Below are 144,179 nucleotides of genomic sequence, written 5' to 3'. Positions count from 1 at the left end.
TGTGTAATTCAAGTGAGCAGTCAACTGAAAACCTTACATAAAATAATATTATTTATATAAAATAATATTATTTATATAATATGTTGTAGGAAGGATGTAGGTATTTTAAACAGGAAGGGTATATAATTTTAACAGGAGGGGTAGATCTCTCAGGCAGGAAATATATCTATATGTATTTTAAAGAGGATGTGTACATCTATCAAACAGGAAGAATAATGCGTGTATGTGTGAGTAATGTGTTCCCCGTATGGCTGGTCAATGCTAATAGGATATTGATAACAATTACTTCCACTTCCTGTTACAGTGAAGACAGGAAGTGATCGTCCCGCCTCCCAGGCAAACCCTCCATGTCATCAAGGAGAGCCAGCGGTGAGACACCAGACTGCACTAAAAGGTCTGTCTGCTGCCTGTCTGTCTCCCTATCTGTCTCTCACATAATGCAGTATTCTTACTGAGTTGTCAACCATTTTGTAAAAGTGTGTAATTCAAGTGAGCAGTCAACTGAAAACCTTACATAAAATAATATTATTTATATAAAATAATATAATATGTTGTAGGAAGGATGTAGGTAATTTAAACAGGAAGGGTATATCATTTCAACAGGAGGGGTAGATCTCTTGCAGGAAATATATCTATATGTATTTTAAAGAGGATGTGTACATCTTTCAAACAGGAAGAATAATGCGTGTATGTGTGAGTAATGTGTTCCCCGTATGGCTGGTCAATGCTAATAGGATATTGATAACAATTACTTCCACTTCCTGTTACAGTGAAGACAGGAAGTGATCGTCCCGCCTCCCAGGCAAACCCTCCATGTCATCAAGGAGAGCCAGCGGTGAGACACCAGACTGCACTGCATGTATGTCTGCTGCCTGTCTTTCTCCCTATCTGTCTCTCACATAATGCAGTATTCTTACTGAGTTGTCAACCATTTTGTAAAAGTGTGTAATTAAAGTGAGCAGTCAACTGAAAACCTTGCATAAAATTATATTATTTATATAATGTTATAAATAATTGTCATCACAGAAACTGGTAAACCATTTCTTCTTGTCATTCCGTGGCAATGGTTGAACTCAAAATGAAAACTAAATATGTTGGCCAGTTTGTGTGATTTATTTTCTACTTTGCATATTTTCCAGGAAAAGATTCTGGCAAAGAACATGGGTCCTGGAGAGCGGCAAAGAAGGTGTGGTCGAAGGTGGAGGTCGCAATTCAAATTCATGGCACTTAATTTTTGACGGGCTGTTGGCTGGTGTCATATTTTCACTGTTGAAATGTTTTTACTGTAGTATTTAAAGTACTTTATATTGTAATAAATTGACTGTTCCAGTAATGATGTGTGCTGTCATGTATGTGTGTTTATGTTGATGAGTCGTGACATCATTAGCCCTTTAAAGACCCAATAGAGTTTTCTTGTACCCTTTAAACCATGTCAGTCCGCTTAAACCACAATAGATCATGTATGTGTGTTTATGTTAATGAGTCGTGACATCATTAGCCCTTTAAAGACCCAATAGTGTTTTCTTGTACCCTTTTAAAGCACTTATATGACCGCTCAAACCACAATAGGGTCAGGGTTGTGTGTAAGCAGTTTGTGTAGGGTGTGTATGAGATATTAAGTGACCTAGATTTTTTGCAATGTTTCAATCCAACCCCCATAACTCTAGGACCTCAGGAAAGGGTAGTCCATCAAAACCACCACCGGGCTGGTTTGGGGAAAAGGTCTGGCTATACCACATAAACCTGTATGTGTGTGTGTGTGTGTGTGTGTGTGTGTGTGTGTGTGTGTGTGTGTGTGTGTGTGTGTGTGTGTGTGTGCGTGTGGTTTGCCTTTATCTTTTGAGCTTTAAACGTCAGCGTAATCACAAAACATTGACTGACGGACTCTCAGATTAACAGTCACTAAAATAGAACCGATAGCAGCAACAAACACACAACAGCCACTATGGTCATCACTAAATACAGTTTTGTCGTTCATTTCTGACAGGACCCCAACACCAGGGAGAAGACTCGGGCCCTTTCGTGGCATTGCTGCATCCGACAGCAGACCGGCCCCCCAGGAAGGATCTGACCAACGTCATGGGGAATGTGAGGGTCCAGGTGAGGGACTCAGAAAGCAGAGGGTTGAAACAGCAACCATGGACCCAGGCCAGACCGCCCAGGACGTCCCAAACCAGCTCCCCAATGTACCTGGTGATCTGGCTGCATTTTTGTGTTTACCTGCTTGTGTGTGTGTTTACCTGCTTGTGTGTGTGTTTATCAGACATGCCCCCCAGAAAAGCCCTGGCCCAGGTCATGGGAACCTGAGGTTCCAGGTGAAGGGACTCAGAAAGCAGAGGGTTGAACCAGCAACCACCTCCCGGCTTGAAGAGAAGCCTTTGTGTGCGTGTGCGTCGTTTGCATTTATCTTTTGAGTTTTATACGTCAGCATAATCACAAAACATTGACTGAGCGACTCTCTCACCGTCTCTGACAGCAGACAGGCCCCCAAGAAAGGACCTATCCCAGGTCATGGGGAACGTGAGGATCCGGGTGAAGGGACTCAGAAAGCAGAGGGTTGAAACACTTACCACCGCCCTGCCGGATCTGGAGGAGGTGAAGCCTTTGGACCGCCTTTCACGCCGGAACCCCTTCAGACGCATTAAGATGGCCTGGGCCGAAACCAAGGCCGTCATCGCCACCAACGCCCCCCCGAACAGCCCTGAACAGCAAGATCTTGTCATTGAGGCTGGGGAGGATGGGGAAGCCACACAGCAGGCTGAGGGGAAGGGCCTCAGGCCTCGGATCAACAAGTGGCTGAACCTCAGGATGAAGGACCTGTCAACATTTGCTGCCCGGTTCCATTGTGGGTCGTATGTGCGCTAAAAAAAAGAAAAAAATAGCATACAAAAAAAACAAATGCATAATAAAATGTTTAACGGCACCATTGTACAGACAAAGTATTCACGTCAAACATCTGATGGCACCCGACCAAGTCCACATCGATGTGACATCACACAAGAGGGTAACCCCAGCTTTGTCTTAGCCCAGGTTAATTTAAACAAAGTAGGGATGGGCGTGAGGAATCGATTACTCGAGTACTCCTCGTTACAAATGAACTCGTTGGTGAACAGGCAAACTCGAGTTTGCATATACACACACAAACAAAGTTTTCTGAAGCAAATGTATACATTTTCTGTCGGCGCCACCAACGCATGCCGTGGGCACAAAGCAAATGAAATGTATCCATTTCTGTGTGGCGCGTTCCGTGCCGTGTGCAGGCACACCAGAATTCAAAAAGTTAAGAGATGGCGGTTAAAGCAAAGTGCAGCGAAGAATTGAAATACTTTAAAGAAATAGGAGATCACAAGGTGAAATGTGAAATATGCCAAGCGAAATCGAGCTACCAGAAAGTACTGTGCGGCAACATATGCTCCTGAAACACAACGGTGAGTTCGGGAAAGCAGACCCGCAGCAACCAAGTGTGTCGGCTATTTTCACCGCCGGAAGACGCAGCTTTAATCCCGGCCGTGTAGAGAAGATCACAACGCTGAGTATTTCCATAGTCCATTTGCTTCCGTTTTATTTGCAGCTTTAAATTATATGCAATGGTTAGGCTACTTGTTTTGTTTTTGTTTTTTTTAAACTGTTACAGGCCTTGGTTCGACGTGATTTAAATTGTGAGACGCATATTTATTTTTGTAAGGAAAATGTGTTTTGAACGTTTGCAAAAATAAATAATAAATACTCTGATAACTCTGACTGTTTTGATGGAGAATAAGCATTACATGTTTGGTTGGTAATATTGCCGTTTATCATCAGGCCTATTCCTGCTGCAGATGCGTTGCATTATAAAAATAGATTTGATTAAACGAGTACTCGATTGATCCTCGAGGAATTCCTTCGATCACTCGAGTTTGGAATTTACTACTCGTGCCCATCCCTAAAACAAAGTATTGAACATCTGATGGGACTCAACCAAGTCCTCATCGATGTTGCATCACACTAAGGTGTGTCATACTTTGTTTAAATTCACCTACGCTAGGACAATGCTGGGGTTTCACTCCAGTGGGATGTCACATTGATGTGGACCTGGGCTGGACTTATCCGATGTTCGACATGCATACTTTGTCTGGGCCCAGGTGAATTTAAACTAAGTATGTACGTCAAACATCTGAAGTGACCCGACCTTGTCCACATCGATGTGACATCACACAGGAGTGAAACCCCAGCTTTGTCTGAGCCCGGTTGAATTTAAACAAAGTAGTCAAACATCTGATGGGACTCAACCAAGTCATCATCGGTGTTACATCACACTGAGGTGTGTAATGCTTTGTTTGAATTCACCTGCGCTGGGACCAAGCTGCGGTTTCTCTCCAGTGGGATGTCACATCGATGTGTTCTTGGTCGGGTCCCATCCGACGTTGGACGTACACACTTTGTTTCAATTCACCTAGGCCCAACTGCCAATTCATGTATATAAAATCAAATAAAAATATGTTTGCCGAAATCTTCATCCTCTTGTGTCTGTTTATAGATGTATAGGTATATCTTATACTGGTTGGCAGACACACACGTGTGTGAGCGTGCGCACTAGTGTTGGCTCGTTCGTTCGCGAACCGGTTCGAATTACCGAGTCTTTAGGACGAACGAACTGTACCGGTTCGTCTCTCTCGTTCGTTCGGTCGTCTAGTTCACCATTCGATTCACCGGAAACTCGACTGAGCGAACGAACAAGTTTCCGGTAGCACTAACTCCACTGAGTCTGAATGACTCAACTGAGAACCGTGCAATGGCGTGCATTCCATGATGCGATTCACCGTTACCGGAAACTAGGCTGAATCGCGAACGACTCCTCCACGTTCAGTCGAGTTTCCGGTGTATCGATTCACCGGAAACTCGACTGAACTGGGAGGAGTCGTTCACGAATCGTATGTTCGTTCAGCCTGGTTTCCGGTAGCGGTAAATCGCATCATGGAATGGACCCCATTGCACGGTTCTCAGCTGAGTCAGTCAGACTCAGTGGAGTTAGTGCTACCGGAAACTCGACTGAACGAACGAACGATTCGCGAACGACTCCTCGTGGCGAACTGAATCACGCGAACTGGGTCACGGAAACGAATCATTGAATCCACCATTAGTGCGCACACACAAACAACAGCAGGTGGTGGAAGAATAACCTGAAAGCCATACTTGAGTAAAAGTAGATATCTTCCCAGAAAATGACCCCGGTAAAAGTAAAAGTCATCCAATAGAATACGACTTCAATAAAAGTCTTCCAATATCTGAAATTAATTATACTTAAGTATCAAAGGTAATTTTCTGATATTATATGTACTTAAGTATTGAAAGTAAAAGTAGAAGTAAATACTGTTAATAAAAAAAAGAAAATGAAACATTTCTTTGTATGGATTATGCATAGATACGGGATATGGAATGATATATCTTCAGAGTTAACCAGTTTTTGGGAGATAGGTTATAGACCTCTACACTGGGCCTACCTTGTGGAAGTTTTGGTGGGTATGTTCGACTGGGAGAATTTTTTGCAGACATCTGAGAAAAAATAAAGTGCTATATTGATCGATTTTATTCAAATACTACGTAGTTTGTACCAATTTTTGGATTTGGTGGATGCAATTTCCTGCACTGTCATTGTGAGAGACATCGGCCGACGCTATTCATCTGGGAAAAAAACCTACTTTTTCTGTGAGCCAAATATCAGAAAGCAATTCATCATGAAAATCTCCAGCAAGAGCAATCATAGATGTACAGATAATTTCATTGTTGTGTTATTGTCTGGAATATGTCAACATATAGGCTATATTTTGTGGTTATAACATAGGTTTTCATGGCCTTTCCATGGATTTAAACTCAATTAGACTGCCAGCCCAAAGTGGAAATTTGCGATTAGTGGGGCAGATAACCGGAAGCATTATGCATTTTATGATAAAAGCGTGTTGGCCATTTTTCAAAATGGCCACCAGTGACAACTGTTTTTAGATTAAATTCCACATTAACAATAGATAATATGTGATAGGAGCATCAAATTTGGTACAGTTATAGCCAAAGACATTGGGAATGATTCGGCGAATTAAGACTTTTCAATATGACAAAAATTAGATAAGACAAATTTTCAATATGCCAGCCATTTTTGAAGATGTCCACCAGTGATAACGGTTTATAGATAGATTATATAAATTTAGCACAGAAAGTAAGGAAATTTGTGTTTGGTAGATTATTTCTCTGTGGTAACAATGCTTTTTGGCAATACATCTTATACCGGTGGAAAGCCTGTTTAGTTTCCTTTCAAATGGTTCCCCATTTTTAAGAAACATGTATTTGTGGGATGAGCAGCAGCACTGAGTATGTGGGTTGCGCCCATGAAAAATTTGCCAAATCTTTTCTGCCATTGCCAAACAGGTTATTTTGCTGTTGCTATTGACACTTGTTTTGAGCTCCTGGTACACCCAGGTGCTGCCAATCAGGTGCCTGATTGGCAGCTTCTGTGAGCATGGGCCCTACTACTGTAAGTACAGCTACAGTCAGTAAGTGTCTGCTCCGAGAATCGGCATGCCGCGCTTGACTAATCCGGATAGAGCCCTTGGGATAGGGCAACTTCAAGCTGGTGTTCCGCACAACCAAGTTGCGGCATTATTTGGAGTGAGCCCTAGTACCCTCTCCAAACTGAAGGCCAAGTTCCATATAACTGGATGTCAAAGACAGGCTGTGAAGTGTGCGTCCCAACAAGACAACACCCCAAGAAGACCATTTCATCACCCTGTCAGCACTGAGGTGCCGTAGGCTGTCTTCTACAGATTTGCAGTCAAGGTTTGCAGGACGTTATGGCCGACGGCTCTCTGCCCAGACAATCCGGAACAGACTACAGGCAGCCAATCTCCGGTCTCATAGGGCTGCCAGGAGTCCTGTATGACTGCCCTTCACCGTCAGGCCCGTTTGCGCTGGTGTCGGCAACACGTGCACTGGAACCTGAACATGTGGAGGAACGGTATGTTCAGTGATGAGTCTAGATTCTGCCTATGGTAGTTGGATCGTAGGGTCAAAGTGTGGAGAAGACGCGGAGAACGCTATGCTGAGTGCTGCACCGATAGAATAACATATTTTGGTGGAGGCAGTGTGATGGTGTGAGGCGGCATCTCCCTCGCTGGAAAAACGAGGCTTGTCATCATTGGAGGCAATCTCAATGCAGAGAGATATATGAAACGTAAAATATGAACATTTCTCACTAAAAATGTTTACAGAAACGCTTTTAATGGCGTAACTATGTTACTATTTCCACCCAGAATAAAGAAAGATGTCCGCCATATGCTTCTGTGCAAGCGTCACTTGTTACTCTCTGCCAGTAACGTCGGGTCAAGCTCCACGCTGGTTGGCTATCGCGGCTAAGCGTCACGCGTAGGCACGTCAAAAGTACATTTTTTTTAACTTTGCGTGGGCACGTCAAAAGTAAATCTTTTTGAACTTTTTGAACGGTGCGTTTTTCCCGCGTTGGTGCGTTTACGTGCGTCATTACGTGCGTATGCCGCGTCTAACGCCACTAACGTGCCGCTTTAACGCGTGTAACGCGTCTACACCAATGGTTCCCTATGTAAAAATGGCGATTTTCAACGCCAACGCGCGTGCAGTGTGGCCGTACCTTAACAATAACAAATGTTTACATCAAAAAACGAATTAAATGTGTGCAAACGAACATTCACAGGCAACAGAAGTTGCCTAAACTTCAATAGGCTACATATTAAACGAATAGGCAATTAATACAATCAGAAATACAGGCCTATCAAATTCCTTACTTATTAAAACTCAAAACTCAGCAAACTCAAAACTCAACAAGTCCAATTGGGCCACATTATCCTTAAGTAGGATGGAAATGTTTCCCCTAAAACTTTGAGAATGTATTTCTCCTCTGGTCACACGCATCAATGAACTCATTGTAACTTTTTTTTAAATCAATCAGATCTGTGCGTCGCTTATGTGTGTGAAGTAGGGCCAAGTGGTTCAGCCTACAAGCTGTCATGGTGTTCCGCAGCGGTGGTCTTCAGTCTGCGTAATCCACTGAATGACCTCTCCGCTGTGCACGTTGTGACTGGAAGGGTGTAAAAAAGCTTGACGTCTTCACAAGCTCGCTGAACAGTTCCATCAACCCAACTTCACCTTTGAAAAATGCCCTGATGTCGTGCATTGAGCGTATATTGACACTAGGGTTGGGCAATTGTCTACAAGCTTCCATCGTCCGATAGTGCACCCTAGCGATCGCCGATAGTCGATACTATTGGGGGGGGGCAACTTTATAATAATTTTATAATAATAATTAAGGACCGGCGTGAGCCTCCGCTGACTTAAGTTTCAAGACGTCGGTGCCGGCGGCGCTGTCATGATGACACACGCTGATGACACACAGCACGTAGCTGTGTTCGAAATCGTTCCCTATCACGGATATAGTGCACTATATAGGGTGCTCGCCATTTTGTAGTGTTGTTCGAATTCTCACTGGTTAATTTCATGCACTATATAGTGCACTTAAAATACCCAAAATTTGAGTGTACATATGATTTTCCAGCAGTGAGTGAATACGGCAGGTCAGCGCTACGTATGTTTTCCACCTGTGCCAGTTAATTTCAATTACAATTTGAGGGGCTTTTTAAGTTGTAAAAATAGCTACCACAGCTCTGTTTTTCAAAAAAATTAAAAATGTAAAATTAATTATTAAAAAAAAATTAGCGCCTTTTTATTGGCAACTTTAGACGATCGACAATGGAATCCATATCCAAGTCTTTGCTGTCCCACACAGGAGCGCCGGTCTCGCAGTTGATTTTCCCCACCACTGCACGCTCGAAGAGTTCGATTCGGTTGAAAGCCTCAGATGAGAACCGGTAGTTCAAACAGGCAATGCAGCTGTCGAGAACCTCTAAATGCAGTCTACAATAGTACTCCTTGGCACCACCAGAGAATAGATGCGTTGGCGGCAGTGTCTACGTCGTGGAGTCTGTGTGGAGCGGGCCGCAGACTTTGGAGCCTTAGGATCACCTACAGTGGGACTCTCCTGTGCGCCCTGAACCACATTTTGGTAGACCGCGCTGAAGGAGGCAGCACTTCGCTTTGACTGCAAAGCAGGACGTCGATTTTCTTTTTAACGTCAGAGAGCGACAGCTCTGGTGACTGGATAGCTGCGTTCACCTCTTCCATGGGGTACATGACATCCACCAACAGCCGCAGTGTAGAGTAGAAGGAGAATTTCCGTAGTTGTTTCAAGAAACCACTGCACTTGCTACACGCATCACCATTAGACATTTCTGAGAAATCATGGAAGTAACTCGCCAGGCTCTCATAGTTCGCAAGAACTGACTTGACACTGCAGTGCTCACTCGCATCGTCCAGCAGGTTGGGCAAAGCGGGCGCCCAATTGTGCAACACACTTGCTCCTGCACACTACACATTATTTTATACATAAGACACTAAATTCAAAAATGCCCAATGTACCATTGGGAAAACACATCTATTCAAAATCCTAAACACATTGGTTCATTGAAAATACTAACATACACACCTGAAAACACTTTATTCCAAAACTGAACACCAATCAGCCAGCTACAAAAAGGCCTCAGTTACAGTAAGCCATTTTAAGAACTTTGCAAGCATGGATGCAGGTAGAGCAAGAGGCAGAGGTAGAGGAGGAAGAGGAGGACAGAGACAGAGGAGGACGTGGTGGAAGAGGCCGTGCACGGAAAATTATTTCCGATGACATAAGAGCCACTTTGGTGGACCATGTCATAAACCATGGTCTGACTATGAGGGAAGCTGGGCAGAGTCCACCCTAATCTCAGCCGTTTCACAGTTTCATCCATAATAAGGACATTCCGACTGGAAAACAGGTATGTCTTCAACTCTCTACTTTACTCAGACTGTATCTAGAGTATTTGCAGTACTTGTAACATAATTCACACATTCATACCAAGGCCACATATGTCCTTGCCAATTAAAAGAGGCTTCTTTCCCATGCTGAGGGATCCGGAGCCTAGGGAGGCGTCCAGCTCTTAAAGGAGGCCATTCATCATGTGTCAATTGTAGAGATACGAGCAGTCAAGATATTTGAGAGACCCAGACGCTCAAGGCCACAAGAACAAGTGTAATTCCCGCACATAGCCACAAAAAAAGTTACAATGCCAACACATAGCCGCAAGGGACAGCATAAAGACACATACGGGTATCCAGGGGGGCGGGAGTTCAGCACCATGCTTAGCCAATCAGAGCACATAACTGAGTCCACGCCTGCCCAGCAGATAAGTCACAACACATAGCCCAGGGGGCTAGAACGCTCCAGGTAACGCAGGTTCTGATGCCCTACTAAGTGTATCTCCACGCGTGTCCATACAATTCCCATCCTTTTGCTTCATAGAGACTAGTCAAAAACATTACCAAATAAAGTGAGTTAAAGCGATCCTGACTCGGCAGACTTTTTTCCAAAAGAACAGGGCATACTCTACCATATCACATGTACTGTATTGCAGGGTGGCTAATGCTCCTTTTTGAACGAAAGTGGTAGTTTTGTGACATACTGTGATTACCTACATTGAGATGTTTCAGTACTTTCTATTGTATATACCAGGGGTCTTCAATTAAAATTGAACAAGGTCCAGTTACCAAGAATTCCTTCCAAGAAAGGTCCGAACCTACCACGTCCTAATAGCCTTCTTTTGTCAAATACAATCAACACAGCATATTACCTTATAATTTCAGATGTATTTATTTTCAATTTCCAAGTAGCTTACTTTTAACCATGAAAAACTAGTAAGACAAAGTAACGCATATTAACATTTCAAGTAAACAAAACAGGTACATTAGGCCTGCAATTCAAGTAAATATAAAAAGTGCATAAGGCCTACATGTGAAGTAAGCAGAAAAGGAACACTAGGCCTACACTTCAAATAAAACACAAAGTGCCTTAGGCCTACATTTCAAGTAAGCAAAACAGGTACACCAGACCTACATTTCAAATAAACACAAAAAGAGCATTAGGCCTTCATTTCAAGTAAGCAAAACAGTGTCTCAAGTGGCGTTAGACCCAACAGAGGGGTGTTCCACGAACGGAGGTTTAACAAACAGAGTTAACGCTGAACTCTAGGTTGATTGACCCTCTGCCGAGCAACCCAGAGTTTTCGGTCCCACAGCAGCGGTTATGCATTAGTTCAATCAACTCGGGGTTGGTTAACACAGGGTTGAACGCGTCCACGCCAAACCTAAAAAGACGTTTTGTATGGATCATGGAAACCCTGATCGATATGGCGAAACGGGCCGCTTATTTCAATGAAATGGAACTCCAGGTTCTCCTGGAGAGCTATGACGAGGAGATGGGACATTATCACAAGAAAAGGGAACGCTAAAGCCTCTGCAACCCGGAGAACCAAAGCCTGGTAGCGGATCGCTGACCGCGTAAATGCGTTAGTTACACGTCAAAAGCATGATCCTTAATATTTGAGCCATGAATATATAAATATCCCAGTTAAGCATTCTTAAAGATCCTACCACCCCTTTCTTCTAAAAAAAAATGTACTCCGATTGCTTCCAAGCGGCCAGCGGATCAGGTATAAAAATGAAGTATAAAAAACATACAAACTGGTAAGCTTTTCCCACCATCGTAGTGGTATACATTTAAATAAGCCATTTTTTTAAGCCAATCGTGAAAAGGCAGACAGTCGGCAGACTGGATCTGGCGACTGTCTTAAAAGATTTGCGCGAGAATCTATATCTCTCCACACCAGCAAAAAGTCATCCGATATGCCAAGATGTCGAGCCGTGGTCTTATCAATCGCTCCCGGTGGATTGTACGTATAAATTTGCGCTCCGATATCAGCAGTTCTCTCATCAAAAGGGCATGCCATTGTGAACACATGAAATCTGCGGTGAACGCCGGTTTAAATACCCAAAAACGGGTTATGTTTCAAACTTAACCTGCGCAAAACCTGCTCCGACGAGGTTTGATTCAGAGCATATGTTTCTATAGCAACTAACATACCGTGATCCTTTTGGAACGGAAAAATTAGGGTTACCGCAAACCCTGGGTTAACTTACCCGGTTATGTGATAAAACCGGCTTTGTGGAATACCCCTCAGGTCCTCACAGATCTCATTCTTGTCTTGATGAAACAATCACACATGAACCAAAAGCTGGGCATTATCCGTTACATCTGAAGACTCATCAATGGCTAGGGATGGGGCACTCTGAACAGCCGCATGAAGCTGTGACAGTGCGTCATCTGATAACATTTCGGATTTTCTGGTTGTCGTTGCAGCTCACATTGGGATTTGCTTTATTTTTTCACACAATTCATTCCTTTGTTTACCTTCAAGTAACTTCTCGGCAAGCACTCATTCACAACAGTCGTGTCACTGAATTGTTTTATGTTGCCCCAAAATCCATGCAATCTTAAGTGAGCATTCATTTGCACATTGCTGGCCTGTAAATGAGTGTGTGAAGACACGCGTAGACCTCTCATACTGAGCTTTCAGCTCGGATATTTTCCACGCTCTTACTTCTGACTTCTGGGGATACTTATCCTCGAAGGATCTGTGTTTGGATTCGTAATGCCGCTTAATATTCCCCCTTTTTAACAGCGCCACGGTTTCAACACATAAAAGACACAACAAAGGTTTTGTACTGCCTTGCGGGCGAATGAACTAGTATTGTTCAGTCCATTCATCTTTAAAATGTCTTTTTTCGGGGTCAACTTTCCTTATTTTCGAGCAAGCCATTTTCTCATTCCAATTCGCTGTTCCGGTAAACAAAAAAATGTATTGGCTATTTTCTGAGTGACGCTATGACGCACATGCCGTGACAGACGGAGGGCGGGGGGAGGTTCGGTGAGTGCATGATCTTCGCTCTGTGAAGATCATTGCTTTTTGCTGTTTTTATGCTGCACTACAGACTATTCTGCCTTTCAATTTGTATTTCAGTGAGAAATGATTTAAAAAAAAAAAAAAAAAAAGTACTTGTACTTCACTGGTATATCCTCTTAAGACCCATTCGCCCACCGGTGGGCGATTTGTGTTTGTTGACGACATGTTTCCACTACGCAGCGACATAACCCGCTTCAACTTTCATCATTACAGACATTCTATACATCGTTAGAAAGGGTAGAATCTCCACAATTTATTCATCCGGTTGTTTTTTTTTATAAATCATGAGCACAAAACCATAAATATTGATATTAACCAGCATGGTAAACCGGAAATGCCAGAAAACAGAGTGACTCCCTACCTTTAAAGCAATCTGAGAACCGTAATATGTGTCCATTCCTCAATTATTTATATTCCAATTGTCCGTGAGAATCCACTGATCAAAAGCATCCAAATGGTTTTTCATAAAATTATTCCAGCTTGTGAATATCGTCGTGTAAAGTCCATTTGTTTACCATCTCCAAACTTTGTTCGTCAACTAACATACAGACGTTCGCAGCCGTATCGATATTTTCTCTAGCTCCAGCATGCAGTTGTTGGATATGCTTGTTTTCATCACTTTGCTGGCTACAAAATAAAAGTGTCCCCGTCTTTTTCTGTTCAGTTTTCACTCCGGTACAGCCCGTGAAGTAGATGGAGCGCTCCCAGTTCGAAGGGCCAATGGGCTTTGTTTACTTTGTTACGCGGCTTTAGTATAGGGACAGCGTATTGGCTATTGATATGTCAATCACTTGGGCTTCTAGCCAATGAGTTTACCTTTCCAACGCTGCTAGGCGTGTCCAGCTGTGATACGTATGAGCCGAGATATAAAGCTGCTTCAACACGGCAGACAACTCACTTTGCGCATATTTTGCGCATATATTGTTCATATTTAGTTCTTGTCATATTTTCATGATATGGCCAATATCTCAATATGAATGTGTGAAAAAATTATGTTTTGAATCACGGAGAAAGGTTTTATAGTCACCAAAATGCTTCAGTAATGTTTCCAGTGTCACAGAAGTAGAGTAAATGCATTTGGCACAATTTGGCCATTTGGAGACATTTTGGAGAGGTTTGTGCCGCCAGTGACAACACACCATAAAAACTCCATTAACTCCCCAAGGTTTAGGCCTAGAACTCCAAAATTTCTTCCAGGTGTAGTTGGCATGATGTAGAAGGTATTTGGCATATTGCCATATGCCTTACATATAAAGCACATCCTAGTTATTGTAGTTCAATTATGACCTATTATTTTCGAAGACAAAAAAAATTGCTTTAGAGCCATGTCTGAACTGATGTCATTTAGGTTGTGTGTATGATACATGCCAAATACATATCTACATAAACTAGAGCTTGTCAGCTTTCAAATGAAGTATCATACATCCATCTAGGACTTAGGGTTACTGTGTTATAAGCTTTTCCATTTGGGTATGTGTATAGGCGAAAAAAACCAAAATACTGCCGGGGCTTAACAGGATACAGTAAAGTACAGTATATACAGTACTGTTGTCGCGTTCTTGAAGAAAGTAGTCCAATCCGGGTCGCTTTTAATTCACTTTATTTGTTGAAGTTATTACGTATTTCTTCAAGGAAAGGTTCAAAATCCGGGATTGCTTTTAACTCAGTTTATTGTTAAAGTCTGCATGTTTCGGCATGGTAACTGGCTATGGAACGAAAGTCTAGGAATCGTGTAGAACACGTGTGAGAGATAATAACTCTGGCTACTATGGGCCATGGGCAGAGGCCCGTGACCCTTCGCGGGTGTCGCTGAAAATCTCTGGCCCCTTCACCTAGTGTGCACAGGTAAGGGGCCGTCAAGTGGGCGTGGCCTAGTGGGCGTGGTGGCTTCGGCTTCTTCAGGTGCTGCCTTCTGTGGTGGAGCCGCCTTCAATAAGGTCTTGCTCCCCTCGTGGCTATGTATAGTATTTACGGCTTATATGTTTGGTCCTGCTTCATTGGGTCTATGTGTGGGTAGCTTAGATTCTTAAAATACGTAACAAAGTATTTCGGTATGGTGACTATGAAGCGACAGGGGGGGAAGTACTTGTACTTTACTGGTATATACAGTTAAGTACAGTATATACAGTACTGTTGTCGCGTTCTTGAAGAAAGTAGTCCAATCCGGGTCGCTTTTAACTGACTTTATTTGTTGAAGTATTTCGGTATGGTGACTATGAAGCGACAGGGGGGGAATTGTATCCAACACGCGTGGAGAGAAAATACCGTAGAGCAACTTCAAGCCCCGGGGCTTAGGCCCGAGGCTCTCTGCGGGCCTGCCTAAGATTCTCTCCCTTCCAATCTCATTCCCGCGCTGGTTAGTATCAAGTGGGAGTGGCCTATGTGAAGTAGGCGTGGCTTGTGTGACGTAATGGCTCTGCCCTCCTCACCTGTCCAAAGGTGCTGCCCTCTGTGGCTGGAGTAGTTATTGCAGCTTATGGCTGTGTCCCAATTCCTAGGACGCATCCTTCGAAGGCTGCATTCAAAGGATGCGTCGACGCCGATTGCGTCACAGCGTCGCGCCAAGTGCTGTCCCAATTCCAAGGGTCCTTCAAATGCGGCCTACGAATGCAGCCTTCTTTTCCCGGATTTGAAGGATGCATCGGCTGTATCCTTCACGGCCCAACGTATCCCAAGATCCTTCACGGCCCAACGTATCCCTCCCAAGATTGCGCACTCAATCAATGGAGATGGCGGAGAATGGCGATTTAAGTTCTGCATTTAAATGTAAGTATTTGGTTTCTAGTCACTCGAGTATTTATCGATACAAATGTTAAAAAACAAGGGCCCTTAAAACTTTTTTCATTAAAGTAATAGCCAATATCAGTAAGGTAACGTTACGGTTAGTGACGCTATAACGTTAACTGAGAACACCCGTTAAGCCCTATAGTTTCAAATTTAAGAGGTCATAATGGTTATATTTACCGAAATTGTGGCGATTATATCGATAATTTGCTATTCTGTAACGTTAGATAAATGGACCAACGCGAACACAGGTGGGGACCCTGGTTTTCAGACCGTAACGTTACAGACGTTGGGATTGATTACACAGTTAACTTGGTTATTTTGCTATTTAAGCTGCTTTTGTTTGGTAGTGTAAAGCAAAACTAATTCTAACATTTGGTTTTGGTTTAGGGAGCAAGCAGCATACTGCTCGATTTATTCTATTGAGGGGGGAGAACGATGAGCTGTTCACCGGGGTGAAATACTCAGCAAGTGTGGCTTGGGGGTAAAGAAACAATCGTTTATTTATATTGTAAGTTAGTTTATAAAAATTATTATAGGCCATTTATATATCTATATTTGACCAGCTTGTAAAGGTTAGATAAATTAGCCCTCATTAAACAGCAGGACAGATACAACATCCCCAGAAATCGTTTACTACGATGTCCTATTTTGGGTTATTAAAGAAAAGAAAGACAAAAAAAGTCACAGCTCGCATCAGTACTAGACAGCACTAGAAAAACACACAAAGAAAAAGGGTGTTTTGACTTCTACTGTCCTAATTGCCTCCATCCCTGAGAACACACCAGGGCCAAGTACAGCAAGTACAGCAGTGGTGGATCAGGAAGTGGAGGACAAGGATCAGGAGGAGGAAAGACGGCGAGGGCCAAGGTCCAGAAAGAGGGACGGAGAGGAAGACATGTTCCAGAGTTGCTCACTATCTTCCGAAAAGGACCTCAAGACTCACCTGTTCAGAGTCCACCTCGACTCTGCATAGCCACCCTCCCCCTTCTGGCCACCATTGTACACTGTGTTGTATTGTATTGTATTATAGTGCTTAACTGTGTAACAACTGCAGTAGCTGCTATCATGGCTGTAACACAGGGAATTGATTAGCCTAGCGATTGTGGTACTTGCACTTGGTTCTATGAACATCCTTTCTGTACCGACAGCGATATATTGATGCACTTCTTATGACAAATGTACTTATATATGTAAGTCGCTTTGGATAAAAGCGTCTGCTAAATGCCCTAAATTTAAATGTAAAATGTAAATGTTCCAGTTAATAAAAGAGGACATGAGGCTACAAAGGGAGGCAGAGGAGAGAAGAGCCCAGGAGAGAAGGGAAAGAATGGATAGGTTTTTTCTCAATTTTGGAGCGTTTGGTGGACAAATAACTTATGTTCTGTTATATTTAACACATCGTTTATTATTTATATATTTATTGAAACTAAATTATTTAACTAACTATTTAACTAACTTTTTTGATTGATTAACTATTTATTAAAAACCCTAACTAACTTTTTTGTATTGACTAACGTATTCGTATATAACTTATAAAACATATACAACAATAAAACTATTTACAACAAAAACAGGTCAGGTCAGCTGTCAGAGTTGCTAGGTGACAGGAGCAGCGCGGGGTCACGCAAGATAAAGGGCGGTAACGGTTTGTTACGTAAACCGGAAATGCTCCGTAGGCTAGACCGTCCCATTTCTTCGGCCTTCGGAGTGTCCTTCGCGGTCTATGAACGATGCGTCCTATGAATTGGGACCCAGCCTATATGTTAGATCCTGCTTCCTAGTGGCTATGTGGGGCTAGTCTCGCAAAGCCAGACCAAACTACAGCAAGTAGAATGTGGGGCTAATGCAGCTTGTGTGTTCGATCCTGCTTCCAAGTGGCTATGTGAGGGTAATGCAACTTGTGTGTTCGATCCTGCTTCCTAGTGGCTATGTGAGGGTAATGCAGCTGTTGTGTTTGTCCTGCTTCCTAGTGGCTATGTGAGGGTAATGCAGCTGGTGTGTTCGTCCTGCTTCCTAGTGGCTATGTGGGGGCAGCTTGTGTCAGCAGGCTGGATTCTGGATTCTGGTTGGGCAGAGCAACGTCACACATCTTGGTGTTCACGGATGCTTCTCTGTCGGGCTGGGGAGGAACATGCGAGTTTCACGTGGTGGGCGGCGTTTGCCCCCCCCCCCCCGTGACTATGCATGTAAACGCATTGGAGCTCCTCACTGTGTTGAAAGTGGTCCAACACAATGCCCCATTGTTGACGAATCAACACGTAATGATTCGCACGGACAACAAGGCGACAGCAGCATACATAAATTGCCATAAATTGCAAAGATAAATTGCTCGGCACAGCTGCTGAGCATAGCGAGACAGCTGTTGTGCTGGGCGCACACGCACTTGCTTTCCATCAGAGCGGCGTACATCCCCGGTGTCCTGAACAGAGGGGCCGACATAATGTCGAGGGGGGGTCCCCAACCAGGAGACAGGACTCTGCACCACGATCTGATCAATCAGATATGGAGCTAGTTTGGGAAGGCGGAGGTCGACCTATTCGCCACGCGGGAGTATTGTGTGATTGTTTGACTATTCCCCTCGCATATTCAACAATGTGAGGAGTCAAATATTCATGCTGAGAGCTCTTGTGTCTTATCAGACACATTGGAGCTGCTCGTTGATGACGTGCCGTTGGACGCATGACGTATGTTATGCTACGTCTGACGCATGATACTAGCGCGTATGTAGCCGTGTTTCTATTACTGACGTGGACCAATTAGGCATAGACTATATCGTGCTTCGCCCTTTAAGCCAATAGCGATAGCCTTAAAAGGTGAAGCCTATACGACATAGAACGATAGTTACGTATTGTAACTCTAGATTTTATGAGTATAGGCGCAGCCTTTTAAGTGTCGGCCTCATTGTCCTTAAAAAGCTGAAGAAAAGCTGTTTATTGGGAGCAGAACGTCCGCCGGCGCCCGCTTATATCTGCGGACTGCGGACGTCGTTGGGGCCCACGCTGTTGGTGGGCGGGGATTACAAATTTTTCAGTGCTACGGCTCACGCCTAGGGATAACCCAATAGCGATAACCTTAAGAAGGCTAAAGCTTGCTCCAAGTGAGGCTTGAATTCACAACCTCGGCATGTCTTTGTGCAGGTTACTGATAAGTACCGCGCGCTGACCGATTGCGCCACTGGAGCACTTTTAACAAAATGACGATGATTTGATCTTAATCTAAACATTATATCAAAACTTACTAGGTCAACAGCTTTGGCTTTACACAAAGACAAAAGAGAAAATGTTAAATGTGTAACATGATCTTTTATTATTGGTTCAAGGGCTATGACTAGATTTATTTGACATAATTTGCTTGTGTGAACAGATTGTTAGTTTACAGAAGAAGTCCAAATGTCCTAAACTATCTTCAATAAAGCTAATGCTTGCTCCAGGTGAGGCTCGAACTCACAACCTCGGCATGACTTGGTGTCTTATAAGTACCGCGCGCTGACCGATTGCTCCACTGGTGCACTACTTATGATAAAGATTTGATGATGATTCGATCAAGATTTGATGTTAATCTAAACCAAAAAAAATCAACAGTTGTGTAATATGTCCATACATATAAGGTAATGTACATTGAATGCGTGTGTGTTCATGTGATCATATTTCATTCTGAAAGAGCTGAGCTCTAATGGGTTTGCTGCTCTCTGGTGGTTCGTGGTCATCCCTTCATCTGCTCTCAAGACATGAATGCAATGCAAAGTTCTTCGAACTGAGATTCAGAATCTCAATTTTGTTCAAATCTAATGCTTATGTCAGTTATCTGACATAATATGATCCATCTATACAAATCCATCTATTGCTGACTATATTGCACATGAGTTATATACCATAAGTGCTTCTATCAGGTTTATCCAATCTCTTCCAACTGTTCCTCCCTGCATTCGTGCACTTGAACGAAGACAGGTTGGAAGAAGGGAGGATATTGGAGGAAAAAATTGTTGGACCAACATAAAAACTCACTATGGGTCCTCCATTATATTCATCCCTGATTGATAGGGATCAGTCAAACGTTTATGGACAGGGGTAGGGTGACCAGATGTCCCGCTTTGTGCTGGAGGGGACAGTCACGCATTTTCATTACTTTTTACACGTCCCGCAAATTGAGACGTTGTCCCGCATTGTTATTGACAGTCAGACTCAATTTTTTATTTTTTTGAAAGGCGTGTTTTATAATCTGGTATTTATCAAATAGCTGTGTGCGGAGGGCTTTCATCAGGGGGCGGGGCGGGCTGTTTGATCATGTCAATCAAACTGGGACGCGGACGCAGGTTAAGGGCACGCCCACCAACAAGAAAAAATGCAACTCAGGTCAAACTGCATTCAGCACAAGACGGAGGAAAGCACGACTCGTACGGCTAAGAACAGGAATGCAGCTACAAAAAAGACTGGGAAACTATCTTTCCCTGGGTGAAACGAGTGCAAAGCGAGTCTGGTAAAGTTTTTTGTTAAGTTTGCTTGAGTCGTTTTTCCATTTCACACAGTGGTGAATACGACGTGAAACGACACAGACAATGCGGTGACAATCGCTGTGCCTACTCTTTGTCTCTGTCCCTGTCTCTGTCTCTGTTGCTTTCTCTCTCTCTCTCTCTCTGTGTGTGTGTGTGTGTGTGTGTTATTGTCAAAGTTCCAATAAATCTCAAATCGGCAAACATTTATTGGTTTGCTTTTTTTATTTACAATACTTGTACTTTTAATTTCCATGCTCAAGTACATATAATATCAGAAAATTACCGTTGATACTTAAGTGCAATTAATATCAGATAGTGGAAGACTTTTACTCAAGTCGTATTCTATTGGGGGCCTTTTACTTTTACCAGGGCCCTTTTCTGGGAAGACTCATGGCTTTCAGGTTCTTCTTCCACCACCTGCTATTGTTGTGTGTGTGCACGCTCACACACGTGTGTGTCATAGAGTGTGTGTCTGCCACCAAGTATAAGATATACGTATACATCTAAAAGAAGACACGAGGATGAAGATTTTGGCAAACATATTTTTATTCGATTTTATTTACATGAATTGGCATTTGGGCCCAGGCGAATTGAAACAAAGTGTGTACGTCCAACATCGGATGGGACCCGACCAAGTCCACATCGATGTGACATCACAATGGAGAGAAACCGCAGCTTGGTCCAAGCGCAGGTGAATTTAAACAAAGCATTACACACCTCAGTGTGATGTAACACCGATGAGGACTTGGTTGAGTCCCATCAGATGTTTGACTACTTTGTTTAAATTCACCCGGACTCAGACAAAGCTGGGGTTTCACTCCTGTGTGATGTCACATCGATGTCGACCTGGTTGGGTGCCATCAGATGTTGACGTACATACTTTTTTTTAATTCACCTGGGCCCAGACAAAGTATGGACTTCAAACATCGGATTGGTCCTGCCCAAGTCCACATTGATGATCGGTTGGGCGCCATCAGATGTTTGACGTACATACTTTGTCTGTACAATGGTGCAGTAATACATTTTATGGGGCTTTTATTTTTTTTAGTTTTTTGTATGCTATTATTATTATTATTATTATATACATATATATATATTTTTACAGGGCATGCATCCAAGGCCTGAGGCCCTTCCCCTCAGCCTGCTGTGTGGCCGTCTTAATGTGTCCCAAGGGGTTCAGGCCTGAAGAGCGGCCCAAAGGCTTCTTCTCTTTCTGATCCGGCAGGGCGATGGTACGGGTTTCAGCCCAGAGCTTCCTGAGTCCCCTCAACCGGATCCTCGTGTTCCCCGTGACCTGGGACAGGTCCTTTCTGAGGGCCCTGTCTGCTGTCGGAGACAGTGAGTCGCTCAGTCAATGTTTCGTGATTATGCTGACACATAAAACTCAAAAGATAAACGCATACAATACAGCACGCACGTACGCGAGCGCACGCACAAACGCACACTAGAGCCCGACCGATAAAGGATTTTTAAGGCCGATACCGATACAAATATTTGGTGATTTAAAAATCCGATATTCCGATATATCGGCCGATATATATTAAAAAAAGGAATTCCAGAAACGCGTAACGAAACATAAACAGATTTACCAAACATTGGTTATTTGTAGTTATTTATGAGTCCTCACTAAAATAATAAGGTAATGCAGTTTAAGAATAAACTTTATTTTATTATTTTATTGTCACAACAGAAAAGTCAAAATCAAAATTCATTAAATTTCTCATAAATAAAATGTATAAAAATACAAACTTAAGATCTGAAAATCAATGTCCTTTGAATAAACCACAATAATTAAAAACAATATATATATATATTAACGAATATAGTAACGAAACATAAACAGATTTACCAAACATTGGTTATTTGTAGTTATTTATGAGTCCTCACTAAAATAATAAGGTAATGCAGTTTAAGAATAAACTTTATTTTATTATTTTATTGTCACAACAGAAAAGTCAAAATCAAAATTCATTAAATTTCTCATAAATAAAATGTATAAAAATACAAACTTAAGATCTGAAAATCAATGTCCTTTGAATAAACCACAATAATTAAAAACAATATATATATATATTTTTTAATATTTATTAATCGGCCGATACCGATAGTTTGGAAAATGCCTAATATCGACCGAAAATATCGGACCGCCGATATATATGTCGGGCTCTAACACACACACACACACACACAGGTACACACACACACACACAGGTACACACACACACACAGGTACACACAAACACACACAAACAGGTACACACACACACACAAACAGGTAAAAACAACAATACAGGGAACTCACCAGGTTCATCGGGGGTCTGGCCGTGGTCCGGGGCGGTCTGGCCTCGGTCCGGGGCGGTCTGGCCGTGGTCCGGGGCGGTCTGGCCAGGGAAGGGGTTCAGGCCTGAAGGGCGGCCCAAAGGCTTCTTCTCCTCCTGATCCAGCTGGGCGATGGTAAGGGTCTCAGCCCAGAGCTTCCTGAGTCCCCTCAACCAGGTCCTCGTGTTCCCCGTGACCTGGGACAGGTCCTTTCTGAGGGCCCTGTCTGCTGTCGGAGACAGTGAGTCGCTCAGTCAATGTTTCGTGATTACGCTGACACATAAAACTCAAAAGATAAATGCAAATAATACTGTACACACACACGCGTGCGCGCACACACACACAGACACACACTAGAGCCCGACCGATAAAGGATTTTTAAGGCCGATACCGATACAAATATTTGGTGATTTAAAAATCTGATATTCCGATATATCGGCCGATATATATTAAAAAAAGAAATTCCATAAACGCGTAACAAAACATAAACAGATTTACCTAATATTGGTTATTTGTAGTTATTTATGAGTCCTCAATAAAATAATAAGTTAATACAGTTTTAAAATAAACTTTATTTTATTGTTTTATTGTTACAACAGAAAGTCAAAATCAAAATTCAACAAAATTTGAACAAAACCACAATAACTAAAAACAATATTTATATATATATTTTTTTTAATTATTAATCAGCCGATACCGATAGTTTGGAAAATGCGTAATATCGACCGATAATATCTGACCGCCGATATATTTGTCGGGCTCTAACACACACACACACACACACACACACACACACACACACACACACACACACAAACAGGTAAAAACAACAATGCAGCGAACTCACCAGGTTCATCGGGGGTCTGGCCTTGGTCCGGGGTGGTCTGGCCTCGGTCCGGGGCGGTCTGGTCTCGGTCCGGGGCGGTCTGGTCTCGGTCCGGGGCGGTCTGGCCTCGGTCCGGGGCGGTCTGGCCTCGGTCCGGGGCGGTCTGGTCTCGGTCCGGGGCGGTCTGGCCTTGGTCCGGGGCGGTCTGGCCCGCTTTCAGCACTGAAAGCTCGCACTCTGCGACCAAATCCGGGTCTTTCGCCTCCTCATACGTCTCCAGCCATCTGATCACCACCTAGGACACAAACAGAGGTAACGCTCATCGCTCCGCTCTGTGGACACCACTGAGCACGGCACTGAGGAGCGGTAACTATATTTTACTCACTATTCCTGAGTCCCGGCTCGCTGCTAAAGGGGATGGGTCTTTTTCTGTGTTAGCCCCAAAGCTTTGGAATGCATTGCCTGAGAAAATAAGGTTAACTGATTCTGTGACATCTTTTAAGTCCCTCCTTTCTCACCTGTACCGCAAAGCTTTTAAAGAGTTTATTTAAGTTTAAATTTTATTTTTTATGTTTTTTGCCTGGTACACTTTTCATTGATGGTTTTTTTTGGTTTTATAATTGTAAAAAAAAAAAGACCTGTGATACAGTTATTCTTAGACATTAATTTTTGTTTGGTTGTTTTGCTGTCTTTCTTTTTATTTGTAAAGCACTTTGTTGCTCTGTTTAGAAAAGCAATGCATAAATAAAGGTTATTAGGTGAGTGCTGCATGCAGCGCTCAACTATTGTTCTTCATAAGTTTTATTCTTTCTTTCTTTCTTTCTTTATTATTCTCTACAAACTTTGGGACCTATCTCCTTCCTCAATTTTTCACCTAGAGACTCCATTCAAATTTTTAAATATTCAGAATAGCTTGGAATCGCGCGTTTCTTTTCAGATTTTGAAAATATTTTATACTTTTTGAGATATTCTACTTTTAAAATATTATCTTTTTTATAACATGGGAGTCAATGGGAGGACGGCAGAGCCGTCCTCTGGTACTTCAACTGTAGAAGTAACGTAACTAAATCAATCTTCAACCGGTTATCTTCGTTCAAACCATTTAACAAATCTACACACTTGTATCTTCCATAATATCTAAACGGAATTTCGATATCATTTAAACTTTGTTCAGAATCACACTTTTAGTTTCAATAGTTGTTATTATTATCTTATATCGAGGAGCGTGGCCCCGTGATGTCAGAGGGCCGCCGCGGTGACGTCGTCAAGGGGACGTCGTCACGGGGACGGAATGTTTGGGTATACATTCTTTTGAAAATGGCAAAAATATGCTGAAGCATAAATCAATAATTTTGATGTTTTTTCGAATAGAAAAGTTCAAGAAAAACACAGAGCTGCAAACTTGTCGCTTTTCGGCGACAATCGCCGTTTTCTTGGTCAATTTGGTCATTCACGTGAATCGTGTAGAACCGGAGAGTTTTGTTTTGGGGGGGGGGGGGGGGGGGGGGTTTAACAAAAACTGAGTCAACGCTGAACTCTAGGTTAATTTACCCAGTGCCGACTAACCCAGAGTTTTAGGTTCCACAGCAGTGGTTATGCATTAGTTCAACCAACTCGGGGTTGGTTAACACAGGGTTGTGCGCGTCACCGCCAAACCTAAAAAGACGTGATGTATGGATCATGGAAACCCTGATCGAAATGGCGAAACGGGCCGCTTATTTCAATGAAATGGAACTTCAGGTTCTCCTGGGGAGCTATGACGAGGAGAAGGACATTATCACAAGAAAAGGGAACGCTAAAGCCTCTGCAACCCGGAGAACCAAAGCCTGGCAGCGGATCGCTGACCGCGTAAATGCGTTAGTTACACGTCAAAAGCATGATCGTTAATATTTGAGCCATGAATATATAAATATCCCAGTTAAGCATTCTTAAAGATCCTACCACATAACCCCTTTCTTCTAAAAAAATATGTACTCCGATGGCTTCCAAGCGGTCAGCGGATCAAGTATAAAAATGAAGTATAAAAAACATACAAACTGGTAAGCTTTTCCCACCATCGTATTGGTATAAATTGAAATAAGCAATTTTTTTAAGCCAATCGTGAAAAGGCCGACAGTCAGCAGACAAATTGTCTCAAATTGTCTTGACCCCGGTGGAGGAGCTGTTAATAAACGTAAATTCAGGGCGCCCTGGCATGGAGGGGGTACCTGGAGGTAGCTACCCCCTCCCTCATAGATTTTTTTTGCCCTCGAAGTAACACACATGCAAACCATGTGCTTGCCACAGCGCATACTATTCCAAGTGTTTCTTTTTTTGGTAACTGGGTAGAAAACCTAAGTGACAATTCATCAACTTCACAGAATAATTGTTTTTTGTCTCTCCAATAATAAGTAAAAATAATAATAAAAAAAAAATTGTGACAGTTGTAAATATAATATTTTTTATAAGCCTCAAGGATGTTTTGACATTGATTTTTGATAAAGTATGCTGAGTTTTGTTAAGTCACGCTCAGACTAGTGTCATTTGTATATTACAATAAAAAAAATCACCCCGTGACACTGTCACCTTTTTTCCTCTGAGGAGTTTGCAGGTCTGAAAACATGCATAAACATATTTATAGATCATATATATATAGAGATGTCCGATATTATCGGCCCACCGATATTATCTGCCCGATATTAGCATAAAAATGTAATATCTGTCAATATCGGTATCGGATTTTTTTTGCCTTAAAACCGATTTTTTTTTTTTTTTTTTTTTTATTGCTCAAATAAATGTTTTCAAAATTGTGCAGCACAGTGCACATTGTAATTGACTCATATTTGTGCATTTATTTAATTAAGGTTATTGAGTTTTAGTTAAAGAAACATACTGCTATGTTGCACATAGTTGTTCAGGTACAATGTTTTATCATTTGTGAAGTCAAGTTTGCCCTATTTGTTGTGGGCATTGTCAAGATTATCTCAGGGAGAGTGTAATCCAAACTGTTGTCTGAGACCATTAAAAAAATAAACATGGCACTTTTCCCTTAAATTAAGTTGAAGTATTTTTCTTATTTTGCACAGACAATGTTAACATTTGGAAAGCCTTGTTGCATTCAATAATGCATCCATTGGGGCATCACAATAACATTAAGCATGTTGTGTTAATTCCACAACAGGAGATATGTAATGTTACCTAAATTAGGTTTGAGGAAAAATAAACCAAATATTGACATCGGTATCGGCTGATATCGGAATCGAAAATTTAGAGTGGGACAATATCGCATATCGGATATCGGCAAAAAAGCCAATATCGGACATCCCTATATATATATATATATCTTATATATTTTTTATAAAGCACTGATATTAAATGTGTACAATCGTGTGTGTGTGTGTGTATTTGAGTGTGTGTGTGTGGGGGTGGGGGTGTGTGTGAGTATGTGTGTGGGTGTGTGTTGCCTGCACTTCTTTAAAGAAAGTCAGTTGGACCCTAACTTAATATAATCATGTACAACCACAAGTTTTTACAGAATACAAATGTGCGTCGGCAGACTCAAAGTGTGCGTGTGCGGTCGGCGTGCGTGTCCTCTCCTTCCTCACCTGTGCCGGACGCTGTTCTCCGGGGGGCGACGAGGAGTCCCCACACAGGGTCTCCTGTTCTCCCTCCTGTCTCTTGATTCGTCTCTTCCTCACCATAGTGAATCTTGCAGTTTGTTCAATCGCTGGTTATTGATATAGCAGCTCTGTCGTTGCTCTCTGATCACCACTGAGGAGCGGGGACTTATATAGAGGCGGTGATGTCACGAAGGCCGGTCGGGTTCCGACCGGCCAGAGGTGGTACCTGATGTTGATTCGTCGTCGCAGGCAACTGGATTTGTTTTTATTGCAATCTACCGAATAGGCCTTTTAATAACTCAAATGGAAACCACTGAAATAAGAATATTAATTTAATACAAAAAGTTGACAATAACACAGTCGTGTTTACAAAGTCAACATTTGAAATTTGTTCTCCCAAGTCCATCAGCTGTTTCCAAATCTGTTCATGTTTTATACCCAAACATTTGCATTAACACTCACAGTGGGGCCAAGAAAGGTCATTAGTTTGTCTCTGATCAATTCTATTGATACTCAAACACAAGTTTGATGGTGTCATTCTTGTACATCGTCCGAGGCCTGAGGCCCTTCCCCTCGGCCTGCTGTGTGGCTTCCCCCTCCTCCTCAGCCTCAACGACCAGATCCTGATGTTCAGGGTTGTTCGGGGGGGAGTCGGTGGTGAAGACGGCTTTGGTTTCGGCCCAGGCCATCTTAATGCGTCTGAAGGGGTTCCGTCCTGAAGGGCCGGAAAGGCTTCACCTCCTCCTGATCCGTCAGGGCGATGGTAGCTGTTTCAACCCTCTGCTTTCTTGATCTCTTCACCCGGACCCTCAAGTTCCCCAAGACCTGGGACAGGTCCTTTCTCGGGGCCCTGTCTGCTGTCAGAGACGGTGAGAGAGTCGCTCAGTTAATGTTTCGTGATTATGGTGACGTATAAAACTCAAAAGATAAATGCAAACCAGGCATGCACACACACACACACACACACACACAGTTTGAGATGGTCCTTCTATCTAGATCAACTGGGGACAGGTCCCTCCTGAAAACAACACCCAAGTTACCCCCTATGTTTTATTCAATACATTTCGACAGTGTTACCCCTTATGGGTTTTTCATGACGACAGATAAGAAACAACAGTGTTACCCTTTACGTTTCATTTGATAAAAGCGACAGTGTCACCCCTTATGTTTTTTTCCCATGATGACTGATGAAAAACAAAACAGGGCCGCGTTCACATCTAGCGTTTTTTGTAATAGGGATAAGTTGAGCCGACCGTTTTTTCGAAAAAATAAAAATCTGGCAGCGTTTTTGTCATTTTTTCTATAGCCTAGCAACAAACCCAGGCTACCCACATAGTTGTTACAAAATGGCAAGAAACAGGCGATTGGCACTTGCATTGGCCCTAGCTGACGACGAGGAGAAGCATGTGCCTGTCAGGGGGTGTGTGTTTCCCTGTGTTTCCCTCCTGTGTTGATTACTGTTCCCTCCCCTAATTTGTCTCATCTGTTCCTCGTTGTGTTTGTTATTTAAGCCCTCGTCTTTCCTTTGTTCCTGGTGCTGTCATTGTGGTTGTTAGTCCTGCGTGTTCCGTGTTCCCTGTTGTCTCCCGAGTTCCCTGTTGTCTCCCGAGTTCCGAGTTGTCTCCCGAGTTCCCCGATTCCTGTGCCTTAGCCTTTAGGTCTGAATAAAGTGCCGTTTTCCCTGAAACCGTCTGCGTCTGGGTCCTACCTGCCTGCCCGCACCCGCAGCTCCTTAACAGAATGACAGCACCAACATTGGACCCAGCGGACGATCAAGCGAGCCGTGAGTGGGAGGATTTATTTGAATTCTTAGGGAAGGCAATAGATCGCTGGGAGAGTTTGGGGTACCACCCGGTTCCTCCTGGCACTCCAGCTCCCGCACTGACTCCAGTCCCCGAGCCCTGTCCGGTTCCTGAGCCCACTCCTCGCCTTCCAGAGTGGTACCGGCCTCTTCGCCTGCTTGAGGTGGTCCGCCCTCCGCTCCTGCCTGAGGGGGCCCGCCCCCTGCTCCTTCCAGGGGGGGACCGGCCTCCGCTCCTGCCTGAGGGGGCCCGCCCCCTGCTCCTTCCAGAGGGGGACCGGCCTCTGCTCCTGCCGGAGGGGGTCCGCCCTCCAGACCGTCCAGGGGAGGCACGCCCTCCGTTCCTACCTGGCCTTCCTCCTGAGGGGACCCGCCCTCTACCTGGCCTGCCTCCTGAGGGGACCCGCCCTCTACCTTGCCTTCCAGTGGGGACCCGCCCTCTACCTGGCCTGCCTCCTGAGGGGACCCGCCCTCTACCTGGCCTTCCTCTTGAGGGGACCCGCCCTCTACCTCGCCTTCCTCTTGAGGGGACCCGCCCTCTACCTGGCCTTCCTCCAGAGGGGACCCGCCCTCTACCTCGCCTTCCTCTTGAGGGGACCCGCCCTCTACCTCGCCTTCGCCGGCCTCCTGAAGGGTTCCGCCTTCACCGCTGCCGGCCTTCTGAGGGGGTTCTTTGCCACTGCAGGTCTCATGAGGGACTGAGCCCTCATCGTCCTTGCCGCCGGCCTCCTGAAGGGTTCCGCCTTCACTCTGCCTCTGCTTGCCCCCCAGGCCGTCCGCCTGAGGCTCCCTGCCATGCCCTGGGGCAGTTTTCTGGCCGCCCGCCTGACGTCCCTCGGCTCTGCCCCAGTCCATTTTTTTTTTTTTGGTTCCCCCCTCCTGGCGCCCCTCCACCCACCCGTTTGGGGTTTGACTTTCTTTGTTGTTTTGCTTGTCGTGGGTCGCCTGGGAGTCGACCCTTAAGGGGGGGGGTACTGTCAGGGGGTGTGTGTTTCCCTGTGTTTCCCTCCTGTGTTGATTACTGTTCCCTCCCCTAATTTGTCTCAGCTGTTCCTCGTTGTGTTTGTTATTTAAGCCCTCGTCTTTCCTTTGTTCCTTGTGCTGTCATTGTGGTTGTTAGTCCTGCGTGTTCCGTGTTCCCTGTTGTCTCCCGAGTTCCCTGTTGTCTCCCGAGTTCCGAGTTGTCTCCCGAGTTCCCCGATTCCTGTGCCTTAGCCTTTAGGTCTGAATAAAGTGCCGTTTTCCCTGAAACCGTCTGCGTCTGGGTCCTACCTGCCTGCCCGCACCCGCAGTTCCCTAACAGTACCTAGACGTTTGTGGTTGCACGATATCACTCAGGGAAGGCAGCAGCAAGGTGCCTACCACAATTTAGTCCAGGAGCTTCGTTTCGATGATGCGTGATTTGCGGCGCCATCCATCGCGAAGCTGGACACCAAGTTCAGACAGGCCATTAGCCCAGAAGAACGGCTCTGCATTTGTCTACGGTGAGTTGTACTTGCTAACTTCCCTCTTTGATCTAGCCTACCATGTCATGATTATAGTGAAGTCAGTATCATTTAACAAGCTGCCCAAAACTGTACAGTAACCTATAGGCCTAAAGTCGAATCTGAAATGCACAGCCTAGATTTGCAAGGGCATTTAACATGTAAGCTAACTTAATGTTTGAATACATTGTCATGCATTTAGTCTTTAAAATGTAAGAGAAATCATTACATGAATACATGATCAAGTACATATATAACAGAATTGCTTTTACTTTACAGGTACTTGGCAACAGGAGATTCCTTCAGGTCTGTTGCGTTTTGCTTCAGGGTGGGTGCCAGCACTGCGGCTGGAATAGTGAACGAGGTGTGTCAGGTGATTTGGAACTCTCTTCTGGCTGATTACATGCCCAGGCCAGATGCAGCAGAGTGGAGGAAGATAGCTGCCGAGTTCAGCCACCTTGCTTTTCCCAACCGCCTTGGTGCAATGGATGGGAAACACGTCGTCATCGAAGCTCCTCCATCCAGTGGTTCATTGTATTACAATTACAAAGGAACATTTTCCATAGTGCTACTTGCAGTAGTAGATGTGAAGTACCGATTCAGGGTGGTGGATATCGGTGCCTATGGGAGGAACAGCGATGGGGGCACACTGTCGGCCTCAGCCTTTGGTACTGCCCTGCGTCAGAACACCCTGGGGATTCCTGCGGACTCCCCTCTCCCAGGCGCAGAACATCTTGGGCCAATGCCTCATGTGTTCCTGGCAGATGAGGCATTTCCATTGCGCCAAAACATCATGCGCCCTTACCCAGGCCGCAACACTGGGAAGAAGAACGTTTTTAATTTACGTCTTTCCCATGTGTGGAGGATGGTGGAGTGTGCCTTTGGTATACTTGCATCACAGTGGAGGGTGTATCGGAGGGTGCTGGGCGTGTCTCCTGAGGTAGCGGAGAACATCGTGAAGGCCACCTGCATGCTACACAATTTCTTGCGGTGGGATGGCAACCCAGGCCTACCTGGTGGAGCATCCACCGAACCATCTTTCGGCCTTCAGAGTGCACCCCGGTTTGGTACCAACAATGCCACCAGAGATGCAGTGGCTGTGAGAGAGAAATTTGCTGCATATTTCATGTCTCCAGCTGGGCGGGTACACTGGCAGGATCGCTGAGGCACACCAACAGCTTCTGCAAACCAACAGCTCTTTTAAGAGCTACCCAAAACCAATAAAAGCTATTCCTTTCTATCACCATCCAACACTTTATTGTATTATTTTCTTTAATGCAGCTTGACAATTTATCCAATCTGAATATACCTCATGTTTCCGCTTGTTGTTTGTCTCTGCAGGTTACAGAGGTTCTGACTGCACTGGAAGATAACCTGAAGACTACAAGCCCACCCTCTGATTCCTTGCCATAGCCCCTACAGCCCATCATGCTTACAATTGAGTTATTGACATAATAAAATAGTGTTGGCAATCTCAAAATGTTTGAAATAGTGTGATTCATATGGATACCATAATAGGTAGTTACAAATCTATAAAATATCTTTGGCACAAAAGGAAGCAAATACATATGTTAGTGTTTTGATTTATTGCGATCACATGAATTAAACAATGTACAAATATTAACTTCATTGGAAAAAATTGGACGTTATTAATTTAATTCATTTATTTACAGCTATTTCATTGCAACTAACTATTAACTATTACTACTAATAACTATTATCTAATTAACTATTAACTTAATTCATTTATTTACAGCTATTTCATTACAACTAACCTTAACTAACTTACTACTAATAACTATTATCTAATTAACTACTAACTATTAACTTAATTCATTTATTTACAGCTATTTCATTAAAACTAACTTAACTATTACTACTAATAACTATTATCTAATTAACTACTAACTATTAACTTAATTCATTTATTTACAGCTATTTCATTAACTACTACCAACTAACTAAAAAAAAATATTATCCTATTATATTATATTATTCTATTGTTCGCCAAATTCAATTTCCAAAAATAGGGCTTGCATCCTCAGCCTTGCCATTGCCTGTCTGCGAAGATCAAGCCTTCGCCGTGCAGGGGCAAAACTTAATAAAAATAGCACTTGCTCGTCCTGCTCCTTGTTCATAGCCTCCAGCACCCGTTGCTGGTATGGCGTCACAGTGCTCTCCTGCGACCTCCTCCTCCCTGGGACTCGTGTAGCTCCTCTTGGTGGTGGTGGTGGTGGTGGTGGTTGGAGCCTAGGACTTGCACTGCTGTGCACAGAGTCATCCATTGCAGCCTATCAGGGACCAGAAAACACAATTAAATAAACAACAGTGTTACCCCCTATGTTTTATCTGATAAATATCGACAGTGTTACCCCTTATGTTTATTTCATGACGGCCGATAAAAAACGACAGTTACCCCTCATGTTTTTTCCATGTTGACCAATAAATAACCCCAGTGGTACCTCTGTCAACGTTTTTGCGGGGATCCAAACCTGAGCTGTTTAGAGCGTTAACCTCCGAACTTATTAATGCACCATCAAGACACCGTATAAAATCAGCACAAAGGTTATACTTGACTTTATAATTCGCATGAAATAGAGATAAGAGTCTTCAAACAGAAGATCTGCTTCCATATAGACTTCTTGTGGTGGGTGTTGTGGTAGAGCCCATTAGACATGTCGTATATCTCGATATGTTCCGTTATTAAAACTATTAACCGCTCCAACGGCACTTTCCTGACTGATATTTTCGCCATTGTTTCTTGTTTTGACAGTTTGACAGTTGACAGTTTGACAGTTGACAGCTGAGAGTTTCGTTCGTGACAAAGTGTCAATGTTCCGCTTGTGATTGGTCAGTTGCCCAAAAGACGCCTGACGTCGGCCGCTTTCTTCCTGAAAGTTGAACTTTTTTCAACGCTCCGTATGGCAGAAAAAAACGCTGGGAGAGGCGTTTAAAAGAGCGGCCGTGACTTTTTCCAGAAACGCTCTGCTCCATAGGGATATAATGTAAAACAAGCGCTGGCAGATTTAAAAAACCGCTAGATGTGAACGTGGCCTTACCCCCTATATTTCATTTGACAAGGACAATTTATTTTTATTTTTTTCAAATATGTTTTTTTTCAAGACAGTGTACCCCCTGTGTGTTACACCTTTTACTTGACAAAGACAACAGTGTTACCCCTTATGTTTTTATTCATGACGACCAATAAAAAACAACAGTGATACCCCTTATGGTTTTTTTCATGATGACCAAAGACAAACAACAGTGTTACCACTCATGTTTCATTTGATAAAAACAACAGTGTTACCCCTCATGTTTCATTTGATAAAAACGACAGTGTTACCCCTTGTGTTTCTTTTCAAGACAACCAAAGAAAAACAACAGTGTTACCCCCTATGTTTTATTTGATAAATATCGACAGTGTTACCCCTTATGTTTATTTCATGACGGCCGATAAAAAACGACAGTTACCCCTCATGTTTTTTCCATGTTGACCAATAAATAACCACAGTGGTACCTCTGTCGACGTTTTTGCGGGGATCCAAACCTGAGCTGTTTAGAGCGTTAACCTCCGAACTTATTAATGCACCATCAAGACACCGTATAAAATCAGCACAAAGGTTATACTTGACTCTATAATTTGCATGAAATAGAGATAAGAGTCTTCAAACAGAAGTCATCAACCGGACTTGAAACCCGGTCTTCAGGGGGTTAGCTCACAGCTCTCTCCACTTCCCACTGAGATTTGCAATTTAATTATCTCTGAGGTGAGGTTATATATGACAGTGCAATACACATGATAGAATTACGTTTAAATTTAAAGATTTTGTGTTTTCCACAGAAATTGAGCCACGGTCTCCAGTGGGTTAGGCGGAGTGCACTCCACTGCACCACTGAGGCGATGACGATACACAATAATCAATCATCAATAAAGAGGATATACATGACATTAAAATGGATGTGTGTATTTCTATTATTTCCCTTATGTTTTTTTTCATGACGACCAATAAAAAACGACAGTGTTACCCCTTATACTTTATTTGACAAAGACAACAGTGTTACCCATTATGTTTTTTTTCGTGACGACCAATAAAAAACAACAGTGTTACCCCTTATGTTTTTTTTCATGACGACCAATAAAAAACAACAGCGTTACCCCTTATAAAACAAACAACAGTGTTACCACTCATGTTTCATTTGATAAAAACAACAGTGTTACCCCTCATGTTTCATTTGATAAAAACGACAGTGTTACCCCTTGTGTTTCTTTTCAAGACAACCAAAGAAAAACAACAGTGTTACCCCCTATGTTTTATTTGATAAATATCGACAGTGTTACCCCTTATGTTTATTTCATGACGGCCGATAAAAAACGACAGTTACCCCTCATGTTTTTTCCATGTTGACCAATAAATAACCACAGTGGTACCTCTGTCGACGTTTTTGCGGGGATCCAAACCTGAGCTGTTTAGAGCGTTAACCTCCGAACTTATTAATGCACCATCAAGACACCGTATAAAATCAGCACAAAGGTTATACTTGACTCTATAATTCGCATGAAATAGAGATAAGAGTCTTCAAACAGAAGTCATCAACCGGACTTGAAACCCGGTCTTCAGGGGGTTAGCTCACAGCTCTCTCCACTTCCCACTGAGATTTGCAATTTAATTATCTCTGAGGTGAGGTTATATATGACAGTGCAATACACATGATAGAATTACGTTTAAATTTAAAGATTTTGTGTTTTCCACAGAAATTGAGCCACGGTCTCCAGTGGGTTAGGCGGAGTGCACTCCACTGCACCACTGAGGCGATGACGATACACAATAATCAATCATCAATAAAGAGGATATACATGACATTAAAATGGATGTGTGTATTTCTATTATTTCCCTTATGTTTTTTTTCATGACGACCAATAAAAAACGACAGTGTTACCCCTTATACTTTATTTGACAAAGACAACAGTGTTACCCATTATGGTTTTTTTCGTGACGACCAATAAAAAACAACAGTGTTACCCCTTATGTTTTTTTTCATGACGACCAATAAAAAACAACAGCGTTACCCCTTATACTTTATTTGACAAAAACAACAGTGGTACCCCTTATGTTTTTTATTCATGACGACCAATAAAAAACAACAGTGTTACCCCTTATGGTTTTTTTCATGACGACCAAAGAAAAACGACAGTGTCCCCCCTCATGTTTCATTTGATAAAAAAGACAGGGTTACCCCCTATGTTTTAATGAATAAATATCGACAGTGTTACTCCTTATGTGTTTTTCATGACGACCGATAAAAAACCTTTTGCCTTTTGGAATGCTAACCCTGCGTTCACACCAAAAGTTGCAAAAAGTTGACGCGCGTCGTGATCCCATTCAAAGTGAATGTAGAGACGCGTTGCTGCTTTGCTGCCGCAGCATTTGCTGCCGAGAAAACGGGCAGCAAAACTTGATTTGCGGCGCGTCAAAATCTGATTTGCGGCGCGGCATGCCCGCTGCCGGGCACGGGCGAAGGGCGCGTTCACGTATTTTGCGGCGCGTCAAATGCTGCTCGAGTTGAAATATTTCAAATTTTGACGCGCCGCAAAACCTTTGCCGCGCTGCAAACGTGATGACAGCCAATCAGCGTTCAACAGCGTTGCCACTGAGGCGTTGCCACTGAGTGACATGCCGTAACAGCCAATCAGTGTTACTCCCTTGGAGTGACCTTGAGTTCACTACCTGATCCTGATCAAACCGCTAAAATGGAGGAGAAGATTATTATTGCAGTCTCATCATACCCGGTGATCTTCAACACCACCTTGGCAAGTTATAAGGACCGGACGGTCAAGACCAAGGCTTGGCTGAAGGTGAGCGAGGAGGTCGGGCTAACTGGTAAGTCTTTTTGAATTTACTTTAAAATAGTATAAAATAAAATACTATACTAAAAATACTATACTTTTATTTTTTATAAATACTATACTTTTTGAATTTACTTTAAAAGTTACTTTATTCCAGCTATCAATTGAACCAAGCTAGTTAGTGAGCAGTTAGCATTCAACTATGTGTCCCCACATCACGACTCACTACAATGGGTGCCCGGTCATTCAGCTATTCGGCACCCAGGCTCTGGAACTCCCTCCCCCCACACATAAAACAGTCAGACACCATTACAACCTTCAAGTCAACCTTCAAGTCACAACTCAAAACTCACCTGATCTAACTGATCACTGTTTTGATTGTTTGTTTGTTTTGTTTTGTCTTGTTTTTGTTTGATTTATTTCTTATTTATTATGTTTATTTATTTATTTTTTCCAGAATGTCTTTTTTTATTTTTTAAATGATTTATGATGACTATATGCTCTGTAAGGTGACCCTGGGTGTCTTGAAAGGCGCCTCTAAATTAAATGTATTATTATTATTATTATTATTATTATTAACAGTTCAGTTCGAATTACACAGCGCAGGCTTTTTTCTTGTCAGAGGAGGAATGCCGACGACGGTGGAAGGTCCTGGGGGACACGTACCTCAGGGGGAGACGCAGGGAGGAGGCAGGAAAGAGGAGTGGGTCAGCAGCAGGCCCGTTGAAGACTTGGAAGTACTCTGCAATCCTGTCTTTCCTCGGCCCATTTGTTACTCCGAGGGGGACCAGTAGCAATATGGTGCTGGGGGTCGAGGTAGACGGGATTGCAGAGTACCCAGTCGAGGACCAGGGTTCAGAGGCAGCAGCAGGGAAAGAGAGTGACCTAGGAGGTTGGTCGATAAGCGAAGACACACATGCACGCCCATACACAGCATGATTTGTTCTATAGATTGATAACTACCTCGTCACCTCAAGATCTAAGCTGTGAGGAGCCGGAGGCTGCTGCTGCCTCTGAACCCATTCCACCACCACCACCACCAACTGCTGCTGTCACCACTCCTCCTATTGCCCCAGGTATGTCATTTAACATGAGAGAAATTACATTTATTTTATGCTACACTTCGTTTTATGTGGTCATAAGGGTCCCTATGGTATGTTATGAGTATGACTAGTTATGTACTCATAGCCTTTCATGTTGAATGTATTTTTGTCTGTTACCTGACCCAAAAATGTTGTTTCCATTTGAAACAGTGAGGTCACAATTCAGAAAAAGGGAGACGGAGATCGAGGCCTTACTCCTTGAGGTGCTGAGGAAGCAGGCCGCACCTGTGCCTCCACCTGAGCCTCTCATCCTCTCAGAGGATGAGCACTTTTTAAAAACAAAACTTCCTTCCCTGCAGCGATTGCCACCCAATGCAAAGGAACAAATTAAATTCCAAATTTATAAATTATTGCACGATGCAAACTGCGTTCATAATCCAGTAGAGTTTAATTTGGACCAGTCGATGACTAGGTTCTGGGGTGACAATCGTTGCAGGGAATGATCCATGCCCATTTTGTTTGTTTTTTTTGTTTACGCACACACACACACACGCACACACACCAATAAATTATTTTTTATACCAAAAATGTGTCTTCATAATCTTTATTGATTGGCCATTTATGTTGCTTGAGGGAAATGTTGCAAATTATTTTGTGCCACAGATTTTGGGGTCCAAGCAACTTTGTTTAAGGTATTTTTGTCAGTTATGTTGTGCCCTGCTCGTTGAAGAGCACAATCAAGAACGGGAGGTCCACGCAGCAACAGTTAAATGAACGTCACATTTATTTAGTAACTCGAAAAAACCCACAAATCAGCATTCTGTAGTGTAGAGTTGTGTTTACAGTTAAACTAAACTATGAGTATGCTAAAGGGCTAGAATAACAGCCCCAAACAAAACCCAGTTGGGTGCCAGGCAGCACCAGCCTTCCAGGTGGGAGAGCGAGAGCGCCATGTTGGATTCCCCCCCATCTTCTGCTTCTTCGGCCTCCTGCAGGTGAGTTCAATTCCTCAATGAGGTGGCCAGCCAATCAGCTTCCCTGGAAGAAGAACAGAGGCCAGCAGAAGGGAAGCAAGACGGCTCAGGACTGTCACAGTTACCTGATTACAAAATATAAACTCACTTTAACATTAACAAACTTAGTTAATAATGGCATATTACTGTTGTATGTTAAGGAGACATTCTTCATCAAGTCAGAAGATCACTGTCAATATAGTAATTTCAGGAAGTTTGCTCAATAGTATTGTGTGGGTGGCTCTTAAAAGAGCCGTTTTGGGTGTGCTGGTGCGCTACAAGTTGTCTTGCCATGGGACGGTTCCCTCAGCAGAGAAGTAGGACTTGAAGGCCTCCCGAATCCTGATGGCTTCCCTCGCTGAGTTGTTGGCAGCAACTCTTCGTAGACCTGGCAGTGGGTCCACCTCACCAACTGGGATGTTCCCCCTCAATGCACTTGGGGGGGTGGTCCTCCGCATGAAGTTGTGGAGAACACAGGTAGCCTTCACACACTTCTCCGCAACTTCAATGTCGACCTTGAAGGCACGCCTGTAGACCCTCCACTGGGAAGAAAGGATCCCAAAGGCATTCTCCACAACCATCCGAGCTCGGCACAGACGGTAATTGAAAACCCGGCGCTCTCTTGCCAGGTTGCGACCAGGGAATGGCCTCATGAGGTTTTTCCGAAGTGGAAAGGCCTCATCAGCCACAAAGACATGCGGCTGTGGTCCTCGGTGGTCAGCTCCTGGTAGTGGCAGGTCGGCAGGCAGTTGGAGGTTGCCAGACTGAAGAGCTGCACCAAAAGCAGAGTTGGCCAGAATCCCACCATCGCTGGTTCTTCCGTACCCCCCGACATCAATCACCCGGAAACAATATTCCGCGTCTACAACCGCCAAGAGAACAAGAGAGAAAGTTCCCTTGTAGTTGTAGAACTGGGATCCTGAGTGAACAGGGGCTTTAATGACCACATGCTTCCCATCCAATGCTCCAAAGCAAAGAGGAAAATTCCACCGCTCCTCAAACCTCTCTGCAATGGACCTCCACTCATCTGTGCTGGGCACAGCCATGAACTCCTCCACCAGAGAGTCCCAGAGTGCAGTGGCAACATCAGGGACAATGCTGGAGACAGTGGAGATCCCAACACAGAAACTATTTGCGATGGTCCTGTAGGAGTCCCCAGTGGCTAGGTATCTGCAGAATAAAAAAAAAGTAGTATCTGCAGAATAAAAAAAAAGATAGTATAGGTATCATACATTTACAATATTTTTTCCCCATTTATTTGTAATATATTATATATATATATTTGATCAACATAATGGATCTATTTATTGTATTTGACTACATACTATACTATTGTCGGCAGAGGATAATAATAATGGTGGTGTCTACCATAGAAACGCCTGCTTGGTGAACCTGAAGTAAAATGTTTATGTTTCGATTTTTGACACACAAATTATGAAACCACTCACCGGAGACAGGTGGACAGGCGCTCCGAAGCTGAGATGGAGCGCCTGTAGTTGGTGTCCAACCGAGAGATCCTAGCACCGATCCTAGCTAGCAGGTCATCAAACTGGGCCGGAGTCAGCCTCAAATAGCGCTGGAAGCGTTCGCCATCCAGACGGAGCTCCTGCAGAAGACGGTGAAATTCACCGAGTTCTGTACGGCTCCGAATGGTCTCATGAACCCATAAACGACGGGAATTCCGACGTCTCTCCCTCTCCCACAACAGGTAAAGAAATGCAACGCTCGTAATGTCGGCCATGGTTGTGAATGAATTCAGAAGCACCGCGGGCAAAACTTGCCGTGCCGCGAAACTTGATTTGCCGCGCCGCAAAACTTCGGCGTCAACGCGTTCAGGCAGCAAATGCATCTTTTGGTGTGAACGCAGGATGGCCATCCGCATGATGAATGACCAGTCAGCTGAGCGGACTATCAGAGCGTCCCTACCCAACGTGAAGGACATCTACCACAAGAGGGTGGAGTCGAGGGCAAAAAACATCAGGAGGGATGACACACACCCCAATGCCAGCCTCTTCACCCTGCTGCCGTCGGGTAGACGCCTACGAAGCCTTAACTCAAGGAATTTTTAATTCAACACCTTATTTTTAAATTTGATTTTATTTACTTTTTTTATAACCCTAACCCTAACTAATTTATTTTATTTTATATTTTTATTTATTTTTGCACAGTGTGGAGCATTGACCCTTTAACATTTCACTTCAATTTATTGTATGTGACAAATAAAAACACTTGAACTTGAACTTGGAGTAGCTATTGCAGCCTTCAGTAAGGTCCTTTTCCCCTTGTGGCTATGTTCGGTCCTGCTTCCTAATGGCTATGTGGGGGCAGCTTATGTGCTTAAAATACGTAACACTCACTTTATTTGTTAAAGTAGGCATGTTTCGGTATGGTAACTGCTGAGTTCTTCCAAGAAAGTGTTCCAATCCAGGATAGCTTTTAAGACACTTTATTTGTTAAAGTATTTTGGTATGTTAACTACGGAGCAAGAGGAGGTGGAAGCGTGTTGAGCACGTGCTGAGCGTCTCCCAGCTGATCAAAAACATTAAAGTGGAAATGAAGCACTGAGAACTGTGTCAATTTTTTGTTTGTTTTTTCATTTTTGGAAACACATGGATTTTCATCAATACTGAAATTCAAGTAGTTTCACCGTAAAATGACATGTTTATAACGACTTTCGCCTCTAGGGCGCAGCCATGTTTTAAAAACGCAGGCGCTACGTCATCAGAATGGTTGGCTCTTTAAAATAAACATGTCGGATATTGGAAGAAGAACAGGGGGGTCCTTTTGTATTGCCCCTGGCTGTTCAAACGAATTTTATCGGTTAAAGGAGAGCGGTAGAATAGTTCATTTCCATGTAATTCCCGTCAAGAAGCCTGAAGTGCTCCGAAGATGGTTAGCTGCATTGAAACGCCTCAGCCCCCCAATGGGACCAGGGCAGAGAGTATGTAGCGACCACTTTATAGAGGCTGATTACATCGAAGAGGGAGCTTTTTCTGAAGATGGGAGATTTGTTCGCCGTCCCACCAATCGCCTGAAGCCAGATGCTGTGCCAACTATTTTTAATTGTAGTGGATATAGTGCTGGAGACACGGACATACCCGTCAGATCGGACCCGGGCGCTGCTCTTATGCGCAGCGAAAGAGCGCAGAAACGTGCTTGCCAGGCAGAGGAACGAGAGGTACACTTAGCTTCTACTACTAGAGAAACAGATAAATTAGTACAAGTACACTCACTGTTTGAAGATTGTCTTGTTTGCAGACTAGCTCGCTCCATGCTCTTGATAATTTCTAATCCATCGCCAAAATAATCCATTGTTATCGGAAATAATCCATTTGCAAACACCGTCGGTTGCACTATTTTCGCATATTCACGTGCACACCCAAATGGCACGACAATTACTTGTATCATGAAATTAACGAACTGTAAGGCAGCGTGGAGCCCAGCTGCTGCACCCGTGTACTTTACTTTTCTTATCTTATTATATTATAATAATTATTATATATATATATATATATATAAAAATATAATAATGTAATAATATATAATGTGCAATATATATACATATCTTACACTGCATTACTACAGGTTCATTTCATGGCAGCAGACACTCTCCATGTCAGTGGACATAGGGACACAAACCCCACACAAGCACCACCGATTGTTTCCTGTGCGCTCAGATACATCTCTCTCTCCTTCATCTATTTCTCCTCCATAGTCAGGCTCTGTTGGGGGCACTAAAACTCCGACTTCTCTTACTGGCTCAAAAGCATAGGCAATTGGATGCCTGCCCTCATTGGTGGGTCTATCCAATTCGTCCATATCCATTTTGTTGAGGCAGTAAGCTACCTGTGAGGCTATGAGCCGCTATGTAAACAACATAGAATGTTAATACCAACCATTCTCGTGACGTCATCGTATTTTGAAAACAGAGATGGCGGCGCACAGGCTGAAAACATTGTAATTAATGCAACGTGTTTGTGCTTCATTCTGAATAACGGGACATATTTCCGACTTTATTTGTATTTATGGTATATTTAAATATTTAACTAGTGCTATAGACATGTTTTATTTGATTGCTTCCTTTCCACTTTAACCCTGGCTGTTTCCCGATGTCAAGGAAGCATGCTCAACGGCCGCCCTTTTAAGGACGCTACGTCATAGAACGCCGACAAGCACTGTTCCAATGTTGAGGACACTCAAAAGCCGCGCCATTTTTGCGTCCTTTGTTTTTGAGGGTTCCGAGATTTTTCAAGGATGCATCGCTGCATCCTAGACGAGCCAAAACTACCCACAATCCTCTTCGTTCACTGGGCAGGTTCTTGAAAATGGCATAGCAGTACACGTTCAAACGAAGTGAAGTTATATTAGTTTTCAGAAATACTTTGTGCCGTATTGCTTTTTATAGATTCATCATGTTAATGCAAAAAAAACGTTTTTGCAACTTAATGATACGTTGCTATATTTTGCATGGACGTAGCTGGTGTTAAACACCACTGTCACCAATGTCAATTTACTCGCTCACAAGATTACATCATTTATGTATACCTATTTATGTTTGTGTTGAATCGTTTTTTTAGGGTCAGCCCAGCAAACGGAGGCTTTGGTGCGCCTTAGGGTGGCGCACAAACATTTGTTTACCGGTGGAAGGGATAGTGCCACTATCCAATGTTGTAAAATTAATGCACAACCGATCATTTGCAATGTTTGTAATTTTTAATGAACGTATATAATTGTATTTTATATGATATACTTATGTGTTCAAAGCACTGGTAGATTGTAGGCATATATGAATGAATGAATCAGATCAGTTAAATAATATATCCAAATAAATACACGTTTATCATCTCTTTTGTCTTTTTCCCCCTGCATAATAGTAATCAACCGTACTGTAAATGTGATGCACGAATTAAGTTCTCAGACAATTTCACTTAGTTTTATAAAAATTGAATGGATTTTCCTTTTAATAAAGACAATTCGATCAACCACAACAAAGTTTTTGTGACTTCCCCAAAGAGGCTCCATGCGAAGGAGACATGACCGCATTCATAACAGACAAAAGTCAAATAAATATCGATCAGCTTGATTGCTGCCATGTTTTATTCATAAGCGCACATGTGTTTACAAGCGGACACGCAGTATTAAAAAGCGGAAGCGCTTCCACACTACCAAGTCGTTCCCAAAGTCCGACGTTACAAACGCTAGGAAGCACTCGAGCTAGCACTCTAGTGAAGGCTGCAGCCTTCACTTTGGGAAACAGCCCCTATGTCTACTAGCAGCTCGAAGATTCTACCTGTTTACTGGTGGCGTTGTCTGTTTTGTTTCAAATCCACGCGGCCCACAGCAGTGGGCGGAGCCGGCGTGACGTATTAGCCTCGGCTTCCTCCCTTGTCTGAGGTGCTGCCTTCTGTGGATGGAGCAGCTATTGCAGCCTTCAGTAAGATCTTGCTCCCCTTGTGGCTATGTATAGTATTCACGGCTTATATGTTTGGTCCTGCTTCCTAGTGGTTCTGTGAGGGTAATACAGCTTGTGTGTTTGAATCTGCTTCCTAGAGGCTATGTGGAGGCAGCTTATGTTCTTAAAATACGTAACATAACTATGAAGCTTGAGGGAGGGAATTGTATCTAACGCGTGTGAGGGACAATATCGTGAGCTTCAAGCCCCGGGCTAAAGCCCGGTTCTCTCCGCGGTTCCCTATGGTCTCTGTCCTCTCCACTTGAATCACTCGCTATTGCCCGTCAAATGGGCGTGGCCAATGTGACGTATTAGCCTCGGCTTCCTCACGTGTCTGAGGTGCTGCCTGCTGTGGATGGAGTAGCTATTGCAGCCTTCAGTAAGGTCCTGCTCCCCTTGTGGCTATGTACAGTATTTACGGCATATATGTTCGGTCCTGCTTCCTAATGGCTATGTGGGGGCAGCTTATGTGCTTAAAATACGTAACATTCACTTTATTTGTTAAAGTAGGCATGTTTCGGTATGGTAACTATGAAGCTTAAAGGGACACTGTGTAAAAATTACCCCCAACTACTGGTACAATTGTATATTGCATTCAAACTAATAGTGCTCGCTTGTTCAAAAACTACGGTGGGCAGTATGTGCCAAGAAGCTGTGTCATGACATCCAATACTACCTCATCGAGTCATTCGAGTGATGATGAGGTTCGTTATTTCAAACAAATTTCAAACTGCAGTGAATCATGGTGTAAGCTAATGATGCATGAGTAATTACTCCTCGAGCAAGATAGTGAATTATTTCAGTCATCATTCAAGCTGGCTCAAAGTGAAAACGCGTTTGCATTTCCTGTACCACGTAGTGCTCTTTGTCCCTCTTGGCAGTTCATAGACCGGAAGAACATGGAGCTTACCCGTCCTATGTAACTACATATTAATTATTCTTCGCTCAGGAGGATAAGTGCGATTTTTGGCAGAGATAATTTTACACCAATGAGGACTTATTTATGAATGAATACGTTGATTTGAGGTAATAAATGACTTAAAATGTTACACTTAAGGGAGGGAATTGTATCTAACGCGTGTGAGGGACAATATCGTGAGCTTCGAGCCCCGGGCTTCAGCCCGGTTCTCTCCGCAGTTACCTATTGATCTCTGCCCTCTCCACTTGAATCACGCGCTATTGCCCGTGAAGTGGGCGTGGCCTATGTGACGTATTAGCCTCGGCTTCCTCACCTGTCTGTCTGTGGATGGAGTAGTTATTGCAGCTTAAGTGTTCGATCCTGCTTCCTAGTGGCTATGTGAGGGTAATGCAGCTTGTGTGTTAGATCCTGCTTCCTAATGGCTATGTGGGGGCAGTTTATGTGCTTAAAATACGTAACATCCCTCCTTGGCCATCTCAGATGGCCATAATAGATTTTTAAGTCATAAGCACCATTTACCACACTGAGGACATTGTCAAAGTAAGAAAATCATCAACACCACCGACCGAAGTGGAAAAACTCCATAGTGGACACCACAATGCGTCCCCCTAATACTGAGACGGCATTCACCTTGGTGGGTCTCATAGGAAATACAGGTCATTGTCAACAATACAACAATAAGCATATGGATAAAAGCATTCATAAAAATCCAAACTAATACTTCTGGTTATATGTGACAAAGTTATAACATTTCCGGCATGCATAAAAGTGAAAGGTACAAAAATTAGGCGACATATATTTGCAGCATGCATTGAAAGTAAAAAATTAAAAATTAAAAAATTTGAGATTATCTGTGGGTCGCATGGATTTGGATGTCTCAGGGGATCTTCATGTATTGGTGCGCTGTTGCATGTGGGTGGTTTTGGACATTGTTGTAATCGCAGCCATTGTTTCTTCTGTCGCCATCGGGACCTGTAATTCATGAACCCAAGGCTCGTCCCTCCTTGTCAAGGGCTCGGCTCACATAGAGAGGTTACTTTAACATCATGTGAGCCTCCTTCAGGCGTTTAATCGTCGTCGTGTCAGCAACAGGAAACCTGTAAACAACTGTCTCAAAGAAAATCAACAGTCCCATTATCAATGCAGTGATACAGAAATAACGGGTTGCATTCGCAACCAAGCAACACTACACAATAACAAACATAACCTGGTATGGTTGTTTAAAAATGTGTTATTCAAGTAAATCCGGGATATTGATTATCTTAGATACAGGCGCTACTACTAGAATAGTATAGGTGTTGACTATTCTACATATTACAGCTGGATAGGGTCGGGCCCCTCAGGTGATGTCTCGTCCACTTTCACCGGATCATATCTGATCCCCATGTAAGCCTGAATGGCACCTGGCGCTTCTGTAGCGCCCACTGCTGTGGTGAACAGCCGATGCAGTAGCCATCGAGCCATACAACGGCAGCCGGCTACAATTAACACGGTTACTGCCATTATTCCCGCGACGGGCACTGACTGGATCATGCCTTTCCACCTCCCAAACATATTCTCCATCCATCCTGTGAAAGGGTCATTAATGCCGGAGTTCTCTGCCAATTCGAACCTGAGGGATTGTAATCATGCCAGCGCCCTGGCCACCAACCCATCCAGAGCCGTGTTATTTGGGATAAAAGTACAACATGTTGTGTGCCTATCATCGCATACACCCCTCCTTGCTCTGCCAATAACATATCCATATCTATATATTCCTTTAACCTTATTCGTGGAAAACTGTACAAACTGTTGCTGATTATGATATATGTAATTTATCCAAACAATATTTTTTCTAATGGTTGACCACCAAAACAGAACCGATTCAAATCCTGCAGTTATTTGATTTCCTCATGTGACTGTTACTCCTTGCTCGGCAGACGTAGTTTGTAGGCTCCAGGTTTGTCTGCATCTGGTTCTGGAACTTTGTGTTTCTATTGTAGAAATACAAACTCATGTACAGCAGTTAATTGTTCACAAACATATTTTCTTTAATTCTATTTTTAATTGTTCGAATGGAAGTTCCTCATGGGACCCTTGAAATGTAAGTGAAAGCATGAATTTAACCATAAGCATTACGTGCAAAGTTAGCTGTGTCATTCTATTAGCTTGCATGTGATAACTCAGTATTGCTATAGATATTGATATCTAATTGATATCTCTCAGAGAGATATAAGGTATGTTGCGTTTTCTTGAAGAAAGTTGTCCAATCCCGGGTTGCTTTACTGACTTTATTCGTTATAAAGTCGTCGGCATGTTTCGGCATGGTAAGTGAAGCTATACGGAGGAAATTGTATCTAACACGAGTGAGAGGAAAATACCGTGATCTACTTCAAGCCCCCGGGCTTAGGCCCGGGGGCTCTCTGCGCCATCTACCTATTGAACTCTGGCCTGTTCACTCGACGTCCTCCGTACAGGACGTCAAGTGGGTGTGGCCTATGCGGTGGGCGTGGCCTAGTGGGCGTGGCCGGGGTGACGTTATGGCTTCGGCTTCTTCACTTAAAGGTTGGGTAGGTGATTCGCTTTTTTGACCATTTTTGCAAAATTACTTGAAATCCTTATCATAACCCGCTTACAGCCACTGAGTTAGAAGTACTGACATGAAAATTAAACAAGTCAATCATCTGTGGAACGGGCAGGGCTCGAAAAACTCCAGCCAATCATTTCCATTGCCACCGAGTTGCATTGGACAGTAAGTACGTCAATCAAACGGTCGTACTGCACTCCCCCTCCCCCGCGCCTCGCGCGCGACCCCTTCGTGCAGTACTCGTGACCCAGAGCTCGTGACCCAGAGCAAGCTCCTGTTTGTTGTTATCCTGCGGTAGCTACTGGAACTAGTTAATCCACATTTGGACCTAGCAGTAGAAGACAATTTCCATGGCAGACAAGACGCCACCATCCCCACCACCACCACCACCACCAGCAAAGAGAAGGAAAACTCTTTTTCAGAGAGTAATTGATAATAAAAACGCTGAAAGAGAAAAACTGAAATCAAGAATAATCCTAGGCGCTGCTTTCGAACGTTGGCGGCAACTGAAGGACGAGAAGGGTCTAAAAACCGATGCTTGTGTGGCGGTTGACCTAGTTTCAAAGTTCATACCGTTTATACTCGGTAATACCGGTGTCGAGACGAGTGTATTACTCGGTGTGAAAATGTCCACACCGCGGCAACCCTAGTGAAAACCAGGACTTCCAATACAATTATATGAAACAAACATACATTTTCTAAAAATAGTAATGATTTATGTGACCGTTTAATGTTTATAACATCTGGTGCAACCATAGCAGCGAGAACGTATTCTCAGCAGGGGGTGCTGGGAAAAAAAAAACTCAGCCTGCACTAGACTCGCAACTCGTTACATTGATAAAAAAGATGTATAGCAGCGCAGCTCAATTACACCAGTGCATGCGCGCACAGTTGAAAATCGATCGTTCACATCCAGCTGCTCACAGAACAAGTTTAGCGCACCACCGCTACCCTCACACTTTTTCATATAACCTTTTTTCAGCACTAGGTCATATGAGCATTAAATAAATGCTGCGTCTCAAAATGCCTTGGACAGCAGCGAGGATGACTCGCTTTGCCACGGGGCGACCACAGCCAGAGCGAACACAGCGGGGCAGAGGAGTGTCAGGAATAGTCTTTGGTGTACACATCAGTACGGCCTATTTGCACTACTGTTTAGTGGCAATGCAGTGTTTTATTCGATGCCTTTTTATTTTCGTACTGTTACGTATTTTAGGAACACAAGCTGTATTTCCCTCACTTAACCAATAGGGGGTAGGACCAAATATATAAGCCGTAAATACTACACATAGCCACAAGGGAAAGCAGGACATTACTGAAGGCTGCAATAGATACTTTAGCCACAGAGGGCAGCATCACAGACCAGGCGAGGAAAACCGAGGATTACGTCACACCGGTTCCTCTCCAAGTCTTCCGGTCCTCGCTGAGTCCATAAAGAAGACCACCTGGCCACAAACTTTAGAACTCTCCCGGCAGCGATTACCATACGTGGGTTTGTGGTTAGGATCAGCTAGGAGAACACTCTCGCACGTGCTAAGGCACATCTCCAATCTCTCTTTACTTCAGAGCATCAGTTTACCATACCGAAAATACTTTATACAAATAAAGTCTCTTTAAAGCTATTCCTTTGGATTCGACCCCTCTTTCCAAGAAGTACATTGCAATTTGGTGACCCTGACGTGATTGGAAAGTTCCGGACCGAGACTTGCGACCGCGGGGCCGTCGGGAGCAGTACAAGCTACTTACAGGCGCCACAAGAAAGGTAAACAGAACCTGTTGTCAATGACTAAACTCTGTATAGTTAGATTAGTAACATTAGGTGAATAGCTTGTACTGCCTTCGACTGGTTGCGGGGACGTGTAATCTCGGACTGGTTTAAATTCATACAGCCGGTTAGACGAACGGCCTAGGATACGCTAACAGATTGAAATTGAATAACGAGCTCACGAAGTAAAGGGCTGGGAGTGTGTTTTATATGGGTTTGTAGATAGACTGTATCCAATCCTGATTAGATCTAAATGTTTGTACCAACGTGGGAGACGTATTACCTGTGGTTAAGTGTTATTTATTTGGTGATAAGCTTCGAGTTCAGCCGGGCCACCATAAGGTATATTTATTACCGACCATAAACTTCCGAACTCTTACGGCGGGGCGAGGAAAGGTCAGGTTTTTAACGTTAATCTAGCTTAGTTGCATATTGAACCGGACGGAGGCTTGGCCGGCGTTAGCCAAGGAGTTCAAATCTAATTGATTCCTCACAGCCCGGTTCATGTAACATCTAATGTGCAATTTTGGTTAGCATAAAACGCAGCCGTAGAGGTAGCACTTACGCAGTACAACCCATCTGCTATCAAGTCCCTCGCTAACCCGCCGTGGGGACAAACTTGCTGGAATCTCATACTTCTTATAGAGATCCAAAACTAGTTTGTTTCTGCAGCATTTTGGATGTACCACGTGGTGTACGATTTAAAGGGACAACGCGTCTTGGAAACGTGCGTTTCCTTTGTTCGTACCTCCACAGTCTTTGTAGTCGGAGCCCTTTTTGAAACAAACGCCATTGCTCAAGAGCAACAGGGGGCCTCGACTTAAGTGTTACTCTCTCTCTCTCTCTCTCTCTCTCTCTCTCTCTCTCTCTCTCTCTCTCTCTCTCTCTCTCTCTCTCTCTCTCTCTCTCTCTCTCTCTCTCTCTCTCTCTCTCTCTCTCTCTCTCTCTCTCTCTCTCTCTCTCTCTCTCTCTCCAAGCACACACTTATTGAAGACAACAAGTGTCATTTTTGACCTGGGTGTTTTGATAAGGCAATGGTAGCCTGCACAAAGGGACCCCCGGTGTGCTCTGTCTGTCTGTCTCTAGAAATATGTTCTCTCTCCATAAAAATATTCCCTTAAAAATCCATCTGTTTCAAATGATAACAATGTTTTGGCAGTTACTTATTCAGCCAATTGTATATAATTGTCACATTTCACTAGTCAATAGCGTGAAGTATTATATTGTATATTTCATTCCAATATTTGAGGTATTCCGCACGCTCATTAAGTGCCCTCATCCTCTACGAATCAATAAATCCATAGCATTAAGTTGAAAACCATCGGTAAAGCAATAGTTTCTGACGCATAATATTTTGGCTATAGTTTTGTAACTAATAGAATTCAACATCTATGGGAGAACAATATTTATGTATACATGTGATAAATCTGTAAATCCACTTTGTTTGTACAGACATATTGCTTTTGGGCAACCAGGAAGGTTGTTCCACAGTTTCAATATGGAATATTGAAAAGTAATTAACGTTGTACAATCTTGTAACTCCCAATTCCTCGCTCTTTCTCTCTGTCTGCCTGCCTGTCTAAAGATAGGCCCTCCCTCACCCCTTAAATTCCTTCCCCATCCTTTAGTCCCAATCTCCCACCCCCCCCCCTCATAAAGACCCCCCCTCATAAAGACCCCCCCCCCCCCCTTCCCCAGAGAATAGAACGAACCCCCACCCTTCCCACATCACCTCTCTCTATCTCTCTCTCTATGTCGCTATTTTTAACAACAATGACTTCTATTTGTAGTTCCCCTTATCATCCAAGGATCTCATAGGGCTATCTGTGTACATATAAATTTACACAAAGCGCAGAAACAGTGTATTAAGAACACAAATTGCGGTTAAGTGGTAGCCTTATGCCATAAGGTAGCACCGTTTTCAGCCGGACAGATAGAACTCTGAGAAGTTTCTGTAGTCAGCTGATACGCATGTAGTTTGCACCGCAGCCATATTTGTAGTTCTTAGTAGTGAATCCAACCCCCCCAAATCCCCCCCCTTCGTAGATCTCCTCGTCTCTTCCTCCCGCCTAAACCCCCTCTCGTGAATTCCCTCCCCACCCTTTTTTCCCTGTCTCCCACCCCCCCCCTTCCCCACAGAATAGCTTTGTCTTAAATGCCCCACTGGCGTCGTTTTGAGTACTTGTCGTTAACGATTGTTCATGGTTATGGGTGCGAGGTAAGGTCCTCCACTGTCGGTCTCTGTGAAGATCGAGCCACAAAAGAACATTAACGAGAGTTCCAATCATTATTATCTTTAACTTCTCCCATTCTTCTGAACTTTCCTGAGGCCGGCACGGTCTGTGTTCCTAAGCAATAGCTCCATTGCGGACGGTCAGAGTAAATACCACCTATCTGATGATCCGCTAATAACATCCAAGACTGCATGATTACTTTTATATTCAAGTCTGTTGATATTTTGTTATTAAAAACGATGAATTATTAATCTACGAGTCCCTCCTAACCCTTTACACTCGTAAAAGTCCCCACCACCCCCCCTCCAGGCCCAGTCTAACACCCTGTCCCCTCACTGGCCTTCCATCTCTCTCTCACTCCAACCCCGTCTTTCTCCGCGTCTCCTCCTCCACTGTCTTAATGAACCCCATCCCCACCACCAATCTTCCTCCCTCTAAACCCTCATCATAAAGACCACCCCCCAGCCTCTCCCACGACACATCTCTCTCTCTGTCGCTATTTTTAACAACGATAACTTGTGTATATATAAATGTACACACAGCGCAGAGCCATAGTGTATTGAGAACACAAATTGCGGTTAAGTGGTAGCCTTATGTTATAAGGTACCACAATTTTCAGCCGGACAGATAGAACTCAAAGAAGTTTCTGTAGTCGGCTGATACGTATGTAGTATGCACCGCAGCCATATTTGTAGTTCTTGGTAGTGCCCCTACTCGTTAACACGAGATTATTCCCAATTACATCTCAACATCTCCAAATGTACCACAAAAATATAACTATTATAAGTCCCAACTAGACGACCACCAGCTTTCCAAGTAACCGATCTACTGTTTTCCCCTCATCCAGCTCAAGAATCCCCTTAATTGTCTGCCCCACCAGACGAGACCAAATTTACCTTGCAACAATAGAATCGCACAGCCCTGCAACATAAAGAGGAACACACCTAGGCTGTACCTTCAAACGCTCTCTACCACACACTACCTTATTTACATTGCTTAAAGGAGGAGACTAAACCCCTTCCTATTGTCAGTTAAATTGAAGTCTTATCTCATTGTTCTTCCTCCCCCTTGCCCCCTCCCACCCCTAACACCTGGTAATATGTTGGAACCAGATGTGAATTTGGTATATGTGTTTGTATATTTGAGGGTCTGGGTGCTGAAATACAAGAAGCCAGTCCCTAGTTGATATCGGCAAAGCACGCAAATATTTGTGTAGGTTGTAATGAATGTTTTTTAATTCACCAACATTAATAGGTTAAACGATCTATAAATGTCTTGTATTTGTACTAAATTTGTTTTCTTTTCTCGTCAGGCTTTTGCAACCCGAGCAGTAATAGATACCCGTCATCCATCATTTTAATAGTTAAACATTACTACAAATATTCTCTTTTCTAATCAGGGAGTGGCAACACAATGATCAGTTGCCCACGATCATCATTTTACTTCTGTGCATAAAATATTAATTCTTTTTTTTTTTTCTTTAGGAGGTGGCAACACAAGCATTATAGTTGCCAAACACTCATCTTTTTACTTCTCTGCATTGATCTTAATTCTTTCTCTCCCCAGGAAATGGCAGTATAAGAACGAATGCCAAACACGGACAGCAATTATTATTATTATTATTATTTATTTATTTTTTTCAGGTTGCTGAGCGCTTCTGTCTATTCAACATGCGTTTTGTGTAGCAAGACAGGTAGAGAACCAGTCTGGTTCAAATAGACACGGGGTTCAACTGCTAGAATAATATGTCTAATTAATAACTGGTACACATGGTTTTAAACGGTGCCCAAGGAGGGAGTTAGCTCAACTGCGGTAGACACAATTACAATACGTTTTTTGCGAATATTAAAGGTACATGGGTTAAATTCTACAATAATCAGCTACTACAGACGAATAGACTGAATAACACTGCGTGAGGTGTTCAAGGGTCAACTATTGCTTCCATTGGAGCGATTGCAATAGATATAATATCATACCACCAATATGCATGCAATATCTTGTATTCAACAATTAGGAATGCCGGATTCCAGAACCGAAAGAAGTCCTACAAAAGGACACCAACCCAGGGGTCTTGCATCAAACCAGATCCCTATACGACAGTTACACGGTGATCTTAAGATAGGAATAATTATCTAAACTCCGCATCATGAACGGTTAGCCTTTAAAGTTGTCCATAGCATGCATACCGCTCGTCCACAGAAGTCCGGGGATTAACCAGGCCTGGGAATTCTTATTAGAAGAGTTTTGGGACAACCTGCCTCATAGGAGAGCAGAAGAGTCCCCCCCAATAGAGGATCCTGAGGACAAGCGGTAGAAATGCATAGTTCAACAAACCTGACGAGGTCCAAAAATACCAAAATAAGAACGATTAAAATATATATTTCATTACAAACTATAAAAAACGTTACGGTAACAACAGAAATAACAGAAGTATGATGCCTAATATTGAAATGCAGATTTTTAATATTAAGATATTTTTAATAATGTTCAAATTTAAGTTTTGTATGTTTGTATTTTCCCATGTGGTCTTGTCACCCTGTTATTCTGCAGGGTCGTTCAAAATCCTTTGAGGTTAGTGGAAATCAGTTCTCACTCTGTTCCTTTGTTGTCCTGTGTTGGTTTGGGCCCGTTATCCTTGATCCCCAGAGAAGCGCAGAGACGCAAGTGATAAGGAACGGCCAACCCGATATTTATGACATCTTAAGGAAGGATGACTTAGATGACCATATGGTTAACAAAGGCTTTTGGTTTGTTGTGAGGCAGCTGTCCTCAGCAACACTTCTGAATGTGTGGGAACTCCTGGCCACTCAGCAGACCTCTCTGCGGACCCTTTAGAAAATGAAGGGCTCCACAGGAAAATATCCCATCTGAGGTCTCAAATTGTTGAATAATATGCTTATTTTTAGGTCTGTTGATGCATGTTATGATGCATCTTCGTTCGTGCTTTTCTTACGAATGTGTATATAGAGATAAAATGAAAATAAAAATAAGTAAAATATAGAATGAAAACAAATGGTGGATTCATATACCATGTGTAAATGTCCTCTTGTGTGTGCCAGAGCCACCAAAATAATGGAGGTTACTCGACTGTTACATACACGAGGGGATATTGAAAGCATACCACATATACAACTAAGATAATTAGAAAATGGTTCATTATAATTAACTTTCAATAACTTTGCTTTATCCAATAACTTCTGAATTTTTATTTTAGGTTCAGGTTTTGTTTTGTTTTAGAATATCACCCTATATTTAATGCCCAGATGTGCATATAGTGTAGGACAATCGGGTAGTATAATAAAGGTAGCTGTTGGAACCAGATACGGTTACAAAGAAGTGATATTGAACATTCAAATTTCAACTTTCTAATTTCCCTTTTTTCATCTTTTTAGGTTTATAAGATAGGAAAGGGCTTAGCAATACATCTGCTCGCCAGGGACAACATAGGCTCAATTTAGATTCAGCAGTAGAGGGTTAACCTTTCAAATGCCACTGCTACTGCTGTAACGCTTTGATACAACGTCAGCGTCTCATAGTCTGATATTTATTTTTACTCTGATAAGTTACGGCGCATCTGACTTATGAAACATTTATGGTTTACTGCATTTAACAACAGCGTGGTCTCAAGACGGCTGCATAGACCCACAACTATCGACCTTTGGTTTTGTATGTACTGGTCTTCATATATCTTCATAATGGATTGGTTTAGGTACAGATGATTAAGGAAAGGAACTTCAACTTGATTGCACTACACCGTTGTTAGGATTGGTTAATTCTAATGCGCATGGCTGAAGCAATGCGCAAGGAGGGATGTAGTGTGAATATTAAATCAAGGTTGAAGGTTGAAATCAGCTCAGAATAAGGAATGGGACACTCAAAACAAAAATTAAAAATCCGCACAAGCACTAAATAGATGAATTATAATACAAACATGTTTGAAACGCATACAATTTTCAGGTCCTATGTTTCCAGAAGCAAGGTGAGTACAGTGTATCACTCTGACACAGCTAACTTTGCACGTAATGCTTACGGTTAGATTCATGCTTACACTTACATTTCTAGGGTCCCATAATGGACTTCCATTAGAACAATTAAAAATAGAATTATAGGAAATGTTTTTGAACAACTAACTGCTGTACATGAGTTTGTATTTCTACAATAGAAACAAAAGTTCCAGAACCAGATGCAGACACACCCGGAGCCGATAAACTGCCTCCGCCGAGCAAGGAGCAGTCACATGAGGAGATCAAATAACGGTTGGATGGAGAATATGTTTGGGAGGTGGAAAAGCATGATCCAGTAAGTGCCCGTTGCGGGAATAAATGCAGAGACCGTGTTAATTGTCACCGGCTGCCGTTGTATTCCCTGTGCACAAGGGCTACTGCATCTGCTGATCCCCACAACAGTGGGCGCTACACAAGTGCCAGGTGACATTCATGCTTACGTAGGAATCGGATATAATCAGTTGAAGTTGAATGAGATACCACCTGAGGAACCCGAACCTATCCAGTTACAATATATAGAATAAAATGCCACCATTTGTAGCACCTGTGTCTAAGACAATCAATATCCTGGATTTACTTGAATAATTAATTATTGAACCACCAAGACGAGTTGTGTTTGTTATAATATAGTATTGTTTGGTTGCGAGTACAACTCGTTATTTCTGAATCGCTGCATTGATAATGGTACTGTTGATCTTCCTTGAGACGATTGTTTTACAGGCCACCTGTTGCTGACACGACGACGCCGGAGAACCTGTGTGGAGGCTCCCATAGTGTAGGAGTAACCTCTCTGAGATGAGCCCTTGACAAGGAGGGACGAGTCTTGGGTTCATGAATTACAGACCCGACGGCGACAGAAAAAACAATGACTACAGTAATAACATCGCCCAAAACCACCCACAGGAACCGGCACACCAATACACGAAGATCACTTGAACTCCCCAAATCCATGCCCAAACCACCCACATGAACCGGCGCACCAATACACGAAGATCACCTGAACCCCCCAAATCCATGTTAGCTTATCAATCCTTTTGAAATTTTAAAAATTGTATTATGACCACCAATTTTTACGTTACTTTTGCACCTGTTGAATATTTTATGACCTTGTAGCACATGACCAAAAGTATTAGCTCAGGATTTCTATTGATAGTTTTGTTTGTGTGCTGTTTGGCCATGTGATTGTATGATAACAAGATTCATGTTCATTGTTGTATTGTTAAATAATGACCTGTATTTTCAACAAGACCCACAACGTGAATGCCGTCTCAGTATTATGGGGACGCGTAGTGGTTTTTCCCCTCTCTTCAAGAGGTCTTTCCGCGACGGTTGATGGTGTTGATGATAGATTCTACTTTGACTATGTTTTCGGTGTGGTAAATGGTGTTTATGATCTAAAATATTATTGTATGGTCATCTAAGATGACCAAGGAGGGACTGTTACGTATTTTAGGAACACAAGCTGTATTTCCCTCACTTAACCAATAGGGGGTAGGACCAAATATATAAGCCGTAAATACTACACATAGCCACAAGGGAAAGCAGGACATTACTGAAGGCTGCAATAGATACTTTAGCCACAGAGGGCAGCATCACAGACCAGGCGAGGAAAACCGAGGATTACGTCACACCGGTTCCTCTCCAAGTCTTCCGGTCCTCGCTGAGTCCATAAAGAAGACCACCTGGCCACAAACTTTAGAACTCTCCCGGCAGCGATTACCATACGTGGGTTTGTGGTTAGGATCAGCTAGGAGAACACTCTCGCACGTGCTAAGGCACATCTCCAATCTCTCTTTACTTCAGAGCATCAGTTTACCATACCGAAAATACTTTATACAAATAAAGTCTCTTTAAAGCTATTCCTTTGGATTCGACCCCTCTTTCCAAGAAGTACATTGCAGTATATTATTTCAATGAATACAATTTATTTATTCATAAAAACCGGATCTGGTCTTCAAATCTTTTTTCCAAATATAGGTCGTCTTACAATGGGGTTTGTGTTTATATTCGGACCAATACGGTACAGCGGGCGCTCACATGACGTTAAGCATTTCCTGGTGCATAATGTGACGCTTCAGAACCTAAAATCCCGTTTCTCCCCGTTGACACGACAACACATAACCGGCGTTTTCAGAAATCTCCACTTTGGCCTGAGTTTTTAGAAATGATCGTTTTCTGTGATAAGACAAGGCCTCGGACAGGGGGTGTTGCAGCACCCCCAGCACCCCTACTCCCCGCGGTACTGGGTGCAACTTACAGCTGAATGTAGTGCCATGTTGTTAAACGAAAACCTACGCTAGCCTGGCTAGCTCTCGCGCATCTCTGTTCGCGCTCGTGCATGATTGCGCGTCCAGGTACTTGGAATGGGTGGAGTCAGAGTCAGCGTTGAAGGAGAGGGGGTAGGACCATTTGAGTTGTGTATTTTCAAAATCTGCTGGCGTTTCGCAAATCACCTACCCAACCTTTAATTAAAGGTGAAGAGGGAGCAGCCTTCAATAACGTCATGCTCCCCTTGTGGCTATGTGAGGGTAACGCAGCTTATATGTTTGGTCCTACTTCCTAGTGGACAAGTGAGGGAAGCTTAGATTCTTAAAATACGTAACAGGTACTCATCTTGCTTCTGGAAACATTGGACCTGAAAATTGTATGTTTTTAAATATGTTTGTACTATAATTGATAATGCCTCATTTGCATTCCTTCTTAAATGTTTTATGTGTGTATATAGATGTGTGTGTGTATAGATGTGTGTATATGTATACGTGTGTGTATAGATGTGTCTTGAAAAAAGTTATAATAATAATTGCATCTAACCAATTCTATTTAGTGCTTGCACAGATTTTGAATTTTGGCTTTGAGTGTCCCATTCCATATTCTGAGCTGATTTCAACCTTGGCATGACAGTTCTATTTTAAATTTTTTATTTACCGTATCCACCTTGATTTATTTAATTTCACACTACATCCCTCCTTGCGCATTGCCTCAGCCATGCGCATTGAATGACAACCAAACCTAACAACGCTGTAGTGCAACCAAGTTGAAGTTCCTTTCCTTAATCATCTGTATTAACCAATCTATTGTGAAGAGAAATCAAGACCAGTATACAAAGCCAAAGGTCGATATTGGTGGGCCTATGCAGCCGTCTTGAGATCACGCTGTTCTCAAAAACAGTAAACCGTAAACGATACATGAGTCAGTATACATATGTGCCGCAACTTATCAGTTAAAAAATATCCTACTATGAAACACTGACGTTGTATCAAAGCGTTACAGCAGTAGCAGTGGCATTTGAAAGTTGAACCCACTACTTCTGAATCTAAATTGAGAACCTAGCATATAGGTTCCCTTCCCGGTGCCATGCCGTAATTCTGACACCTCATTGTTCTGTCGAGCGTTCACACTGCACGCGCGGTGATTTATGGGAACTATTGCGTACGACACACCGCTCCGCAGAGGTGTGGGTGTGTGTCGCACGTACGCTCCCTGGGACCAACCTAGGTCGAGACCCACTTGTTTCCGTGGTTCGTCGGTTTCACGGAGGCGCTCGGCCCGGCTCGGCTCAGTCTTAACCCGGTCCGACCCAGGTCACTCTGTTAAGTCCCTTCACAACAGTTGCTTTAATACGAATTCAGACCTGACCCCCGTTTAGCGGGATCAAGGTCTCTCTTGGTCAACACGAAACAATGATGTATCTTTTTGCCTTGGGATTAACAAAACCTCTTTTACGTCTCTGCCTTGTCACCCTCTATACACGTCAGTCACAATCAACCATTGCTTGTAATATGTGCCACTTACCGTGAGGGATCAGCTGGGAGAGCGCGTCGTTCGGCTTTGCCTGTGTCGAGGAGTCGACAGGGAAAAGGACTCGAACGATGAGTTAACCTACTACAAATGTAGTCAGGTAGATTTCTTTTTAGGTCCAATAAACACAATAACTTTTACAACTGAATATAGATTTGAAGAGAAAAGACAATGAAAGAAGAGGATAGATGTAAGATTGACAAGATTAAATAAAGAGTAGATTTTAACCAAACTATACTAAATCTAAGAGGGGATCCTAATTGAGCCTTTCCTAAGGAAGGGCAGCGCTGTAAAGGGGGGGGGGGAACCTAACTAAGGCTAAAGCGGATTCCTTCTCAAAACACCAACACTTTCCGGTTCAGACTCCTTTCTTTCCTAAAAAGAAAGGAGTCTGAACCGAGCGCGGCGGTATCAGAATCCTTAAGATGAAAAACTAGGTCTGGTATTTCCCAGCCAAGTATTAGCCGAACCATGCCAGCAGTTTTGGCAGCTATAATGTCCCTCTCCGAACGTTATATTAAATGCCCATATAATAACGATCAGCAAACTGGAATCAAACAGGATTTTTATGCTATTGCTAGGTTTCCAAATGTGATTGGTGCGGTTGATTGTACCCATGTGCGTATGAAGCCACCATCTATTAATGATTACGCATACATCAACCGCAAAAGCTACCATTCAGTTAATGTTCAGATTATTTGCGATGCCAGAATGTCAATCCTGAACATGGTAGCCCGATGGCCTGGGGGCACGGACGATTCTTTTATTTTCCAAAATAGCAACGTTGGGCATCGTCTACATCAGGGCGCACTACATGGTCAGAGTCATCTCCTCGGTGAGTTACGCTGCAGTCACACTTTTTTTTCTCTTGAAAAACGTTTAAGACATCGCACTAAAAGTTTGATGTGATTTATCTAGGTGACAAAGGCTATGCCCTGAACGAGTACCTAATAAATCCTCTGGCTCATCCGAACACGGATCAGGAGCGCAACTTCAACAGCGCTCACACGCGCACAAGGGCAACAGTGAAGCGATGTATAGGCCTACTCAAGGGCAGGTGGATGTCCATCGGGTCAGCGGGGGGAACGTTGCTCTACAGCCCAGAAAAGACCTGCAATATTATTTTAGCATGCAGGGTTCTGCATAATATTGCGCTGGCAAATGGGGTGCCATTTGCCGACCTGCAGCCAGATGACCCGATGCCCAGAGATCCCTGGCCACAGGCGCCACATGCTCGAGCTCTACGACGAAGGGTGGATTTAATTCGGCTCTTCTAATATTTAAAGGGTAAGCAATAAGTTTATTTTTTGGACAGAGATCAAAGTACAGCAAACCAATTTAATTATGTAGCATTCTTCAAGTTCTCATTGATTAGTTTCAATGTTTCATTAATCGCTAACAGAGAGTTATTGATGTCCACCATTGACCTGCATATCTCTGTTTGTTTGTCCGGGACCTCTGCAGTCAAGAACGATGAGTGCAGACCAGCACTTCGGCCAGACACGCGTTCCGGCTCCTTCGGCGGTGGCGGCCCTTCCGGTTCTTTTTCAACTGGGCTTGGCTCTGTTCCCATTTTGGATGAACCTGCTTGCATTTCATCTTTAAAAATAGTGTAGGGCAAACATTTTTATTTAAAAATAAAAAGCAATCATGAGATTATCGTGGGCGTTGAAGTCTCCCAGCAGAACTACGGAGTCCCCTACTGGAGCCCCATACAGGACTCCATTCAGGGTCTACAAGAAGGCCGAGTACTCTGAACTGCTGTTTGGTGCATACGCACAAACAACAGTCAGAGTTTTCCCCCCTACAACCCTTAGGCGCAGGGAGGCGACCCTCTCGTCTACCGGGGTAAACTCCAACACCGCGGTGCTCAGCCGGGGATTTATGAGTATCCCCACACCCGCCCAGCGCCTCACCCTTATCCAGGAGTACAGTACCAGAGCTGAGACTGTGCGTGGAGGTAAGCCCCACCAGATCTAACTGATAGCGCTCCACTTCCCTCACAAGCTCCGGTTCCTTTCCCCACAGCGAGGTGACGTTCCACGTCCCCAGAGCCAGCTTCTGCCGCCCGGGTCTGGTCCGTCGAGACCCCTGACCTTCGCTGCCACCCATGTGGCTGCGCACCTGACCCCAACGGGTCTTCCCACAGGTGGTGGGCCCATGGGATGAAGAGAGGGGGGGTGCCACGTAGTTTGTTCGGGCTGTGCCCGACCGGGCTCCGTGGCAAAAGCCATCGAGCCCTCCGTCTGGGCCTGGATCCAGACGGGGGCCCCTGGCTTCCTCCAGGCCGGGTCACATCTCCTCTTTTTCCGTTATTCATTGGAGTTTTTGAACCATTCTTAGTCTGGCCCCTCACCAGAGACCACTCTGCCATGAGAGACCCTACCAGGAGCACAAGGCTCCAGACAACACAGCCCTCAGGTTCACAGGGACACGCAAACCTCTCCACCACGATAAGGTGACGGTTCCAGGATAGGTTCATTTCTTTCTGTTAAATGTAAATATGTATATATGTTAATTTATATTTTAAAAAAAGAACTGAAAACAAACATTACATAAACATTTGAAAAGGACGGACACAAACACACACCATTTCATTTTAATTTCTTTCTGCTAAATGTAAACAAAGAACATTATTAAACGTTTGAAAATAGTCATGTGACGTCATGTGTTTTAATGTGTAACACTGGGACATCACCCTTCACATCTAAAGGACCTTGATAGTTAGATATCAAGCAACAATTTACCCACAGCTGATTGACAGAGTCTGAAAGAGTCAGAGGAATGGTCGTGTCCCAGATATGATATTCTTTGACCCTTCTGAGGGCCCTCTCCACCAAGATTCTAAGTCGGGCGATACTCTGGGTGTTTTCGGTGTCCTCACTGGTGAACCTGGCGCCTCTTTTAAATGGCGGCATTATGAGGGTGGCCCCAACTTCAGAGAGCATCTTGTCGATGAAAAAGCCTTTGTCAGCCATGCCTGCATCTCCTGGCTGAAGTAGACTAGTAGGATTCCTGACTGCTGTGTGATTTCTCTGTCTGATATGGAACCAGTGTACAGCTTAGAAATTAAGGTGATAACTCCACATGGAGCAATGCCAATCAGACCTTTGAAGGTGTTGGTATTCTTGTAGTGGGAGAATGTTTCAGACTGGAGGGTGAGTGATGAGGGTGCCTCACACCGGATTTCTGTGCAGTCTAGAATCACTCGCATGTTAGGACAGTACTGGGCAAAAATTAATCTCAACCAAGATTTATTTCGTCCTTCGGGAAAGCGTGGAAGCTGAGTATGTAGACATCAGACGTTCTGATGTAGAGCAACACGGTACACTACAAGAACAACTGCGAACGGGGGCTGCCATTGTTGTTGCTGCTAGAAGCGACCGGAAGTTGGATTACCCTACTACGGGTTCCGGAAGCAGGAAGTGTGACATAGGCCTATTGCAGTCTCAAAGGTTTTCAAATACTCACATTAAAATAATGAAGCACTATGCACCTATAAGCTACCATTAACCATACAGCAAGAAGAGACAAACTACAATTGAAGTGCATTGTCAAATGTGTTTTATAAGGTAAGGTCAGCAGAAAAAAAAAGAGAAAGCAGATGGCAGGTAAAAGTGCACGCACTTGAACAAACTGTATATAGAAACAAAATATGGCTTACACAATCAGTATCAAATGTAAATTCTTTGAGATATTAGTTTGCACAACAGCACCATCACATTATTAGTGCTATTTAATCAAGTGTTTTTCTACATATTTCAAGTTGTTGGCTGACCATGAGAACCGTTTCTTCTTCATCAGGAAATGTAGTGATGTAACATGCCCCTTTCCTCACATTTTGGTCATTGCACATATACTACATTATTAAACTTGGCTAATCTAGCTTATTCATTTATTATTGACAACCTTTATAAAAGTAGTTCATAAATGTTTTGCTTATAGAAAGGAGGTAGATAGTCGAAAAACCCAGTGTTGCAGCACCTATTTGATCTTTGATTAAAATAGACGTACACCCTGAAATAAACCAAAAGCACAGTGTGTTCACATGAACATTCAAATTCAGAATTTCTTTGTTTTAAGCACTTCCCTCGCCAACGTTGTAGGCTGGTGTATCGCTGAAGTGCAGTGGGGCTGTAAATATTCAGTAGTAAAACCTCCACAGGCTCCTTTTCTAGCTTATCGGACAGCAGGTATAATAGGGATCAAAGAGAACATCTGGAGATTTAGGAAGCGTCGGGGAATAGAATTGGTGTGAAACGGCTATTGGAATACAGACCCAGAATGCTCAGAAACCCCACATACTTTACCACATTCATTTTCTTGAATTTGCTCTATTGCTTATGAAACATTTCCAAGTTAAGAACAATAATAACGCGCAACAAAAGGAGGGACCTATTGGCTACTTCAGTTCCCTTTTTCCCTTTCTGAAATATAATAATAATAAGGTAACTGTATATTGCTAGCTAAACTCGGGTTCAAAGCCTTCCTATAACATTCTAAACAGAGACGTCCAAGGGGAAGGGAGGAGATAAAGTGCAGCAGAAAGAGAGAGAATGAGGAAAATCTCCTCAGCTTGGTCCATGAGATGAGGCTGGGAGTGGGACCACTCAGTGTCCTTGGTCGCTGGTGTTTAACTCATTGGTTAGCCTGGATGTGGTTACCACCGTTTCGTCTTGCACAGTAGAAAGGAATTACCACGCAGATCAAAGTGAAAACACATGCCAGTGGACCAGGTACCCAGCCTACAGTGGATGATAAACAACATATGATAACATTATATTCAATATAATATCCATTATATATTATATCATATGACATTTGGTTGACACTTTTAGCCCCTTATCAAAAAATAATGTGAGTGGAAGTGACACACAATGAAGGAATACATTTTAGGTGCTGTTTCGATGTTACAATGGATGGTGCTGTGAAGAGCGCTAAAGATTTAGAGCAGCGCTGGAAGTTATAGCGTGGCTGTAAGGAGTGAGTGCTTTCACTGGAAACAGAAACAAAGTGACCCACTTAAATTTTAGCTGATAAACGGCTTTGAATGCATCTTCAAATTAATATTGTGCAAAGTTTCATTGAAACTGAACCACAGCATTAGAACAATTGAAGACTAAGCAAAGAAAAACAAACGCACTATTCTGGATGACGGCTAACCAGGAACTAAATATACATATTATACAATTCTTACTAGAGTATTTTACCTAATAACCACCCTGTTATCATAGCAGGTTAAGCTGTATGTATGTATGTATGTATGTATGTATGTATGTATGTATGTATGTATGTATGTATGTATGTATGTATGTATGTATGTATGTATGTATGCAGGGGCGCCGCTAGGGATTTTGGGCCCCATGAAAAGAATGAAACTTAGTGTCATTATTTTTTCTGTATTATAATTTCATCATCATTAGGGGCCTCTCTGGGCCCCCCTCCATCATGGGCCCCTAGAATCCGTCTCCTTTACCCCCCCTTTTCGGCGCCCCTGTATGTATGTATGTATGTATGTATGTATGTATGTATGTATGTATGTATGTATGTATGTATGTATGTATGTATGTATGCATTAGGGCTGTCACTTTTTATTCGAAGTTCGAATATTCGTTCGAAGGTGGGGTGAAAAGTTCGAATTCGAAGTGTAATTCTCCATTCGAACTGTAAAAATGCGCTATAAAGAAGAGAGCGGCGAGTGGCTTTTCCTCAATAAAGCGGCCCTCCTGGATCCCCGCTTCTCCCGGTTAGTGCACCTTTCCCCTGCACAGAAACATCTCATGACTGAAAGCCTCTCACACGAGCTCACTGAAACCGAGACCGACACTGATCGCACACGACAGTGAGAAAAGTCCGCTGCTGCGCTGGGCGCGATGGGCAGCCTGTTTGGGGACTTATACAGCACGGCTGACAGAAGCAGCTGCAGCGGTAACGGAGAGCTGCGAGACTACTTGTAATTTTCTTTCCGTAAGGAATAAAAAGAGCAGCATGCCGTGTTGGAGGTCGGCCTCACAGATTGTTCGTTTATATAGGCTGTGTCCGCATGGACGACATGCGCTCCGCATATCGCGCTCCGAGCAGTTATTATTAATGTGTAAAAGACAGCCGCACTTGTGTGTCGGAGCTTCCTCTTGTTGTGTTTACAAATGTGTTATCAAAGATGTGTTTATATCCTGTGCTGTTATGAATTCAGTAGGTATACGTCAAAAATCAAGACCGTTGTCGTGTTCTATGGGGGGGGGGGGGGGGGGGGGGTCAAATGTATTCGAATGTATTCGAATTAAAGGTTGGGTACGCGATTTGCGAAACGCCAGCAGATTTTGAAAATACACAACTCAAATGGTCCTACCCCCTCTCCTTCAACGCTGACTCTGGCCCCGTCCACACGAAGCCGAAACCGTTACGGTTTTGATCTATCCGGTTTCGGAGTATCTCCGTAAAGACGGAGTCAAGCGAAACCGGGTAGATCTGTAGAAACGCTGTAGTACACATTCCAGGCCCATAAGGGGCGCCGCTTCTGCTACAAAAATAAATAGTAAGAAGAGGCGAGCATGCGCATAAAGGGTGAGACTCCGCGGGCTTAACAGGTATTGGCTAGACTAGGGTCAAGGGCTGGGGCGATGACGTCATGGTTTACGGTTTCAGTCGGTTTCAGGCGTCCACACGAATCCAAAACGAAACCGGGTAGATTTGAAACCACCTCCGAGGGTGGTTTCAGAAGTTTGCGGTTTCGGTCAGCGGATTCGCCGGCTTCGTGTGGACGGAAGGCCGAACCGTACAAGACCTTTGCGGTTTCGCCATGAAATCGGCTTCGTGTGGACGGGGCCTCTGACTCCACCCATTCCAAGTACCTGGACGCGCAATCATGCACGAGCGCGAACAGAGATGCGCGAGAGCGAGCCAGGCTAGCGTAGGTTTTCGTTTAACAACATGGCACTACATTCAGCTGTGCACCCAGTACCGCGGGAAGTAGGGGTGCTGCAACACCCCCTGTCCGAGGCCCTGTCTTATCACAGAAAACGATCATTTCTAAAAACTCCGGCCAAAGTGGAGATTTCTGAAAACGCCGGTTATGTGTTGTCGTGTCGACGGGGAGAAACCGGATTTTAGGTTCTGAAGCGTCACATTATGCACCAGGAAATGCTTAACGTCATGTGAGCGCCCGCTGTACCGTATTGGTCCGAATATAAACACAAACCCCATTGTAAGACGACCTATATTTGGAAAAAAGATTTGAAGACCAGATCTTGATTTCATGAATAAATAAATTGTATTAATTGAAATAATATACGAAAATAAAAAGGCATAGAATAAAACACTGCATTGCCACTAAACAGTAGTGCAAATAGGCCGTACTGATGTGTACACCAAAGACTTCCTGACACTCCTCTGCCCCGCTGTGTTCGCTCTGGCTGTGGTCGCTCCGAACTGTTTCGGACCGTGGCAAAGCGAATCATCCTCGCTGCTGTCCAAGGCATGTTAAGACGCAGCATTTATTTAATGCTCATATGACCTAGTGCTGAAAAAAGGTTATTTGAAAAAGTGTGAGGGTAGCGGTGGTGCGCTAAACTTGTTCTGTGAGCAGCTGGATGTGAACCATGGTGTGAAGGAAGTGAACACAACGATCGATTTTCAACTGTGCGCGCATGCACTGGTGTAATTGAGCTGCGCTGCTATATATCTTTTTTATCAATGTGACGTGTTGCGAGTCAAGTGCAGGCCGGGTTTTTTTTTCCAGCATCCCCTGCTGAGAATACGTTCTCGCGGCTATGGTTGCACCAGATGTCATAACCAGTAAGCGGGTTATGATAAGGATTTCATGTAATTTTGCAAAAATGGCCAAAAAAGCGAATTCCGTACCCAACCTTTAATTATGGACATTCGAAATTCGTTCGAATTTCATTTTTGGAAAAAGTGACAGCCCTAGTATGTATGTATGTATGTATGTATGTATGTATGTATGTGTGTGTGTGTGTGTGTGTGTGTGTGTGTGTGTGTGTGTGTGTGTGTGTGTGTGTGTGTGTGTGTGTGTGTGTGTGTGTGTGTGTGTGTGTGTGTGTGTGTGTGTGTGTGTGCGTGCGTGCGTGCGTGCGTGCGTGCGTGAGTGCGTGCGTGAGTGCGACGTGCGTGCGTGCGAAGCACCAGAGAAGCCTTGTGCTCCTGTCTGACCCTGCAGAACCACAGATGAAGAAGAGGAAGAAAGCGGAAGATGGCAAGATGGCCGCCGATGTTGACACAGCAGCACAGCGTCTTATCAAAGGATTAAACCTGAGATCTACACCACTATTGATGGCAAAACTATTGTGGAAGATGAACTGTTAAGTTTCCTTGCTGTCAAACTGAAGACTGTGCCTCAGGATGACATTATCCTGATGGCTGTAAATCACTTTGGATCAGAGTGGATTGAAAGCTCCAAGAAGGTCCTGTTTGAACTGTGTCCTGGCACGGGGCAGCGTTGTGTAGCTCACAAAGGACAACAGAAGATGCCAACAATGTTAAGAGTTGTCTGAAACTACCTAATGAGGTTGGAGAGGATGTTCCTCGCTTTGTGTCCTATCACTTGGATGATTTACCACCAGTGACTTTTAATAGCCTTGATGTCTCTTGCCTGGTTAGTAGGATTGAACGCCTAAGTGCAGTGATATCCTCCATGAAAAATGCTGTGAGTGAGCAGTCGACTGCATGTGAGAACCTTTGTGGAATAACCACAGACATTAACCAACGCCTGAGTGTGATTGAGTAACCCAGTTCCAGCAAGGGGAATGCAAAATGTAAAAGTTAATTTGCTAGAAATGTACTTAAAATTTTTAGTCAGTTAATCATTTACATATTTATGTTACAGAATTATTACATATTTACATGTTCACATATTTAACACAGTCAGGATATTCTGTTGAATCTGCCTCTCTGATTCCCTCACGTTTACCTCAGTCTAAATTCTAGCTTCTGATTGGTTATTTCAGTCACGTGATGGGTCCGAACAAGGAAGTGTTTGAAAATAGATTAACGGCAATATTTTTTTTATCGCACGAAAAAAGTTTTGCGTTAACGCAATCGTTAACGCCGATAACGGCCCACCACTAATATATATATATATATATATATATATATATATATACTGTATATATATATATATATATATATATATATGTATAGATATATATATACTGTATATATATATATATATATATATATGTATATATATATATATATATATATGTAGCATGTTGTATATGTGGACCTTCCTGTGTCTTGAATAAAGTTGTAATAATATTGTGTCTCAGGGTGTGTGTTTGTGCATATGTATGTTTATATATGTATGTCTTTGATTGTCCTCAAAAGTCTTTCAAATAAAATGTGTCATTATAAATTATTACCATTGTAACTGTTATGTGATGAAGCCGCTGATCTTGCATTCGGTTTTGGAGTCTCTGGGCAGTTGTTCGTGATTGCGATGTAATTTGTATTCTTCTCATTTATGGTTCCGTCTGAGCGCTGTTGAAGTAAGGCAGGGTAGTCAACACATGTCATTTCGCCCAATTCTATTTATCTTTTTTATCTTTTATAAGATTATATCACAGTGGCGCTAGTCTAAATTGTATCGTAGTAAGCCTACCATAAATTATGTCAAACAGTAGACTAACGTTATGAATATTTGAGAATGACATTATGACCCGCTTGCTACTAGCCTGGTCCTACCAGACTCGTACTTCATTTCATTTGAGAGTCTGGACCTACTCAATTGACAAACCTTAACTCACTTGAAGGCGGGTGTCTGTTGAAGTTTAAAACTATTAGATCTGCCCAGTGCCCCTCTGGATCTGCCATAACCAATCGCTAACGTTTGGCCGGGAATCACGCTGCGTGCAGGCTGTAAACTAACCAAACACTGTACTGTGAAGATGTCCGTCAACGAAAGCTGACTTTAACGTTATTGTTGTCAGCCACTCCCTCTGTTCGCTGTTTGGACGCAGAAAAATTTGGAAGGAGAAAACCCACTAACATACCGCAGACCCAGACGTAGTACTGAGGGGAAATTCAAATTGAGCGGAAGTACTTAGGCGGGCAGAGCCAGGCTAGCTTCCTACCCTACCCTGCCCCAATATCAACATGAGAAGTGTAGGCTACTATATTATTGTAGGTTACAGCAGGTCAAATAATGTAAAAGTTAACATACCGAGCAAAACATCTTGTGTTGGACATTAAGACATTTGTCCATGCTGATCTTCACTGAGGAAACGCTGGTGCAGGGAGCCTGACACTCAGGAGGATGGGCCAGCTGGTCCGGATGATATGTAGCGATGATCTGAAATGAATGTAATTCATACAACATTTATATTTTTAATTCAACTATATCAATTAATATAGGTGAAATTAAAATATAAATGTTATTCATCATTATATGTTACACCTTTTTCTCTGCTGATTCCCAAGTCTGTTCACAGTCTTCATGGTCATCAACCATGATCTCTGGGCTTTCACAGCAAGGATAGTTCTTAGATACCGGCTCCACTATAGCATTTGTAGCGGAGACTGATGACACACACGCGCCTGCACACACACACACACACACACACACACACACACACACACACACACACACACACACACACACACACACACACACACACACACACACACACACACACACGCACGCACGCACGCGCGCGCAAAAGTATAACCAATGGATCTATACAAATTGAAACATTGACTCAATGAGAAAAATTTTCAGGACGTTGTAATTTTTGCTGCGTGTCCTAAAATATGTCCTAATCTACGATTAGGACATATAATAGGCTAATATATGATAATAGCCTATATGTCCTAATCTACGATTAGGACATATATTATCATGTAGTAGGCTATCGACCATCCATAGGACTACATGCAGTGTCGACGGGCGAGGAATGAGGAATTCCCATGTCATAGACTGCCTGATGTTTCACGGTAGCTCATTTACTACAGATTCATCTCTGGCCATTAATTTTGTATCTTAAAGTAGAGAACCAACACCATGATTATCCAAGTTGTATGATAATGAATAGGTTCAAAGCAGATGCATCGACAAAATAGCATAGGCCTACCAGAACTAGAACAAAAAACACTTAAATCTTTCATTTGTTTCTAGTGTCCTGGTTAGTTAGTTTAACAAAAAAAACGTACCCAAGCTCAAAAACGTAACCAACGTTCTGAGGAAATCCATGACTGATTTGGGGAAAATCGATACGAGCGAGCGATTCAGAGCTTCCGTGTTTTACTGGCATTAATAGTGTTTCATCATTCTCGAGACGCAGTTGGTTTGTTTCAGTTTCATTTTGACGGCATCAACGAAGGGCCCCTTGTCGGCCGATTGGAGCAGTGTGAGGAACCATTAATCATATTATTTATATTTTATTGTATATATTCAATTGAATTATTATATAATATACTCTATACTTCTAGGATCTAGGATGAGTAGACCCATACTGTTCAATGCAATGCAGACAGATTCTGAAGTACCAATTAATTTGACCTTCGACCTATTCCACGGGTGACCCTGGGCTGGATGGGGAGGTGGGGGCGTCTGGTTTCTCTGGATCGTTGGTGAGTTTATCACCTAATTGTTGCTTTCGTTTATGGTGTTCATATTTCGTCAAGAAAGTTTTTTTCTATAATAATAGATCTAATAAGTAATAATTTAGGCCTATCTGGGGTCTCATTTATAAAACTGTGCGTGGGATCGTAACTAAAAGTGTCCGTACGCCCAAAAGCCAAGTTTTGCGTGCGCCAAAAATTATTCAGATTTATAAAACCCTGCGTACGCACAACGTACGCAATCTTTGCTTTATAAATCACAGAGTGCCTCAAGTGTGCGCAGCTGAATCAGCTTCACGTTCCGCCCTGTAGGCCTACACGCCCCTTTTTTTTTGTTTTACTGGCATTAATAGTGTTTCATCATGAATGCGATCTGCATATAAAACAGACTCAAATGCAAGTATTATGTCTTGTCGGAAACAATGGCAGAATTACTGAGAAAAGCAAAAAAGCGAAATTTCCCGGAGGTTGAAGTGGAGACACTTGTGGGTGAGGTGGAGGCCCGAAAAGTAGTTTGGTTCGGCGGTCACGGGATTGGGATCGCCAATAACAAAAAGCAGAGTGAGTGGCAACATGTTGCTGCAGCAGTGAACTCTGTCAGTAGCACGGAGCGCACAGTCCCAGAATTAAAAAGGAAGTGGACTCGTCTGACATAAAGTATATATTTTTATGTAGCCTACCAATAAATGGTTATGGTCCCTAAAGACCCTCTCCCTCCGAATCCTGCCATTTGCATGGTCCGCCAGAAGTGTAATATGGTGCAGCATTACCACGGCGCTCACCTCTGTATTTGTAGGGTTACGGTAATAAGACTGACCGAGAACACCTTGGATAATCAGTTTGTAATCACCCACGTAAAATGTTCTTAACCCCTTTTTAATGCCTGATTTGTCATGCAAAGAATCAAGAGTAACGGACAACGATTGTGATGTGGAGTGTGGCTTGGTTTTCCACACTTGGGATTTAATTGACATTTGATTCCTATGTGTTTACAGTGTCACATAAAAATATTATGTTATTGACACATGTTGGACAGATGCTGTATTCCATGCAGTCGCGCCGTCAGTGGACAGTAGGCCTATGGAGTGACGGGATTAAATATAGAAAAATATATATATTTCTATTCTAAGGAGATGTTTCTGGAGTTATAACTGAGAAATAACGCAGTTGATTTAAATTATTCTGATTACATAGATTTAACGCATGATACGGATTGAAATTAAATTTATGAAGGGCGATGATAAAACATAATCGTTCTTCTCACTCTACAATTCTTCCGTCTGACTTCAGTTCACCACCACACCATCTGTGTCGCCGACTCTCCCTTTTCTCCAAACCATGCGTACGCATGGTTCCGAGTTTGCTTAGGGCTGCGCACATTCTCCCGTCAAGTTGATTTTTTATGGATCACAACCTTGGCGTGGGAAGTCACGTACGCCAATTTCAGCCCCGTTTTGTGCGTACGCAACGGTTATAAATGAGACCCTGGTGAATAGTACCGGGCTAGAAAAACAATACTTCTTAATGACACGTAGAGGGCAGCCTTTGCCTTCTCAATTGTTTACTAAATGTATTATTTTTCAGTGTATTGTTAACTTCAAACAGCTCATAGATTGATTCACTATCTCCTTCCTGATGACAGGGAGAGCCAGGTCTACCAGGAGACCCAGGGGACCTCGGGGTGCTGGGTGAAAAGGTAAAGCAATTTGAATAACACTTGACCATCAGAGCAAGGAGTAACCTCTGCAAACAGAATGCCAGCACAGGCGTTCATACGTATGCCACAGCCACACAGAAGCTGAGAGTTGGGGGATTAAGAGACATATCCTATAAGAGAATATGACTTTGTAGCCATTTTCAAAGTAAACTCAAGGTGAAGTCATGAGTCACAATAAAAGTATCACCCAAGTGGGCCAGTCTTGTCTCTCCTTTTAGCAGCCATGTCAGCTTTAATTCTCAATTGCAGTCTCAAAGTTTTTCAAATACTCACATTCAAATAATGAAGCACTATGCACCAATAAGGTACCATTAACCATACAGCAAGAAGAGACAAACTACAATTGAAGTGCATTGTTAAATGTGTTTTATTAAGGTAAGGTCAGCAGAAAAAAAAAAAGAGAAAGCAGATGGCAGGTAAAAGTGCACGCCTTTGAACAAACTGTATATAGAAACAAAATATGGCTGACACAATCAGTATCAAATGTAAATTCTCTGAAATATTAGTTTGCACAACAGCACCATTACATTATTAGTGCTATTTAATCAAGTGTTTTTCTACATATTTCAAGTTGTTGGCTGACCATGAGAACCGTTTCTTCTTCATCAGGAAATGTAGTGATGTAACATGCCCCTTTCCTCACATTTTGGTCATTGCACATATACTACATTATTAAACTTGGCTAATCTAGCTTATTAATTTATTATTGACAACCTTTATAAAAGTAGTTTATAAATGTTTCGCTTATAGAAAGGAGGTAGATAGTCGAAAAACCCAGTGTTGCAGCACCTAATTGATCTTTGATTAAAAAAGACGTACACCCTGAAATAAACCAAAAGCACAGTGTGTTTACATGAACATTCAAATTCAGAATTTCTTTGTTTTAAGCACTTCCCTCGCCAACGTTGTAGGCTGGTGTATCGCTGGAGTGCAGTGGGGCTGTAAATATTCAGTAGTAAAACCTCCACAGGCTCCTTTTCTAGCTTATCGGACAGCAGGTATAATAGGGATCAAAGAGAACATCTGGAGATTTAGGAAGCGTCGGGGAATAGAATTGGTGTGAAACGGCTATTGGAATACAGACCCAGAATGCTCAGAAACCCCACATACTTTACCACATTCATTTTCTTGAATTTGCTCTATTGCTTATGAAACATTTCCAAGTTAAGAACAATAATAACGCGCAACAAAAGGAGGGACCTATTGGCTACTTCAGTTCCCTTTTTCCCTTTCTGAAATATAATAATAATAAGGTAACTGTATATTGCTAGCTAAACTCAGGTTCAAAGCCTTCCTATAACATTCTAAACAGAGACGTCCAAGGGGAAGGGAGGAGATAAAGTGCAGCAGAAAGAGAGAGAATGAGGAAAATCTCCTCAGCTTGGTCCATGAGATGAGGCTGGGAGTGGGACCACTCAGTGTCCGTGGTCGCTGGTGTTTAACTCATTGGTTAGCCTGGATGTGGTTACCACCGTTTTGTCTTGCACAGTAGAAAGGAAATACCACGCAGATCAAAGTGAAAACACATGCCAGTGGACCAGGTACCCAGCCTACAGTGGATGATAAACAAAATATGATAACATTATATTCAATATAATATCCATTATATTTTATATCATATGACATTTGGTTGACACTTTTAGCCCCTTATCAAAAAATAATGTGAGTGGAAGTGACACACAATGAAGGAATACATTTTAGGTGCTGTTTCGATGTTACAATGGATGGTGCTGTGATGAGCGCTAAAGATTTAGAGCAGCGCTGGAAGTTATAGCGTGGCTGTAAGGAGTGAGTGCTTTCACTGGAAACAGAAACAAAGTGACCCACTTAAATTTTAGCTGAGAAACGGCTTTGAACGCATCTTCAAATTAAAATTGTGCAAAGTTTCATTGAAACTGAACCACAGCACTAGAACAATTGAAGACTAAGCAAAGAAAAACAAACAAATATACATATACAATTCTTACTAGAGTATTTTACCTAATAACCACCCTGTTATCATAGCAGGTTAAGCTGTATGTATGTATGTATGTATGTATGTGTGTATGTGTGTGTGTGTGTGTGTGTGTGTGTGTGTGTGTGTGTGTGTGTGTGTGTGTGCGTGCGTGCGTGCGTGCGTGCGTGCGTGCGTGCGTGCGTGCGTGCGTGCGTGTGAAGCACCAGAGAAGCCTGGTGCTCCTGTCTGACCCTGCAGAACCACAGAAGAAGAAGAGGAAGAAAACGGAAGATGGCAAGATGGCCGCTGATGTTGACACAGCAGCACAGCGTCTTATCAAACAAAGGATTAAACCTGAGATCTACACCACTATTGATGGCAAAACTATTGTGGAAGATGAACTGTTAAGTTTCCTTGCTGTCAAACTGAAGACTGCCTCAGGATGACATTACCCTGATGGCTGTAAATCACTTTGGATCAGAGTGGATTGAAAGCTCCAAGAAGGTCCTGTTTGAACTGTGTCCTGGCACGGGGCAGCGTTGTGTAGCTCACAAAGGACTACAGAAAGATGCCAACAATGTTAAGAGTTGTCTGAAACTACCTAATGAGGTTGGTGAGGATGTTCCTCGCTTTGTGTCCTATCACTTGGATGATTTACCACCAGTGACTTTTAATAGCCTTGATGTCTCTTGCCTGGTTAGTAGGATTGAACGCCTAAGTGCAGTGATATCCTCCATGAAAAATGCTGTGAGTCAGCAGTCGACTGCATGTGAGAACCTTTGTGGAATAACCACAGACATTAACCAACGCCTGAGTGTGATTGAGCAACCCAGTTCCAGCAAGGGGAATGCAGCCACTATCGTGGCCTGTGAGGGGGCCCAGCTCCACGGACCAAGTTACAGGAAGCCTGCGCCCGGGCCCTCAGCGTTGGCCGTCGCTGAGGAGACAGCGGGCGGGGGGAGTGCCGCGACGATGTCCCCTGCATGGAGCCATGTACTAAAGCATGGCAAGCACAAGCAACGTCCTGGAAAACAATCTACTGCTGCAGTACAGAGCAAGACTAGTGTCAACCCTCCCAGAGAGAAGAAGACCTACGGCATAGTTGGAACCGGTGCTGTGGGGAACATACATGCAGTGACAACTAAGCTGCTGAGTGTTTTCGCGACAAAGCTTGCTCCTGACCTAGAGTCAGAGACTCTGGCTAGTTATCTAAAAGAACAACTCTCCAGAGATGTGACATGTCAGAAGATTGACACTCAGTATACTCGGTACAGCTCTTTCAAAGTTACAGCTGAGTGCAAGGAAGTAGGCGAGATGTATGCACCGCAGCTGTGGCCAGAAGGGACCTATGTAAGGCGCTTCTATGAGAATCGCAAGCCTAGGGGCAGGTGTTATAGCACCTGCTCATCCCACATGGCACAGGGATGAGTGAGCCTGAGCCTAGGGCTTCCTGTGCATGATAAACAATGATGAACTGCTATGAAAGTTGTGTCTTATAACTCCCGTGGTCTGTGACAAAGATAACAAGGTGATTTTGTCCAGTAAGGAACTATTGCCAGCTGATAGCTATACACATGTGAGTTAAGCTTGGCATACTACATCCTGGTTGGACCACTGTATATCTACATTTGATGCACATGCTTGTAGGAGGCTGAGATCTTATATGGTATGGCCACTGTAGATCATATTCCGGTAATCCGGTCTCTATGTTCATTAACATCAAGGGCCTACCTGAGCTTGTCTGTAATGACAGCCATAAACCAAGTGAGATGCAGGACTGGGCTAGGCTCACAGATGTTGACCTGCAATATTACAAGTTACTGACTTATTTGTACTTAAGAAATATTGAGTTACCTTTTGATGCAATTATGTGTGGGAATATCAACTGTAAGAATGTAAGTCATAATAATGACCTGTGTGCAAGGTATGAAAAAATTGTGAACTGTCTAGTTGATGGAAGTGAACAATTGAGAAGAAAAGTGGTGAAACAACATATTGTGAGACCAGGGTGGAATGACTATGTTCATGAAGTTCATATGGAGGCAAAAGATGCTTTTAGAAGGTGGGTTTTAGCAGGCAAACCTAGGCATGGCCCAGTCTGTGAGCACAAGGTACGGACTAATGCTAGATTTAAATATGCTGTGCGTTTTATAAAAAGAAATGAGCAGACTATGAGGGCGAACTCTATGGCGAAAAAGTTACAAATTAATAATGTATATGAGTTCTGTAAACAACAGCAAGATGCCACTGCCTTCTAGCATTGATGGCATTACTGAACCTGAAAACATTGCAGAGCTATGGAGGAGACAATATGAGAACATTTTTAACTGTGTGAAGATTGATGTGTTTAAAATAGGTGAAATACTTCACAGTGATGGTGTAGTCATCTGGCCAGATGAAGTATCTTATGCTATTGAGAAACTTAAAATAAACAAAGCCTGTGGGCGGCATAAAATAACAGCAGAACATCTGAAATACGCTAGCCAAAGTATTTCAGTGTTACTTGCTCTATGCTTTTCTGGGTTAATGAAGCATGGCATACACCCAGGATCCATGTTATCTGTCTTGTTGGTACCTGTAGTTAAAAATAAGACTGGTCAATTAACTAGTATTGATAACTATAGGCCTATTGCACTTGCAAAAAAAAAGAAATTGTCCATAGGTACACATCGCTCAATAGCAGACTTCATGTGTTTCCTGGATGCGTCAAAAGCCTTTGACCCTATCAATCATGGGAAACTGTTTGTTAAACTACTTGAGCGAGGGGTCCCCTCTTACCTAATTAGGATACTGCAGTTCTGGTACTCTCACCAAACTATGCAATTTAGGTGGGGGATGAGTATATCCACACCCTGTCTCCAATGGAGTGCGGCAGGGCGGAATTCTGCCCCCTCTACTGTACATGGATCATCTATCTGAAGAGCTAAAGGAGTGTAGAACTGGCTGTTTGGTGGGGGATAGCCTCATTAATCTTATGCTTTACGCTGATGATTTGGTGGTACTGTCTCCCTCCAGTGCTGGCCTGCAGCAGCTTCTTAGAATATGCTCTCAATATGGCATAATGTATGATATCAAATTTAACTCAACGAAGAGTGTGGTACCGATTGCTAGTACCAAGGAGGATAGGAAGCTTGCCTTTCCTTCTTTCTCACTGGCAGGTGAACCACTAGTGGTTGTAAAGAAGGTTAAATATCTGGGACATGTGATAAGAGATTACCTCTGTGATGATGATGATGTGCAGTGTCAGTGTGGTATACTATCCTGAAACTCAATGGAAACAAGACCGAGGCCCTGCTCATCGGATCCAAATCCACCCTCACTAAATCACAACACACCCCAGCTCCACTCATAATTATCGATGGATTCCCAGTACCCTTCTCCTCCAAAGTCAAGAGCCTCGGTGTCATCCTGGACAACACCCTCTCATTCGCACCCCATATTCACAACATCACCCGGACTGCATTCTTCCACCTCCGCAACATCGCCAGACTCCGCCCATCACTGACCCAATCCAGCACTGAAATCCTAGTTCACTCATTTGTCACATCACGCATAGACTACTGCAACGCCCTCCTCACCGGACTCCCCACCAAACTCATCAACAGACTGCAGATCATTCAGAACTCAGCCGCCCGGATCATCACCCGCACCAAATCATCTGACCACATCACCCCTGTCCTCATTCAACTTCACTGGCTCCCAGTACACTACCGTATCCAATACAAAACCCTACTCCTCACCTACAAAGCTCTCCACAACCTAGCCCCCAGTTATCTCTGTGACCTCCTCCAAGAATACACTCCCTCCCGCTCCCTCCGCTCAACCTCTGCTGGACTACTATGTATCCCCACATCACGACTCACTACAATGGGTGCCCGGTCATTCAGCTGTTCAGCACCCAGGCTCTGGAACTCCCTCCCCCCACACATAAAACAATCAGACACCATTACAACCTTCAAGTCACAACTCAAAACTCACCTGTTCAAACTCGCACACAACGTCTAACTGATCACTGTTTTGATTGTTTTTTTGTTTTGTTTTGTCTTGTTTTATTTATTTCTTATTGCTTATGTTTATTTATTTTTACACAATGTCTTGTTTTTTTAAATAATGTATGATGACTATATGCTCTGTAAGGTGACCTTGGGTGTCTTGAAAGGCGCCTCTAAATTAAATGTATTATTATTATTATTATTATTATTATAATACTGTATGGGCATTGGGCAGGCAAACATGCTGGCGCGCAAATTCTACATGTGTACTACTGATGTTAAAATATCGCTCTACAAAGCGTATTGCACTCCAATGTATACTGCCCACCTGTGTTGTGTAATTACAGTAAAGCAAAAATGAAAAAACTTCATGTGCATATAATGATGAGAATTTTGCTTAAAACTCCCAGGGGGGGGGGGTAGTGCCAGTGAAATGTTTGTGGCAAACAATGTGCCCACTTTTAATGCTGTTCTGAGAAATTGTATGTATAGATTCATGGGCAGATTGACTGGGTCTTTGAACACGATTATTGTGTCTCTAATTGATATCTCTCAGAGTGATACAAGGTACTCATCTTGCTTCTGGAAACATTGGACCCGAAGCTTGTATGTGTTTTAAATATGTTTGTATTATAATTGATGATACCTAATTTACATTCCTTCTTAATGTTTTATATTGTTTTATATATGCGTGTGTGTGTAATATATATATATATATATATATTACACACACACGTCACCGAGCACCCCGTACCGAAACGGTTCAATACAAATACATGTACCGTTACACCCCAAATTTGAGTGTACATACGAACGAGTTTCCATACGGACATATTAAGTAGAGGACCACGTGTGTGGAACATGCTGCGGTCGCACATGGACAGTTGCGCACACCGTAGCTGTGTTTGAAATCGTTCCCTATTAACTCACTCAATCACTATTCCATATATAGTGTTCATGACATAGTGCACTATTTAGGGAACGAACAAACGAGAATTCGGACACTACGCTGAACATTTCTAAACGTCAATTGCGTCAGTAAATGCGCCGGGTATTTGTGTGACGCAGACAGATGCGCCCACATCATATAAACAAACCGGAAACTCACGAGGAAAGCTGGAGGTTGTATTGATGTTGAATGTTACATTTCCTTGTTCAAGTTTTTCTTAAATTCATTTTGAATGTTAAATATTCTATGTTAAATCCCAAATAAATTGTTGACATTTCTAAACGAAAGCCGGAGACTCCATCATTAAATATATTCGTTTTCGCAGTTATTCAGCTTCTTCTTCTCCTCCGGAAAAACACGACCGCATTGCATTGTGGTATACGGGAGTAACATGTAGGGTACATCGTATGTACACTCAAATTCGGGGGGGAGTAAAAATTAATCTGAGCAACAACTTGAAACTGTTTAGTGTTGCAATTGTTCATTGTTGCATATTAGATTGAGAAAATAATTGTTTTTAAAGAAACAGTCTGAGCCTTATTCATGTTATTTAATCTGAGCAACAACTTGAAACTGTTTAGTGTTGCAATTGTGTCTCCAGCGTAGCTATAACCGGCTTGCTCCACTCCTCTGCCTCCGCTGTGCTGGCTCTGTGGCTTCACCATAATCGCCTGGATCTACCGCTGGCTTCTTCCGACTTCACAACCTGTGGATTTTAACCCGTTCCTCTGGATTGCGCTATGTTTGACTCTCACGTAACGAGCGCATCTCTGCCGCTCCGTTACTCGGTAACGGAGATGTTACGTCTACGGATCTTCTCAAGGACCCAACCACCTCAGCTTGCATCCCACCAGGACATTCTCAAACGACCAAAATACATCCACCGAGGCTCTGGACGGAATTTTCAGTACACTCACACCAGCAACAAAAACATCCGCTCCTTCTGGTCCACTGGGCCCCGCCCCCCTCCTCGCACAGCCCGTACGGTCAGTCCCGTCAATCACAGTGTACTGTCCCCTCTGCTCAAAGCAACCTGCTACACTCCACTCACCTGTCTGAAACTCTGTCTGCTGAACACCAGATCCCTCAGTAATAAGGCCCTTTTGATAAATGACTTTATTGTTGACCAGAGCCTAGATATTCTCTGCCTCACTTGCCCCTTTCACACCGCCGCAAAATCGGGGCCGGTTCCGGGCCAGTTCGGAGCTAGGGCCAGGGCTTTGGTTTCACACCGCCAAAGAACCGGCTCCGGCCCCTAAAAACCGGTTCAACTCTGGCCCCGCTTTAGAGCTGGGCTAGAACTAGAACCTCTTTTACGCCGGGGGCAGGGGGCGGAGTTATCCGTACCTTCATAAACAGGAAGACCAACGAAGACCGGCATTTTTTAAAACACCGAAGTAAACAATGGACGTGAATCCGTGTATGGTTCTTTTTTGTTTTTTCTGATTTTGTTTTAAATCGGAATATTCAAAGAACGAACCATACACGGATTGAATCGAAGAAGAAATTGTTGTTGTTGTGTTTGAAACTGGCGCGAGGGTTCTTCTGCGCGCCTGACGCTTGATCATTGTGTGGTGGTTCAACGCGTCAACGCAGCCAGATGAGTCCATGTCCATGCAAGTGAACGGAGCGTTCCCTCTTCGTCATAACTATCAAACCAAACATCCTTCACATTCACCGAGCGAACATTATGAAAGTAAAAGGCACATTTCTCGCTAAAAATGTATCCATAAACGCATTTAATGGCGTAACTATGTTACTATTTCCACCCAGAATAAAGAAAGATGTCGGCCGTATGCTTCTGTCCAAGCTCACTAGCGGAGACGTTTGCAGTGACGTCATGACGTTGCTCACGCCGGCTCCATGGCTGGCTCTGGCCGGTGTTAAACCAACCGGTTCTTAACTGGGGTAAGGCTGGAACCAGTTTGGAACTGGCCCTAGCACCAGCCCGGAACTGGCTCTCGGTTCTTTTTGGTGTGAAAGCGGCAACTGAGACCTGGCAACAACCAAATGACTTCTTCCATCTAAATGAATCTGTCCCACCAGGTTTTTCGTTTATTAGTAAACCCCGGGTTAATGGGAGGGGGGGTGGCCTTGCTCTCCTCCATCGTGATAACATCAAAGTCACCACTGTCACAGTCCCCCTTCATTCCTCCTTTGAATGTCTAGCTGTAAAACTCTCAGGCCCCAAACCCACTATCATTGTCACCATTTACAGACCACCAAAACCCTCCGTCGTTTTCCTCAATGAATTCTCATCACTACTTACATCTGTATGTGCAATGTCCCCCACTGTTATCCTCCTTGGTGATTTCAACATCCACATTGACAACCCATCCTGTACTTTTGCTAATGACTTCACATCACTTCTGGACTGTCTTGGCATCACACAACATGTCAACCTCCCAACCCATAACAAAGGTCACATTCTGGATTTAATCTGCTGCACTGACATCACTCCCACTAACCTTGATGTCATTGATTTCCCCATCTCCGACCACAAAGCTGTACTTTTTGACATTCATACCCAACTACACAAAACCAAGGAACAATGGACCATCTCCTTCAGAAACATCAAACTTATCAACACCACAGACCTCTCCACCATGATCAGCTCCTACCCCAACCCTCCCCCAGCTTCCTCCCTGACTGACCTGGTGACTCACTACAATAACTGCCTCTCCTCCTCCCTCACCACCCTGGCCCCCCTGAAACCCGCTCACTCTCATTCACCCACACTGCTCCCTGGTTCACTCCTCATCTGCGCCAGCTCAAAGCCACTGGTCGTCGACTGGAGCGACTCTACAGTAAGACTCAACTCACTGTACACCGCCAAATGTATTCGGACCACCTCCATCACTACAAGAATGCCCTCACTACTGCCAAAACCTCATACTACTCCAACCTCATCAACACTGGTACAGGCAACAGCAGAGTCCTCTTCTCAACAGTCAGCCACTTACTTCAGCCTCCTAAATCTCTCCCTCCAGACATTTCCACCACCCAATGCACTGCGTTCCTTGACTTCTTCAGCTCTAAAATCAACACCATTCACCAACAACTGGCCTCATCTCGTACCCCCTCTGATGACCCACCCTGGATGATCACCTCTGGGCAACCTCTCATCAGCTCCCTCTCTGACTTCACCCTAGTAACAGAACAGACCGTTTCAGAACTCATCCGCAAAGCCAAAACCACCACCTGTCAGCTCGATCCTCTTCCCACCTCCCTTGTCAAAGCATGTCTTCCGTCCATCTCCCCCATGATCACCAACATAATTAACTCCTCCCTCACTACTGGTACTGTACCCCCCACTCTCAAGCTGGCTGCCATCACTCCCATCCTAAAAAAACCTGGTGCTGACCCAACTGACCTTAACCATTACCGGCCCATCTCCAATCTCCCTTTCATCTCCAAAACACTTGAAAGGGTGGTTGCCGCACAACTACAGTCCCACCTCGACACTAACAATCTCCATGAACCGTTCCAATCTGGCTTCCGTCCAAAACACAGCACTGAAACAGCCCTAGTCAAAATCACCAACGACCTCCTCCTTGCAGCCGACTCTGGATTACTCACTATTCTCATCCTCCTCGATCTCAGCGCAGCATTCGACACCATCTCCCACCCTCTGCTCCTGGACCGCCTAGCTGGTATTGGGATCACTGGTGCTGCACTCTCCTGGTTTACATCCTACCTCACCGGCCGTCAACAATTTGTTCAACTAAGCAACCACAAGTCTGGGTGTTCAGGTGTCTCACTGGGCGTCCCCCAGGGGTCAGTCTTGGGTCCACTCCTCTTCACCACTTACCTCCTCCCGCTGGGCACACTCCTCCGTCACCATGGGGTCCATTTTCATTGCTACGCTGACGACACACAGGTCTACATCTCCACCAAACCCACCGCTGCCATCCCCCCCACCTCCCTCATCACGTGCCTGGAAGAGATCCGGAGCTGGTTGAGCAGGAACTTCCTGAAACTCAATGGAAACAAGACCGAGGCCCTGCTCATCGGATCCAAATCCACCCTCACTAAATCACAACACACCCCAGCTCCACTCATAATTATCGATGGATTCCCAGTACCCTTCTCCTCCAAAGTCAAGAGCCTCGGCGTCATCCTGGACAACACCCTCTCATTCGCACCCCATATTCACAACATCACCCGGACTGCATTCTTCCACCTCCGCAACATCGCCAGACTCCGCCCATCACTGACCCAATCCAGCGCTGAAATCCTAGTTCACTCATTTGTCACATCACGCATAGACTACTGCAACGCCCTCCTCACCGGACTCCCCACCAAACTTATCAACAGACTGCAGATCATTCAGAACTCAGCCGCCCGGATCATCACCCGCACCAAATCATCTGACCACATCACCCCTGTCCTCATTCAACTTCACTGGCTCCCAGTACACTACCGCATCCAATACAAAACCCTACTCCTCACCTACAAAGCTCTCCACAACCTAGCCCCCAGTTATCTCTGCGACCTCCTCCAAGAATACACTCCCTCCCGCTCCCTCCGCTCAACCTCTGCTGGACTACTATGTATCCCCACATCACGACTCACTTCAATGGGTGCCCGGTCATTCAGCTGTTCAGCACCCAGGCTCTGGAACTCCCTCCCCCCACACATAAAACAGTCAGACACCATTTCAACCTTCAAGTCACAGCTCAAAACTCACTTGTTCAAACTCGCACACAACGTCTAACTGATCACTGTTTTTATTTTTATTTATTTCTTATTGCTTATGTTTATTTATTTTTTCCACAATGTCTTGCTTTTTAAAAAATGTATGATGACTATATGCTCTGTAAGGTGACCTTGGGTGTCTTGAAAGAATAAATTAAATGTATTATTATTATTAATTGTTCATTGTTGCATATTAGATAATATATATATTTAAAAAAAACAGTGAGCCAATGTTATTTATTTTTATTTCTACATTTCAGAATCTTTATATTTTTGAGCAGAATTCTAGCTTTGTATTGTCTAATGTTCCTATTGTAAAAAGGACAAAAGTGTGTTATGAACAACTTGAAGCACATGTTATGAAGCACATTTATATTTAGCATTTTGATTTCTTACTGTACCGAAAATGAACCGAACCGTGACCTCAAAACCGAGGTACGTACCGAACCGAGATTTTTGTGTACCGTTACACCCCTAATGTATGTGTTTGTTTGTGTGTATATATGTGTATATATATATATATATATATATATATATATATATATATATATATATATATATATATATATATGTAGTGTGCTGTCTATGTGGACCTTCCTGTGTCTTGAATAAAGTTATAATAATATTGTGTCTCAGGGTGTGTGTTTGTGCATATGTATGTTTATATATGTATGTCTTTGATTGTCCTCAAAAGTCTTTCAAATAAAATGTGTTATTATAAATTATTACCATTGTAACTGTTATGTGATGATGCCGCTGATCTTGCATTCGGTTTTGGAGTCTCTGGGCAGTTGTTCGTGATTGCGATGTAATTTGTATTCTTCTCATTTATGGATCCGTTTGAGCGCTGTTGAAGTAAGGCAGGGTAGTCAACACATGTAATTTCGCCCAATTCTATTTATCTTTTTTATCTTTTATAAGATTATATCACAGTGGCGCTAGTCTAAATTGTATCCTAGTAAGCCTACCATAAATTATGTCAAACAGTAGACTAACGTTATGAATATTTGAGAATGACATTATGACCCGCTTGCTACTAGCCTGGTCCTACAAGACTCTCGTACTTCATTTCATTTGCCAGATTCTCGTACTTCATTTCATTTGAGAGTCTGGACCTACTCAATTGACAAACCTTAACTCACTTGAAGGAGGGTGTCTGTTGAAGTTTAAAACTATTAGATCTGCCCAGTGCCGATCTGGATCTGCCATAACCAATCGCTAACGTTTGGCCGGGAATCACATTGCTTGCAGGCTGTAAACTAACCAAACACTGTACTGTGAAGATGTCCGTCAACGAAAGCTGACTTTAACGTTATTGTTGTCAGCCACTCCCTCTGTTCGCTGTTTGGACGCAGAAAATTTGGACGGAGAAAACCCACTAACATACCGCAGACCCAGACGTAGTACTGAAGGGAAATTCAAATTGAGCTGAAGTACTTAGGCGGGCAGAGCCAGGCTAACTTCCTACCCTACCCTGCACCAATATCAACATGAGAAGTGTAGGCTACTATATTATTGTAGGTTACAGCAGGTCAAATAATGTAAAAGTTAACATACCGAACAAATCATCTTGTGTTGGACATTAAGACATTTGTCCATGCTGATCTTCACTGAGGAAACGCTGGTGCAGGGAGCCTGACACTCAGGAGGATGGGCCAGCTGGTCCGGGTGATATGCAGCGAGGTTCTGAAATGAATGTCATTCATACAACATTTATATATTAATTCAACTATATCAATTAATATAGGTGAAATGAAAATATAAATGTTATTCATCATTATATGTTACACCTTTTTCTCTGCTGATTCCCAAGTCTGTTCACAGTCTTCATGGTCATCAACCATGATCTCTGGGCTTTCACAGCAAGGATAGTTCTTAGATACCGGCTCCACTATAGCATTTGTAGCGGAGACTGATGACACATACGCACAAACACACACACGCACACGCACACACACACACACACACACACACACACACACACAAGTTAACCTATATACTGCTATACTATTCGGCAGTTTCTGGTCCATCTTAAAACGGTCGTGATTGAAAATCAACTAGAATCTTCAAATCGGTCCTGATTGAAAACCACTACACCTAGACTGTTCAAATCTGGACTAAATTATCACAGTGAGGCTATACATTATATAAAACATAGGTACAGATTTGTGAAACCTTTTTTTCTATTTGTGAAAATGCAATACAGGCTCATTTTAATGCTTTAAAGTCCACTACATAGTGCCCTATATAGTGGACCACTGAGAATTCGAACACCCTACAAAATGGCGTGCACCCTATTTAGTGCACTACATCCATGATAGGGAACGATTTCGAACACAGCTCTAGACTCTTCAAATCTGGACTAAATTATCACAGTGAGGCTATACATTATGTAAAACATAGTTCCCGATTTGTGAAACCTTTACCCTATTTGTGAAAATGTAATAAAGGCACATTTTAATGTTTTTAGGGGTCCATGTAATGTTGTGGTAGGCTATCGATCATCCATGGTATAATTCCATTCAGTGTCGACGGGCCATAGTCATTATCTGCCGGATTTAGATGAATCTCAATCTCAATTCATCTAAATCTAACATTAGCTGATTTAGATTAATTTCTGGCCATTCATTATTAAGAAGCAGGATGACCACCAACGCCATGATTCTTCGAGTTGCATGAGAGAATTAATATGTTCAAATCAGATAGGCTACTTCTCATTTCTAGGATGACTAATAACATACCGATACTAGACTACTTGACGCTGTACAAAAATCTTTGTTTTTGTTTCTAGGGTCCTGATTTAACCAAAACTCACCGATGAACAAACACGCCAGCACTCTGATGGAATTCATGTTTTGATCGTGTGCGATTCAGAGAGTTTCCGTGTTTCATCAGCCGGTTCAAGCTGCTTTCACGACGCCGCGCGGGAAACCAGGGAGCGGTTGCCGCCCACGTGAACAAAAGCCCCTGACTTCTGACTGCAGCACACAGATCGAGGAGGAGCTTAAATTTTCCCTAAATGCGTGCCGGTCTAAACGTTTAACCCATGGTTTCAGCCCCGCGGGCGCCATCTGGTGGCGGAGATCCGGCAGAACATTCTCAAACGTCAATACAGCCCGGCACAATGACTTAATATGGAAAAAGGTTCATGCATTTGATAGACTTACATTGCTACTTTTAACCCCAGGCAAAAAACGTTTGATCTGCAAAGAAAAATAAAAAATGTTTTAGCCTAGCCAAATACATTCCTAAAGCTTCCACAATTGTTTAACAATGGCAAGTATCAGGGTATTTTTCTGGCCCATAACAAGCAACCCTGTTCCCGGTTTCCTGTTCTGTAATTTCCCAGCGTCTAGAAAGGAAACAGATTGCGGTTCTTATAGGCACAATAACGATGCAAGATGTAAAACAGATAATTGTAATAAGTGGAGGGATTAAGATTTAGTCTAACAATAGTTGACTACAAGACTAATTATCACATGACCTCTCACCTAGTAGCCCTCCTTGCACTCGTCGCCGTTTTCTGTCCTGCAATCGGTCTTCTTCAGACCTTAGTGATTTAATGACAACATACATTCACTATGAAACCATTCATGTTGGTCTGTTGACAGTGAGTAAAACTGTTTTTTTGTGATTTGATTCAAAAGTGTGATATTCAGGGCACTTTCTGCAGGAGAGCGAGACCCCACCATCTCCTAATTTGCAGCATGTTTTCCTTTGAAGAAGGAAACGAGGAAGATGTTAATATGTTGTAAAAAAAATAACACCTTGTACACTAAGCATAATGTGTCACGATTTACACATACCTCTCTGAAATTACAATTGGCCCCCATTACAATGTACAGAGTGTCACGTTTTGACCGTGACACCAATGATTGGATGTGGTGGCAATAGAAAGGCAACATCCCGCTCCTTTGAGCAGAGTCAGCGTTACAACGACACTGGTCGACCTCACAGATGATCTTCTGTGCTGGCCCCCACATATTCTTGATTACATGTATAGGTGTTGCAGGACGACAAAAAGATTTTTCAACTACAAACACACCATGTGTACCATCGATACACTGACAGGCCAAAAATCTGTTTCGTTATCGACTCAAGGAGGTTGGTGTGTTTTCTCCTGCAGTGTGTTTTGAAGTTTCTTTTGTTTAAAATCAACTTGCAATGAGGGCAACAGAATTTATTTTGCTCACTTGATGCTTTAGTGGCCGTGGAACATTCTGCAGGAGCCAATGGGAGCTGAGTGGGGGCCACAGGGAGCTGAGGGAGCTGAGCGGGGGCCACAGGGAGCTGACGGAGCTGAGCGGGAGCCACAGGGAGCTGAGGGAGCTGAGTGGGAGCCACAGGGAGCTGAGCGGGGGGGCCGCAGGGAGCTGAGGGAGCTGAGCGGGGGCCACAGGGAGCTGACGGAGCTGAGCGGGAGCCACAGGGAGCTGAGGGAGCTGAGCGGGGGCCACAGGGAGCTGAGGGAGCTGAGCGGGGGCCACAGGGAGCTGAGGGAGCTGAGCGGGGGCCACAGGGAGCTGAGCGGGGGGGCCGCAGGGAGCTGAGTGGGGGCCATAGGGAGCTGAGTGGGGGCCACACGGAGCTGAGTGGGGGCCACACGGAGCTGAGTGGGGGCCACAGGGAGCTGAGCGGGGGCCACAGGGAGCTGAGGGAGCTGAGCGGGGGCCACAGGGAGCTGAGCGGGGGGGCCGCAGGGAGCTGAGTGGGGGCCATAGGGAGCTGAGTGGGGGCCACACGGAGCTGAGTGGGGGCCACAGGGTGCTGAGTGGGGGCCACGGGGAGCTGAGTGGGGGCCACACGGAGCTGAGTGGGGGCCACAGGGAGCTGAGTGGGGGCCATAGGGAGCTGAGTGGGGGCCATAGGGAGCTGAGTGGGGGCCACAGGGAGCTGAGCTGGGGCCACAGGGAGCTGAGCGGGGGCCACAAAGTGCTGTGCAGGGGCTGCAGCTTGCACCTCCTCCTGGTGTATTTGTAGGTGCCTTACCAATTGGAATCGATTTCTAAGTGTTGCTGCACAATAGCAACAATGAAAATGTGTTGCCGTCCGACAACTTAATCCACACTTGATTATTGTGAACTCTGTAAGAGAGGAATAAAGGAAGTAAGATTCATACTTATATATATTATATATATAAGCACCTTTGTGTTTCACTGACGAATGGCCTTTTACGTGGTTGTCAACCTTATATTTTGCACCCACGTATTTACAGAAGGGACAGTGGAACAGTTCACTGTTGGTGATATTATTAATGTTTGCTGTATCACCATCCAAAAGTATACTAATGTGTCTCTATATATCAGAGGGAAAAATAATAAACATTAAAAGGCACAGCATCACTTAAACCCCTGCTAAAACATAACTTTTACCATCGGAAATTGACACTGACAATTGATCTTTTTTACCACATTGACGTCATCAGGGATGGCCTCAGGAAGAGGAAGAAATCATATTTCATGTTTATAAAAGCAGGCGGCAATTAATTAATAAAATATATATTCAGTCTGCACGACCAACAGCATTAATTTCTAGCACTCTAAGAAACATACCAGTAGGCAAACTATGAATAACCACTTTAATCGGTCGATGGTTTCAAGTGTCCTTGTTTGATTCTTAATTTACCTTAGAAGGAACCTGACTGAAGTGGTTGGGGATCTCATCGGATGTGGCGTAGTCATTTTTTTTTATATGGAAAAGGTTATTAAATGAGACAAACCCTGATAGGAAAATGTCACAGATTCAGGAAATCGAAACATATGTGCGTCATGACAATCTACTTAACCTATGATGAAACCTCGGCCGACCGCCCTGGGAATCCCCTTATCCTAAACGTAGCATAGGCCTACTTCCCTGAAACGGATGCTTATTTACCACTCACTCTCTGTTGAACTATTATTGTCACCTGGTATTTCAAACTCAGTGAAGTGGCAATCTCAAACCATAGGATGGCCGTACGCATGGTGAATCAAAGCCTGGTCTTACTGGTCGCATTTTGTAAGTATTTTACTCAAAGAATACTTGACTTAAACTTCGTTTACTTAATCCAGGCTGTTTTTTTCTGCACTGCAACTGAAAGATTGGCTTTGGTTTCACTAGGTACTTGCACGGCTGTTTCCCTGGACTCTGAGCGGAGGTGTGAAAATGGAGGAGATTGTGTTTTGACGTGCACCGCAGTGAACAAACCGGGAGTGCAGTACAAGGATCTGCGTTGGTCTAAGGTAGGCTATTTTATTTTATAATTATTTTATTATAACATTGTTGTGTTATCAACACTGTTGCTAGATTGTTAACCGTGCGTAACCTCATACAACCTAAAAAAGATATCTGTAATATATCGGCTACACAAAAAATAAATAAAAAAGATCAGATCAGCCCTGGGTTTTAGGTGTAAAAATGCAACACAGTCGAGAAGGTCTCATCCAGTACCGTGTGTCTAACCCGTGTGCTGCTGACGTGTGGCGCTGCTCCTCCTTATACAGGAAACGCCGGAGGGCCTTGACGACCTGCTGATCCGAGCTCTGCCGAACGGCACCACCAGGTACATCGGGCTGCGGCGAGAGGTGCAGCTGTTGGAGGACCGCTGGGACATCCTCCTGCCCAACGTGAGCTTTGGGGACAGTGGCACCTACCTGTGTCGCCTAGCCGACCCAGTGGGAGAACAAAGCCCAGTAGGACGCCTCAACCTCGCCGTCACAGGTATACACTCAGATATACACTCAGATTCTCCGTCTCTCTGGACTATGCTAGTTTAGTGTTTACCAACCCGGGGATCGATACGCCACTCGGCGCGCTACTGCTTAACTACTACTTAACTAACTTCACCGGGAACCACGTATTTGAATACTAGTGTAGTGTAGTGTTTGAATTTCCACAGATTAAGGTATCAAGTTCGAACAAGCAAGACCATTTAGTCTCTACAAGCTGTTTCAAGAGGAAGTAAGAGTCAATATAACAGGATTGCGTCATTCTACTTTCCATCGGTTTCGGTTCCTCCCCTGCATGGGAATTCCCAGGACTTCTTTCACTGACAGATACAACACAGAGTGAAAGTGAAATGTTTATTGTTCAGGGTTACTGCGGGCTGTTGATTAATAAAGAAATCAGCATGAATGACTTCTTTGTTACGTTGTATTTTTTAGTGTTGCATGATTTCTTTCTCTTTTTTAAACGGCTGTTCGTGTTCACAGGCGGTCCTGACGGTCCACCCAGGCTCCAGGTGTTGGTGTTTGTGGTTTTAGCCACAGTGATGCTGGTCGGAGCACTGCTGCTATTCACCTACAGCTATGTAAGTTGATGCTGTGTAAGAACTATGTAATCATACCTGAATGCATCATTTAATCAACCGAGTAGTTGTAATTATTTAGCAGTCTATTTTTTAAAATTGACATACAGTGTTATTAAAGAGGCGGGTAGGCACCTGGCCTGCCCGGGAGACATGGAGGACGGATCCCGGGCCCAGTACATTTTGGCTAGGAAAACTAAATTAAAAACGACTCAAATTTGGCAGAAGCGTCTGGTGTGCTAGTGTTCTTTATATCCAAGACCAAAAGGGTAAAGGGTAATTCCGCTGTAAAATGGATTTGGGATAAATTATATATTTTTTATTATTATAATAACATAATAATTATAACTAGAACTGCAAGCAGTTATGCAGGGGTCCAAGATATGTGCATTTCGCCGGCACAACGCGACGCATGTGTTCAAAACGCTACCGTGAACCTGTGGATGTAAAGGTTTTGACTGTGAGAGGTTCGGTGTGGGTGTTATGTCCCCAAACGCGTTTTCAGAACATTCCTTTGGCCAGTTAGGAGATGTACAATTCCCTCGTTTATGGCGGCCCCTAATGGCGGAATTTTGTAGAAGATACAAAATTTCCTCGTTTATTGCGCCCCCTTATGGCGATTTTTTTATTGAAAGCCTTTAAGGGTATCACCGATATGTGTGCAAAATTTGGATAATAATAATTTGTCTAATTTTGTTTTTTTTTTGGATTTGGATTTTCGACGTAAAATGTAGCTAAGCAACAAATAATCAAAACGCTACAGTTTCGTCGTTGACGGTCGGATCAAAAAAGTGTTCGAATTTATTTTTTGTGTGTGTCTGAAGATGTCGTGTGCAAAGTTTGGTGTCGATTGACCAAGAAATGTGGGAGGAGTAGGGAATAGGCAGTTTAGCGGTTGTCGTGATTTTGCGAAAAAAATCCATCGATGCAAATGGGCGTGGCCTATGCCAAAAGATGCAGCAGACTCCAGTGAATCTGTGGGTATAACGTTTTGGACTGTGGGAGGTTCGGTGTCGGAGTTATAGCCCCAAACGCGTTTTCCTTGGTATAGCGCCACCTAGTGACCGGCAGGTCTGGATTTTGTCGTCTGCGTAGTCTTCACGTACCTGGATCTAGTCATGCAATTGGCGTGTGTGCACCATTTACGGTTTGTACCTGGATCTAGTCATGCAATTGGCGTGTGTGCACCATTTACGGTTTGGGCTGTGGTACCACTTTCTTGGTAGGAAGTATAAAAATCACTACAAAAACAATAGGGATCCAACCTGTTGGCTTGGACCCCTAATAATAATATCTTCTGTTTGTACCACAGGGCCGTCTCAAGGATCTGCTACGGGAGAGGAGCAAGGTGATAATAAAGAGAGTCAGTTTAGGAGCACACCTTCATCCACTTGACCTGAACGAACTGAAGTCCATCCAGACCTTGGGTCCAAAATGGTCCAATGGTTCTAAAACAAAACATTTGAATATTTGAGTTTAGTATTTACATTTACATTTAGGGGATTTAGCAGAAGCTTTTATCCAAAGCGACTTACAATTAGTACATTTTTCATAGTTAGGTGAAAAAATATATCACTGTCGGTACAGTAAGGTATTTGAACTAAACGTAAAAGACAATACATTCCTCAACATGACATTGACCGAGTTCTGCACTTGCCTTCAACAGTAATGTTTAGACCCAGAAGTTAATGTGTTTGAGGGTGTTGATTTACACTAAATCTAATGTAACTATGAGTGTGTTACTAACACTCAGACTATTTGATTGGCCTGATGATCTCTGGTGTGTCAGAGAGCTGTGACCCCCCAACTGTGGTAGGTTGCTAATGGCCCCTGTCAGTTCCTGACCTAGAGACGCTAGACTCATAAAATTGCTTTGAATCGCTGTAATTCTCTGAAGTCATCACAAATAGAAATCTGATTTGTGATTGGAAGAAGCCTGTTTCTGATGATTCTGACTCCTGGGAAGTACATGTACATTATGTCTATTTTTTTATTCTTCATTCAAACGCTAACAGTGTCCTTCGGTCAAATTATCAGCTCCTTCTGACCGGCCGTATAGCTAGCAGTTAGCAAACCCACATCCTGAATGACCTGCAAGGTCAACTTCAGTCACGGGACCCTAGTTTCTCTAGGCAAGTTTTAATCCGTCTTGAACAAAGCCTTGATTGACAGCAACGCTGGTAGTTGTGCCTGTTTTGCTACATAGGTCAACCGTATTGTTACTTTATAATATTAATCCTTGCCTATTTCATCGTATGTGTGCATATTAATTGTCTGTATGTTACATGTGTATATGATTGTGCCACTATGATGTCTCACTTGCAAAGGAGGATCCTAACCTCAATGAGAAGTCCTGAATAGATTATTAATAAAGGTTCAATAAATACAATTGTGTGTCTCCTCGTGAAATTCAAAGAATACAAAAACAGAGGATGTTTTTACTCTATTCCCTGCATGAATTTCTTGGCTCAACTGATATAAAGTTGATCATTAAAGACTCAAAAGGGAATGTGAAGTTATGTCACATCTGGCACCATCTTGTGAGACAGAACCAACATAAATAGAATCGGAGGAAACTGCACTTTCATTAGTATTTTGTTGGAAAAAACCTTTAAAGAGCTAGTTGACCCACTGATTTAAATGGAATTGGAAGGGAACACTATATTTGGCTGAAAATTTTGGGCTGAGAGTTTTAGGTAAGAGGGGGAAGTGTTATCCCCATTGTTACGACCCACACCAACGTTAAAATACATTTTGAGTACCGTGTTAAGTTATAAATAAAGCGATTGTGTATAGGAAATACGTCACACACTGTGCTACAGGATCGTCCTGCGGACATGATTGAGGCCCACGCTGTTGGTGGGTGGGGATTACAATTTCTTCAGCGCTACGGCTCACGCCTAGGGATAACACAATAGCGATAGCCTTAAAAGGCGAAGCCTATACGACATAGAACTGTCACAAGTGGATTGATACGTATCCGTGCACATTTTTAAGTGGGTACACGCAAATCCTGGTGCATTCCTAGTGGGTATACGGCGTATGCGTATCACGTAGACTACACCACTGGTCGGTCACGTCCAGGCAAAGCGTTTTTTGAGACGCAGAAGTAATTTTACTCACGATTTATTTCAAAAAGTTTTTAAATGCACATTTATGATTAATTATTTCACGCAAATCGAGTTCCTAGATTATTTATCTACACATTCATTCACAGGTGCCATGCCGTAATTCCGACGCCTCATTGTTCCGACGTCTCAATTGTCCGAAATATTTCCCATTAGATCGCATGCCACTATGCCGACGGTTCAATGTTTCGAAAACGGAACCCATTGGTCCGAAGGTCAGTTTGTCCGACTTTTCAAAAAGGAGGCGCATTAGGCCGACGGTTCAATATGCCGAATAGGCCAAGGCGCAATTCCACATGTGTGATTATGAAACCACAAATAAAAGACGATGTAGGCTAAGTTCCAGCAGTGCACTTCACCAAGCCAGACTGTTGCTGTGGGCTTGAACGGTCACCAGAGGTGAATTTATGAAGCGCACGTTATACAAGGACTAATACTTTTCCCGTAAAGAAGTCAAACGGTGAGTGAAAAACAAATACAATTTTTATCTTTAGTAGCTGTGTGTGGGCCTATATGTGTTGTTTACTGTGTTTGCAGTGGGCTTTTAGCCTTGCAGAGTTCTTCAAGGAAAGTGATCAAATCCGGGATAGCTTTTAAGAGACTTTATTTGTTATAAAGTATTTCGGTATGGTAAACTAATACTATGGAGCAAAAGGAGGTTGAAGCGTGTCTTTGCACGTACTGAGCGTCTCCTAGCTGATCATAAACATTAACCCTTGCTATTCGCTGCTGGAAGATTCTGAGGAGCTTGCTCGGCGTGTATGTTGTTATGGTCTGATCCGCATGGCCCGGAAGCAGTGGGAGGAGCCGGTGTGACGTATTACCCTCGGCTTCCTCACTTGTCTGTGCTGCTGCCTTCTGTGGATGGAGCAGCTATTGCAGCCTTCAGTAAGGTCCTGCTCCCCTTGTGGCTATGTATAGTATTTACAGCTTATATGTTATATTATATTATCCTACCAATATTTTCGCTGGTATTGATTTAGTCAAACTTATACCTCATACCGTGTACTTAGTCAAGTGTGTGTGTGTGTGTGTGTGTGTGTGTGTGTGTGTGTGTGTTCGTGCCCGTGTTGAGAATTAGACCTATGCTCTCTGTCCATGGAGCTGAAACACTGTGTCGAAATGAAGTGAAGCGTTGTCACTTTGCTCTCCAATATTCATCCTCATCCTCATCCTCATCCGCTTATCCGGGGTCGGGTCGCGGGGGGAGCAGCTCAAGCAGGGGGCCCCAGACTTCCCTTTCCCGGGCCACATTGACCAGCTCTGACGGGGGGATCCCGAGGCGTTCCCAGGCCAGTGTTGAGATATAATCTCTCCACCTAGTCCTGGGTCTTCCCCGAGGTCTCCTCCCCACTGGACGTGCCTGAAACACCTCCCAAGGAAGGCGCCCAGTGGGCATCCTTACCAGATGCCCGAACCATCTCAGCTGACTCCTTTCTAAGTAAAGGAGCAGCGGCTCTAATCCGAGTTCCTCACGGATGGCTGAGCTTCTCACCCTATCCCTAAGGGAGACGCCAGCCACCCTTCTGAGAAAACTCATCTCGGCCGCTTGTACCCGCAATCTCGTCCTTTCGGTCATCACCCAGCCCTCATGACCATAGGTGAGGATAGGAACGAAGATCGACCGGTAGATCGAGAGCTTTGCCTTGCGGCTCAGCTCTCTTTTCGTTACAACGGTGCGGTAAAGCGAACGCAATACCGCCCCCGCTACTCCGATTCTCCGGCCAATCTCACGCTCCATAGTACCCTCACTCGCGAACAAGACCCCGAGGTACTTGAACTCCTTCACTTGGGCTAAAGACTCATTTCCTACCCGGAGTAAGCAATCCACCGGTTTCCTGCTAAGAGTCATGGCTTCAGATTTAGCGGTGCTGATCCTCATCCCAGCCGCTTCACACTCGGCCGCCAGCCGATCCAGTGAGTGCTGAAGGTCACAGGCCGATGATCCAATGAGGACCACATCATCTGCAAAAAGTAGTGACGAGATCCTCAGACCACTGAACTGCAACCCCTCCCCACCACGACTACGCCTCGATATCCTGTCCATGTATATCACAAACAGGATTGGTGACAAGGCGCAGCCCTTGCGGAGACCAGCACCCACTGAGAACGAAACTGACTGGCTGCCGAGAACACGAACACAGCTCTCGCTTTGGGAGTACAAAGATTGGATGGCCCTGAGGATAGACCCCCTTACCCCATACTCCCGCAGCACCTCCCACAGTTTCTCCCGGGGGACCCGGTCATACGCCTTCTCCAGATCCACAAAACACATGTAGACTGGATGGGCATACTCCCAGGCCCCCTCCAGGATCCTTGCGAGAGTGAAGAGCTGGTCCGTAGTTCCACGTCCGGGGCGAAAACCGCATTGTTCCTCTTCAATCTGAGGTTCGACGATCGGCCGAACCCTCCTTTCCAGCACCTTGGAGTAGACTTTACCAGGGAGGCTGAGAAGTGTGATACCCCGGTAATTGGCACACACTCTCTGGTCCCCCTTTTTGAACAGGGGAACCACCACCCCGGTTTGCCACTCCTTTGGCACTGTACCCGACTCCCACGCGATGTTGAATAGGCGTGTCAACCATGACAGCCCCTCAACACCCAGAGCCTTTAGCATTTCTGGCTGGATCTCATCAATCCCTGGGGCTTTGCCACTGCGGAGATGTTTGACTACCTCAGTGACCTCCACCAGGGAAATTGACGACGAAACACCATCAACCTCGAGCTCTGCCTCCAACATAGAGGGCGTGTTATTCGGATTCAGGAGTTCCTCAAAGTGTTCCTTCCAACGTCCGACGACCTCCTCAGTTGAGGTCAACAGAGTCCCATCCTTACTGTACACAGCTTGGATGGTTCCCCGTTTCCCCCTCCTGAGGTGCCGGATAGTCTTCCAGAAACACTTTGGTGCCGACCGAAAGTCCTTCTCCATGGCCTCTCTGAACTTCTCCCACACCCGCTGCTTAGCCTCCGACACGGCAGCCGCTGCAGCCCTTCGAGCCTGTCGGTACCCTGCAACCGAGTCAGGAGTCCTACAGGATATCATATCCCGGAAGGCCTCCTTCTTCAGTCGGACGGCTTCCCTGACCACCGGTGTCCACCACGGTGTCCGAGGGTTACCGCCCCTTGAGGAGCCTAAGACCCTGAGGCCACAGCTAGCCACCGCAGCTTCAGCAATGGAGGCTTTGAACACCGCCCACTCCGGCTCAATGCCCCCAACCTCCACAGAAATGCCAGAAAAGCTCCGCCGGAGGTGTGAGTTGAAGATACCTAGGACGGGGGCCTCCTCCAGACGTTCCCAGTTCACCCGCACTACTCGTTTGGGCTTACCAGGTCTATCCGGAAATTTCCCCCATTCCCTGATCCAACTCACAACCAGATGGTGGTCGGTTGACAGTTCCGCCCCTCTCTTTACCCGAGTGTCCAAAACATGCAGCCTCAGATCAGATGACACGATCACGAAATCGATCATCGATCTTCGGCCTAGGGTACTCTGGTACCAGGTACACTTATGAGCACCCTTATGTTCGAACATGGTGTTTGTTATGGATAATCCATGACTGGCACAGAAGTCCAATAACAAACGACCGCTCGGGTTTAGATCAGGGAGGCCGTTCCTCCCCACCACGCCTCTCCAGGTGTCTCCATTGTTGCCCACGTGGGCGTTGAAGTCTCCCAGCAGAACTACGGAGTCCCCTACTGGAGCCCCATACAGGACTCCATTCAGGGTCTCCAAGAAGGCTGAGTACTCTGAGCTGCTGTTTGGTGCATACGCACAAACAACAGTCAGAGTTTTCCCCCCTACAACCCTTAGGCACAGGGAGGCGACCCTCTCGTCGCCTCCCTGCGCCTCCAAACTCCAACACCGCGGCGCTCAGCCGGGGATTTATGAGTATCCCCACACCCGCCCGGCGCCTCACGCCCTCGGCAACTCCGGAGAAGAATAGAGGTAAGCCCCACCAGATCTAACTGATAGCGCTCCACCTCCCTCACAAGCTCCGGTTCCTTTCCCCACAGCGAGGTGACGTTCTTCGTCCCCAGAGCCTACATATCGTGAACGTGATATGTAGGCCTAGGTTGTATTTTGGAGAGAGAGTGAGCGAGAGAGAGCGAGAGCGCGAGCGAGGTATAAAACTCTATATGTAGGCCTATATTCGGCATATTGAACCGTCTGCCTAATGCGCCTCCTTTTGGAAAAGTCGGACAAACGGACCTTCGGATCAATGGGTTCCGTTTTCGGAACATTGAACCGTCGGCATAGTAGCATGTCGATCTAATGGGAAATATTTCGGACCATTGAGACGTCGGAACAATGAGGTGTCGGAATTACGGGCAGGCCCCCATTCAAAGGGGTCTTCAAATTGAAACATGGGCTTTAAAGTTCTTTTCAAAAAGGAAAGAAAAAGGGACACAATGTAAGTACAGAGTTCATTCGATTTGGCTAGATACATGTGGCTATGGGGTGATACTTTGATATGACAAGCTGTTAAGTCATGTTTTATTTTATTTACTTTTATTTTATTCTATGATCAGCATTTTTTTTCTCGATCTGTATGCCTTTCCTTCGTTTTTATTTATGTGTATGCATAAAGTAATGGATACATTTCATTATTATTCTAATTGTCTGCCTTGCTGGGTCTTGTACTAGGGAACTTAAATTAAGTTACATTTTATAATATTTTTTGCTATTTTTTATTCTCTCAGGCCATACATATGGCATTTAATATATATATTATTTTTGTATGTATTTTTATTGTTAGAAGAGATGTACAATTCACAGGTTGTAATATTTCACAATGGTTAGATTTCTTTGGCGACAATGTACAGCATTTTAACAATTTACATTTTTTGATTTTTATAAACCCCATCCAACCCTAACAATCCCTGTGCCGATAAAAAAATAATAAAAGAAAAGAAATATATAAAAAGAAATAATAATAATAATAAAAAGTGTGTGTGGGGGGGCTAAGATGAAAGTGTTTGTGCTTTACGTTGAAGCTTATTTACTAATGAGAGGGGAGAGTTGCAAGTTTGTCAAAATAAACCAGTGGAGGGTCCCAGACTTTGTAGAATTTTTTGGTTTATCCTCTAAGAAAGTATTTAACTTTATACATTTTTAAAAACATCATTACATCAGAATGCTACACTGATGCCTTCGGTGGTAATTGGGATTTCCATTCCAAAAGTATTCTCCTTCGAGCATCAGAGTTGCAAAAGCAATAACATTTTTCTTGCTAGTGGCTATCGCAGCATCATTACCTCTTACCCCAAATATAGCCATTAAAGGGCTAGGTTGACAATTTATTCCTACATAGGAATCGATCGATCGATTTAGATAGCAGTGCATATTTACACTTATTATGGCTATGGGTTTTCTACCAAATAACCCTAAAATAGTCCTATTTCCCTTCCAATTAGCTCAATGGGGTTGTGAGAAAGTGGTCCCTCTTCTCACTTTCTCTTACATTCCAGCAAAAGGATTGTTGTATTTGTACTTCCGTCGCAATAGGGGGGCAGTACGTTAGTCCATCTAGCCTTGGCCAGGTGTGTCCCCATGAAAATGATATGGCCTAACTGGCCCTCATTGGTCCCCCTGGGAAAAAATGCTTGCCTTTTTTAAGGGGTGGCTCATTCTGTGGTGGGGTAGCTGAAGGTAGGTGCTGGCTTGAAGTAAATAAAACTTCATTGGTTTTCCAAACGGAATTGCCCCTCGTTTTAGTCCACACTCTCCAGTGAGTCTGTATCACAATGCTCGGGGTGACCACGTCGGTCCCTAAAAGGGGTGTTACGGATCATCTTTACCGTTAACATTTTACGTTCACAATGATGTGGAGAATCCATTTATTGGAGTGGACTTCGCTTCTGCTTGAGGTAGGTCTGGGGCACTGCATCAAAGGAAAAATACAAAATCTACAAGCCAGGAAATTGTCAAAACAGCCACTTGTGCGGTTGGTGTACTATGCATCTTGAGACCCTTTTTTCTCTAAATTAAGGACTTATTTTAGTAGCAGTGATAAAATGGCGTAGATCACTATGTTGACGATCTTATAAGATGAATGAACAAAAAAAGTGGTTTTGGGACCAATAAGCTACCAGAAACCATTCAGTAAGAAGAGACAAACTGCAATTTAAGTGCATCATGCAATTTTTATTCATTTAAGGTCAGCAACAATGGCAGGTAACAGTGCACGCCTTTGAGTAAAATAAAAGTTTGCATAACAGCACCATTAAAGTACGAGTGTTAGTTAATCAAGGGCTTGTCTACATATTGCCAGTTGTTGGCTGACCATGAGAACCACCATCAGGAAATGTAGCGAGGAAACATTCACTTTTTGGTGTACATTCTAAAACATGGCTCATCTAGCTTTTTTAGATATTATTAACCTTTATAAATATAGTTCATAAATGTATCTCTAATAGAAAGGAGGTTGAAAAACCCAGTGTTGCAGCACCTATTTGATCTTTGATAACTGAAGTTAACACAAGGCCACATCACAAAAGGCCCTTTGTGTTTACATGAACATTCAAATTCAGAGCATATTGATCAAATATCCACAGCTCATATATTAAGTCATTAATGTCTCACGCAACACAAGGTGAAAGACCTCCTTCGACCTAGTTATTTCCTGTTAAGAATAATGTGTGCATGTAACATTTTAAGTGCTCTAATGTAAGTGTTTGTCATATCGACAAAATTGACAAGGCATCTAGCAGTAAAAGCGTCTCTTATGGCAGGTTAAAAAATCATCCAACAATATATTTGGCAAGAAATATTTGGCAAAAAAAGGAATGGAGGGCTGTGTTCAAAAAGCGATTTACCAAGTATTCCTTCTTAATGCTTAGTAATGAGAGTAGTGTGGAAATTAGACATCTGAGATGCTTTTGTATCATGAAAAGGCAGCGGACAAGAGTTGATCTTTGGTTAAAATGGGACGGGTGCAGTGTCAGTTCAGCCATTTAATTCGACAATTGACATTCCAGGAAGGCTGCAGCGTGTAAGCTGGTGTATTGGTGGAGTGCTGTGGGGCCGTAATTATTCAGTAGTAAAACCAAAGGCTGTTTCTCTAGCTTATCGAACAGCAGGTGCAGTGGTGATCAAGGAGAACATCTGGAGATTGACACCGGGATTCCACCGGACGCGTTACGGCAACGTTAAGGTACGGCCACACCAACCGCGTTGCTCGCGTTAGGGGCGTTGAAAATCGGCATTTTTGCATAGGGAACCATTGGTTTAGGCGCGGTACACGCGTTGAAGCGTTGAAGCGTTGCGTTGGGGGCGTTAGGCGCGGCAGTTGCACGTAATTACGCACGTAAACGCAGTAACGCGCCCATCGCACCAACGCCCGGAGTTCAGAAAATTGAACTTTCAACGCTCCAACGCGTGACGCTTAGCCGCGGTAGCCAATCAGCGTGGAGCTTGACCCTACGTCACTGGCAGAGAGTAGTGAGCTTGCACAGAAGCATACGGCCGACATCTTCCTTTTTTCTGGGTGGAAATAGTGACATAGTTACGCCATTAAATGCGTTTATGGAAACATTTCTAGCGAGAAATGTGCATTTTACTTTCATAATGTTCGCTCGGTGAATGTGAAGGATGTTTGGTTTGATAGTTATGACGAAGAGGGAACGCTCCGTTCACTTGCATGGACAGAGTCTCTGGTTGCTAAGCAACCTCAACGTCTTGGCGGACTGCTTCTCTGCTGATCAACACTACGAATGTTGGAAACACACCAGACACACCATGTGAAGTTATTTAACCCGATTATTGTTATTTATATCCGAGATTATTTAATCTAACCCGATCTAAACTCTATCACCCAAACACGGCGGCGTTTGGGTTTCCTACCTCGGACTCCAGCGCAGCCACTGCCGACATTTTTCTTTATTCTGGGTGGAAATAGTTACATAGTTACGCCATTAAATGCGTTTATGGAAGCATTTTTAGCGAGAAATGTGCATTTTACTTTCATAATGTTCGCTCAGTGAATGTGAAGGATGTTTGGTTTGATAGTTATGACGAAGAGGGAACGCTCCGTTCACTTGCATGGACATGGACTCATCTAGCTGCGTTGGCGCGTTGACGCGTTGGAAGCGTTGAACCACCACACACTGGTCAAGCGTCAGGTTAGGCGCGTTACTCGCGTTGTCCAACGCGAGTAACGCGGTTGGTGTGGCCGCACTATTACGGCTGCGGCACGTCTTGGCCGCGACTTTGCCCTGCTTGCATTTCCACCGGGCGCGTTACGGCAGCGCAACGCTGCCTTGCGAGCCAGCCGTATTCCCGCGAGATCACGAGATCCCGCGATAATCCTAAACCTAATGTACTCACCTTCCACTCCCAAAACTACTGCAATTAAATGCCAGGCTTTGTCCTTTCTGACATTGTTCTTATAAAAAGGATGATTTGAGACCCTTTGATTGATTGACTGCTGACCTGGTGCCACCGGTCATGACGTAATAATGTTGGTGTTTTATTTATTGTGTTTTGTTACGTATTTTAGGAACACAAGCTGTATTTCCCTCACTTAACCAATAGGGGGTAGGACCAAATATATAAGCCGTAAATACTACACATAGCCACAAGGGAAAGCAGGACATTACTGAAGGCTGCAATAGATACTTTAGCCACAGAGGGCAGCATCACAGACCAGGCGAGGAAAACCGAGGATTACGTCACACCGGTTCCTCTCCAAGTCTTCCGGTCCTCGCTGAGTCCATAAAGAAGACCACCTGGCCACAAACTTTAGAACTCTCCCGGCAGCGATTACCATACGTGGGTTTGTGGTTAGGATCAGCTAGGAGAACACTCTCGCACGTGCTAAGGCACATCTCCAATCTCTCTTTACTTCAGAGCATCAGTTTACCATACCGAAAATACTTTATACAAATAAAGTCTCGTTAAAGCTATTCCTTTGGATTCGACCCCTCTTTCCAAGAAGTACATTGCAATTTGGTGACGCCCTGACGTGATTGGAAAGTTCCGGACCGAGACTTGCGACCGCGGGGCCGTCGGGAGCAGTACAAGCTACTTACAGGCGCCACAAGAAAGGTAAACAGAACCTGTTGTCCATGACTAAACTCTGTATAGTTAGATTAGTAACATTAGGTGAATAGCTTGTACTGCCTTCGACTGGTTGCGGGGACGTGTAATCTCGGACTGGTTTAAATTCATACAGCCGGTTAGACGAACGGCCTAGGATACGCTAACAGATTGAAATTGAATAACGAGCTCACGAAGTAAAGGGCTCGGAGTGTGTTTTATATGGGTTTGTAGATAGACTGTATCCAATCCTGATTAGATCTAAATGTTTGTACCAACGTGGGAGACGTATTACCTGTGGTTAAGTGTTATTTATTTGGTGATAAGCTTCGAGTTCAGCCGGGCCACCATAAGGTATATTTATTACCGGCCATAAACTTCCGAACTCTTACGGCGGGGCGAGGAAAGGTCAGGTTTTTAACGTTAATCTAGCTTAGTTGCATATTGAACCGGACGGAGGCTTGGCCGGCGTTAGCCAAGGAGTTCAAATCTAATTGATTCCTCACAGCCCGGTTCATGTAACATCTAATGTGCAATTTTGGTTAGTATAAAACGCAGCCGTAGAGGTAGCACTTACGCAGTACAACCCATCTGCTATCAAGTCCCTCGCTAACCCGCCGTGGGGACAAACTTGCTGGAATCTCATACTTCTTATAGAGATCCAAAACTAGTTTGTTTCTGCAGCATTTTGGATGTACCACGTGGTGTACGATTTAAAGGGACAACGCGTCTTGGAAACGTGCGTTTCCTTTGTTCGTACCTCCACAGTCTTTGTAGTCGGAGCCCTTTCTGAAACAAACGCCATTGCTCAAGAGCAACAGGGGGCCTCGACTTAAGTGTTACATCCACTCTCTCTCTCTCTCTCTCTCTCTCTCTCTCTCTCTCTCTCTCTCTCTCTCTCTCTCTCTCTCTCTCTCTCTCTCTCTCTCTCTCTCCCCCTCTCCCCCTCCAAGCACACACTTATTGAAGACAACAAGTGTCATTTTTGACCTGGGTGTTTTGATAAGGCAATGGTAGCCTGCACAAAGGGACCCCCGGTGTGCTCTGTCTGTCTGTCTCTAAAAATATGTTCTCTCTCCATAAAAATATTCCCTTAAAAATCCATCTGTTTCAAATGATAACAATGTTTTGGCAGTTACTTATTCAGCCAATTGTATATAATTGTCACATTTCACTAGTCAATAGCTGGAAGTATTATATTGTATATTTCATTCCAATATTTGAGGTATTCCGCACGCTCATTAAGTGCCCTCATCCTCTACGAATCAATAAATCCATAGCATTAAGTTGAAAACCATCGGTAAAGCAATAGTTTCTGACGCATAATATTTTGGCTATAGTTTTGTAACTAATAGAATTCAACATCTATGGGAGAACAATATTTATGTATACATGTGATAAATCTGTAAATCCACTTTGTTTGTACAGACATATTGCTTTTGGGCAACCAGGAAGGTTGTTCCACAGTTTCAATATGGAATATTGAAAAGTAATTAACGTTGTACAATCTTGTAACTCCCAATTCCTCGCTCTTTCTCTCTGTCTGCCTGCCTGTCTAAAGATAGGCCCTCCCTCACCCCTTAAATTCCTTCCCCATCCTTTAGTCCCTATCTCCAACCCCCCCCCCTCATAAAGACCCCCCCTCATAAAGACCCCCCCCCCCCCTTCCCCAGAGAATAGAACGAACCCCCACCCTTCCCACATCACCTCTCTCTATGTCGCTATTTTTAACAACAATGACTTCTATTTGTAGTTCCCCTTATCATCCAAGGATCTCATAGGGCTATCTGTGTACATATAAATTTACACAAAGCGCAGAAACAGAGTGTATTAAGAACACAAATTGCGGTTAAGTGGTAGCCTTATGCCATAAGGTAGCACCGTTTTCAGCCGGACAGATAGAACTCTGAGAAGTTTCTGTAGTCAGCTGATACGCATGTAGTTTGCACCGCAGCCATATTTGTAGTTCTTGGTAGTGAATCCAACCCCCCCAAATCCCCCCCTTCGTAGATCTCCTCGTCTCTTCCTCCCGCCTAAACCCCCTCTCGTAAATTCCCTCCCCACCCTTTTTCCCTGTCTCCCACCCCCCCCCCTTCCCCACAGAATAGCTTTGTCTTAAATGCCCCACTGGCGTCGTTTTGAGTACTTGTCGTTAACGATTGTTCATGGTTATGGGTGCGAGGTAAGGTCCTCCACTGTCGGTCTCTGTGAAGATCGAGCCACAAAAGAACATTAACGAGAGTTCCAATCATTATTATCTTTAACTTCTCCCATTCTTCTGAACTTTCCTGAGGCCGGCACGGTCTGTGTTCCTAAGCAATAGCTCCATTGCGGACGGTCAGAGTAAATACCACCTATCTGATGATCCGCTAATAACATCCAAGACTGCATGATTACTTTTATATTCAAGTCTGTTGATATTTTGTTATTAAAAACGATGAATTATTAATCTACGAGTCCCTCCTAACCCTTTACACTCGTAAAAGTCCCCACCACCCCCCCTCCAGGCCCAGTCTAACACCCTGTCCCCTCACTGGCCTTCCATCTCTCTCTCACTCCAACCCCGTCTTTCTCCGCGTCTCCTCCTCCACTGTCTTAATGAACCCCATCCCCACCACCAATCTTCCTCCCTCTAAACCCTCATCATAAAGACCACCCCCCAGCCTCTCCCACGACACATCTCTCTCTCTGTCGCTATTTTTAACAACGATAACTTGTTTACATATAAATGTACACACAACGCAGAGCCATAGTGTATTGAGAACACAAATTGCGGTTAAGTGGTAGCCTTATGTTATAAGGTACCACAATTTTCAGCCGGACAGATAGAACTCAAAGAAGTTTCTGTAGTCGGCTGATACGTATGTAGTATGCACCACAGCCATATTTGTAGTTCTTGGTAGTGCCCCCTACTCGTTAACACGAGATTATTCCCAATTACATCTCAACATCTCCAAATGTACCACAAATATATAACTATTATGAGTCCCAACTAGACGACCCCCAGCTTTCCAAGTAGCCGATCTCTTGCATTCGTACTAAATTTGTTCTCTTTTCTCGTCAGGCCTTGGCAACCCGAGCAGTAATGGATGCCCGACATTCATCATTTTTAATCGTTAACATTACTACAAATATTCTCTTTTCTAATCAGGGAGTGGCAACACAACGATCAGTTGCCCACGATCATCATTTTACTTCTGTGCATAAAATATTAATTCTCATTTCTCTTTAGGAGGTGGCAACACAAGCAACACAAGGTGGCAACACAAGCATTATAGTTGCCAAACACTCATCTTTTTACTTCTCTGCATTGATCTTAATTCTTTCTCTCTCCAGGAAATGGCAGTATAAGAACGTATGCTAAACACACGGACAGTAATTATTATTTTTTTTTTCAGGTTGCTGAGCGCTTCTGTCTATTCAACATGCGTTTTGTGTAGCAAGACAGGTAGAGAACCAGGCTGGTTCAAATAGACACGGGGTTCAACTGCTAGAATAATATGTCTAATTAATAAATGGTGCACATGGTTTTAAACGGTGCCCAAGGAGGGAGTTAGCTCAACTGCGGTAGACACAATTACAATACGTTTTTTGCGAATATTAAAGGTACATGGGTTAAATTCTACTATAATCAGCTACTACATACGAATAGACTGAATAACACTGCGTGAGGTGTTCAAGGGTCAACTATTGCTTCCATTGGAGCGATTGCAATAGATATAATATCATACCACCAATATGCATGCAATATCTTGTATTCAACAATTAGGAATGCCGGATTCCAGAACCGAAAGAAGTCCTACAAAAGGACACCAACCCAGGGGTCTTGCATCAAACCAGATCCCTGTACGACAATTACACGGTGATCTTAAGATAGGAATAATTATCTAAACTCCGCATCATGAACGGTTAACCTTTAAAGTTGTCCATAGCATGCATACCGTTTGTCCACAGAAGTCCGGGGATTAACCAGGCCTGGGAATTCTTATTAGAAGAGTTTTGGGATAACCTGCCTCATAGGAGAGCGGAAGAGTCCCCCCCAATAGAGGATCCTGAGGACAAGCGGTAGAAATGCATAGTTCAACAAACCTGACGAGGTCCAAAAATACCAAAATAAGAACGATTAAAAAATATATTTCATTACAAACTATAAAAAACGTTACGGTAACAACAGAATGCCTAATATTGAAATGCAGATTTTTAATATTAAGATATTTTTGATAATGTTCAAATTTAAGTTTTGTATGTTTGTATTTTCCCATGTGGTCTTGTCATCCTGTTATTCTGCAGGGTCGTTCAAAATCCTTTGAGGTTAGTGGAAATCAGTTCTCACTCTGTTCCTTTGTTGTCCTGTGTTGGTTTGGGCCCGTTATCCTTGATCCCCAGAGAAGCGCAGAGACGCAAGTGATAAGGAACGGCCAACCCCATATTTATGACATCTTAAGGAATGATGACTTAGGTGACCATATGGTTAACAAAGGCATTTGGTTTGTGGTGAGGCAGCTGTCCTCAGCAACACTTCTGAATGTGTAAGAACTCCTGGCCACTCAGCAGACCTCTCTGCGGACCCTTTAGAAAAAGAAGGGCTCCGCAGGAAGAAATCCCATCTGAGGTCTCAAATTGTTGAATAATATGCTTATTTTTAGGTCTGTTGATGCATGTTATGATGCATCTTCGTTCGTGCTTTTCTTACGAATGTGTATATAGAGATAAAAATAAAATGAAAATAAAAATATAGAATGAAAACAAATGGTGGATTCATATACCATGTGTAAATGTCCTCTTGTGTGTGCCAGAGCCACCACAATAATGGAGGTTACTCGACTGTTACATACACGAGGGGATATTGAAAGCATACCACATATAAAACTAAGATAATTAGAAAATGGTTCGTTATAATTAACTTTCAATAACTTTGCTTTATCCAATAACTTCTGAATTTTTATTTTAGGTTCAGGTTTTGTTTTGTTTTAGAATATCACCCTATATTTAATGCCCAGATGTGCATATAGTGTAGGACAATCGGGTAGTATAATAAAGGTAGCTGTTGGAACCAGATACGGTTACAAAGAAGTGATATTGAACATACAAATTTTAACTTTCTAATTTCCCTTTTTTCATCTTTTTAGGTTTATAAGATAGGAAAGGGATTAGCAATACATCTGCTCGCCAGGGACAACATAGGCTCAATTTAGATTCAGCAGTAGAGGGTTAACCTTTCAAATGCCACTGCTACTGCTGTAACGCTTTGATACGTCAGCTTCTCATAGTCTGATATTTATTTTTACTCTGATAAGTTACGGCGCATCTGACTCATGAAACATTTACGGTTTACTGCATTTAACTACAGCGTGGTCTCAAGACGGCTGCATAGGCCCACAACTATCGACCTTTGGTTTTGTATGTACTGGTCTTCATATATCTTCATAATGGATTGGTTTAGGTACAGATGATTAAGGAAAGGAACTTCAACTTGGTTGCACTACACCGTTGTTAGGATTGGTTAATTCTAATGCGCATGGCTGAAGCAATGCGCAAGGAGGGATGTAGTGTGAATATTAAATCAAGGTTGAAGGTTGAAATCAGCTCAGAATAAGGAATGGGACCCTCAAAACAAAAATTTAAAATCCGCACAAGCACTAAATAGATCAATTATAATACAAACATGTTTGAAACGCATACAACTTTCAGGTCCTATGTTTCCAGAAGCAAGGTGAGTACAGTGTATCACTCTGACACAGCTAACTTTGCACCTAATGCTTACGGTTAGATTCATGCTTACACTTACATTTCTAGGGTCCCATAATGGACTTCCATTAGAACAATTAAAAATAGAATTATAGGAAATGTTTTTGAACAACTAACTGCTGTACATGAGTTTGTATTTCTACAATAGAAACAAAAGTTCCAGAACCAGATGCAGACACACCCGGAGCCGATAAACTGCCTCCGCCGAGCAAGGAGCAGTCACATGAGGAGATCAAATAACGGCAGGAGTTGAATTGGTTCTGTTTTGCTTGTCCACCATATAAAAATTATGTATATATATATTGTTTAGATAAATTACATGTATCATAATCAGCAACACTTCGTTCAGTTTAACAGATAAAGTTAAAAGGAATATGTATATATATGGAAATGTTATTGACAGAGCAAGGAGGGATAAATGCGATAGGCACAACGTGTTGTAGGCCAACTTTATCCCCAATAACACAGCTCTGGATGGGTTGCTGGCATAATTACAATCCCTCAGGTTAGAATTGGCAGAGAACTCCGGCATTAATGACCCTTTCACAGGTTGGATGGAGAATATGTTTGGGAGGTGGAAAAGCATGATCCAGTAAGTGCCCGTCGCGGGAATAAATGCAGAGACCGTGTTAATTGTTACCGGCTGCCGTTGTATTCCCTGCGCACGAGGGCTACTGCATCTGCTGATCCCCACAGCAGTGGGCGCTACAGAAGCGCCAAGTACCATTCAGGCTTACATGGGGATCAGATATGATCCGATGAAAGTGAATGATACATCACCTGAGGGGCCCGACCATATCCAGCTGTAATATGTAGAATAGTCAACACCTATACTATTCTAGTAGAAGCGCCTGTATATAAGATAATCAATATCCCGGATTTACTTGAATAACACATTTCCAACAACCATACCAGGCTGTTTGTTATTGTATAGTGTTGCGAATGCAACCCGTTATTTCTGAATCGCTGCATTGATAATGGTACTGTTGATCTTCCTTGAGACGATTGTTTTACAGGCCACCTGTTGCTGACACGACGACGGAGAACCTGTGAGGAGGTTCCCATAGTGTAGGAGTAACCTCTCTGAGATGAGCCCTTGACAAGGAGGGACGAGTCTTGGGTTCATGAATTACAGACCCGACGGCGACAGAAAAAACAATGACTACAGTAATAACATCGCCCAAAACCACCCACAGGAACCGGCACACCAATACACGAAGATCACCTGAACCCCCCAAATCCATGTTAGCTTATCAATCCTTTTGAAATTTTAAAAATTGTATTATGACCACCAATTTTTACGTTACTTTTGCACCTGTTGAATATTTTATGACCTTGTAGCACATGACCAAAAGTATTACCTCAGGATTTCTATTGATAGTTTTGTTTGTGTGCTGTTTGGCCATGTGATTGTATGATAACAAGATTCATGTTCATTGTTGTATTGTTAAATAATGACCTGTATTTTCAACAAGACCCACAACGTGAATGCCGTCTCAGTATTATGGGGACGCGTAGTGGTTTTTCCCCTCTCTTCAAGAGGTCTTTCCGCGACGGTTGATGGTGTTGATGATAGATTCTACTTTGACTATGTTTTCGGTGTGGTAAATGGTGTTTATGATCTAAAATATTATTGTATGGTCATCTAAGATGACCAAGGAGGGACTGTTACGTATTTTAGGAACACAAGCTGTATTTCCCTCACTTAACCAATAGGGGGTAGGACCAAATATATAAGCCGTAAATACTACACATAGCCACAAGGGAAAGCAGGACATTACTGAAGGCTGCAATAGATACTTTAGCCACAGAGGGCAGCATCACAGACCAGGCGAGGAAAACCGAGGATTACGTCACACCGGTTCCTCTCCAAGTCTTCCGGTCCTCGCTGAGTCCATAAAGAAGACCACCTGGCCACAAACTTTAGAACTCTCCCGGCAGCGATTACCATACGTGGGTTTGTGGTTAGGATCAGCTAGGAGAACACTCTCGCACGTGCTAAGGCACATCTCCAATCTCTCTTTACTTCAGAGCATCAGTTTACCATACCGAAAATACTTTATACAAATAAAGTCTCGTTAAAGCTATTCCTTTGGATTCGACCCCTCTTTCCAAGAAGTACATTGCAGTTTTATTTAGAAAATTGAGCGGAATGCTCTATGGCTTTTACTTTTTCACTTCCTGCCCTGATCGATCTGCTCTGTTGAAATTGACGCGGTTCAGCAGGCAAAAATAGGAATGCTACGGAATGATAGCGCTGCGAAGCGGCACGCCGCTCCTGGGACGCTGCTGAGACGTTCCGCAGCCGCGCCCGGTGGAAATGGTCTCATTGATTAGAGTGGAACCTATCTGCTGCGGTGACCGCGGCCAAGACGTGCCGCTGCCGTAACGTTGCCGTAACGCGTCCGGTGGAATCAGGCCGTTAGGTAGCGTGGGGGAACATAATTGGTATGAAACAACTATTGGAACACAGCCCCAGAATGCCCAGAAACCCTACATACTTTTACAACATTCATTTTCTTGATGTTGATGTATGGCTTATCTGATGAAATACTTTAAAGTAAAAAACAATATGAGCATGCAACAAAGGGAGGGACTACTTGGCTACTTCATTGCATGTTTCCCTTTTCTTCTCCCTTTGCTGAAAATGTTCTGAAATTAGCATACTGAACTCTGAACTAGGACCCGACCGATATTGATTTTTGAGTGCCGATGCCGATTATTTTCAGAGAAAAATTACGATTGAATCGGGCGATTAAAAAAAAAATAATAATAATAATAATAAAGCATATAAAACGTAGTTTTTGATACCTTAAATATACTTTAAACACTTTTGACGAATATGTGAATTGAATGCAGAACCTTTGAGTGTTTTAGAATACATTTACAGTCAAAAATGAGTGTAATGTAAAATGTAAAATAAATAACTAACTCCTAATGTGCTGCGCTCGTGAGCAGTGACTAACACGTGCGTGCTGAGCAGTATGGTCTCACCGTTAAGAGTCCACAGTATAACAAATTAACATGGCCTGGGACCTAAAGAAAAACAGGCACAACATGCTCAAACAACGCGTCTTGTGTAAATTGGTGAGGTGAGCGCGCAGCTGCCTGAGCGAGCGTGCTTTCATGTTGTACGGTAAAATTCAATCTCCTCTTTTTTTACTCCAGCTAAAGTTGTTAGTTAGCAAGGCGAGAAGGAGCGCAATCTGCAGGATACTAAGCGCAATAACATTTTAATAAAAAAAAATATATAAAAAAAAAAAATCGGTTGTAATCGGCGTCTTTTTGGCCGATGCCGATTATTTTCAAAAAGGCTATAATCGGCCGATTAAATCGGCAGGCCGATGAATCGGTCGGGCCCTACTCTGAACAGCCTTCCTATAACATTATGAACAGAGACGTGCAAGGGAGGATATAAAGTGCAGCAGAAAGAGATAGAATAAATAAAAACCTCCTCCGCTTCGTCAAGGACATATTGCTGGGAGTGGAACGACTCGTGCTCAGTGGTCGGTGGAGCTTCACTCATGGTTCACACTGGATGTGGTTGCAGTGGTTACCTCTGCTACTCTTGCACAGTAGGACGATTAAAGCCAAGAACACCACCAGCAGGACAGCAGCTAAAATACCTACATTGGATGATAAACAACATATGATTACATTATATTAAAAATAATATCTATTATATCATATGACATTTGGTGGACGCTCAAAGCACCTTTACAATACTGTGTGCATACATTCATAGCATGGCTGGGCTGTTCTCAATGAGTGGGAACTATAGTAAAAGTAAATATATACATTTCTTACTGGAGCGAAGCATTTGTACTTCCATACATGTATGGAAAGTTTACACACTAAACTATTATTATAAATTATTACCATAATAGAGACGTGGTGACTGATTGTGATGGTTCGTTTTGACTGATTTGACAATCCCTTCTGGAGTCACTGGGCTTTTGTCCGTGTTTGCGGTGTAATCAGTAATCTTCTCCCACTTTACGTTTCCGTCCGAATCCTGTTGAAGTAAGACAGGGTAATCAAAACATATTTCAACAATTCTAACAATGTAAAAACTATAAGATTCTAAGATTATATCACAGTGGTGCTAGTCTCAATTGTAGCCTAGTAAGCCTACCATAATGCCTTGCGGTAGATTCCCCCCTCAATCCTTCCTCCTTTAAGAGGGAAGGCAGTGCTTTGGGTAAAAGTGGAGAGCAGGCTGCCACATGGGCGGCTATTAACTACAGTGATCTTCTGGGAGAACAGTTCCGCTGACGAGAGAGAGCGAGAGAGAGGCCTCTCTCTCTCGTATGTGTGTGTGCATGCATGTTGCAGAAAATGAAAGCGTGCATATATGCGTGCATGTTACAGAAAATGAAATAATGGCCATAGGTCGTAAGCAAGTGCATATGGATATATACGATAACTGTGGGAGAGGAGGGTGGCGGGGGGCAGTCGATGGCAACCACCATAGCAACCACGTGGACGCAGGTCCATTGAAAAGAATAGGCCAAAAGAACGTAAGCATGTCACATGTTTAGATCCGTTATCGTTATTGTAAAACGACTACGTTTTCCGCCGTGGACCAATGTAGTTAAGGGCTCACGCAACGCAAGGGGGTTAGGGACCCCTTACGTCCTTGCGGACCCTTCTTGCGTCCACCGCAAGGGCCGGACGTGCGCCTCCCTAAAATCCAACCATCCGTCGCCTCGACGGATGGTTGGATTACTAAACCACTTACTAAACCTGACGCAGAACCTTAAACATTCACTACTGCGTTGAAGCGTCTGCATGGTCATTGCGTTGCGGGAACGTGGGACGATAAAAAGGCCTTTATACTGGAAATTCAGCCTCAGCTGGCCCACAACTACATTATCTCATTACACGGTATACAAGTTAATTATATAAAAAATATTATACAATATGGCCTTTATGATCTTATGGTATAAAGTAAAGGTTAACATACCGTGCAAACCATCCTGAGTCTGACACTAAGACATCTGTCCATGCTGAGCTTCCCTAAGGAAACGTTGCTGCAGGGAGCCTGACACTCAGGAGGATGGGCCAACTGGTCCGGATGATATGTAGCGATGATCTGAAATTAATATATTTCATAAATATTAATTCATATAGATTCATTTAAAATATGAATGTTATTTATCAATGCATGTTATTTTTAATATGTTTTTATATGTACCACATCCGCTGACTCCCAAGTCTGATCACAGTTTTCATGGTCATGAACTTTGATCTCTGGGCTTCCATTGCACGGATAGGACTCAGATACAGTCTCCACTGTAGCTTTTGTAGCGGAGACTGATGGCGCACACACACACACACAAAAATTAAGTTGGTCATTCCATCATGAAACTCCACTGCATAATAAACCAAGAAGACCTCTGTGCAAAGATGTCAAATTCTGATCTAAATGGGGTTATGGCTACGGTGGCAAAGGTTAGCTACCTCCACTTTCTACTACTTCAGACGCAAGCGAGCTATTATAACAGCAAAGCATTCGCACCGATGAAAATTGCAAATACATAAGCAAGCTTGAGTCTGAGTTCGCAACATCATTTGGGGACATTAAGAAGTATGGGCCCATGTTCTCTTTCCTCATCAAGCTTTGATGGAGACCAAATGGATGTATCTCTAATATACCTAATAAAAGGTTGGATACACAGAACATGGAAATTAAGCTAATTGTGCTGATGATTTCAACACTGTGATTGACTAAATTTGCAGAGCTACGTAAATAACTAGAAACCACAGCAGTGCAAGATCACGGCGCCTGCATCTCCACTTGACATCTGTACCGGAGAGGCTGTCTAGAGAACGATGCACTGGCTTTGGATCATACTGACAGGGCCATGGATCATACTGACTGGTAGGCATCTGTTTATCTGTAGTACACAAAATGGGTTTGCATGTATAGCTGTCACGTTATTTGGTATTTCTGTTCTGAGTTCTGAGTAAAGTTCTGAGTTTCTGTGTACATGCTAAATTAGTTACTGCACTTTGTTTTGAAATTGTGTGCACTGCATATATATATAGAATGGGGGGGGGGGCATACATTTGATCTCCCTTTATCTCCCTGACACACTTTGGTCTCCCTTTCTGACATTTGCTCCAAATGCAAATCAATATTTTCAGTATATTAGTTACTGAAAAGCACATTGCCACCCAGTGGATATAGTCGGCATTACACACTCAATTCAAAAACATTTCAAATTGGTACTTCATGTAGAAAGGTTGCCGACCCCTGCTATACAGACAGTAGTATAATACACCCTGTCTATAGTGTTTATATCTGATCTATTATACTGATCTCATACAAATATTCTAAGGTGCCTTTTGAGGGCCAGCCGCAGTTCAATTTCAATAAATGACTATGTATCAACCTTTTTATTTTCAATTCACTTGTCTAAGGGCTAGTTACGTCACTGTATGTATGTACAATATCCTATTTATTTATGTATTGAGCACCCCTACTGTCCACTGTCCAGCACCCCCCCCCCCTTCCCGTATGGATTATGGGAATTGTTGCCACGCCCCAGTGTTGGTGGTGTCTTTTAAAAGAGAGAGGGAATTCAAATATACTAGAATGATCAATTAGGGGGCAAAAGCCCTACAGGAAGAGATGCAATGAGTAGATGACTTGAGTAGGTGGGTCAAAGTCAAAAACAAGTGAGCTATAGACCTGGGGTCCCTTTTATATCCAAGAGGGTCTCGAAGACATATACAATTATCAATTTGGGGGCTCCATTCCTACATAAATGACTCAACGCCTCAGCCAATGCTCCATCTCGTGGCAACTCAAACGGCTTGCTTGCACGATTGTAAGCTGAAATTCTTCCAAGACCTACCCCTCCAACAAGCATATCTGAGAATTAGACCTCTATTTCATAACAAAAATAAGTTAAGAGCGAAATGCAGATGACATTCTTTTAATCTCATAAGGGACATGGTGCAGGCTTATTTTGACCTTTTGACCCCAGAATTGAGAAACTTGACCACAGGCTACCTGTGTTTACACGCCTTAGGGCACGAATTTCCATCTACATCCCACTGAAATGGGGAACTATAACTACAACCTAGTTGATCAGAATGTGGTGTAAAAGGCAGCTTTGGAGACAGGAAGTTCCTACCAATCTGAGATTGGACAACCTTATTCTAGGGCCTGACTGGGAATCACACACCGAATCTTGGCCATCTTGGCCATCTCAGGCCCCTGGGGCAGGAAAGGGACCGCCTTATTTTTAAGGAGGAAAACTCTTATTTGTATTTCTTGTATAAGAATTTAGATACATTTCTAGTAGCAACTGCTTGTGTTTTCAATGCATGTCAATGGAGAATTTGAGGATGCTTTATGAGGGCTAGAGCCCCAAAATTAATTTTGCATCACGCAGACCATAATGCATAAATATAAAAGAGACCAGATGTGGGGGGGGGGGGATTACACCATGGACACATTTCACTAGTGGTGCCTCGGATCTAGGGCTGGCCCGAATTATTCGAATATTCGAATACTCGTTCGGAAAATTAGTATTCGAAGCTTAAATCAGTATTCGGAGCTTCGTTGTTGTTTTTTTCACGTTACCAGAGCGAGGGAGGCAAACTATAAGCGTCAGCGACACCAAGCAGAGAAGCGAGAGGTGGAGGAAGAATAGATATCTTGTTTCCCTTTACTTTATAACCCAACATTAGCGGGATCTCTGGAGGAAAAGTAATACTTAGCGAAATGCTAACCTTAGCTTAGATGTTTGTTTACGTTATTTATTTATGGGTTTTGAGGCAATGCATTTATTTTAAATAAACGCAAAAGGATAGTAGGTGATAGGGCTCGCCAGCGATGACTCTCACGCTTACGCGTCTTCCTGACAGCGACCGTTGTGGCACCCGATTTGGTTCGCTGTTCCCCCTCGAAACGCCATGTTAAATGACTCCGCCCACAGGACCAAGCCAGAACAACTGGATCCACGGAAAGCCAAGTGGTACAAAATGATTGACGATTTGCGTGAGATGGAAAGCGAAAACGCGATTTCCCTATTGTTTCGATATTCTGTTCTTTAATTCAGTGTTGTTAGTCATTATTTTTAATATCAATTAGTCAATTGCATTTCTAATATGTCTTATCTGAGGATCTGTTGATTTGTTTATAATGTTGAATAAATAAATGCCATGCTTTGTTGTTGAATGTGTTCGGTGAATATCATCGGATCATTGATTTGTGTGAAATCATGAATGAAGGCATTCTGTGCTGCTTAGTTTTTTCTAATAAAATAAATAAATAAATGTATTAATAAATCATTATAGAAATCATGCATTTCTTTGGAACTAATAAAGAAATGACTCTGAAATCTTGGTTGGACTCTGCTCTTGTCTGTTTTGTCTGATCGAGGCACAATAATAATATAATTGTAGTGCGTATATACTGTGATTGTAGCCTAATTGAAGAGTGTGCGTCTAACCTATTCTGACGGGTGCGAATTGTATAAATTATGATGGCAAGGCTGTACATGATCTGGGAAACTTGTTTGTTGCATTTGTTGCATGAATTTATAATGGACAAATGCATGTACATCGAGCTGCTTACCTACAAACGAGATGGCTCATATCCCCCAGGTATTTCGAAGGAGCAGAAATATATAATTCGAAGGCGCTCCGCCCGTTTCATACTAGATGGTAAGCCATGGTAACGATATGCCTACCTCAAAAACAATTCCCTGATCTCCTGCTCTTATTAATGGCTTATCAGAAAAAAGGACGTGTTTCTTGTAGGCTACTGACAACAACCTTGTTTCAATAGGTGATACAATGTATTACATTTCGTCGAAAAATGAAATGGAGGTGCGCAAGAAAGCTGTGGTTGGCGCGGAGGAGGCCGATCAGATTTTCTTGGACTTTCATGACAGTGCTCATGGAGGCCACTGTGGAACCCAAAAAACCAAATATGCAGTCACCGCCAGGTTTTACTGGCCTGGAATGGGGATTGACTTGGATAAATGGGTAAATGGAATTATTTGATTGGAGTGTATAATATATTGAGCGTATCCATAGATTGTCTTGCTTCCTGGACTGCATTTCCCATGTCTGCTTTTGAACCATCAGGTTTCACAGTGTGCTAAATGCCAATACACCAGGCTCCCCATTAAAAAGGAGCCAGAATAAACTATGGCTGGACAAAAACGTAATACTTAAAACGTAATCTTTGTCCAGCCATAATAAATACATTATTTTGTCCTTGAATCGTATTCCTTTGCAAAGATTGACAATGAATGGTCTTACAAACACCTTCATGAATAATGCCTGTGTGTTATAGTTGTGTTGTGACTCTAAAATCAACGTAGCTGACTAGTAGACTACTGCCGCACAGCCTGGTGTGAGGTTTGTCCCATTTCGCTTTCCGTACAACCAGCTGTTTTCGAATTGCTTTTCTTCCTCAAGCACGTACGGTAACATAGCAACTACGCACGGCTCATCGGTAAATCAGCGTAAGGGGGAACAGGAACTGGGGGGGAACCAAATCGGGTGCCACACCGTTCATGTGCACTTGGGAAACAGCCGGTTGGGAATCTAAAAGTTATTCACAGCAGGGGGTTATTATCCGATAAAAAAACCGTCAGAACCAACCAGAACTTGGTATAATCAGTTTCAAGTTTGCATGCCTTTTTCTCCTTGATGCCTTTCACCTACTATACTTTTGTATTTATTTATGAGAAGCACATACAGTATTGCCACAGTATGGAAGGAAACACTTCCCCTTATCTAGATCTGTTTTTCCAGTACACAACGTTCAAAACTGAGCAAAGTTTTCGATGTCAATAGAAAACTTGACATCAACCATATGATGGTTGATTCTTTACTATTGACTAAAAAGTTCATGTTCCGCCTCATGTTCCGTCACTAGTAAACCATACGTCACTAACAGGGCTCTGTTATTAGATTAATAAAATTTGGCCCGAGTTGCCGAACGGAAGTAGAATCATAACAGCGTCATGAGGTGTCTTTCACGCAAACTTTCCAACGTCGTGAAAATGTTTTCCCCATTCCAGGGTTGTGAACGCACTATATCGCCAGGATATATTTAAAAGTGTGTATATTTGATTTGAAATAGTGCTGTGGAAACCTGGCGTAATATGGTCCCCGTTGCCTACCTTCTACTTGATGCTAACCAGAGCTAATGCACTATTGCACGTTGCTCCAGATGCCTAGCCAATTTCGGTACATGTCATTTGTTTCTAGGGTACTTATTTTTTCTAAAACTTACCGAATATTAAACACGTAGTGACCACTCTGAAGGTACCCGTCTTCATAGCTTTTCCTGTTTTCATTTTTTGTCCGTCACAGCCGAGTCAATCTGGTACCCCAACACCTGCACGCCGGTCGGTCAACATGTGGTTGGTGTGTTGATTCGTCTGAGAACATCCGTACATACACATAATGGTGACCTCATATATAGGCGGGACATTTGTAGTGTATTGTAAAAGATAATCTGAAGGCAGTACAAATTGCTAGATGCGTATAATTATTTGCTTTGCGGCAATGATATATACAATCCCATGACTTGGTAGAAGATGTTTGTATGCTACACGCTCCGTTAACAGTAATGGAGCGTGTAGCGTGTAACCATGACAACATCAGACAATACGTTACAACTTTCGCCAGTAGATGGCATCGGTGGACCATTAACAACCTTAAAACGTTAATTTGTGTTGGCAGGGGAAACAAATGAAACAGAACACTCATCCTGTATTCTGACAATGATTCGCGCAATTGGATCAAAACAAAACCATTTGTTTTTTATGCTTATTGAGAAATGTCTCTAAAATGTATTTAAAGTGACTAACTAGCTTACAGTGCACCGAGTTGTCGTGGCCGAGTGGTTAAGGCGATGGACTAGAAATCCATTGGGATCTTCCCGCGCAGGTTCGAATCCTGCCGACAACGAATCTCGTTTTGGTCTTTACACAAATTATCAACTCGCAGATAACTCACGTAATAACTTTGATTCATAATAAGATAATATATTTAACCGAATACACTATGCAGCCTCGTATTGTACCCAATAGTTCAGATTACGCCACCGTAACCATGTACATGTTTTTCAATCCACTTTGTTTCTTAGTAACAGGCGTCTTGAGCGTCCAGGACGGAGGCTGTTAGCAAGCTAGCCTAGAGAACAGTCATCGCTCAGTATGGATGACGACCTAGACGAACTGCTTGATGAAGTTGAAAAAAAGTTTTTCTACAGCGATTCAACACGATCTGAAAGTCGGACCGATTCAACCAATACTCCAAAATACCCGAGAGAAAAGGATAATAAACGCAGGTAGGCCTGCTACTTTGGATAGCAATCATGCTAACAGTGTTAGCTTACCGACGTGACCGTGGTAGACGCTCAATTTAACGTCAGGGTTTAAAATGGCAAGCTTTTTTGTAGTGTTGAATAATAATGACACACTTCCTTGACTTGTTTTGCGCATATTTTGTACAAGAAGGCTGGCTTGTTTGCCCCAGCAACAGGATAAGCCTAGGATATGTACATATTGCATCCTTTCTAAACGCTTGGCCTGTCAACATCAAACCAGTGACCCAGAAGACATCGATGCCCTCCTGGAAGAGTTATTAGATGAAGACTATGATGGTTCGACGCCTGTAGAGGTGATTGTATATTGGTTTTATTGGGCATGCATACTGTAGTTCAGTGGACATAACACCATCTTTAGCCAATAGACCAATCACATACTTTTCGGGGGGGGGGGGGGAAAGTACCTACAAACAATATGCCTACTCAAAGAGATGAGATAGGCCCCGTTTGGAAAACATGTGTGCTTAATTGCCTTATTTCCAGACTGAACCGATCCCCAAAGGAAGCAAGGTAGAGGGGAAATCCTTGAGTCAATCGGAAGATAAAAAGTAAGTAGACTTGAAGTAACGGGGGATTAGAAGTACGGAATTCACACCCTAAATCGCAATTTTCTACAAATTCATTGCAGCCTTTCGGTTATCAATTTTTCGGCTGCTTTGTATAAGATGGCTTGTGCATATACACAATGTAATTAGACTAAAATAATATTGATATTCGATTTCTGTGGACTCTTATGAAAATTTCAAGACCCAACATGATATCCACAACGAAGATAAAGTAAGAATGCACCAAGGGAGGGGGAGGGTGAGGGGGGCTTTTTTGACCTAAGACACTAGAATATATTTGATCTATATTCACTAAACATATTTATTCCACCAAATGGTTGACATTGAATGACAATCCTGAGATTCTCAGCTTTCAAACTGTGTATGACGTGACTATATCACTTATCCGATGCCGAAAATTGACCCAGCATGTTGGGAGGAAGGGGTGGTGTAACTAAAACTTGCCCGCCGGCGGGATTTGACGATTGTTTCACAAAAAGAAAATATATATGTTTTTTATTTGACATGCAGATGCCGTCCTGTTTTCCTCGGTGGAACCTCGATCCCTAATGGTGTTGGAACTTTGTTGTCACAGAGGTGCTTCAATTAGCTTTTCGTTTGATATATTTTGTATTCTTCTCCGCTTTCGTTACCTGTGTTAGAGGACCGGAGATGTTGATGTCATTGGATAACAAACGCTTTACACTATAAGGAAAACATTATAAGATCAATAAAGACTGTGTCGAAAAAGGTGTCCTGCTTAATGTTTTTTCACTCGAAACCGACTATTAACAGTTGACCTCTAACCCTGGCCAACAGGTCGTGTGACCAGTTGAGGTGTACATCCTGTGACTTCCGGGTCCTGATGTTTGAAGACCAGGAATGGGACTCCTCCTGTGACTATCTATTCCTCAGGTGAGGACAGCAGAGATGTAAGAGTTATACGATTGAGACATGTTGCCTAGGGCTGGCCCAAATACATAATTTCAAGATTTGAATATCTAACGTTTTCAGATCGAATATAAGACTTCTGCGAAATAAGAAAAGAAAAAAATAATACGCACACATTCATATGAGCAGCTTGCCCCCTACCTGAATCGGAGCCAGGGGAGACCGCTGTTGCAGAATCTCCTTTTTATCAACTGATTGTTTTTACTTTCTACAGTGTTATTTTAATAACCCAAAAAACACAACTACAATATCGAGTAAGATTGTTGCATGGACGCTAGGGATGGGCCGATAGTCGATTCTATCGACTATCGACGATAGATGGATTCCATCGTCGATCGTCTCAAGTTGCCGATAAAAAGGCGATCATTTTTTTAAATAATTATTATTATTTATTTATTTTCGAAAAACAGCGCTGTGGTAGCTATTTTTACAACTTAAAAGCCCCGCAAATTGTAATTGAAATTAACTGGCACAGGTGGAAAACATACTATGTAGCGCTGACTGCCGTATTCACTCACTGCTGCGAGAGGAGAGGGGAGGGGCTCGAAACCTACCGGTCTGCTCGCACGGCAAAATGACATCACACCCCGCTGCAACATTTCCGGGTCACAGCTGTGGTACATGAGCTGTGTTCGAAATCGTTCCCTATTCACTCACTCACTATTCCCTATAGTGTTCATGATATAGTGCACTACACATGGAACGGACAAACGAGAATTCGGACACTACGCTGAACATTTCTAAACGTCATTTGCGTCAGTAAATACGCCGGGTATTTGTGTGACGCAGACAGATGCGCCCACATCATGTAAACAAACCGGGCACTCTCGAGGAAAGCTGGAGGTTGTATTGATGTTGAATGTTACATTTCCTTGAACAAGGTTTTTCTTATTAATTTTGAATGTTAAATTTTCTATGTTAAATCCCAAATAAATTGTTGACATTTCTAAACGAAAGCCGGAGACTCCATCATTAAATGTATTTGTTTTCGCGGTTATTCAGCTTATTTTTCTCCTCTGGAAAAACACGACTGCATTGCATTGTGGTATACGGGAGTAACACGTAGGGAACATCATATGTACACTCAAATTTTGGGTATTTTAAGTGCACAATATAGGGCATGAAATTAACCAGTGAGAATTCGAACAACACCACAAAATGGCGAGCACCATATATAGTGAACTATATCCGTGATAGGGAACGATTTCGAACACAGCTACGAGCTGTGTGTCATCATGACGGCGCCGCCGGCACCGACGTATCGAAACTTAAATCAGCGGAGGCTCACGCTGGTTCAAGGGGAAGACCATCCTTATCGTTCTATTGTGGGTAATGGCTCACCATAAAAGAAAAATCATTGCTACGTCTTCTATTCATGTTTTATCAAATAACCATCCCGTTATTATATGTAGGTAGAGCTTTTGGGTTTCGTTTGAACTCCTTTAAAGATTAAAATAGCTGCTGAAAGAGTTCATTATCAAAACCCTTCTAAAAGCATTAAACCTAATAGCCGAATCTAAAACTCAAGAAGGGTAATTTGGTCATCATGTTTGGCCAATGTGATGATGGCTGCACTAAGCTCTAAAGATACATGTCTCGTGGCTTTACGTTGATTTCTTTTTATGTTATCCCTGGGATAGCACTAGAATATACTGATTTTTTTTGCATAACCATGTACATGTGATTCAAAAATGAATATTAGAACAAATTATGAAAGAAAAAAATAACAGACATAACATTGACCACTTGCCTATTTCGGGTTTTATAGCCTTCTGAAAAATTGGATTGATTTGTTTAAGAGACATTTAATATACTTGGGTCGGAACCCACACAAAGATATCCGCCATGATGATTTTAGTTTGACGTTGAATATTTCCTTTTATGCTTCCTAATCTGAACAGCTCATTGAGAGACGTTTTATTTCAGATTACCGTAGTATTGTTTACAATGTTTCTAACCCTTGAAATTATGAAGAAAATGTGTTGTGTATCAACATCAGCGATCTAATAGTGTGAAATATTGTCCAATGTCATGTCTTGACGCCAAGACTGGACATTGGACAATATTATAATACCAATAAACTATTTCAAACTATTTGGTTTTGAAAGAGAATATCGTCAAACTAAAATTACACCGGTGCGCTTGAACCTAAAGGCCTGATTCCACCGGACGCGTTACGGCAGCATTATGGCTGCGGCACGTCTTGGCCGCGGTCACCGCAGCAGATAGGTTCCACTCTAATCAATGAGACCATTTCCACCGGGCGCGGCTGCGGAACGTCTCAGCAGCGTCCCAGGAGCGGCTCGCCGTGCCGCAGCGCTATCATTCCGTATCATTTCTATTTTTGCCACAAGCCGTTTCTGAACCGCGTCAATTTCAACAGAGCAGATCAAGTAGGGCAGGAAGTGAAAAAGTAAAAGCCATAGAGCATCCGGTCAATTTTCACAATAAAACGCAGCACTCAGCTCATGTAGCCTATCACAATTCACATCAACATTATTACGTCATGACCGGTGGCACCAGGTAAGCAGTCAATCAATCAGAGGGTCGGCAACATGGACGACGAGAGACTCATTGTCGAAGTTCAGCAACATGAAGTCATTTATGTACCAAATCATCCTTTTTATAAGGGCAATGGCCGGAAGAACAAAGCGAGGCATTTAATTGCAGTCGTTTTGGGAGTGGAAGTTGAGTACATTAGGATTATCGCGTGAATGCGGCTGGCTCACAAGGCAGCGTAGCGCTGCCGTAACGCGCCCGGTGGAAATGCAAGCAGGGCAGAGTCGCAGCCGTTCCGTGCCGCAGCTGCGCGGCCTTAATGCGGCCGTAACGCGTGCGGTGGAATCCCGCCGTAAGCCTTCAAAAAACGCTCTTTAACGTGAAGGTTCCTGCAGATTAACCTCGAAGTGTGTGTGTGTGTGTGTGTGTGTGTGTGTGTGTGTGTGTGTGTGTGTGTGTGTGTGTGTGTGTGTGTGTGTGTGTGTGTGTGTGTGTGTGTGTGTGTGTGTGTGTGTGTGTGTGTTCTCCAGGAACAATATGCCAGATGGGGAGAGACTGCGAGCAAAGCTGAGGAGGAGCAAAGGGAAACGGGCCTACGCTTGCCAGTGCAGCTGGTTCTCTGCTCGAGACCTGGCCGACCTCGGCCAGCAGCCTCAGCTCAGATGGGTGTGTGGTAAACATCCAGCATGAAAGGGGTTGAGAGCTACCCAAATGGAGAATTTGAGGCCTATTCCGTAGTTGCATTCAGCCCTGTCCCTTTTGGTTTAGATATATCGGGCAATTCTTGGAAGGTTCTTGGTCATTCAGTGTTTTGAGATCCAGTCCGTGATGGAATGGTTTCCACGTTTCCCTAATTCAAAACTCTCCTGTTTCCATTCACGTCCAGCTAATCGATTCCATAATTCTGTGTTGCAACTGTAGCATAAACGTCAAATATTTGGATACCTATATGAAAAGCTCACCCCCATTGCACACTATTGACGAGCTCCCTGTTTATCTGCTGCCGTTTACTTTGTCCCGGGAACAGGTGATGGTTCAATTCACTTAATGCAATTGCATTGTGAGTAAATTGCTGCATGATTGGGGATTACATTTGAATAACGGTGAGTCGTGGACAGACAATGTATTCTGTCAGAGGGCTCTGTTCCCTGCTTCCATATACCCCAAAGTGTGTAGTTCGCTGCTTGGCCACTAAGAGTCTAGGGATATTCAATAAGGGAAGGAACCAACAGAGCTAAATATGGCTGCACCTAGATTATAGAATCTTCTAAGGGATAAGGATGGTAGAAACTGGAATCTTCTGGTCTCGGAGTAAAGTATCTATCCTTGAGCACTATCCCTGGTGGTAGTCTATGGGCCCTTCTAGCCGATACCATATCAGGAAGTTATGGGAATATTGTCCCAAAGAGAGCTGTATATATATTTACTATTTTTATTAAATCTTATACAATTTGATTATTTCTTATCCGTCTTGTTTGTACATAGTTCAAGGATCATGTATTTAACAAGGAAAGCATTAAAAAATGTCTTGTTTTGAAAAGATGTGTCACAGTACAGCACGTCTGTTCCAGTAGATCAGAAACGACTGAACTATCTGATTGAGGGTGGGAGGGGGTCGTACGTGTTTTATGGATCTCTAAGAGGTCACACAGTTGGAAAAAAACTGCTCACTTGGTCTCAGTGGACTGTAGGTGGCGCCCCAAACCTTTCAAAATTCTCCACCAATTCGGAGGCAACCGTACCTGCCTCCGGGAAGGAGGATTGACTGAGCCCACTTGGTCAAATAAGTAAAATAATACTGGTGCCGATTATATGGGCGCTGGGCCAAGCAAACACATCCCATTCAAAGGGACCCAAGGTCACTGAAGGCTGTAGAGGGTCTCAGGGCAGGGCCCCCTATTTTTCAGGCTGCAAAGACATATGCCCGGGACAGTTCCTTGATGTCCTTACTCCAACCAGGCTAGAAATATGGTGAGGCTGCTCACTGGAAAGCCAACGGGCAACCTAGTCCAGCTCTATATCTAGGTCCAGCCGCAACCTGGCTCTGGTCCAGCCCCTCCCCAACTCCCTCATGCATACAACTTGGTCGAGCAAGTCCAAGTTGCATTTTTTCTACAGCCCTGGACGGCAAGCTCTGTCTGGGCAGCGGTTGACTGCGGTGTCCGAGAGAGTGTTAAGCTTATATTGTAACGCAATGGTGTATAGTGATGTCCTGATTTGTGGAGCTCATTCTGAACAGCCATTGATTTATGATGATCGCTACCGAGAGAGGATTAGGCCTCCTGGACACGTATACTGTGTATCTGTATGACTCACAATGAGCAGAGTTTTATTTTTTGGTTTATCTCTGAGTGAGGGTCAAGCTTCTCAGCATAATGCCACGCATTTCATGTACAACGTCGCTCATTATAAAACTAATCCACAACAACAGTACTAAAACTATGACAAATTTGCCATGGGTTTTACTACCTCCTGCTTGCAAGAACTTTCAGAACTCTACTCTCTACTATGACAAAAAGATGAGGAGAATACCCACAGGGAGGGAGGGAGTGGATAACCAGTTCACCTAATGTGGAGGGATGACAACAGGTGTGGGTCTGATGGTGAGGTTTGGTCTGTTCCAGAGGAAGTATAGATTTTTTTTTATCATAAATGTCATAGCTATGACCTCCATTCATGTGATTTGCAATACACTTGTTTGAGTGGATCCTTGAGATGGGGGTTGTGGGGAGGAAAGCTTTGAAGTCTGAAACACACGTGCCTAGGGAAGACTGGGGTAATCATTGATATTTGGGGCATATTTAATAACCTGCATGGGAAAAGGGGTTTGATGGTAAAACCCCAAAGGTGACAGGAAGCGCCAGTTCAGAGGGAATGGCCGCAGGCGTTTCGTCTTTGTTTCTTCAACAACAAGAACATGAACAAGCGCTTCTCTGACTACACTGGGGCCTTTGGACGTTCCTGCTACGCATGCTGATGAAGTGTGTGTGTGTGTGTGTGTGTGTGGGGGGGGGGGGGGGGGTGGGTTTGTGGTGTATACTAAGAGTGCATTGCTGTGGGTTAGGAGGAGATGAAAGCATGGACAAGAGACAAGAACAGTAAGTGGGGACTTTCAAGGTGTTTTGTTTAGTTTTGGAATAAAATGTAAACTGAAACTGGTTGTTTCATCCAAAATTAAATAATTATATCTGAAGGGGGGGTGGAAATCTAAAGGACAATCATCTTTATAGACAGAGGCTTTTTATGAACATTGATGAACAGAACAGATGCATATACAAAAATATGATTGGCTATCACAATCTGTACCCAGCTCTATAATAATGATTACCGGAAGCTAATGACATTGCATTGTTGAAATGTCAGTGCTAGCTATCAATGCAGTGGTGAATACAAAGGACTTTAGCTCCAATAAAGAATAGCATCACTGTGTTCAGCCTCTGCCCAAAACCAATCAAATGATTCCCTCCCTCTAGCTCACCTCATTTTGTTTTCTCATCTCATCTCGAAGTCAGCCATGAGGAATATTTAATTCCTCATGGCTATATATATATTCAATCTAAAATATTTAAACTGATCATAACAGAATTTTAGCACATCTTTTTTGAAGTGCAATGCACATCTCAACTATGTCACATCCCATTCTATCCAGCATGTCCATTTTGGGCATAGGAAATCCTTATTTCCCTTTTTGATATGCTTCCTTTTCCCCTGGATTCAACAAAGAAAGGTTTTTTAGGCGATACAGATGTAGACAATGGAAAAAAAGAGGCATCATACCAAACCATTGTTGTACAATATTATACTTACAATGTGTGTGTCAGTTTGTACCTAGGTAATACAATTATGGCAGTCAAATTCTGATAACACAATATACCTTTAAAAAATCGATCATGCATGATATTAAAGGTTGCCTATAAAAAGTGGGCAAAAGTAACAATGAATAAATAAATAACGTTGGACTGATTGCATATTTTGACATGAAAACAATATGTCTATTTCACAAATCTCCGTAATTTGCGGAGACACGTCCCTAGTTTATTTCCCGTTTCTCATTGGCTACTAATTGTTATAGTTAGCTACATTAGCCTCTTTGGCAAACCAGCTCGAAAACAAACAACACAACTTTACATTGTATTGCACGCACAGCAAGACCGTACAATGCATAAATTGGTGACCGGCATAAAGTAGTCATGTAATCAAGTGTGTAAAATCATTTAAAATCTACATTAAAATTACCAATGTGACACAAATACAAAGAAATTAAATCTCTTTACAGGCGCAGCCATTTTTGTTGACGAGTCTACATTCGGCCTCACTGAAGTCGCTCTACTTTCAAAGCGACGAGATACTACGACCAAAATGGGGCGTGCCTCAGTGAAATGCCGCAAGAAAGCTGGGATATTTGCGACTTACAATTTTCACGTACCGGCTTACCATCCAAATGGATTACAGCATCATTGTGGGACTGGCTCGTAGTGGCTCTAATTCTGCACCAAGGCTGAATTTCTTGAACGTCTTAAAAATAATGTGTTAGGGGCCCCCTAACACCTATATAAAAGCATCCATAAAGTAGCATGCCATGGGTCCTTTAAGGAAGTAACTTGCATCCCTGTAGCTGACGATAGAGGGCAGTATAAACTTTATATCGGAGTGTACATCCCTGGGAAAAAAAACAGAGGAAGAAGCAGTTGGCGGCGTAGAAACAAAACATCGTCCTTAATGGATATCTGGGATGTAAAGGACGATGAGTTTGATGACTGGCTCATTGAGTCGCTGAAAACGTGAGATATATTCATTTCCCAACGGTCGCCCTTTGTGATAAACTTGAAGCTATACCCCACTACACTACACTACACTACATTACACTACACAGAAGTCAAAACAATGTTTACCTCATTCAAATTAAAGTATTGGCTGTAGACCCCTGATCTAAGGGCAGAATATACTTTCGATACATGTTTGTTATGTTACGATGAGTTACGAGCAGCAGTAGGACGAGCACTCCGCCCCTGCGGAGAGAAGTTTCAACAGCGCAATGCACGCGCCATGAAAGCGAATTTGAGGAAGTATACTTGATCGGTGTGCAAGCGCAATGTCACCTGTCAACGTCACGTGTGGTTTTACTTCAGGTACAAGGATCTGTATGTCTACCAGCTGGACCATCCCACGAGAGTCCTAGAGTGGACCTCAGGAAAAAGTAAGACCATTTGATGTTAGATCATTTGTACTGAGTAGAGTAATCCTATTGCATAGCCTATGTTAGATTAACTTTCCTATGGCCTATTGCAATACAGTAGTAAAAGGCACATCATTGTTTTATATAGATGTTAAAAGATTACTTTGAAAATACTGACTCAAAATATGACTTTGATTTTATGCTGCAGCTATATGTGTAGCAGGATTCGGACCAGATCGAAATGAAATTTTGGAACTGCACTTACCACCAAAGCTCTTTGCTGACGAAAATAAGGTAACTTTAAGTACCGCCTGAGCCTTCTAGCCATTCCTTCAATCCTATCTTAGCTATTCCACAGACGCATTTGGTCTACCTAGTGAAAGAGTTCATAAAATGTTACCCAAGCTAAAGTGTATGTACTCGTGTGCTTACATGCTGGCCTGTGTTTGCTTTGTGTTGTGATGGTTTTAGGGTCTCTGTGCAGAACGGGATTTTAAAGTAGTGCATGGCGGTTTCAGCGACGGCCCCGTTCACCGTCTCCGACACATTCAAGGAACACGGTACCATTTCAGGGCTGAAAATGAATGAGGCTATTTATAGTGAAGAAAGCATGCAAAAATATTCTAATGTGTGTAATGGTTCTTGACAATTGCATCTCGGTTGTCCTTGATCTTTGATTGCAGTCTAACGTGGTATACCTGACTTCCCTTATAAGGTGTGTGGTAACTAACAATGGGCGGAGCTCCAGTCTACAGGTGTGGGATGTCGGGGACGATGAGAGCGGTGAGGACTGTGTGTGTGTGTGTGTGTGTGTGTGTGCGTGTGTGTGTGTGCGCTTCCTTATCTCCAAGATGTTCATGCAAATAAATGTCTTTGAAGTCACTATCCATTGCACAATGAGGATATGCATGCTGATTCTGAGGAAAGCCCTCGCATTTGCAGTATTATATGAATGTTACAAACTAGTTGTCGGTGGCAACCTTCCCATCCGGCATGCAAATCAGCAGCAGCACTGTTTGTGACGCGATTTCCATCCCCTAGCAGTAGATATTCTACTAGAGAGTGAATGGCAGAGCCACCGCAACAATAGCCCTCTTCAACTCATTTCCCTGTGTTGCAGCATACAGATTTTATATGCCATAAATGCTGCCATAGAGAATGAAAGAGATCTATGAAATGGCCACTTTAACCTCACCAGATTGGTTGTTACAAAGAACCATCTGGGAAGTGGTCCTTAGAAACCATGAAAAACAGAGGCATTTTAAAAGAATACTTGTGGTGAGATGAAGCATCTGTCAGTATCACTGTCTATTGTGTACGCTGTAGATCACTCATAGGGCACTGATTGATCTGAGTGTGGTTCGACTTCAAACGCATAACCTGAAGCCTGGCAAGATGGATTTTCTAGTGATCACGGTCTTGCGAATCCAGCTGCCTTGCGAGGTAAACGTTAACCACTCCAGATGGAACAAAACGGCTACTTCAAAAAACACCAACAAAGTACCAATCAAAACAACTCAGGGGAGCGTTGTCCAAGTTCCCTCACTCCCTGCTGAAAGCTTCTACGGGTTTCCATCCCCAATGTCCGTAGCTCAATCTGCAGGCATCCTCCTAGCTTCTCCCTCATGTCCTCCTCCTAGCCTCTCCCTCATGTCATCCTCCTAGCTTCTCCCTCATGTCATCCTCCTAGCCTCTCCCTCATGTCATCCTCCTAGCTTCTCCCTCATGTCATCCTCCTAGCTTCTCCCTCATGTCATCCTCCTAGCCTCTCCCTCATGTCATCCTCCTAGCTTCTCCCTCATGTCATCCTCCTAGCCTCTCCCTCATGTCATCCTCCTAGCTTCTCCCTCATGTCATCCTCCTAGCTTCTCCCTCATGTCATCCTCCTAGCCTCTCCCTCATGTCATCCTCCTAGCTTCTCCCTCATGTCATCCTCCTAGCCTCTCCCTCATGTCATCCTCCTAGCTTCTCCCTCATGTCATCCTCCTAGCTTCTCCCTCATGTCATCCTCCTAGCTTCTCCCTCATGTCATCTGACTTCCCAACGTCATGTTAACCCCCCCCCTCTGTGTCCCCCTCAGACGTGTTCAGGAGAACCAGCAGCATCGAGGGGGCCGCCCCTCTTGCAGGGCAGGCAGCAGGGGAGCGGGGGAGCCAGGTGGCAGCCGGCCCGTCCCCACAGCCCTGCGTCCTCCACGGGGCCCTGCTGGGCCACGTCCAGCTCAGCCAGCTGGCCTCCGGGGACACCTGCTACACGCTAGGTGAGGAGGAGGCTGTCCGGAGAGCCAGGGTCCGCCCGGGCCCGCTGGTCCTAACGACCGGCGGTGGGAGACGGAGACGGTGGAATGTTTTTGTTCCTGTGGATCAGATACTCCTCTCGGTGTCAGATACAATCAGGGGCTGTTTTTGAATAGTTTAAATAATTAAGTGTGTGTGTGTGTGTGTGTGTGCGCTCGCTCACTTGGGCAGAGACGGATTCCTCGGAGCCTCTGAGCGCCCTGCAGTTCGTCAGCCCCTGGGTGTTCCTGGCCTGCTGCCGCAACGGGAACCTCTTCGCCGTGGACACGCGCAGCCCCTCCCTCCCCCCGCCCACACCAGTACCGCCCCCGCCGGAGGCCTCCACGGACCCCGTCCACTGGGGCATGCACGCCACGGCCGGCGCCGACGTGGCCGGCTGCCGGGTGGCGAGGCTCTCGTCGGGGGCGGAGGTGGTGGTGTCGGATCTGAGGAACCCGGGCGGCCCCGCGCGCAGAGCCCTGCTGGAAGTCCCCGCCGACGGGTCGGCCGGGGACCACCTCAGGGTGTCCTGGGCCCCGGCGCTGGAGGACTGCCTGGCGGTGTCGGGTGAGGAACCACCCGACCGCAGGAGGATGAGTGGTGTCCTTCCGTAGCTTTCATCTTTTATCATGACCGTCAGAGATTGTGGTCACGGTCGAGATAAGGGAAAAGAGTGCTGCTTACGCTGCTGCTTTGGCCCGCTAATACTGCTACTGCTGCAATTAATGCAAATCCTCTGTTGTGATGAGGACACCACTTTAATCCAAACCAAAGAAGCTCCGAAAACACTTTCCCCCGTCTGACAAGCGTCAATTTGGGCTGCCTTATCTGCCTAATTGGGGCAGCTGTTTCCCGCTCAGAGCAGTTTGGGCGCCGGTCTGTGTCTTCAGTAGGTTAGGAGACTTAGACCCAGGGAGAAGAAACAGGTGTACAGTGGTGTTAGCCTTCATGTGTTCTGCGTGGAGAGAGACGGACAGCGATAGACAACAGCCTTCTGCTGAGGACGTTCTGCTACGTTAGCCCTAGTCCCGCAGTGAGTCATGGATTTCCTTTTCTCTTCTGGTTCCTTGAACCATGAATGACTATTGAGTGTTACCGTCACCATGGCAACTAGTAGCTCATGAAGTGTCAGACAGTGTCGCGCATTGCAACCGCACGCAGTAATAATAATAATAATAATGGATTGAATTTATGTAGCGCTTTTCTAGGCACTAAAAGACGATTTACAATGAAGGGGGGACCTCACAAACCACCACCAGTATGTAGCACCCACTTGGGTGATGCCCGGCAGCCAATCTGCGCCAGAACGCTCACCACACACCAGCTTGAGGTGGAGAGTGACGGTATTAATGAGTCAGCCAATTATACAGGAGGATGATTAGGGGGCCAGATTGAATGAGCCTGATTGGGCCAGGACACCGGGGAAACCCCTACTCTTTGCGGTAAGTGCCCTGGGATCTTTTATGACCTCAGTGAGTCAGGACCTCGGTTTTACGTCTCCTCCGATGGAGGAGACACTAATGATGACCTTGTTGTAATACTGTACAGGAGGACTCAGTGGGCACTCGTCATCCGCTGGCCCTGTTGTCAATGTTAGGGAGTGAGGGCTATGTGGTGACGCATAATATAAGTGTGTGTGTGCTTGTGGGCTGACATCTCCTCCAACAGGGTTTGACGGCGGCGTGCAGGTCTTCAGCGTGTCCACGTGGGGTCCGGAGGCGAGGGAACAGCGGGCTCTGTTCCAACACCGAGGGCACTCCGTCCTGCCGTCGGAGCGCTCGGCTCCGGTCCGCACCACCGCCCACGCCTGGCACCCAGACCGCCCGCGCACCCTCCTCTCGGCCGCCACGGACGGATCGGTCCACGTCTGGGACTGGGTCCACCCAGGGGCCGCCCAGGACTGAAGGGGAAAGGTATGGAACCCCCCCCGCCCCATCACATGTTGTTTGACTTCCTCATTCTAGCTGCTGAAGGGTACATTAGAGAGTAGCAAAGAGGAGTGAACAGAAAAAAGATCACAAGAGAGCAAGATTTTGATTCTTAACAACCAAAAGGAAGGTTTACTCACAGTCTGCTTCCTTCCTTTGTTTCTCCACCATTGAAAATGTTTGTACTTCACGCACCTGTGATAGATAGGAAAGGAAGGAAGGACTCTCCAAACCAATAAGGATAGTGAAGCCCTGATCAGTTCATCATAAGCCAGGAGCTGAATGGGCTCACACAGAGGCGGGCGCAGACTAGTGTAAACAGCTAGGCTCATGGAGTTCACGCACTAGTTGCTGATGGGTGGGTTGTCAGAGCAGGTAGTAGATGTTGGTACATCTTGCTCAAGGGTCCCCACGGACATTGGGGAATGTACCTAGCGACCTCTGGCTGGTTGTCGGCACACCGGAACTGTTACACTGTTCTGGCATTCTGCTGCCTGGACAATATGAATTCTGTTTTTTTTGTAGAACATGTTGTTCTCCTTGATTCAAACGACAGAATGTTCTATTACATAACAGGCACATAATAAGGCACATGGCTGTGGACATTGCAGATTGTGCTTGTGCATAATCTGTTATGCAAATGAATTGAGTCGAGTAAATAACAGTTCTGATCGTTTCTTTGTCCCACGAGGTTCAGTACTTTATTGCATATTGCATACGTTGAACTCTGTGACCAACGGTCTGTCCTGTTTTGTCGTTCCTGAAGATGGAGAACAGCAAATGGACTGGAACTGCAACTTGAAACACCCCCTCAACACAGTGAACTGCCAAACAAAGGAGCGTGTTTGGCTTGGAGGTCTGTCATCAGCTGTGGCCTTCAGCTGTCAGACAAATACTGCAGGACCGGAGAGGAACTGTCAGCTGGTGATGACAGATAAATCGGCTTATACCATTAAGTAGTTTACATTAAATACAGACCTACAAAAAACAAAAGGAGTCAGTGTCCGTGCTCTTCTCGATCTAGCTCCTCATTATTGAACGTGATTATGGGAAGGACTGTACACCCACTGCTGTGCCCACTCGCAGGGCGTTGATGGTTCAAACGCTGTGGAGAATTATGAGATGAGGTTCTGGAGTTGGTGTCTGGCTGCACTGTATTGGAGGTAGCTGAGGTTCGATGTAACTCCAACATCCTTATATCAGCACTATGTTTGTTGTAACATACGTACTATATCTTTAGTACAGAGTATGCACAGAGCAATCCAACCTTTAATAAATGAAAAATTAAATTAACATTTAAATAGTATATCTCGCATTTTGCATCATTTATATTTCTTATATACTAGTACAGGAAGGAAGATGTAATTACATGGTGTGATAAAATTGTTCATCGCTTGCATTACATCATCCAAAACTACACCAACTCAGGTACTTACTCTGTACTGGGCCTGACTGGAAAACCTCAGGAAAAGTCAGACTGGGCTTGTACCTCCTTTTATAGTTTGAAAGGGTTTGACACTTACGCACTCCATGTATACACTCTGTTTTAGGAAGAAATGGGCGAGAAAATGACAAACCTCCAGCTAAATTCTCTTATATTTGTGCAGTGTGAGCTGTCAGTGGGGGGAGTTATAAGGATCTGGTAAGGATGCCCACTCTGCGCCTCCCTAGGGAGATGTTCCAGGCACATCCAGCGTGGAAGACCCGGGACTAGGTGGAGAGACTATGTATCAACACTGGCCTGGAAACGCCTCTGGTTCCCCCCCTTCAGAGCTGGTCCATGTGGCCCGGGAAAGGGATGAATGGTGTCCCTTGCTAGAGCTGCTACCCCCGCGACCCGACCCCAGATAAGCGGTTGAAAATGAGGATGTGGATGAAGAAGGAGTTATGTCGATGGTTCTTGGAATACTGTGCTGCTACTGAGCTGATGGGCTCGACTTCACAGGAAATGACATCAGGTCAACACAAGCAAAATATTAGCCAGGTCTTCCTGTGACACTGCTTTACACCTCTGGTGTAAGTTCTTCACCGATCCACTGGGTTGTCCATGGGACTTACCGGGATTATGCTTTAGATTTGACAATATGGCTGTGAGCCCCCCAGATCCCAGAAGCAATGTTCTTCTATCAAATCCCAGAGGCAAAGGGTCTGTACCCCTCCTTTCTGTCAGCTGTTTCATTTCATATCTCGCCAAAGATAGCTGGAGGTCAACCATCGCCTTAGGCCTACGTACTTTTCTTATTTAATTGTACTCAATATTTTTTCAATTGAACTTTTCCTCTGTTGTTCAAGCAGTGTTGTATTTATCTGAACGTAAACCTATATTAGTGATTTTAAGTCATTTTAATATGCAAGCCAGCTTTTGGGCATCATGTTTAGAGATGGAACAGCATATATATATATATATATTCTGCAAATGCAAATATATTTTGATTGAATTGTTACTTAAAGCACAATGTGTGTGGAGGTCAAATTGTCTCCTATGGGATTCAGAGTGGGGAAATGTCCCCACTGCCGCACAACTCCCACATTTCCTTACATAAACAATTTGACTGCATAGGCCCTACTATTAGTTTATACTATAGATTATAGTAATGATGTTTTCAGAATATCATAATTTAGAGATATAAGCCCATGCAGGCCTTATAGAAATCCTCCCTCTGTTAATTGGCTTGCGGTTGCTGTTAATGGGTCCCTAGGGTCAGCCACTGCCCTGAGATTGGATGGTTTCATGCCTTGGCGCTGACACAACAGCCAATAAGATCATAGAATTCTGTTTGATAAACAGCGTTTACAGTAGGACTTCTGGCAAAATTAATGACTGTTTCTTGTATGTCCTGTGCAGCATCAGCACTGCTAGACCAAGGGGTTGGAGTCCGACTGGGGCCACCTGTCAGGAGTTGTGCTGTGCATCATTACTCAAGGATTCAAGGAGTTGTCACAACGAGATACCGATTGGCTCTCTCTAGCAGCAGTTAGTGTTAAAATGTCTAAATGACACAGAACTCAAAAAGACACAATAAGACAATGACAAATAAGACAATGTCACAAAGACAGAGACCAAATGAGAGAAATGGTTAAAAAATAAATAATTATATATATTTATATATATAGTGATATGTAGATCATTTTCTATCTACATATTACATACATAATATATATATAAATAGTGATATGTAGATTAAAAATTATCCCTGTACATTTTGTGTCCATCTAGTCCAGTGCATGTTCCTTATCAATATCCTTGTTTGAACATTCTCCACTGGTGTGATTCACGTATCTTGTTATAATTAGAATGTCTCTGTTAGTTGCACCTTGCATGCATTATATATTATTCCTATTTTAACCATGAGTGCCACTTTTCTGTGTACGTGCCTATTTTGCTTCAGTATTATTACTGTGATTATTTAGTCCTGAAGATAATGTACTCCTCACGCCGTGATATTCCCCCCCCCCCGGGGGGGTCTGGTCCCTGTAGGGGGGGGTCTGGTCCCTGTAGGGGGGTGGGGGGGGGGGGGGGGGTCTGGTCTCTATAGGGGAGGGGGGTCTGGTCCCTGTAGGGGGGGGGGGGGGGCTGGTCTCTGTAGGGGGGGGGGGGGGGGTCTGGTCTCTGTAGGGGGGGGGGGGGGGGGGGGGTCTGGTCCCTGTAGGGGAGGGGGGGGGGGGGGTCTGGTCTCTATAGGGGAGGGGGGTCTGGTCCCTGTAGGGGGGGGGGGGGGGTCTGGTCTCTGTAGGGGGGGGGGGGGGGGGGCTGTGGGTGTAACGTGGGTTAGTTTAATTACAGTCTCGGTTCATCATTATATTTAATTGGTTTTCTAGGTCTAGCCTTTTTTTAAATAAAGTGAACTTTATTTTCTTGGTGCATTAGCGCATCAAGAAAGTAATCGCCTTGACATGCAAATGTTGGGATTTAAGGATTACGGCGATGTTTAAGAGAGGAGATGACATATCTGTTGAGTATGTCAAGTAATTTCCGTAAACGTGTCGTAGGCTTTGTATGATGTAAACACAAATTTAATAGTGTACGGTGTGACCACGCAAACACACACACACACACACACACACACACACACACACACACACACACACACACACACACACACACACACACACACACACACACACACAGTGTTTTTGTTAATGTTTCTCTGTATTGAGCAGCGCCCTCCTAGGATCTGAGGTCATTTGGGACTCTGTAGGGGGGTTCCCCAGGACACAGAGTATTTAGATGATCTTTTGGGCACTCTGGCACCTATTTACATTCAAGTACATGTCTTTATCATTGAAAATAGAAATGTGTACCTCAAAAGCTGTATACTTTCCAGATTCATCATTAATTGTGATGTAAAAAATATCAGTAATTGTTAGTCATTTGTATTCGTACTGAGTAGAAGGTGAAAACTTCAAAACAGCTATCATTAAACATTTATTGATGCTGTAGTACCAGACTAGAGTAAATCTGTTACAATTCCGTCTCTCTCTGTCTCTGTCTCTCTCTGTCTCTCTCTCTCTCTCTCTCTCTCTCTCTCTCTCTCTCTCTCTCTCTCTCTCTCTCTCTCTCTCTCTCTCTCTCTCTCTCTCTCTCTCTCTCTCTCTCTCTGTCTCTGTGTCTCGTTCTCTCTCTGTATCTGTCTCTGTGTCTCTCTCTCTTTCTCTCTCTCTCTCTCTCTCTCTCTCTCTCTCTCTCTCTCTCTCTCTCTCTCTCTCTCTCTCTCTCTCTCTCTCTCTGTCTCTGTGTCTCGTTCTCTCTCTGTATCTGTCTCTGTGTCTCTCTCTCTTTCTCTCTCTCTCTCTCTCTCTCTCTCTCTCTCTCTCTCTCTCTCTCTCTCTCTCTCACTCTCACTCTCACTCTCACTCTGTCTCTGTCTTTCTCCCTCTTACACATAATGCGAATGTGCCAAGTCGTGTGAAGAGGAAGCTGCATGATTGACACACAGGTGACCTCAAAGAAGCCTTTTGATCCCCTGTATCACGTTGTTCTCCAGAGCTCGGATGCCCTATCGGAATGAGAGAGGATCAGCTCCGGAGCTATTCATTAAACATGTGGGGCCCTATCCTCGGATGCCCAGGTCTAACGACGCAGTCGCTATCGAGTCCTTAAGGGGAGGGCAGACAAGGAGAGGATAAAATAGTGAGAGGGTGAAGCTCCTCTTCAGCCTGAGCCTTGGACACACACACACGGACTGTTACCTCACAAAACCCTGCACTTTAGGCCAACCCCAATAGCTTGCTTTCTCTGGTTGCAACTTTGTTTTGCTCGTTACCATGCAGGCAGCCTCGAGGGGATTTCAACTGCATTGTAAGTTTGATGACACACTAGAGAGAAGCCGTTCCCCGTCTGGCCCTATCCTTTATTCATAACAGCCACTAGGAACTGTTCAATAAAATAAATGTTGCTGTGACTGTCAGAGAAGGCTAAAAGAATCTCATCGAAAAAACATCTGTTGATTGACTCCAGCCGACATATTTCTGAAGGCCACAATTTGGTTAAGAGCTGCATTGATATTCAGCATGTCGACTGTTGATCTTGGCCCCAACCTGCAGACTAAAGTGTGATTTGTGAGAGGAGTCATCTGCTTATACCAATGCATTAACCTACTGCAATGATACCATAGCAACGTGATGCACGTGTTCCAACAACAACAACATAAAACCCAATTTCAGCCTGTCATACCTCTCCGGTATCTTTTAATATCCAATAATAACATTTTTGGGTGGCTGGGTGGCTGATCCCAGTCGTGAGCTTATGGGTAATACATGGGTAATACATTGCCTTGTAGTGACCCAGGGTCAATTCCAACCTGGGGTCCTGTGCCACATATCATGCCAATAAGGGCACAACAAAATTACAAAATATTATTAATTATACAAATGTTTGTATCATATATTGCTTTACTACAAACATTTTATGGCCTTGGGTGATGTCTGGACGGTTCCTATTTTCTGAAATATAACGCTGATATCTAATACCTGAAATATACGTCTGTGTGTGTGTGTGTGTGTGTGTGTGTGTGTGTGTGTGTGTGTGTGTGTGTGTGTGTGTGTGTGTGTGTATGTGTGTGTGTGTGTGTGTGTGTGATTTCCGATGTGGAAACGTGGAAGAGGATAAAATCAAAAGGCAGCTTTTGATTGCAGTTCTGAGTGTTTTTGTTAATGTTTCTGGCTGCAATGCAGCCAAGGAACTGCAATTACTTTGATTGATGTGGCGGTGGAGGCGGGCCCTGCTCTATAGCCAACACATAGTCTAATAATCATGGACTGTGTTCAGCGGGCCCTTCAGGCTCTCCTCAGAGTGCAGGGCAGACACCCCAGCTTCCTCTCGATCGTCCAGAGGAAGCAAATTGTGTAATTGTCAGGAATAAAGCTCAGCCTTCGAGTCACTTTTTAACAACAAACATCCTCTTGTGTTGAACGATTTTTTGCAATAACTGAGTAGAAAATAAATCTACTGATCCAGTCTGATCCAAAGCTTGTTTGAATACTCCATTGTGCCACAGCGTATGATATAGAGTAGGCCTGATTGGGCTTACTCCAATGATCCCATTGGAATGAGGGTAACTTACCACCTTAATGCTGGGTTTTCATTCATTCATTGGGGCCACCTCACCTCAGGTCAAAGGTGACAAGCATCCCGATCACCTTTCCACACAAAAATAATCCTGGGTACAAAACCCATGAACCAAGGAGTGGACTTACTCAATTATCGATTCAGCTGCACTAGTTATACTGTAGATTATAAAGGGTTGAGTGCATGTTTAAGGATTTGTTTCCTTTATGAACAACTTCTCCTCCGAAGAGGGCAAGGTTTCCTATTCACCTTGGCCAGTATCCCCTGATCGACCCAATTGCAGCCTAACAAAGAGTGTCCGGAAGTGCTGTCCCTCTCTCACACTCAAGGCTGAGAGGTTGTCCTCCCTTCTCCTGTGACAACGTCAGCTTTTTTTTTTCTTTCATATCCGGCCCACGATTTACAGATTCGTTTAACATTGAGATGAAACGTTTATCTACCTGTTTCGTCAAAGCAGTAAATTGAAAGCTAAGCGTGTTTCCAGCCATCTTGTTAAGACATCCAATCCAAGTTGAACCGTGTTTAGAATGTGATTCGACCGATAATCCTGGACCCAACCGGACTGTGCATGCATCTGGTATGTTTGTCACCCATCAGCTGTCATGTTCTCTGATTAGACGGCATGGTTTCTCCTCTCAAGATGTGCTGAGTGGTTATCAGACCGACCCTTGTTGGAATGGCCAATACAGAAGTAAAATGCCTTGTTTTTGTATCATTTATCCACAGTACTATACACGGTACGCCTCTCAAATCTGAACATGATTATGTTGAACATCTTGTCAGTATGTAGTGAATTCCCTTTGAGGTTCTGGGACATGCTCTATTTGTGGTCAGAATAGTGTGATTTGTGTGCAGCCATTCTTGAAACTATTATACATAAAAATATGATACACTTAAAAACAAACTACTATAATAATGATGGTGGGCAAGAGACAGAAAAGTGTATCTGCGTTCTGTTGTTTATAGGTTTTGTAATGAGTTTATTTTTATGTCCTACTCAATGGAAAGGTATTTACCTTGAGTTGCTGTTATCAGAGGGTTCAACAGCCCAGTGGTGATGTACACGACATATTAATTACGTAAGGAATTGCACTTTTTTGCAATGCAACACAGGCAATTAAAGCTTAATTGTATCCTGGAATTGCTTTGCCAAATGTGTTCATGAATTCAGTGTATAATGTCTAATATAATATATAAAATGTTCCTTTTAACGTTTTGACTAATGCAAATTACTCAAACACATCTGGCCAAAAGTAAAAAAGAATTGAATATGTTGACAGTATAAAGTGTGTTAGCTTTCTTGACCTTACTGCTCAACACATTTATCATGTCAATAATGTGTGTGTGTGTGTGTGTGTGTGTGTATGTGTGTGTGTGTGTGTGTGTGTGACTGAAGCAGGCAGAGCAGAATGAGGATAATAACAAAATAGTTCCTGCTCTCTTGTCAGCCAAGAACGAGTAGCAAGGTTTTCACCATCTTCTCGCGCCTGACCTTTGACCTCTCCTCAGACATGTAGACAAACCTTCAGATATGGTGATGAATTTTTCCTTTCTACGTCAAGGAGTCTATTTCAGTGTCAATTAAAAGTTAAAAAAGTTGTTTTAACAGTGTCAGTGACAACGTGAACAGTTGTGGTGTTTATTCCAATATCCAGTCCGTGATTTATAGATTTGTTTAACATTGATGAAATGTTTATCTACATGTTTTGGAAAAGCATGTAGATATGTTGTCAGGACAAAGTGAATATTCCTTGAGGTTTTGGGACATGCTCTCTTTGTGGTCCGAATAGTGTGATACCTGTGCATCCATACTTTAAACAACATCTATTATAGTAAAAGTTATGGTAGATAAGAGAGCGTAAAGAGTGTATCTGCGCTCTGGTAAGAGCAAGCTTGATTTCATACATAAAATGTGGATAGGTTCTTTAATGAGATGCTTTTGATGTCTTACTCAAGGGAAGGTTCAGCAGCCCAATGGTGACGTACAGAACATATGAATTACATTAAGGAAGTATTTTGTTCTTTATATGATTGCATATTATAATATTCTTTACATTAAGAAATGTTTTTGTTCTTTATATTTTTGCAATGCAATAATAAGGCATTTAGGGCTGATTTGTATCCTGGAATTGCTATGCCAAAAGTGTACAGGAATTCGCTCACGTTGACAGTATAAAGAGCCTTGGAATCCCGATTCCAACTAGCAACCCTTTGTTATGTGGATTTTATTCTATTCACATCTTCGCCCGTGGTCATCTCTTTGGTAGGCGATTCAATCGCTGAACTGTGAATGAGAGAAGTGTCATTCCGTGTGTTTTTGATATAATAGAAATGATTGGCGACATTATATCTATCTACTTCAGCGCCACTCACCAACAATCATTTTGAAGCTTTTCTGTCACTCATAAAGATGATTGTACCCCTCGTACAAATGTACTTTCAATAAATTATAAATAAAAAGATCCTTTCAATTCTCACAGCTGCGGATTTAAAAGAAGACGTGCTTTTTTATCTCTTCATTATATTCATCATCGATCCTTACACCCACTCCGCCTATTCCCAGCACTGGAAACTGAGCTCCTATTAGGGCGGCACAGATTCAACACGTGTCCCTGTAGATTCCAGAGGCATTTTAAAAAGCTGTTTGGCATTTAGCTGGCAGGAGCTCAGGCATTTCCCTTTTTACCCAGACACCTTTACTCATTATTAAGCAGATGCTTTCTGCAGAAGGGACACAAATGAGACTAAGTCAATAGACCACGCATGATTCAAAGTAATGGCTGCAATCCAAACTAATACTAAAAAGCGTGCAACAACGTTTCTAAGAGAAAACATAGCCCATTATGAGTGCAGGACATCATGGTTGGAAATCTGTCATTGAAATTGGTCAATCGCGTCCAGGCTGCTTCTATTAACACCCCGTCAATGAATGAAGGGTCCCACGACCACAAATTATCAAAAATACAAGAATCAATGCAGAATCAATAATCCCAATGGTTCAATTGGGTAAGGTTAGGTACGTAGGAGGTTCTTACTGTAGATAAAAGTTGCGCCAGTAAAGACTGTGAAACACCTTTAGGCTGCAGGCAAGCCTCAACTGACCTTGTGAGGTTTACCTCAACAATTTAAAGCTCAGCCTTCACCCACAGAATAGACGGTTGTTTTTTTCTTTAAACGTGTTTGAGTTTAAAAGAATGAAACAGGTTGTATATGCCTTTCAGTGGACACTTTGTGTGGGGTTCAGGGAGGTGTAGAGAGAGCATGTTGTCTAAGGTATGCCTATGAATGAGACCTTCAACTCAATGACTTGTCTATCCCGCTCGCTGGAGTTTCTCAGCAACCTTCCTGCGGTGTTAATTTTGCGATGGATTTTGTCGGATTTTGAGGTCAACCCGTTGGCCTGTTTTCAAATTAAGAAAGAATATCAAGGTGGTGTAATTTATCACTTTGCATTAATCAATGTTTTATTAAGGCTATTCAACCGTAAGCTTCCCAGCCCACACTTCAGGCCTCCCTCCAAAGCCACCAAACATTGCCAGTTCGCTAGCTTTAGGTCTGCCTAATTGGGTCCAACCAGGGTCCGGCTCCGCCTAGGGCTCTTGGTCCGCTCAGGGCTCGGGGACCCCCGAGGGCTCTGGGTCTGGGTCCCCCCGGGGCTCTGGGTCTGGGTCCGCCCGGGGCTCGGGGACCCCCCAGGGCTCTGGGTCTGGGTCCCCCCGGGGCTCTGGGTCTGGGTCCCACCAGGGCTCTGGGTCTGGGTCCACCCGGGGCTCTGGGTCTGGGTCCCCCCGGGGCTCTGGGTCTGGGTCCCCCCAGGACTCTGGGTCTGGGTCCCCTCAGGGCTCTGGGTCCGCCTGCCTTAATTGGAGACTCTGCTCATGAGCCAGAATGTACAGACAGAGCAAGTGCAGGCAGGCGCAGGTAGGTAGGTAGGTAGGTAGGTAGGTAGGCAGGCAGACAGGTAAGCCAT

At 43.6% G+C, this 144,179-nt stretch overlaps 3 protein-coding genes, 2 long non-coding RNA genes and 1 other non-coding gene across 13 annotated transcripts; 4 read left to right on the top strand and 2 right to left on the bottom strand.

Moving 5' to 3' along the window:
* Nucleotides 1–62,375: 62,375 nt before the first annotated feature.
* Nucleotides 62,376–70,139, bottom strand: LOC115554030 (uncharacterized). The gene is made up of 5 exons (XR_003978541.1): nucleotides 69,998–70,139; nucleotides 69,246–69,385; nucleotides 69,012–69,140; nucleotides 68,212–68,329; nucleotides 62,376–63,579 (listed from the first exon to the last, which is right to left on the bottom strand). It is a non-coding gene; the product is annotated as an uncharacterized LOC115554030 (long non-coding RNA).
* A 2,329-nt stretch (nucleotides 70,140–72,468) lies between these two features.
* Nucleotides 72,469–90,257, bottom strand: LOC115554077 (uncharacterized). Of its 8 annotated transcripts, XR_003978545.1 has the most exons (9): nucleotides 90,130–90,252; nucleotides 89,326–89,420; nucleotides 87,192–88,784; nucleotides 86,868–87,052; nucleotides 86,516–86,678; nucleotides 85,491–85,612; nucleotides 85,258–85,386; nucleotides 84,430–84,547; nucleotides 72,469–73,675 (listed from the first exon to the last, which is right to left on the bottom strand). It is a non-coding gene; the product is annotated as an uncharacterized LOC115554077 (long non-coding RNA). The 8 variants fall into 8 exon arrangements; XR_003978548.1 differs by lacking the exon at nucleotides 89,326–89,420 and having other exon boundaries at nucleotides 87,192–87,250; nucleotides 90,130–90,257; XR_003978546.1 differs by lacking the exon at nucleotides 89,326–89,420 and having other exon boundaries at nucleotides 90,130–90,254.
* cd83 (CD83 molecule) lies at nucleotides 89,561–93,374 on the top strand. Its single transcript, XM_030370688.1, has 5 exons — nucleotides 89,561–89,697; nucleotides 89,800–89,921; nucleotides 90,183–90,399; nucleotides 90,891–90,988; nucleotides 92,298–93,374. The coding sequence occupies exons 1-5, from the start codon at nucleotides 89,649–89,651 to the stop codon at nucleotides 92,457–92,459; spliced, it is 648 nt and encodes a 215-aa protein (XP_030226548.1). The 5' UTR covers nucleotides 89,561–89,648; the 3' UTR covers nucleotides 92,460–93,374.
* A 26,381-nt stretch (nucleotides 93,375–119,755) lies between these two features.
* cfap418 (cilia and flagella associated protein 418) lies at nucleotides 119,756–125,801 on the top strand. Its single transcript, XM_030370442.1, has 7 exons — nucleotides 119,756–119,893; nucleotides 120,024–120,227; nucleotides 120,487–120,559; nucleotides 120,750–120,814; nucleotides 121,343–121,408; nucleotides 121,631–121,726; nucleotides 124,792–125,801. Exons 2-7 carry the CDS (start codon nucleotides 120,094–120,096, stop codon nucleotides 124,949–124,951), a joined length of 594 nt encoding a protein of 197 aa, XP_030226302.1. The 5' UTR covers nucleotides 119,756–119,893; nucleotides 120,024–120,093; the 3' UTR covers nucleotides 124,952–125,801.
* On the top strand, nucleotides 119,764–119,845 carry trnas-aga (transfer RNA serine (anticodon AGA)). The gene has a single exon. It is a non-coding gene; the product is annotated as a tRNA-Ser (tRNA).
* Nucleotides 125,802–128,908: 3,107 nt separating the features above from the next.
* Nucleotides 128,909–134,947, top strand: wdr73 (WD repeat domain 73). The gene is made up of 9 exons (XM_030370441.1): nucleotides 128,909–129,042; nucleotides 129,391–129,458; nucleotides 129,646–129,731; nucleotides 129,909–129,997; nucleotides 130,153–130,220; nucleotides 131,518–131,697; nucleotides 131,906–132,280; nucleotides 133,382–133,626; nucleotides 134,408–134,947. Exons 1-8 carry the CDS (start codon nucleotides 128,981–128,983, stop codon nucleotides 133,615–133,617), a joined length of 1,164 nt encoding a protein of 387 aa, XP_030226301.1. The 5' UTR covers nucleotides 128,909–128,980; the 3' UTR covers nucleotides 133,618–133,626; nucleotides 134,408–134,947.
* Nucleotides 134,948–144,179: the final 9,232 nt, after the last annotated feature.

Source organism: Gadus morhua, chromosome 11 (genome assembly GCF_902167405.1).
Source record: "Gadus morhua chromosome 11, gadMor3.0, whole genome shotgun sequence".
NCBI classification, from domain to species: domain Eukaryota; kingdom Metazoa; phylum Chordata; class Actinopteri; order Gadiformes; family Gadidae; genus Gadus; species Gadus morhua.
This window is presented reverse-complemented; position numbering and strand designations above follow the sequence as displayed.

Bases quoted from the DNA above. Each gene is read 5' to 3' on its own strand.
- cd83 (XM_030370688.1), top strand. From the start codon at position 89,649: ATGGCCGTACGCATGGTGAATCAAAGCCTGGTCTTACTGGTCGCATTT. The intron at 89,922-90,182 runs GTAGGCTATTTT...CTCCTTATACAG, and splicing joins AGGATCTGCGTTGGTCTAAG to GAAACGCCGGAGGGCCTTGA. The intron at 90,989-92,297 runs GTAAGTTGATGC...TTTGTACCACAG, and splicing joins TGCTATTCACCTACAGCTAT to GGCCGTCTCAAGGATCTGCT.
- cfap418 (XM_030370442.1), top strand. From the start codon at position 120,094: ATGGATGACGACCTAGACGAACTGCTTGATGAAGTTGAAAAAAAGTTT. The intron at 120,560-120,749 runs GTGATTGTATAT...CCTTATTTCCAG, and splicing joins ATGGTTCGACGCCTGTAGAG to ACTGAACCGATCCCCAAAGG. The intron at 121,727-124,791 runs GTGAGGACAGCA...TGTGTTCTCCAG, and splicing joins TGTGACTATCTATTCCTCAG to GAACAATATGCCAGATGGGG.
- wdr73 (XM_030370441.1), top strand. From the start codon at position 128,981: ATGGATATCTGGGATGTAAAGGACGATGAGTTTGATGACTGGCTCATT. The intron at 129,043-129,390 runs GTGAGATATATT...GTTTTACTTCAG, and splicing joins CTCATTGAGTCGCTGAAAAC to GTACAAGGATCTGTATGTCT. The intron at 130,221-131,517 runs GTGAGGACTGTG...TGTCCCCCTCAG, and splicing joins TGTCGGGGACGATGAGAGCG to ACGTGTTCAGGAGAACCAGC.